The 144,179-nt window shown below is 48.7% G+C and overlaps 1 protein-coding gene across 12 annotated transcripts; it reads right to left on the bottom strand.

The window, feature by feature from the left end:
* Window positions 1–75,407: 75,407 nt before the first annotated feature.
* Window positions 75,408–139,210, bottom strand: LOC120973310 (calcium-dependent protein kinase 18). 12 transcript variants are annotated; one of them, XM_040398814.3, is made up of 12 exons: window positions 138,792–139,210; window positions 128,708–128,838; window positions 127,978–128,019; window positions 121,379–121,490; window positions 121,218–121,296; window positions 120,928–121,097; window positions 103,463–103,589; window positions 99,733–99,848; window positions 99,534–99,641; window positions 91,361–91,423; window positions 76,036–76,209; window positions 75,408–75,912 (listed from the first exon to the last, which is right to left on the bottom strand). In XM_040398814.3, exons 1-12 carry the CDS (start codon window positions 139,047–139,049, stop codon window positions 75,763–75,765), a joined length of 1,530 nt encoding a protein of 509 aa, XP_040254748.1. In that variant the 5' UTR covers window positions 139,050–139,210; the 3' UTR covers window positions 75,408–75,762. The 12 variants fall into 12 exon arrangements, 7 of the variants coding, with proteins under 7 accessions (XP_040254748.1, XP_040254751.1, XP_040254750.1 ...); XM_040398817.3 differs by having other exon boundaries at window positions 76,036–76,172; XM_040398816.3 differs by lacking the exon at window positions 76,036–76,209.
* Window positions 139,211–144,179: the final 4,969 nt, after the last annotated feature.

Below are 144,179 nucleotides of genomic sequence, written 5' to 3'. Positions count from 1 at the left end.
GGCCGCGTAGGAAGTGCGAGCAGAAGACTACCCGCTCACCTTCCTCCGGCGCCGGCGTGATCTCCTTCTCCGGCGCGAGACGGACCTGCACCTGGTCCTTGCCGGGCAACCGCCGCGTCTTGCGGAGGAACTCGATGTGGTCCATATGGACGAGGGCGCTGTCCCAGTCCCCGCCGTACTGCATGGTGGCGAGAGGCTAGCAAGGAAGAGTGCGGCGGCGGAGAAAGCACGGCCCTGCGGCGGCAAAGCTGCGGGGCGGAGTGAAGATTCGTGGGACGGCGCGCGGCGAGGCGCTGCTGCGAGGGAAAGCAGAAGGAAGAAGATGGCGGAGAAAGGAGGAGCGTGCAAGCGTTTGACGCTTCCCCTCCTCCCCCTACTTATAGCCTCATGCGGCGAAGCCGAGGAGGCGAGGCATGGGGAGGAACGTGGGATTAACTGCGCCCACTCCCCCATGTCCCACGATTATTACGCCCTAACGGCGTGCGTAAACCGCCGCCAGAAGACGTGCGGCCAGCTCTGGGCCACAGAGGATCCGCGCCTGGGCCTAGGCGTAGGAGTGGTGGGCCCTCGGCCTGCAGCGACGTCCTGTCGCGCGCGTGGGTTGGCAGGCTCTTTTCAGCCGGAGGATGCCACGTGGTTCGCAGGCGGTGAGCGCCCGGCCCGCGGCCCGGCGCATGCGCCAACAGACTCCCGCCTTCCGACTTTAAAATTTTCGCCAAGACGGCGCGCACAACCGAAGCCGGCTCCTAGCTGCTGGCTCGTCAAGATAAGAAGCTGACCGAGCTTCTCAACCACCTCTCAGCCTCGAAGCCCAACCAGCTTCGGGACTACTGTCGGAGTAAATGGCCATGGGTAGCCTATCCGACTCCCCCTGGCTCTTCGAAAAATTATTAGGCCATTCGAGCCTTCAAGCATACAAAGCATCGGGCCGCCTTCCCCCGGCCGGCTATCCCCAGGGCCGACTACCAGAAGGCGACCCGGCCTCAAAAACCTTCCCCAAGAAAGATACGAGATGGCCGACTCCAGGGAGCAGGCCCCAAGAGGACCGACTCCCAGAAGCCGGCCATGAAGAAAGCCGACTCCCAGAAGCCGGCCAAGACTGCACCCACTAAGACTGTATCCACATAACGGCGATAAGACGGGGGGTGGCTGCAGTACAGCCCACTACCCCTGAATCCCGAAGCAGGCATGGCCACAGGGCACCGTACTGGCCAGCCATCCCCCGTCCGGCGCGGCACTGTAGCCATGTTGGCCTCGATGTCACCCACGACGGGCGCCAGTACGGCCCGCGGGCAGCGGGCCCCTTTAGCCAGAGAGACACTTGAAGGCGGCCCGGCCTCCCCTAGTCAGCCAGGGGCGTGGCCGGCTCCCAACAGCCGGCTACTCCCTCCCTCGAAACATGTGCCTCATTATGGAGACAAGACGAGGTAAGGCTACAGTGAGAGCCCGCGAGGCGGCGGCACTGTAGCCACGCTTACCTCGACAAAGCCCTCGTCATCAGAGGCGAGGCAATAGTAACCAGCCGCCGACAAAGCCCCCAAGCGGTGGGGCCGTCCTGTCGGCCAAGAGGCCAGCAGCCGGCGGGACCCACCAGTCGGTGGGCCCCAATGGCCGGCGGAGAAGCCGACGGGCATAGACACTGACGGCTGGGACCCGCGCCCAGCCGGATTACCATTGTACCCCTGGGGGGTAGGCCTATATAACCCCCCGGGGACACCCATGCAAAGGGTTGATCTCATAGAATTCCACACACCCCATAGAGAGGAAGGGAGAGCTAGCCTTGCCCTTCTTCTTCCTCTAGCCAAACAGCTCAAGGAGCACTTGTAGCTACTTGTACTGATCTAGTGATCATGCGGAGACCCCGCAGAGCAGGACTAGGGGTGTTATCTCCACGGAGAGCCCGAACCTGGGTAAGATCCGCCGGCGTGCATGTCTTCGCCTCATCCCGTTTCCAGGCACCGGCGATGTCTTACTGGCTCCCACAATGATAAGCCACCCGTTGGCATATGTCGCACCTACCACCCGACACTATTGATGTTAAATCACATGGCAATGTGATCTAGATTATTGACTCTAGTGCAAGTGGGAGACTGAAGGAAATATGCCCTAGAGGCAATAATAAAGTTATTATTTATTTCCTTATTTCATGATAAATGTTTATTATTCATGCTAGAATTGTATTAACCGGAAACATAATACTTGTGTGAATACATGGACAAACAGAGTTTCACTAGTATGCCTCTACTTGACTAGCTCGTTGATCAAAGATAGTTATGTTTCCTAGCCATAGACATGAGTTGTCATTTGATTAACGGGATCACATCATTAGGAGAATGATGTGATTGACTTGACCCATTTCGTTAGCTTAGCACTTGATCGTTTAGTATGTTGCTATTGCTTTCTTCATGACTTATACATGTTCCTATGACTATGAGATTATGCAACTCCCGTTTACCGGAGGAACTCTTTGTGTGCTACCAAACGTCACAACGTAACTGGGTAATTATAAAGGTGCTCTACAGGTGTCACGCCCATGATGTGGCTATATCTCCCACGTGTCGAGGCACGACTTAGAGGCATAACCGCATTGTGGTTTTGTCGCAAGAAGGGTCATCTTCACACAACCCATGTAATGAACAAGAATGGGATAAAGAGTTGGCTTACAATCGCCACTTCACACAACACATAAATAAATTATACATCAATCAGAGTACACACATAGGTCTGACTACGGATCCAAAAGAAAAGAAGACAACCCCAAATGCTAGATCCCTGATCGTCCCAACTGGGCACCACTACTGATCAACATGAAAAGAAACAACACAACGAACAAGATCTTCATCGAGCTCCCACTTGAGCTCAGTTGCGTCACCTGCACTGGTATCCTTGACACCTGCAACTGTTTGGAAGTATCTGTGAGTCACGAGGACTCAGCAATCTCACACCCGCGAGATCAAGACTATTTAAGCTTAAGGGTAGGAAAGGGGTAGTGAGGTGGAGCTGCAGCAAGAACTAAGCATATATGGTGGCTAACATATGCAAATAAGAGCGAGAAGAGAAGCAACGGAACGGTCGTCAACTAGTAATGATCAAGAAGTGATCCTGAACTCCTACTTACGTCAAACATAACCCAAAAGCCGTGTTCTCTTCCTGGACTCCGCCGAAAAGAATCCATCACGGCTACAAACGCGGTTGATGTATTTTAATTAAGTCGAGTGTCAAGTTCTCTACAACCGGACATTAACAAATTCCCATCTGCCACATAACCGCGGGCACGGCTTTCGAAAGATAATACCCTGCAGGGGTGTCCCAACTTAGCCCATTATAAGCTCTCACGGTCAACGAAGGATAAACCTTCTCCCGGGAAGACCCGATCAGTCTCGGAATCCCGGTTTACAAGACATTTCGACAATGGTAAAACAAGACCAGCAAAGCCGCCCGATGTGCCGACAAATCCCGATAGGAGCTGCACATATCTCGTTCTCAGGGCACACCGGATGAGCAAGACGTCGGGTTGGCATAGACCCTGGTTGCCCGGGGGCGCCGAACATCGCTCGGCTTGGACCAGCACTCGAAGGAGCACTGGCCTGGGGGGGTCTAAAATAAAGATGACCCTTGAGTCTGCAGAACCCAAGGGAAAAGGGATAGGTGGTAGCAAATGGTAAAACCAAGGTTGGGCCTTGCTGGAGGAGTTTTATTCAAAGTGAACTGTCAAGGGGGTCCCATAAATCACCCAACCGCGTAAGGAACGCAAAATCAAGGAACATAACACCGGTATGACGGAAACTAGGGCGGCAAGAGTGGAACAAAACACCAGGCATAAGGCCGAGCCTTCCACCCTTTACCAAGTATATAGATGCATTAATTAAATAAGAGATATTGTGATATCCCAACATAATCATGTTCCAACATGGAGCAAACTTCATCTTCACCTGCAACTAGCAATGCTATAAGAGGGGCTGAGCAAAAGCGGTAACATAGCCAAACAACGGTTTGCTAGGAAAGGTGGGTTAGAGGCTTGACATGGCAATATGGGAGACATGATATAGCAAGTGGTAGGTAGCGCGGCATAGCAATAGAGCGAACAACTAGCAAGCAAAGATAGAAGTGATTTCGAGGGTATGGTCATCTTGCCTGAGGTCCCGCAAGGAAGAAGAATGAGTCCGTGAAGAAGACAAACGGACGTAGTCGAACGAACCCTCACAACTCCGGAACGAAACCGAAGCTAACGAGAGAAGCACCCCGGAAAGAAACAAACAACATAATAAACAACCATCACATACACATGGCATGATGCACAAACAAGTATGATGCATGACCGTTTTAATGAGGCATGGCATGGCAAAGTGCAACAAACAACACTACAAATTAAGTGGAGCTCAATATCCAATGAGTTGCATATTGAAGAAACACCACATCAACTACTTAGTTCTCTCTCGTTTATGTACCCAACAATATTAAATGTTATTAAACATGGCAAGAGGTGAAGCATAGGTAAACTAACTATTTAGGCAAGTTTAAATGAGGCCGGAACAACAAACAACAATTCCGGAAAATCCTCATATGCATATTTTGGATTTGGTACTGTTCTGCCATAAACACAATTTAATGTTGTTAAACAGCAAAATAAAGTGCACCATGTTAAACTAGGCCTTTTTCTACCCCATATACATATAAAGTTTATTAAAATCTGAGCTACGGTTATTTAGTTATGAAATAAATCATTTTAATATGGCATTTAAGCAAAATTAAACTAACAGCATTTTAAACATTTTAAACATGGATGCAAGCAGCATATTATGAAACTAGATGAAATTCTAGACATTTTACATATATAATTCATTTTAATCCGATGCACGGTTAATTAGTTATTAGATGCATGAACATTGAGGGTTTTTCTGCAAATCTGCAATACTCTGGTTAATTAGACAAAATCGCAGATCTGGGAAAAAACATACGCAGGCCGAATCTGGCTAGCCCTATAGTGCACAGGAGAGGCTAGGGGTGGCTGACCCTGGGCCAAGGCCCGGCTGGAGAGGAGGAGGTCGGCTGGGCGCTGGGGACTTGACGAGGTAGAGGAGGGCTCGCGTGGGGCACTCGTCCATGCTGGCGCTGGACAAGTCAACGAGGGGGCGGCGCTGGTCGTCTCGTTCGAAGTAGACGAAGCGAGTGGGCGGGCGACGCAGCAGAGGAACTTGGCGGGGCGGCGGAGAGGCGCAGGGGCTTGGGGCTCCGGCAGCTTGGTCTCCGGCGGCAGAGCGGCGACCTGGAGGCGGGGACGAGGCCGGGGCGCAGGGACGTGGCGGGGGCGACGACTCCCTGGTGGCGTTGAACAGCTGAGCACTTGGCGCGGATGCAGGCGGCGGTGGGTCTTCCGGGCATGCAGAGGAAGGTCGAAGAAGGGTGGGGTAGCGCCGGATCTAGACGTGGTGGTTCAGTTCAGGGCAGCGGTGGACAGATCCAGCGAACGGAGCGGAGCTCCATGCTTCGGGTGCCATGGATGAGCTCCTTGCATCGCTCCTGTTAATCCACAGCAGAGAGAGGGCTGGAGAGATTAGAGAGAGCGAGGAATACAAGAGAGAGGGGAGGAAGGAGAGTGGGATGCCTGAGGTCGAGGTCATCGGCTGGCAGGCTCGCCGGGGCGGCGCGGTGACGAGGGGCTCGTGCTCCTGGACGAGAGGACGCTCGGGCCTCGGGAGCAGAGGAGGTGGCGGTGGAGGCTTCGGTTGCTGGTGGCGGTTATGAGATGGATCTGGGAGGATCCCTAGGGAGAGGGAGACCGGGTGGAGGAAATGGCGGCGGGGAGGAATGGATGGATGGGACAGATTGTTAGGGCTAGGGTTGGATCAATATATATATCAAGTGGGTTTAGGATAGGGGCTATCTCGACCCTCGGATCGAAATCAGAGGTCTGCGAAAAATAGGCTTAGGAAGTCCAAAAGAGAAACCGAAGACAAATAGGGGATGTTTGGGGATGATCCGGACCCAACGGTGATGACTGAGCGGGTCGGGTTCGGGATAGGTTTTGGACGCGCGCGAGAAGGGGTTTTGTGCACTGTGCAGAGAGGCTCAATCCGCCGGACAACAAAAGAACGGTTGGTCTCGAAAGGGACAACGGAGGCAACAGGGAGAAGCGGGAACTACGAACGGACCACGAGTTTAAGAAAACATGCGGATGCAATGCGTATGATGCGATGATGAATGCAACAAACAAATAAAACACACAACGATAACGAAAAACAAGGAAGGCATCTGGAGCGTCGGTCTTGGGGCGTTACAACACTCCACCACTGCAAGAGGATCTCGTCCCGAGATCTAGGATGGCACCGGAGAGAAACGGAAGAGGAAGAGGTAAAACTAAGTTGCTTCTTTGACAAAAGAGTGAGACCAAAGAACCTTGAGAGATTGAACGAACGAAAAGAGGGAATACAACAAAGATGAACCAAGTTGAAAATAATCCGTTAGAAAAGAGGAACAAGAAACATTACGGGAACCTTGTAGGTTGAAAGACATGAAACAAGGTCTTAACGAACCAAAAGAATATGAAACCACACCGGTATAACGAGATAGCCAAGGAACAAGAATGACATAATTTTGACAGCACTCCGGTTGAAAAGAGAAGGAAAACTTGATAAGATGGAAAGAAATTGAGGAGATGACACAACACTCCGGTTAAATGGTTAGCATGAAAAGAACACGATCCTCACAAATTGAGACGATGAGTGAAGAGAGCAACATCACAATGCCTCCGGAAAAAAGAATAGAAGATAGATCATTGGAATAACAGAATGGAGAAGAAAATGCCAACTAACGGAAACAATTGCTTGCTTGAGATCAACGAAGAGATGAAAACTTCTCTCGCCGAGAGGATAGGAGAAAAACTTGGATCAATGATAGACACCACAATTAGCAACATTCCTTGAGAAGGCTTTAAGTGAAATCTATACCAAGATAACTCCAGCAAAGAGATTATTGTGCGTTGAAACAACTCATGGACGAAGAAAAATATGATGGGTTTAAATATCTCATTCCTGACAACTTGTGAATCATGAAACATGAAGAAAATTATCAAGAATGACATAACACCACCTCAAAAGATAAGAGAGAAAGAATTGCACTTCGAAATGCAAGATGAAGAATGCTTGAACTCCCCAAAACAAACATGTGTTGAGCACCATGTTTATTTTAGAGTATAGCTTGACGGATCATAACTTCGAGAGAAATCTTGAAGAACAATTGAAGAATGAAAAGAATCTTTGATGAACCACCATGTAGAGCCTCCATGAAGAACTCCGGTAATAAAAGGATGATAAAAAGAAAGAGAAGTTGACAACACAAGGTGAAGCCTTGCAATGATTTAGGTGGAGCTTCGCGGCGAGATAATGCAGAAAGCTTGGAACTCCGGAAGAAGAAAGATGAACAAATGAGATCAAGAATTTTGATGAATCTCCGGAATAAGGAATTAATCACTTGGATGAAACAAGAATAAGAATTACATTATGCTCATCCTTCACCAATTAAATTGATGACAAGCAATGGATTTGGCATACTACTTATTCTCGTAGAAAGGATTAAGAGAGATATAGCGCAAACTTCAGAAGGTATTGATGGAACCACCGGTAGGATTTGGAAACAACGAATGAATTCAAATGATAACCAAGAAAGAGAAATCTTGAATGAACCACCGTAAGAATTGAAAATGGAAGTAGCAAAGGCGCAATTCATTGGGAAGAATTAGAAAACGAATAAAGATACTTGACAGAATTTAGATACAAGTGAAACGAAGAGATCATGAATTGATTAGAGAATACTTGAATGATGCACCGATAAGATTTGGAGAACGAGAGCTGAATGTTGAGAACGAATAAATCTTCTGAAATGATGGCCTTCGGAGAATCAAACTAAAAAGACTCATGAATTGCTCCGGATGGGTGAAAAGAATTCTCACAATCGAAAACAATTATGAGAGGATGGCATCAAGCTAGAACCATGAATCTTTGGAAGAACGGGTAAGGATTTAAGAGGAACTCTTCTTCAGTCTTCAAAATCCGAGAATGACGACGAGAAACACCGTGAATTGTTGAGGCACTCCGGAATGAAGAATAGAAGGTTGAACCAACGATGAAAAGCATTTGAAAGATCTTGGAGAAAGACATTTGACTGATGATAACCCATTCTTACGTCAAATTTTGAAATGAATTTTAGAAGCTCCGGGAAAATTAGAAGAGTCAGGTAAGATCCTGGGAAAAGACCTGTGGGTTAGGGCCCACTCAAAAGATACACCGTTGAATGATTAAAAGAAAGATTGCGCCGGTTGAATTAAATGGCTCAAAAGAGATAACAACCTCGAGATAGCTTGAACGGATTGGGAATGGAAATCCGAATCTTCTGAGATATCTTCAGCACTCCAGATAACATGAATAGCAAGAGGTGGATGATTAAGAGATGCACCGACATGAGAAAGCATTTGAAACGAGAAAAATAATATGATCAACACTGAAAGCTTGACTTGAGTCCACCGGAGAAGAAAAGAACGAAGAATAATAGACTTGAAGAACATCTTCATGAGAACCACCGGGTAAGAACATTGATTGAAAAGAATGAAGGGACTTCACATGAATAAAATGGATACTTGCTTAAGAAATCTGAGTCCTTGAAGAAAAGGGTGAGAGGGCGGGAAAAACAAAGGCAACTTGGGGCATATGGAACAAACAATGTTGGGAAAACTGAGAGGTGATCTTGCGAATGTTGAAATGATTGGATCCACTTGAAGAGAAGCACGTCGGTTGGAAAGGAATTAAAATGGCAACCTCGATGATCAAGAAGGATTAGTATTCACATAGAAATATGAGAACACCACTTAGAAAAGGTATGGAATCCACATTTGACTTCGAAGCAACTCGAATACCACAAATAAAACAAAACAAAGGATTTGGCTTGCAGGATAAGCCGAAACAAACATATGATAGAGATTTCGTCCGAAGTTTTCGTGGTGGGGCCCACACGGGCTCGATCGTACAGCACCATCATGTACAAGGCAGTGCACATGACATACGAAGTGTCCCCGAGTCGGCATAGCCAAGGACTCTTTAAGACACTACGAGACCACTGTAAAACCAACCATGGAAAGGCGGACCACTAGACGTCGAACCCCAATCTCATATCATGCATCTGACGGAAAGATATCCTAGGAGCTACTTGAATTCCCACTTATAAACTCCCGAAACTTTCTGGTTATGCAATCAGGTGTTGGGGATACAGGGGACACAATATATATCACCCAAACTAACAATACCTAGATCCAGCTGTATCCATCCTTCAACACATAACCAAGAAATCTTCGGAAATCATTTACCTCAACCTTTGAAAAGCATCCGTTATACGAGTTATGGCAATACTCCCTAACTCCCGCCCCAGTACTGGGTGGCGTCGAGGTGATCTCACCAACAAATGCATAAAAGAGATTTTCGATGTCGGCGAAACTCAGGTATTCCAGAACTGCAACGATAAAATTGTGACGACAACACCTCGGAGCTCAACTCCCCGGGACACTGCCACAACCCCTAAATGTCAGGAGGCACCAAGAACAATGTTCTCGTCACAAAACCATCGGAACGATTCCAAGATACCCACGTGATCCTAAAAAAATTAGTGAAATTTTAGGAGAGAAGAGTCAAAATTTCTACGTCAGGAGGCCTCACAAGAGCGACGAAGGGACTGAGGAGTAAAAAGAATCCTACTCTCCGATATATATAATCCTAAGACTCAAAACATTTTTGTTCTACACTCAACAACGCCAGCGATTCGATCAAGCAGGGGGCTCCTAAGTCGGGGATGGCTCTGATTACCACCTTGTAACGCCCACGATGCGGCTATATCTCCCACGTGTCGAGGCACGACTTAGAGGCATAACCGCATTGTGGTTTTGTCGCAAGAAGGGTCATCTTCACACAATCCCATGTAATGAACAAGAATGGGATAAAGAGTTGGCTTACAATCGCCACTTCACACAACACATAAATAAATTATACATCAATCAGAGTACACACGTAGGTCCGACTACGGATCCAAAAGAAAAGAAGACAACCCCAAATGCTAGATCCCTGATCGTCCCAACTGGGCACCACTACTGATCAACATGAAAAGAAACAACACAACGAACAAGATCTTCATCGAGCTCCCACTTGAGCTCAGTTGCGTCACCTGCACTGGTATCCTCGACACCTGCAACTGTTTGGAAGTATCTATGAGTCACGAGGACTCAACAATCTCACACCTGCGAGATCAAGACTATTTAAGCTTAAGGGTAGGAAAGGGGTAGTGAGGTGGAGCTGCAGCAAGCACTAAGCTTATATGGTGGCTAACATACGCAAATAAGAGCGAGAAGAGAAGCAACGGAACGGTCGTCAACTAGTAATGATCAAGAAGTGATCCTGAACTCCTACTTACGTCAAACATAACCCAAAAGCCGTGTTCTCTTCCTGGACTCCACCGAAAAGAAACCATCACGGCTACACACGCGGTTGATGTATTTTAATTAAGTCGAGTGTCAAGTTCTCTACAACCGGACATTAACAAATTCCCATCTACCACATAACCGCGGACACGGCTTTCGAAAGATAATACCCTGCAGGGGTGTCCCAACTTAGCCCATTATAAGCTCTCATGGTCAACGAAGGATAAACCTTCTCCCGGGAAGACCCGATCAGTCTCGGAATCTCGGTTTACAAGACATTTCGACAATGGTAAAACAAGACCAGCAAAGCCGCCCGATGTGCTGACAAATCCCGATAGGAGCTGCACATATCTCGTTCTCAGGGCACACCGGATGAGCAAGACGTCGGGTTGGCATAGACCCTGGTTGCCCGGGGGCGCCGAACATCGCTCGGCTTGGACCAGCACTCGAAGGAGCACTGGCCCGGGGGGTCTAAAATAAAGATGACCCTTGAGTCTGCAGAACCCAAGGGAAAAGGGATAGGTGGTAGCAAATGGTAAAACCAAGGTTGGGCCTTGCTGGAGGAGTTTTATTCAAAGTGAACTGTCAAGGGAGTCCCAGAAATCACCCAACCGCGTAAGGAACGCAAAATCAAGGAACATAACACCGGTATGACGGAAACTAGGGCGGCAAGAGTGGAACAAAACACCAGGCATAAGGCCGAGCCTTCCACCCTTTACCAAGTATATAGATGCATTAATTAAATAAGAGATATTGTGATATCCCAACATAATCATGTTCCAACATGGAGCAAACTTCATCTTCACCTGCAACTAGCAACGCTATAAGAGGGGCTGAGCAAAAGCGGTAACATAGCCAAACAACGGTTTGCTAGGAAAGGTGGGTTAGAGGCTTGACATGGCAATATGGGAGACATGATATAGCAAGTGGTAGGTAGCACGGCATAGCAATAGAGCGAACAACTAGCAAGCAAAGATAGAAGTGATTTCGAGGGTATGGTCATCTTGCCTGAGATCCCGCAAGGAAGAAGAACGAGTCCATGAAGAAGAGAAACGGACGTAGTCGAACGAACCCTCACAACTCCGGAACGAAACCGAAGCTAACGTGAGAAGCAACCCGGAAAGAAACAAACAACATAATAAACAACCATCACATACACATGGCATGATGCACAAACAAGTATGATGCATGACCGTTTTAATGAGGCATGGCATGGCAAAGTGCAACAAACAACACTACAAATTAACTGGAGCTCAATATGCAACGAGTTGCATATTGAAGAAACACCACATCAACTACTTAGTTCTCTCTCGTTTATGTACCCAACAATATTAAATGTTATTAAACATGGCAAGAGGTGAAGCATAGGTAAACTAACTATTTAGGCAAGTTTAAGTGAGGCCGGAACAACAAACAACAATTCCGGAAAATCCTCATATGCATACTTTAGATTTGGTACTGTTCTGCCATAAACACAATTTTAATGTTGTTAAACAGCAAAATAAATTGCACCATGTTAAACTAGGCATTTTTCTACCCCATATACATATAAAGTTTATTAAAATCCGAGCTACGGTTATTTAGTTATGAAATAAATCATTTTAATATGGCATTTAGGCAAAATTAAACTAACAGCATTTTAAACATTTTAAACATGGATGCAAGCAGCATATTATGAAACTAGATGAAATTCTAGACATTTTACATATATAATTCATTTTAATCCGATGCACGGTTAATTAGTTATTAGATGCATGAACATTGAGGGTTTTTTGCAAATCTGCAATACTCTGGTTAATTAGACAAAATCGCGATCTGGAAAAAAACGTACGCGGGCCGAATCTGGCTAGCCCGATAGTGCACAAGAGAGGCTGGGGGTGGCTCACCCTGGGCCAAGGCCCGGCTGGAGAGGAGGAGGCCGGCTGGGCGCTGGGGACTTGGCGAGGCAGAGGAGGGCTCGCGTGGGGCACTCGTCCATGCTGGCGCTGGACAAGTCAACGAGGGGGCGGCGCTGGTCGTCTCATTCGAAGCAGACGAAGCGAGCGGGCGGGCGACGTAGCAGAGGAACTTGGCGGGGCGGCGGAGAGGCGCAGGGGCTTGGGGCTCCGGCAGCTTGGTCTCCGGCGGCAGAGCGGCGACCTGGAGGCAGGGACGAGGCCGGGGGGTAGGGACTTGGCGGGGGCGACGACTCCTTGGTGGCGTCAAACAGCTGAGCACTTGGCGCGGACGCAGGCGGCGGTGGGTCTTGCGGGCACGCAGAGGAAGGTCGAAGAAGGGTGGGGCAGCGCCGGATCTAGACGTGGTGGTTCAGTTCAGGGCAGCGGTGGACAGATCCAGCGAACGGAGCGGAGCTCCATGCTTCGGGCGCCATGGATGAGCTCCTTGCATCGCTCCTGTTAATCCACAGCAGAGAGAGGGCTGGAGAGATTAGAGAGAGCGAGGAATACAAGAGAGAGGGGAGGAAGGAGAGTGGGACGCCTGAGGTCGAGGTCATCGGCTGGCAGGCTCGCCGGGGCGGCGCGGTGACGAGGGGCTCGTGCTCCTGGACGAGAGGACGCTCAGGCCTCGGGAGCAGAGGAGGTGGCGGTGGAGGCTTCGGTTGCTGGTGGCGGTTACGAGATGGATCTGGGAGGATCCCGATGGGGAGGGAGACCGGGTGGAGGAAATAGCGGCGGGGAGGAATGGATGGATGGGACAGATTGTTAGGGCTAGGGTTGGATCAATATATATATCAAGTGGGTTTAGGATAGGGGCTATCTCGACCCTCGGATCGAAATCAGACGGTCCGAGAAAAATAGGCTTAGGAAGTCCAAAAGAGAAACCGAAGACAAATAGGGGATGTTTGGGGATGATCCGGACCCAACGGTGATGACTGAGCGGGTCGGGTTCGGGACAGGTTTCGGACGCGCGCGAGAAGGGGTTTTGTGCATTGTGCAGAGAGGCTCAACCGGCCTGACAACAAAAGAACGGTTGGTCTCGAAAGGGACAACTAAGGCAATAGGGAGAAGCGGGAACTACGAACGGACCACGAGTTTAAGAAAACATGCGGATGCAATGCGTATGATGCGATGATGAATGCAACAAACAAATAAAACACACAACAATAACGAAAAACAAGGAAGGAATCTGGAGCGTCGGTCTTGGGGCGTTACAACAGGTGTCTCCGAAGGTACTTGTTGGGTTGGCGTATTTCGAGATTAGGATTTGTCACTCCGATTGTCGGAGAGGTATCTCTGGGCCCTCTCGGTAATGCACATCACTTAAGCCTTGCAAGCATTGCAACTAATGAGTTAGTTGTGGGATGATGTATTACGGAACGAGTAAAGAGACTTGCCGGTAACGAGATTGAACTAGGTATTGAGATAACGACGATCGAATCTCGGGCAAGTAACATACCGATGACAAAGGGAACAACATATGTTGTTATGCGGTCTGACCGATAAAGATCTTCGTAGAATATGTGGGAGCCAAGATAAGCATCCAGGTTCCGCTATTGTTTATTGACCGGAGACGTGTCTCGGTCATGTCTACATAGTTCTCGAACCCATAGGGTCCGCACGCTTAACGTTTCGATGACAGTTATATTATGAGTTTATATGTTTTGATGTACCGAAGGTTGTTCGGAGTCCCGGATGTGATCACGGACATGACGAGGAGTCTCGAAATGGTCGAGACATGAAGATTGATATATTGAAAGCCTATATTTGGATATCGGAAGTGTTCCGGGTGAAATCGGGATTTTGCTGGAGTACCGAGGGGTTACCGGAACCCCCCGGGGGCTTAATGGGCCATAGTGGGCCTTTGTGGAGAAGAGGAGAAGCGGCCAGGGCAGGGCCGCGCGCCCCTCCCCCTAGTCCGAATAGGACAAGGAGAAGGGGGTGGCGCCCCCCTTTCCTTCCTCTCTCCCTCCTCTTTCCCCTCCACTCCTAATCCAACTAGGAAAAGGGAGGGAGTCCTACTCCCGGTGGGAGTAGGACTCCACCTGGCGCGCCCCTCCTGGCCGGCCGCACCTCCCCCCCTTGCTCCTTTATATACGGGGGCAGGGGGCACCCTAGAGACACAACAATTGATCGTTTGATCTTTTAGCCGTGTGCGGTGCCCCCCTCCACCATAGTCCACCTCGATAATACTGTAGTGGTGCTTAGGCGAAGCCCTGCGTCGGTAGAACATCATCATCTTCACCAGGTCGTCGTGCTGAGGAAACTCTCCCTCAACACTCGGCTGGATCGGATTTCGAGGGACGTCATCGGGCTGATTGTGTGCTGAACTCGGAGGTGCCGTGCGGTCGGTACTTGATCGGTCGGATCGTGAAGACGTACGACTACATCAACCGCGTTGTGCTAACGCTTCCGCTTTCGGTCTACGAGGGTACGTGGACAACACTCTCCCCTCTTGTTGCTATGCATCACCATGATCCTGCGTGTGCGTATGAAATTTTTTGAAATTACTGCGTTCCCCAACACTCCTATGGTGGTGGCTAGTCCTATTTATAGAGGCCCTGGTCCTCTCCCCAAATATTGAGCGGGAAGGGATCCAACAACGGCCAAATTCGAAGGGAGACAACTAGTACAAGTTATCCTGACTAAAGGTGGTCTTCGCCTGCCAAAGGCTCTGGTGGTGACACCGTCTCGGGCTCCACGGTGACCTCCATCCTGTCGTCCTGCTGGTCTTGGTCTCGTTGCACCGATATGGAAACATTTGCCTGATGCCTCGGGACTCCTCATCTGCGCTTGCCCATTTAGCACCAAAGAGGAAACGAGGACACTGCGCGCGCTGGCGCCCTCCTGGCGCCCGCCTGGCTCCAGTCATCATGGCTTGCGTCACAAAAACCTCGCGAGGTGTCCCTTGCCTTGATCTCTCCGCCCCTCGGGTACCGGCCTGGTGAGGCCACCCCTGAGGAGGTATTGCGTCGTCTGCCTCGCGAGGCTAGGCCCTCGCGAGGGTCTTGAGTGTTTGCTGGTGAGGATGGGACGTACAGGGCTGCTGGTGGAGCCACGCCGTGGGCCGCAGGCAGGCAAGTCTGGGACCCCCGTTCCCAGGACGCCGACAGTAGCCCCCGGGCCTAAGGCGCGCTCGGACTTGGCTTCGAGGCAAAGCCAAAGGGCAAGTGCGGAGCACCGCGGGCCCCAACAGCATGTGGCCCCGCTTGACGCGTGGCGATTGATTGGACGTGGGCGCCTCCGCTTCGCCACGCTGCCTCGGCAACTGCCTGTCTGATAAAAGGCTGGCGCGGGCAAAGCTTGCCTTCATTGCTTTCCTTCGTCTTGCTCCAGATCCCCTTTCTTGCTCCTTGCTTCCGAAATCTCCAGATCTGCTTCAATCCCCTTCCGAGCTTCCAACCAATGGCGCCTCGAAAGTCTAAGGTCGTTTCGCCGCCTGCCTGGTACGAGCCGGCTCTGGACGTGCCCAATGTCTCGGAGAAGAACCTCGCCGCCACGCGCCTGCTGACAGCGGGGGAGAACAACGAGAACGGGACGACCGAGCTCCGGGCTGGCTCCGCCGAGCCGGAGGCCTCGAAGAGCACCTTCTACCCCTTCTTTATGAGCAGCGTTGTTGCGAGCCTGGTTCCCCCCTTCTACGACTTCTTCTATGCCATCCTCCGCCATTACAGGTTGCAGGCCCTCCATCGCCATCCCAACTCCGTTCTTCTCTTGTCGATCTTCTCCTTCTACTGTGAGGCGTATGTCGGGGTGATGCTGTCCGTGGCACTGCTGCGCCACTTCTTCTTCCTACGAATCAACAACGGTCACACCTCTAGGTGCACCAACTTCATCGCAGCCGGCAAGGCCAACGCGATCTCGAAGGCCGGAAATAAGGCCGATGGCTTCAGGAGCAAGTGGGTCATGATGGATGCCAAGTGTGTCCACCCGCGGTTGAAGCTGCCGACAGAGATGCCCGGCCCAGTCTGACGAGGGGTGGTCCCGCGCGAAGCTTACTTACGACCGGGAGAAGTCAGTGCTGGAGAAGATGACTGCCGATCTGAAGCCGTGCAACACAAAGGTGGCGAAGTTGTCGGGAGCCATGCTCCTGAGGGAATTCCTGATGATGTGCGTGGCTCCGCTCCAGGCACGCTCGCGCCCCTTATGGACGCTTGGGTGTGAAGAAGACAAGCTTCGCTTGAGTCCGGAGGCCTTGTCTGACGAAGAGCTGGCTGTGGCTCTCCGCCTCTTGGTCGGGGACGACCAAGAGTATCCGCCGAGTGCCCTCGTTCCCTTGTTCCTCGTAAGGACGGGGCGCAGGTCGTGACCACCATGCCCACCTTTGACGGGCGCGGCCTGGTGCCGTCGGCGCCCCCTGGGGTCCCGGTGGCGACGGCGCCGGTGGACGTGTCTTCCGGCGACTCCCGCGGGGAGGGGGAAAAGGAGGAGGGCGAGGAGCGCGACTCGGAGGCGACCCCCGAGGGGATGGGGGAGACCTCCCCCTTGCGCAAGGCCGACATCCTCCGCACCCTGCCTGATGATGATGACGAGGCTGGCGTCCTCCCGGAGAGAGAGAGGAGCCGCCCGTGGTTCCGACGAGGGGCAGGTCGGCGCTGATCTCCCGCGATGACGCTCCTGCTCTGACTCTACCTGGAGCTGCTTCTGGTCCATCCGCTGCCCCTTCTTCCGCTCTTGGAGCCCGTGCGCCTGTGCCTCAGGCTGCGAGGCTCTCCGGCTTTAAGCTTACGAAGTGGAGGGACTACACCGCGGTAGACCAGTAAGTGTTCTTGTCCTGTTTTGTTCTTGCTTCTGCTGCTTGCCCTTGACGCTTCTCCGTTGTGCAATTAGGCCGATGTCCGCGACGGAGAGGAGGAAGGAGGACAAGGTGGCACTGCTCGAGGCCAGATCGCCTCATGCGGCCGCACCCCTCTCCATGGATAAAGGCAGCGATGGCGCTCGTGCTTCTCCAGCCCGATCATCCTCGCGAGGCTTGGGGGAGCATCTTCGGGAGGAGTCAGCCCCCGTGGCCCTGCTAGCTCCGGAGGTGTCGACGCCAGGCCCGGTCGCTGAGGTCCCGAGAGCTCAAGAGCTTCCGGCCTCCCAGGCCATGGTGACGATGTCGCCTCCTCCTCTTTCTGCCACATTGCTATCTCCAGGTTCTTCCGCCTCTCCTGACGTCCTGGAGCGCGCTCTTTCTGCGATGACCCTGCTGCGAGAAGATCTTCAAGGCGCCGACCGTCGCCTGGTGGTCGGGCACCTGGAGCTGGTCTCTGGCTGGCTTCACTCCGACGTGTCTATCCGGGCAACGCTGAGCCAGGCTGTTGCGGACTCCGAGAAGGACAGGGAGGCTGTTGCCCAAGCCGTGGCCGCCCGCGAGGTTGCGCTGAAGGATGCCGGGGCCGCCCAGGACCGCTGCCGGTCGCTGGAGACCGTGCGGAGGGAGCGCGCGAAAGAGGCCCAAGGCCGCAAGGTGGAGGAGGAGAAGATGAAGGCTCGAGAGGACGCCGTCAGGGATCGCGATGCCGAGCTGGAGCAGTTGGCGAAGGCGCAGGCCACGGAGCACAGCCAGCTGGAGGAGCTGGAGCAGAAGCTGAAGGCGGAGAAGGCCGAGCTTGAAGCCAAGGCGAATGTCCTGGCTGAGGACCGCGCGGCCTTCAAGCTCCTGGAGGAGAGGTCTCGGACGGCGCTGCAATCACTCTACGAGAAGGGCTTGGAAGAGCCGCTGGCGGCCGGTGACGAGTGCCCCGCCCAGCTGCTTCCTTATCTGGTCGATGCGCTTGAGGACGTCGTGAGCGGTATCGGTCCCATGGCAGAGGAAGAAGCCCACGTTCTTTCCTCAGCCGCGTTGACGCGCGTCTTCAGCCACCTCCATCTTCACAACCCTGCCACCCGCCTTGACGAGCTGCTGGAGCCTGTGGACGACGAGCATTGCATGGCCGCTACTGCAGCCGTGAAGGGTCAGGTGGAGGCCCTGCTGAAGAAGTTCCATGCCTTCTCTCCCGCGCCCTCGAGCGGTGGTGCTACTGATCCTGCAACTCCGGCTGGTGGTACAGGTGAAGGCGACGCCATTGAAGAAGAAGCATCCCTTGCAGGCGACGGCGGTGTCCAGGGATGACGGGATGACTTGCTGGTGGCTCCTTTCCTATTTAGTTTCTACAAAATGGACCATGCCTCGTGGAGGCGTTTAAACTTGCATTTGGTATTGGGAGAACAATATGTCTTGTAATATTTGCTTGAGATTTTGCGATTTCCTTCCCATTTGCTTTACGTTTTACGTCGGCAGGGCCCGACCCCGTGCATACCTCAGCCGCCGTTGGGTCGTCCGGATCACCAGGACGAGACCAAGGAGTGAGGGGCTATGTGGCCAGTTAGGCTCCTGAGTCGCGATGCTCAGGAGTCCCCCTTGACACGCAAACAGCTTACGGAAAGGAGATGCAGGAATAGGTCAAGTGTTCTACGTCGGCAGGGCCCGACCCCGCGCATACCTCAACCGTCGTTGGGTCATCTGGATCACCAGGACGAGACCAAGGAGTGAGGGGCTACGTGGCCAGTTAGGCTCCTGAGTCGCGATGCTCAGGAGTCCCCCTTGATGCTCAAACGACCTTCATACCTTTGCCCTCGCTGAGGCTCGGCTCGGGAGGGGTGCGCGACGACCAGGTCCGGGGGACCTGGATGGGTGGCGTACGCTTGGGCGTGACCTGAGCGCAGCCCCCGTGCCTAGCCCCCTCGCGCGACTCTCCCGAGGGGAGGGGTTGCGATGAGGCCAGACACTGAGCTCAAGGGCTCCCTGAGGTTGATACAGCCATGGGGTCGCCCTCAGTTGTTTATCACCAGCGCGGAGCATAGCGCTTCCGCACTTGCACGGGCATAGCCGCACCTCGGCAGTGTCGACTGCCAACGCGGAGCATGGTGCTTCCATTGGCACGTGGGAGGGGAATCCCTACTGCGGAGAGCCCCCGGGGCGTGTACAGCCCCGCCCTGACACGTGGCTTGCACGGCAGGGCTAGACGAGGTGTGTCTGGGCACCCATGAGCCAGCGCGGGACTCACGAGGCCCTACCTCAAGGCGGGTTGCGCCTGATCTTGGTTCTTGATGGCTGTGGTGTTCCTGCGAGATGGTTAGGCAACCTGAGCCGAATGAATTTCCTAAGGTTATCAAACGAGAAGGCCAAGCACCAAAGACCCCAGGAGGTGACGTAAACGGGGCCGGCCCGCCAGACAGAGCTCAGCCGTTGGATTTATCGACGCTGCAGGGACGGGCCCGAGCACAGATGTCGTGCCTGGCCTTCTTATGTGAAGGATGCTGAAGAAAGACGATCGGCGTGCGGCTCCCATGGTGGGTGACAATCAAGCAGGTGATAACCATAGATAGATTATGCATGAGAAACAAACTAGCTTAGGTAAATGCAAGAACGATACATGCCACTGGGCCGGACCCGAGCGGCCTGAGGATGATTGCAGCCCAAGGGGCGCCCCCAGCAGAGTAGCTAAAGACGTAAATGGATACATGCCGCAGGGACGGGCCTACGCGTCTTGGGAATGATGCAACCCGGGGGGCGCTCCCAGCTAAATAAACTTGGAAAATGTCACCTGGTTTCGTTGTCGAAGGGGTGTTGGGGCAGCTGAAGATGCGTGGCGAAGGGGTTGCTCCTCACGAGCCACCGGGGCCCTGAGCCTCGGGAGGCTCTGGGGGTCTGGGCGGTTACTTGAGGATCGTCTCCATCTCCGCCAGGACTGCGTGATGCCTGGCCTCCTGAGCCGCCAGGACGCTCTGCAGGTTGCGCTAGAAGGCAACGGCCATGCTCGGCAGGCTGAATGGCATGCGAACATAGCTGTGAGGTGGGCCCTCACAACGTCCCACGCGCGAAGGCCAGAAGAGCTCCTGAGATGCGGCCCTGTTGAGCCATGGAATGTCGACACAGACGCACAGCCCGCCATCCTCGCCTGCATGGGGAGCTGCGCCAGGTGGGCGGCGGTCGCCGCGCATGGCTCTTGCATCCTGCAGCTCCTGAGTGACCTTGGTGATGAACTCCTTAGCGTCGGGCGCTTCTCGCCCGGTGTTCTCCTGAGGGAAACGTGCCGCAAAGCACGCCTCCAGGTGGTGCCCGAGCACCTCCCTCGTGATGTTGGCTAGGTCTGAGGCCCTCCAGAAGAGAGCCCCCGAGCCCTGCCCGAGAAGGGCGCCGGACGCGCCTTCCTATGCAAGAGAGGGAGGCGCCCCAGGCGCGGGCGCCGATCCTGATGTTGTACCGCCAGAGACGCCACTCCCCTGAGGCCCTGTGCGGAGTAGCTGCTTCTTCTTCTTGGGGACGGCCTCAGGAGGGTACTGCGCTGCATTGTTGTCGGGGTCTTCGATCGCTACGGCTTGGAAGGCGCGCTCGAGGGAGCACACTGCATGTCTTTCTTCGCAGGGGACGGTGATGATCCCGCCGCTTCCTGGCATCTTGAGGACGTTGTAGCCGTGGTGGATCACTGCCATGAACTTGGCTAGGGCAGGATATCCGAGGATGGCATTGTACGGCAGGCGGATGTGGGCGACGTCAAAGTCGATGAGCTCGGTGCGGTAGTTGTCGCGCTGTCCGAAGGTGACAGGGAGGCGGACCTGCCCTAACGGGGTGGTGGAGCCGTCGGTCACTCCTGAGAAAGGCTTGGTAGGCTGAATCTGATTGTATGGCACTTGGAGGCTGTCGAACGTCTCGACGGGCAGGACGTTAAGCCCTGCACCGCCGTCGATGAGGGTCTTGGTGACTTGCACGTTGCTGATGACGGGTGAGCAGAGCATCGGGAGGGAGCCAGCGGTGGCCACGCACTTGAGCTAGTCCGTTGAGCTGAAGGTGATGGCGCACTTGGACCACCTGAGCGGGCGCGTGGCCTCAAGCCTGGGAAGGGCTGCATTCACCTCGCGAGCAAACTGCTTGAAGATGCGCTGAGAGGCTGGGGCTTGAGCTCTGCCGAAGATGCAGGCGATGGCACGCGGTTCCTGGAAGCCCCCAGCCCCCTCATCCTGATGGTGGTCGTCGTTCCTTCTTGGCAGTGGTGGCAGCGGAGGAAGGCCAGCATTGCCCTGAGGGCGGTCCTCACGAGGCTGGTCCCTCCATGCGTCCTCACGAGGCTGGTCCTGCCAGCGGTCCTCGCGAGGCCGGTCGCACCACTCCTGGCGGGGGCCATGATCGTCCCAGCGTCCTCCGCCTCGTCCTCCTCCTCAGCCATAGCCCCGGTCGTTGCGCTCAGGGCGTCGACCGAGGCGTCCATCTCGAATGGCCCTGAGCTCTTGACAGTCGTTGGTGTTGTGGCTGTGTACGTTGTGGAAGGCGCAGAACGGCCGGCTGCTCTTGGATGACTCGTGATGGTCTCGTCCACGCTTCGTGTCTGGCTCCGCCGCGAGCACGGCTACTCCCTTGCACTTCACGTCCTTGGCCTTGGCTTTCTTCTCCTCTGGGTCGGTAGCTAGGAGCTCGAGGAGGGAAAGGCGCCCCTCCTCAGCTCTTGCGCACTTGGTCGCCAGGTTGAACAGCTCCAAGGCCGTGCATAGCTCCTCGTGGATGGCGAGCTCCTCCTTCATCTTGACATCGCGGACGCCATCAGAAAACACGGAGATGATGGCCTCGTCCGTCACCTTGGGGATCTTGAGACGAACGTTGTTGAAGCGCTGGATGTACTTTTGCAGGGTCTCTCCTGGCTGCTGCTTGACGCGGCGCAGGTCACCCGTAGCCAGAGGGCGGTCGCAAGTGCCCTGGAAGTTGGCGACGAAACGGTCGTGCATCTCATCCCAGGAGGAGATCGAGCCCGGGGGCAGGTTCACGAGCCACGAGCGAGCGCCATCCTTGAGAGCCATGGGGAACCAGTTCGCCATGACTTTTTCGTCACCGTTGGCCGCCTCGATGCTTAGCTCATAGAGCTGCAAGAACTCCGTGGGGTCGGGGGTGCCGTCATAGCAAGGAGGCAGGTCCGGCTTGAACTTGCCCGGCCAGGCAACGCTACGCAGCTCGGGAGTGAAGGCGCGGCAGCCTGCGGTGGCCACCGGGGCCCTTTCCTGATGCGGAGCCTACCCTTGATGCTCGTGCACCGTTCAGGCGCGGGCGCATTCTCTTGTGGTCGGGGAACTTCTTGGCAGCTTCCTTCTTCTCGCGCGGGCGCCCGACGCGAAGGGTCGCGCCGCGGGGCAGCGCGCCTTGGCGCCAGAGCGTCGTCTTGGTGCAGAGGTGGTGGAGGCGCTCCGTAAGCGACGTCGCCCGCAGCTGGCGGAGGGCGAGGCAGCGAGAGGGACGGCGCGGGGGAGCCCCCTGGGGCGCTGACGAGCTCGGCGATGCGGTCCAGCCAGTCCTCGTAGAGGTCGTCGACTGGACGGTAGGGCTGGAGCTCGCGTGCCATGAGCAGCGTGACCTGTGCGTCCGTGGGAGCGTGACGAGCGTGAGATGACGAGCCGGCTGGGGTTAGCGACGGAGTGGCGGTTCGGCCATCCCGCCGCACCGAGGGGTGCAGCAAGGACGCTTGCTGCTTGTTTCCCGTTGGGCCGGTGGCGGCGTTGGCGGTGGGTGACGGAGAATGACGGGGAGGCCCACCGATAGGAGCAGTCTGAGAGACGCGGGCGGCGAGGGCAGCCCGACGCTCAGCACGGGCTCGACGAGCGTCTGCCATGGACGCGACGAAGCGACGGGACGCGGATCGGCGGAAGGAAAGCTTGGGCGCACCCCTACCTGGCGCGCCAAATGTCGGATTTCGGGTTCCGGCAAAACCCTTGAGGTTCGAAATCTGGGGTGCGCACGAAGATCTCTCCCTACCTAATCACGCCCTCACCCTCACCGCGATCTCAAAGCTTAGCGCGTCAAACCCACAGAAAGAGAGACACAAGGGTTTATACTGGTTCGGGTCACCGATGTGGTGTCATACCCTACTCCAGTGTGGTGTGGTGGTTTGCCTCTTGGGCTGAGGATGAACAGTTACAAGGGAAGAACCGCCTCCTGAGGAGAGGTGCTCTTGTGCTTGGTGAACTTGTGTGGTTGAGGGTGATCTCCAGATGCCTCCTATGGTGGTGGCTAGTCCTATTTATAGAGGCCCTGGTCCTCTCCCCAAATATTGAGCGGGAAGGGATCCAACAACGGCCAAATTCGAAGGGAGACAACTAGTACAAGTTATCATGACTAATGGTGGTCTTCGCCTGCCAAAGGCTTTGGTGGTGACGCCGTCTCGGGCTCCACGGTGACCTCCATCCTGTCGTCTTGCTGGTCTTGGTCTCGTTGCACCGATATGGAAACCTTTGCCTGATGCCTCGAGACTCCTCTCTTGCGCTTGCCCCTTTAGCACCAAAGAGGAAACGAGGACACTGTGGGCGCTGGCGCCCGCCTGGCTCCATTCGTCATGGCTTGCGTCACAGAAACCTCGCGAGGTGTCCCTTGCCTTGATCTCTCCGCCCCTCGCGAGGCGGCCTGGTGTGGCCGCCCCTGAGGAGGTCTTGTGTCGTCCGCCTCGCGAGGCTTGGCCCCTCGCGAGGGTCTTGAGTGTTTGCTGGTGAGGATGGGCCGTACAGGGCCGCTGGTGGAGCCACGCCGTGGGCCGCAGGCAGGCAAGTCTGGGGACCCCCGTTCCTAGGACGCCGACAGACTCATGTGGCGAAACTAGTTTAAAGGTTTTTGGATGCACAAGTAGTGATCATACTTAGTGCAAAATGAAGGCTAGCAAAAGATTGAGAAGCGACCAACCAAGAAACGAATAATCTCATAAGCGAGCATTAAGCATAATTAACACCGAATAATGCACCACAAGTAGGATATAATTTCATTGCATAATTATTGACTTTCGTGCTTGCATAGGGAATCACAAACCTTAACACCAATATTCTTACTAAAGCATAATTACTCATCAACATAACTCACATATCACGTCATCATATCTCAAAACTATTACTAAGAATCAAGTTTATTTTGTCCAATGATCTTCATGAAAGTTTTTATTATATCCTTCTTGGATATCTATCACTTTGGAACTAATTTTCATATGTTGCTTTTGATAAGCTCAAACATATATAAGTGAAGATCATGAGCATAATATATTTTTTTCTTTCTCTCAAATTAATTCAAGTGAAGCAAGAGAGAATTTTTGAAAATTTTACTAAATCTCAAATAAATCTAAGTGAAGCAAGAGAGCATTTCTTCAAAAATACTAAGCACACCGTACTCAAAAGGATAAAAGTGAAGCACTAGAGCAAGTCCATAGCTCATAAAAAAATTTAAGTGAAGCATAGAGAGCAATTCTAACAAGTCATGACATAATTTTGGCTCTCTCAAATAGGTGTGTCCAGCAAGGAATCAAGACTAAAAACACAAAATAAAACAAGCAAATACTCATATCATACAAGACGCTCCAAGCAAAACACATAGTATGTGACGAATAAAAATATAGCTTCGAGTAAAATACCGATGGTCATTAGAAGAAAGAAGGGATGCCACTTGGGGCATCCCCAAGCTTAGTTGCTTGCTCATTTTTGCATAATACCTTGGGATGCCAGGGGCATCCCCAAGCTTAGGCTCTTCTTACTCCTTATTCCTTCATCCATCATAAGATAACCCAGAACTTGAAAACTTCAATCACACAAAACTCAACAAAACCTTCGTGAGATCCATTAGTGTAAGAAAATAAATCACTACTATAAGTATTGTATCAAACCAATTCATATTTTGTTTTTGCATTATATCTACTGTATTCCAACTTTTCTATGGCAAAAACTCATCAAAGAAAACCATAGAGCCATCAAAACAAGCACACAACGCAAAGAAAACAGAATCTGTCAAAACAGAATAGTCCGTAGCAATCTGATTTGTTCGAAAACTTCTGGAACTCAAAAAATTGTGAAACATTAGAACGACCTGAGCAATTTGTATATTAATCTTCTGCAAAAAGAATTGGCATTTTATCACGCTCTGGTAAAAAAATAAGAATTGTTTTCGTGAGAGCAAAAGTTTCCGTTTTTCAGCAAGATCAAACAACTATCACTCAAGAAGATCCTAAAGGCTTTACTTGGCACAAACATTAACTAAAACACAAAAAACACAATTATAACAATAGCATAATCATGCAAACACTCAAGAACAGAAAGAAAAAAGCAAAAATAAATTTTATTCATTGGGTTGCCTCCCAACAAGCGCTATAGTTTTACGCCCTTAGCTAGGCATAAAGCAAGGATCTAAGTTTTCTCATCTTTGTTGTGAGATCCATAAGATGCCCTCATGATTGATTCATATGGTGGCCTAATTCTTGTTCTAGGAAAGTGTTCCATACCCTTCCTCAAAGGAAATTGGAACTTAATATTGCCTTCTTTCATATCAATCACGGCACCGATAGTACGTAAAAATGGTCTACCAAGAATAATTGGACAAGTCGGATTGCAATCAATATCAAGAACAATAAAATCTATTGGCACATAATTCCTATTTTCAAGAATAAGAACATCATTAATTCTTCCCATAGGCTTTTTGTCGGTGTACAAAAGTAGGGGCCTTTTTTTACCCCTTTACTTGTGCACGGGCAGTTGTAGCCACACCTGCGGCTACACTTGGCGGGACAGAGGAAGCAAGGAACAAGACTACCAGAGCAGCGCTGAAACCAGAGGCGTGCAGAGTGAAGGGGCAAGGTGGGTCCCCCCCCCCGGCAAGAGCTTTGCCGGGGACGACCTACGCCGCCCCGGCAAGAGCCTTGCCGGGGCAACTTACCCAACACCAGCAAGGCCGCCACCCTTGAGCCTGAGAGTTCCGACACCATCGACAATGTTGGAACCAAGGCTCGGGAGGCGCCTACATGGTGGTATGTAGATCTTTGTGAAGGCTGAAGGCCTGCAAGACTAGATGAAGAACCGGAAGACGAAGGCCCCAGGCAAGACCCTTGCTAGGGACGCCCGCAGGACCCCGGCAAGACCCTTGTCGGGGATATCTGCGGGACCACAGTCAGGCCCGCACTTACCAAAGCTTCGCTACCCCATGGCCATCTCGACACAGCAGCCTGCCTGCCAACTAGGCACGCACCTACATGGCAGCATGCAGCTTCTAGGCCAACCAAGCAAGCACCTGCGTGGTGGCATGCGGATCTTCGTGAAGACCCTGCCACCGCACCAGCGCAGCAGCCAGCCAGCCAGCATGGCGCTGCATGCCTCGTCAGCTTGGACGCGCATCAAAGCGAGGTGAGGCGGCGATAGACGAGACGAGCTTCCTTGTCGTCCTCGATAAAGCAAGAGGACACGTCCGCAACGCATTAAATGTGTTTCGACCCACGATGTCAGGATAGACTTGTACACTGTACATACTTTCCACCTCCTGTGTGCCACTGTGGTGACCCCTTTTCATATAAAAGGAGGCCCGAGACGTACTGAGGAAGGATTCGGACTTTTTGGCTAGGCATGCACCGCAGCTAGTTAAAGATCTCAAGAACACCAAATATACACCAAAAGCAGGACTAGGGTATTACGCATCGTTTGCGGCCCGAACCTGGATAAAATTCCCCCATGTTGATCTTCTAAACCCGCTCTTTCCATAGCCCCGCGCCCTGTCAACCATAGTAGGGATTCCCCGTGATCCCATAGGTGTCGTTTACCCGACATCTTTGGCGCGCCAGGTAGGGGGCGCGAGCTGTGAAAATCCGGTTTTGAAGTCAACTCATCGACTCCTTCGTCGATATGGCTGGAGAGAAGAAGGCTACGTCGATCAGCCATGCCCTGGCACCGTCAGCCAGGCGAGGCGATGCTGTCCGCAGCCGCAACAGCCATCCACGTGGCCACAGAAAAAGCTAAGTGACACAGAACCTTGAGCAAATTCCTTTTTAATATAAGGTTATTCTCCTCGAAAAATCTTGCCCCTTGTATGGAAAACCTGTACGCGATGGAACCCTTCCGCTATTGGCAACACCCTTGTTCTGTTTCGAGTCCGCTCAACAGTTCAAGCGGCTGCGCTGAGAACGACAGGTGGCTTGCCCTGCAGCAAGCGCCCCCCCCCCCCCCCGGCTGGCTACTAAGGATCCGTCCTTCAAAGCGCCATAGCATTGGTTTACGCACTGGCAAACCTATCCAACCAGGCGAGGGTGCATACATACAAGGAAAGATCGAACAGGAAGATAGCATGCATCATTTTAAAGTACTGCAAAGTCATATTACATCAATAGTTGTTGCGGTTCTAACTTAAGATAAAATTGTCTTGGTCATGAACTCGCAGCGGCAATGAGAAACGGGGTGCCTAGTCCCGGCGCTGGCCCTCCACCCTCTTGACTCCGTCGACACAGCTTATGATGGGCTCGATACGCTCCTCGACGCTCTTCAGCGCGTCGGCGAAGTCGACGCTGGGGTTCCAGAATGCCACCTTGGTGAGGACCTTGGTCAGGGCGCCCCGGCAGAGCCTCCGGGACACATTGGCCAGATAAACTGCCCGATTGGAGCGGAGCTGCTCCAGGGCGTCGATGACGCCCTCGAAGAACAGGGTCAGCCTGGCATTGGGGCTCACGTTCGGCTCCTGGGAATACCTAACATTTGGCATGCCCATGACGGCCAGCTTCGCGGTGATCCTGCCGGCGACGTCGACGAGGCGGCTGATCCAGAGGTTTACACTCTTCGCATACTCCTTGTGCTTGGCGGCATCATCGCTCCGCAGCCGCTTCTCGTCCTCCAGGGCCTTGTGCAGGGTCTCCTCATGAGCCCCGGCCTCCGAAAGCTTCCCCTCCAAGCCGTCCAGTTTCAGCTTCAGGCCGTTGATGGAGTCGTTGGCTTCGGAGAGCAGCTTGGCCTTGTCGGAGATGGCGACCTGCGCATCCGCCAGGGTGTGGCTGGCCGTGTCCCTCTCCTCCGTTAGCGCGGAGACTTTCTTCTTCAGCTCCTCCCGCTCCAGCTCCAGCTCCTTCACCTTGCCGGCATGGACTAGGGCCTGAGCATCGAGTGCCTCCTTGTGCCTCTGCTCCAGCTCCTGGGTCCGCTGCGCGACAATCTTCCTGATTTCTTCGTCCTTGCCGCGGAGCATGGAGGAAAGCGCCTGCTCACGGGCGGCGAGGTCTTCCTCCTGGCTGTTCAGCAGAGCCTGCTGCTGCTGCCGAGCAGCCTCGTCCTTGGTGGCCTGCTCCTTCGCCACCTCCTGGGCCTTCTCAATATCGGCCTGCTTCAGGATGATCTCTCTTTTGCGCTCATCCAGCTCACCCTGGGCAGCCTTCAATTCATCCCGGGCCTCACCAAACCAGACTTGCGCCTGAGCGACGCGCTCCTCAAAATCTGCCTCCGCCTTGTCCACCGCCGCCTTCCTGGATCTCACTTTGTCTTGTCGGGCACGGTGGAGTGCTTGGAGCTTCTGGAAGTTGGTACCCATGGTCCGGAGGAGCTGCTCTTCTTGGGGGCCGCCGCCGCTGGCGCTCGGTTCATCGACAACCTGGAGCCCAGCAGTGGCGAGCGCCTCATCATCAAAGACCTCCCCCTCGGCAGGTGCTCTGGTGTTTGCCATCCCTGGGAGGCGGACGAACAAGTCATCGCCCACCTTCAGGTACTTGGGAGGCGCGGGGGCTGCAGGGGAGGAAGGCTGGTCGTTGGCCACCTCCTCCTCGGCAGACTTCTTGGCGGCCTCCCCGGCAGCAGCCTTGTCGGCCTCCTCAGCAGTGGCCTTGCCGGCCTCCCCGGCAAGACCCTCGCCGGCTTCCCCGGTGGTGGACTTGGCGGCTTCCTCAACCGCGATCCTGACGGCCTCGGCCTCGGCGTCCTTGGCGACCTGCCCAGTGACGATGTCGATATCCTCCTGGTCCATCGCGGGAGGGTCTGGAAACCAGAAAGGAGAATGCAACGAGGCCAAGGCCAAGGTTCAGAACACAAAAAAAGAGAGAGAAGACAGGGACGGGAGGCAGGTCGCTTACCCGCGCCGAGCTGAGAAGCGATTCCCTCCCTGCCAACATTCGTTGCCGGGACGGAGCCACCAGCACCCAAGTCCGCCCCCTCCTCCTCCATGTGAATGGGCTCGGCCGTGGTTGCCCTTGCCGGGGACGCCCCTTTGGGCGGCGTGGTCGATGGGCGCGGCGTGTTGGGAGTGGACCTCATGGGCTCCTCCTGCTGCAGCTCTCCTCCTGCGAACCCGGCAAGGTCAGCACCAAGGATTCATGCCCTAACACCCATTGGTGGGGAGTGAGTATTGAACTTACGCTAGGGGGCTGGAGCGGGGGCTGCGTCGAGGGCTGGTATCCGGGCTGATCTCCACCACCTCCGACGTGCGTGAAGTGTCGCCGGGGGCTTGTCGCCTGTCGAAGCCTTGGCCCTCTTTGCCACCCTCTGGGCCAGCGTCTCTATGTCGCTGCAAAGACAAGATCAAGTAAGGGGAAACAGCACGGGCTGAGAGTCAGAAATGATGAAGGGCGAGATGCTTACTCTTCCTCCTCCGCCGGCCTCCTCTTCCTCTTCAGGCTGAAGGACCCAAGGTAGAAGCCGGCCTCTGGGTCGTTGTCCGAAGGGGGAGGAGAAGGAGATGGGGTCCTGCGGCGCTTGGACGAGGAAGAAGTGGCGGCCGCTGCCTTCTTCTTCACTGCCGCGGCCCTCGTCTGGCGCACGGGCCGCGCCTGGGCCTGTTGCCGTTGCGCGGTCCTGCCGGGCCGGACCGGCTCGCCAGAGCTAGCCCGCCGCAGGACGCGCCTCCTCGCCGGGGGCAAGGAGTCGTCCGCCTCGGTCTCCTCTCCGGTCGACCCCTCGACCACGTCTTCAACAAGGTGTGACGCCCCCGATTTGACCGTACACTAATCATGCACGCAAATGTGTACGACCAAGATCAGGGACTCACGGGAAGATATCACAACACAACTCTAAAACATAAATAAGTCATACAAGCATCATAATACAAGCCAGGGGCCTCGAGGGCTCGAATACAAGTGCTCGATCATAGACGAGTCAGCGGAAGCAACAATATCTGAGTACAGACATAAGTTAAACAAGTTTTGCCTTAAGAAGGCTAGCACAAAAGTAGCAACGATCGAAGAGGCAAGGCCTCCTGCCTGGGACCTCCTAACTACTCCTGGTCGTCGTCAGCGGCCTGCACGTAGTAGTAGGCACCTCCAGTGCCGTGGGAGTCGTCGTCGACGGTGGCGTCTGGCTCCTGGACTCCAACATCTGGTTGCGACAACCAGATAGAAAGGAAAGGGGGAAAAAGAGGGAGAGAAGCAACCGTGAGTACTCATCCAAAGTACTCGCAAGCAAGGAGCTACACTACATATGCATGGGTATATGTGTAAAGGGGCATATCAGTGGACTGAACTGCAGAATGCCAGAATTAAAAGGGGGATAGCTAGTCCTGTCGAAGACTACGCTTCTGGACATCTCCATCTTGCAGCATGTAAAAGAGAGTAGATTGAAGTCCTCCAAGTAGCATCGCATAGCATAATCCTACCCGGCAATCCCCTCCTCGTCGCCCTGTTAGAGAGCGATCACCGGGTTGTATCTGGCACTTGGAAGGGTGTATTTTATTCAGTATCCGGTTCTAGTTGTCATAAGCTCAAGGTACAACTCCGGGTCGTCCTTTTACCGAGGGACACGGCTATTCGAATAGATAAACTTCCCTGCAGGGGTGCACCACATAACCCAACACGCTCGATCCCATTTGGCCGGACACACTTTCCTGGGTCATGCCCGGCCTCGTAAGATCAACACGTCGCAGCCCCACCTAGGCTCAACAGAGAGGTCAGCACGCCGGTCTAAACCTATGCGCGCAGGGGTCTGGGCCCATCGCCCTAAGCACACCTGCACGTTGCGAACGCGGCCGCGAGCAGACCTAGCAACCCACACGATCACGGCGGTTACGTCAAAGCGGTCCAACACGGCGCGCGCCACTCAGTCGCTGACGTCAAAAGAGCTTCGGCTGATACCACGACGTCGGGATACCCATAACTACTCCCGCGTAGATGGCTAGTGCGTATAGACCAAATGGCCAGACTCAGATCAAATACCAAGATCTCGTTAAGCGTGTTAAGTATCCGCGAACACCGACCAGGGCCAGGCCCACCTCTTACCTAGGCGATCTCAACCTGCCCTGTCGCTCCGCCACAAAGATCCACTTGCGGGTACTCCTACGAGCCGACCCGACTTTAGTCATCACATGTGTCATGTATATAGTATATAAGTATATACCCGCGATCACCGCCCAGGTGATCACGGCCCGATAGTGTAGCACAGCAGACGGACAAGAATGTAGGGCCACTGATGGAAATCTAGCATCCTATACTAAGCAGTAGGGTAGCAGGTAAGGGAAACAACTGTAGCAACAATGACAGGCTATGCAACAGAATAGGATTAACCGAAAGCAGTAACATGCTACACTACTCTAATGCAAGCAGTATAGAGGAGAGTAGGCGATATCTGGTGATCAAGGGGGGGGGGCTTGCCTGGTTGCTCTGGCAAGTAGGAGGGGTCGTCGACTCCGTAGTCGAACTGGGCAGCAGCAGTGTCGGTCTCGTAGTCTACCGGAGAGAAGAGGGGGAAGAAACAGTAAATACAATGCAAACACAAGCATGACGATGCGTGACATGACAGTGAGCGGTGCTAGGGGTGTCCTAACGCGACAGTAGGTGGTATCGGTGAAGGGGGGGAACATCCGGGAAAGTATTCCCGATGTTTTGCGTTTTCGGACAGAAGGACCGGAGGGGGAAAGTTGCGAGTTCGATAGGTTAGGGAGGTGTGGTGGACGCACGGACTGCGTATCCGGATTCGTCTCGTCGTTCTGAGCAACTTTCATATAGAAAACATTTTCATCCGAGTTACGGTTTAAAAGATATGAATTTTCAAAGTTTATTTGAATTTCTGGAATTATTTAATTAACAGAAAAAGGGATATGACGTCAGCATGACGTATGAGTGACGTCAGCGGTCAACAGTCCGGGTTGATTGGTCAAACTGACAAGGGGGACCCACCTGTCATAGACAGTGGGTTAACAGAGGATTAAACTAATTAGTTTTTAGTTAATTAACTACTGGGCCCACCTGTCAGTGAGAGATTAATTAAACTAATTATTTTTATTTATAAAACATTTTCTTTTTTAATTTTTGCGGCGGGGCCCGCATGTCAGTGACTGGGCCTGCCCAGTCAGCAGTTGACTGGGTCAACCCAGTCAACTGGGGCCCGTGGGGGCCACTGGCAGTGACCCAGGGGGTGGCCCCAGGTGTGCCACGTCGGCGGCCGGCGCCGGCGCAACTCCGGCGACCAAAACCGCGGCGGTCCCTCGCCGGAGTTGGCCGGAATTGCGCTACGGGGCTTGGGGAGGAATGGGGCTAGGCCCATTCGAAAGAACTCGCAGCGCCGCATCCAGGGGTGGCCGGGGCTTCGCCGGACTCGGCCGGAATCGGCGCCGGCGAGCGGCGGAGGCGGCGGCGCGCACGGGTGCCCGAGGAAACAGGGCTACGGCAGGCGGTCGAGCAAGCGGAGGGGCTGGGGAGCTTCTACGTGCGGTGGGGAGCGCTGTGAGCTTGAGCCCGTGACCATTTGGTCACCGGAGACCCGCCGGCGGCGAGCTCCGCGGCGTGGCGTTCGGGCGCGCGCGGGGAAGCAGCTACGGAGCGCGAGCGAGCTAACGGAGAGGGGGAGGAGGTAGAGGAGCTCACCGCGCGGCGCAAGAAAGGCCCGTGGGTGGCTTAGTAGCAGCAGGTCGTCGCCGGGGAAGAAGGGGGTCGCCGGCGTCCGAGGTTGAAGGCGAGCTCGGGGAGGCCTTTGCGGTGGCTCCGAGCTTCGACGGAGAGGCGGAGGGGGTGTAGTCGAGGGCGGCGACGTCGTACGACACGGCGGGGTGGCGAGTGGGGCACGGTGGCCGCGAGAACGACGGGAACGGCGGCGAGCGCGTCGGGCGTGGGGAAGAGGGGGGCGGCGCGGATCCGGGGAAGGGAAGGGGGAGGCGCGGGGGCCGAGAGGGAGAGCGGGGGTGAGTGGGAGAGAGGCCCGAGGAGGCGGGGGAGCTGGCGACCTTATCCCCTCCGGCGTCGGTGCCGGCGAGGGGGTCGGGCGGCAGCGCGCCCCTGTTCCGACCCGGTCGGGGGAACAGGGAAGGGGCGAGGGAGGAGGTGGGCTGGGCCGGGGGCGCGGCTGCGGCCCAGTTTGGGCCGGGGGGGCAGTGGGGGGAAAGCGGGCCCTTTTCCCCTTTTTTTTCTTTTTCTCTGCCTGGGTTCTGTTTTCTGTTTTCTCTTTATTTGCTTATTCCCTTTTCTGTTTTATTTCATTTAAAAGTATTTAGACATTTTATAAAAATGTGTTTTCTCCACCATAATTACCAGTGTATTATTTAGCACTCACAGAACATTTTTGTTTGAGTTTTTGAAAACTTTTATTTTTCACTTTAATTATATTTGAAGTTTGAACTAGGAGTTTGACAGGGGTGTGGTTCCAATGTGATCAAGCCCTGTTTAGCAACATGATTAGCTTAATCACAGGGGGTTACTGTAGCATGATTCTCAGGGTGTTACACAAGGGGAGCCCCGGCACCGGCACCGCTGGCCTCCCCGGCTGACCCCGCCCACTCGGCAAGCTCTTTCTCTTCTGCGGCTGTGTCGGCCTTCTCCTCCATGGTGCCAACGCTGCCGGCCTCCTGGGCAAGCGCCGCCTCCTCTGCCCTGGCGGCAATGTATGCCAACTCCGCCTTGGTGGTGTCACGGATGAGCAGCGGCTCGTCACGAACATACCTCTCTGACAGGTTGTCGAAGAAGGCTTGCACCCGTTCTGCTTCTGGCTTGGCCCAGCTTGGATCCAGGCCATGCGCGTTGAAGTCCGGCATCATGGCGATGATGTCGGTCTGGCGAGAGTTGTTGCTCAACGGGACCACTCCCGCTGGCAACCCAAACAGAGACCCGCCGGCCGTGACGGCCCTGCCAGCCTTCTCGGCCTTCTCGGCCTTGCCAGTCCTCTCGACCCCAACGGCCTCGTCGACCTTGAGCTGGAAAAGCCTCTGGCAAAAATGGGCATGCCCCAGCATCGTGAAATTGTGCTTCAAGCCAGGGCGGAGCCTCATGATGTCAGCCGCGTTCCTGAAGTCCCAGGTCGGCCTCCCCTTGTTGTGCAACAGGGCGATTCGGCGGCGGATGAAGTCAGCCCCAATCATCTCAAGAGTGAGCCCAACCGAGGTAAGGCGATGGATCCTGGTGGTGGCGACCGTAAGCTTGTTGTCGTCGGCATCGACATCGCTCCAGTCCTTGCTGCGGACTGGCGGCTTCCTACGGACCCGGCAGAACTCTTGCGGGTCTTCCTCCTCAATCCAGCACCATCGGCCCCTCCACTCTTCCCACCTCTCCTTCTGGGCACCCTCCGCGTACGTGCCCCTCTCCTGGGTCCTCGGGATCCAGGTGATGCAGCCAGAGATGGCGCCCCCTGGCTGGATGCGAGGATAGAAGTAATGGCAGAAGAGCGCCGTGCTAGGGAGCACTCCGGCAAAGCTCTCGCAGAGGTGAGCGAAGAAAGCCATGCACGCCACGGCGTTCAGCGTGAAGTCCAGAAGGTGGAAGCCGTAGGTCTGCATGACGTCGTTGAAGAGATCAGAGAAAGGGGGGCAGAGCCTGCAGGAGAAGTAATCGACGAAGAAGGGATATCGGTTTGGGCCGGCCTCGGCGAAGGCGGCGGGGATGATGCGCATGGCGGGGTGCCCCGACGTCTCCCTCCCCCACAGGGGCCTGAAGTAGCCCCTGAGGGTGACCGCATCGATCGTCGAGGGGAAGAGGGTGCGCTCCGTCCGCATATCCACCAGCTCGCTCTCCGGCGCCTCCTTCCCACGGGCGTCCTTGGCCGCCCCCTTGCCCTTGCTCATCTTGGGCGCCATGGCGGTAGAGAAGGGATGGCAATGGGGGCGCAGTGGCGGCGAGCAGAGACAAGAGCTTCGACTTGCACTTGAGGAAGAAGAAGAGGAGAACGGCAGTTCTGAGATTGGAAAAGGCACAAAGGGTAAATGAGCAGCGCCCCTGCAGTTTTTCCCTTTTTATGGGGAAGACGCGGGCCGCATCTTTACCATTTACCACGACGTGACGCGAGCGTGCAGCAACCGCCCCACGCACGACCCCCACATCACGCATTCAACGCGGGTCGTGGGGAAGCGCAACTGGCGAAGGAGTTACCATGATAAAACTTTGCCACGCGTGCCCGCGCACCGTTCTAGGCCCGGCCCAACAACGCTCCGCGCTTATGTTTGGCCCAGGCCCGGGGGCTCCTGTCGGTGTACAAAAGTAGGGGCCTTTTTTTACCCCTTTACTTGTGCACGGGTAGTTGTAGCCACACCTGCGGCCACACTTGGCGGGGCAGAGGAAGCAAGGAACAAGACTACCAGAGCAGCGCTGAAACCAGAGGCGCGAAGAGTGAAGGGGCAAGGTGGGTTTCCCCCCGCCAAGAGCCTTGCCGGGGCCGACCTACGCCGCCCCGGTAAGAGCCTTGCCGGGGCAACTTACCCAACACCAGCAAGGCCGCCACCCTTGAGCCTGAGAGTTCCGACACCATCGACAACATTGGAACCAAGGCTCGGGAGGCACCTGCATGGTGGTATGCAGATCTTTGTGAAGGCTGAAGGCCTGCAAGACTAGATGAAGAACCAGAAGACGAAGGCCCCCAGCAAGACCCTTGCCGCGGACGCCTACAAGACCCCGGCAAGACCCTTGCCGGGGACATCTGCGGGGCCACAGCCAAGCCCGCACTTACCAAAGCTTCGCTGCCCCATGGCCGTCCCGACGCAGCAGCCAGCCTGCCAAGTAGGCACGCACCTACGTGGCAGCATGCAGCTTCTAGGCCAACCAAGCAAGCACCTGCGTGGTGGCATGCGGATCTTCGTGAAGACCCTGCCACCACGCAAGCGCAGCAGCCAGCCAGCATGGTGTTGCATGCCTCGTCAGCTTGGATGCGCGTCAAAGCAAGGCAAGGCGGCGACAGACGAGACAAGCTTCCTTGTCGTCCCATATAAAGCAAGAGGACACGTCGGCAGCGCATTAAATGTGTTTCGTCCCATGATGTTAGGATAGACTTGCACACTGTACATACTTTCCACCTCTTGTGTGCCACTGTGGCGACCCCTTTTCATATAAAAGGAGGCCCGAGGCGTACTGAGGAAGGATTCAGACTTTTTGGCTAGGCATGCACCGCAGCTAGTTCAAGATCTCAAGAACACCAAATATACACCAAAAGCAGGACTAGGGTATTACGCATCGTTTGCGGCCCGAACTTGGATAAAATTCCCCCGCGTTGATCTTCTAAACCCGCTCTTTCCACAGCCCCGCGCCTTGTCAACCGTAGTAGGGATTCCCCACGATCCCATAGGTGTCGTTTCCCAGACACTTTTTAATAGTAGGATCAGCCAAGTGCAAATTTAAAGAGCATTCTTCAAGATCGGTAAGACCAAGCACATCACATAAAGATTTCAGAATAGTAGAAACACTAGCACCCAAGTCACACAAACCAAAACACACATAATTTTTAATCTTGACTTTGATAGTAGGTCCCCATTCATCATGCAATTTTCTAGGAATAGAAATTTCTAATTCCAATTTTTCTTCAAAAGCTCTCATCATAGTATCAACAATATGTTTAGGAAAAGCTTTATTTTGTTCATAAGCATGGAGTGAATTTATCATGGATTGCAACAAACAAATACAATGAATCAAAGAGCAACTATCACAATTAAAGTATTTGTAATCCAAAAGAGTGGGCACATCACTAGTTAAAGTTTTGACCTCTTCAAACCCACTTTCATCAATTTTCTCAACAAAATTTTCACCCTCCGAATTATTGGGACGCCTTCTAGCTAAAGTTGACGCTTCTCCGGTCCATTTTTCATCAATCTTAACTCTACTAAACAAGGAATCAATAGAAGAAACACCAATCATTTTAAGATCTTCATCACTTTTGTGAAAGTAATCACTAGAAAATGTTTTTTTCTAAAAATTCTCTTTTAGCTCTAAGCATAGCAGTTTTTTTCTTACTTTCATTCATAGAAACATGAAGTGCTTTAATTGATTCATCTACTTTAGGCACAAAAAATTTCATCTTGAGATTTTCCACATCATGAGAAATTCTATCAACACTTCTAGACAAATCATCAATCTTATTCAGCTTTTCTTCTATGGAAGTGTTGAAAACTTTTTGCGTATTGATAAATTATTTCATATTATTCTCAATATCAGAGGTGTTCCTATTATTATTATAAGATTGATTTCCATAGGAATTACCATAATTATTAGAGGAATTACTAGGAAAAGGCCTAGGATTAAAATTACCTCTATAAGCATTGTTGTTGAAATTATTTCGAGAGATAAAATTCACATCTACGGCATCACTATTTTGCTCAATCAAAGTAGACAAAGGCATATCATTAAAATCAATATGCGCACTTTTACTAGCAACCAATTTCATAAGAGCATCAACTTTTTCACTCAAAGAAGAAATTTCTTCAACCGAATTAACTTTTTTACTAGTAGGAGCTCTTTCGGTATGCCATTGCGAATAATTTGCCATAATATTATCAAGCAATTTGGTAGCTTCACCCAAAGTAATTTCCATAAAAGTACCACCCGCGGCGGAATCTAAAAGATTATGAGAAACAAAATTCAACCCCGCATAAAAAATTTGTATGGTCATCCAAAGATTTAACCCATGAGTTGGGCAATTCCTTAGCATCATTTTCATCCTTTCCCAAGATTGTACAGCATGCTCATGTTCATGTTGCTTGAAATTCATGATCTGGGTTCTAAGGGAAATAATTTTTGTGGGTGGAAAATACTTAGTGATAAAAGCATCTTTGCACTTATTCCAAGAATCGATACTATTGTGAGGCAAAGAAGAGAACCAATTTTTTGCAGAATCACTCAAAGAAAACGGAAATAATTTCATCTTCACCACATCATTGTCCACATATTTTTTCTTTTGCATATCGCATAATTCCATGAAGGTATTAAGATGGGCGCGGCATCCTCATTAGGAGTACCGGAAACTTGATCTTTCATAACAAGATTCAGCAATGTAGTATTAATATCATAAGACTCCGCACTAGTGGCGGGAGGAGCAATCGAAGTGCCACTAAAATCATTGTTGTTTGTATTTGAGAAATCACATAACTTGGTGTTCTCTTAAGTCATGATGACTACACAATAAGATTTCCCTCAAAAACAGATCTGGCAAGAAAACGGCGAACGGAAAAGAGGGGCGAATAAAACGGCATCTTTTTTTGAAGTGGGGGAGAGGCAAACGAGAGGCAAATGGCAAATAAAGTAAATTGCGAGGAGATGAGATTTGTGATTAGGAACCTGGTATATGTTGAAGATCCTCCCCGGCAACGGCGCCAGAAATTCCTTTTGATGCGGCTCGAAGCTACGTTGGTATTTCCCCAAAGAGGAAGGGATGATGCAGCACAGGAGCAGTAGGTATTTCCCTCAGATATGAAACCAAGGTTATTGAACCAGTAGTAGAACCAAGCAACACAACATAAACATCCCCTGCACACAGATAACAAATCCTCGCAACCCGACGTGTTAAAGGGGTTGTCAATCCCTTTCGGGTAACGGCACCTCAAGATAGGAACAAGGACGTGAGATAAATTGTAGTAGATTGATAGATCGAACGCCAAATAAAATAAATAAGAATAAAATGCAGCAAGGTATTTTTGTATTTTAGTTTAATAGATCTGAAAATAAAAGCAAAGGAAAATAGATCGCAAAGGCAAATAATATGAGAAAGAGACCCGGGGGCCGTAGGTTTCACTAGTGGCTTCTCTCGAGAAAAATAGCAAATGGTGGGTAAACAAATTACTGTTGGGCAATTGATAGAACTTCAAATACTCATGACGATATCCAGGCAATGATCATTATATAGGCATCATGTCCAAGATTAGTAGACGACTCCTGCCTGCATCTATACTATTACTCCACACATCGACCGCTATCCAGCATGCATCTAGTGTATTAAGTTCATGGAGAAACGGAGTAATGCAATAAGAATGATGACATGATGTATACAAGATCTATCTATGTAGAGATAGACCCCATCGTTTTATCCCTAGTAGCAACGATACATACGTGTCGGTTCCCCTTTTATCACTGGGATCAAGCACCGTAAGATCGAACCCACTACAAAGCACCTCTTCCCATTGCAAGATAAATAGATCAAGTTGGCCAAACAAAACCCAAATATCGGGGAAGAAATACGAGGCTATAAGCAATCACGCATAAAAGAGATCAAAGAAACTCAAATACTTTCATGGATATAAAAAGATACATCTGATCATAAACTCAAAGTTCATCTGATCCCAACAAACACACCGCAAAAAGAGTTACATCATATGGATCTCCAAGAGACCATTGTATTGAGAATTCAGCGAGAGAGAGGAAGCCATCTATCTAGTAACTACCGACCCGAAGGTCTACAAAGAACTACTCACGCATCATCGGAGAGGCGCCAATGGAGGTGGTGAACCCCATCCGAGATGGTGTCTAGATTCGATCCGGTGGTTCTGGACTCTGCGGTGGCTGGAATTGATTTTCGTCGACTCCCCTAGGGTTTCTGGAATATTGGGGTATTTATAGAGCAAAGAGGTGGTCCGGGGGCACCCGAGGTGGGCACAACCCACCAGGGCGCGCCTGGGCCTCCTGGCGTGCCCTGGTGGGTTGTGCTTTCCTTGGAGCACCCCCAGGCGTAGCCAGGGCCCATTAGGTGTCTTATGGTCCATAAAAAATCTCCATAAAGTTTCGTTGCATCTGGACTCCGTTTGGTATTGATTTCCTGTGTTGTAAAAAACATGCAGAAAACAGCAACTGGCACTTGGCACTATGTCAATAGGTTAGTACCAAAAAATGATATAAAAGGGCTATAAAATGATTATAAAACATCCAAGATTGATAATATAACAGCATGGAACAATCAAAAATTATAGATACGTTGGAGACGTATCACCTGCATGTGGCCCACGGCGTGGCTCCATCAGCGGCTTGATACGGCCCATCTTCAGGATCGACAAAGCAAGACCCTCGTGGGGGCCAAGCCTCGTGAGGCGGATGACGCCAAGACCTCCAAAAGGAGCGGCCTCCCCAGGCTGGCTCCTGAGGAGCGGAGATTCCTATGCAAGCTCCCGTCTCAAGAGGTCCAGATGACGTAAGCCATGACGACCAAGGCCAGGCGGGCGCCAGCGGGCGTAGTACAGCAGGTTTCCTCTTTCATGCTAAGGAGGTAAGCGCAGACGCGGAGTCCCGAGGAATCAGCCAAAGGTTTCCATTTTCGTGCTACAAGACCAAGACCGCCAGGACGGCAGGACGGAGGTCATCTCCGAGCCCACCAAGGCGTCACGACCAGAAGCTTTGCATGCGAAGACCACCTTTCGACAAGATAACATGTACTATTTGTCTCCCTTCAAACTTGGCCGTTGTGGGATCCCTTCCCGCCTTCATTTTGGGGGAAGAGGACCAAGGCCACTATAAATATAGCTTCGCCACCACCATAGGAGGGGACGGATCAATCGGACCATCCACACCCTCACCAGCTCACACCAACACAAGAACAGACCTCCTGACGTAGTTCTTCCCCTGTACTAGTTCATCCTCAGCCCACCGCGAGGCCAATCCACCACAAAGCAGGAGTAGGGTTTTACACCGCAAGGTGGCCCGAACCTGGGTAAACTGACGTGTCTCTTTCTTTTCACATTCATCAAGCTAGGCCGTGAGAGCGACGAGTTGGTAGGCTGGGGAGATTGAGTTCTTCGCACGCACCCCAGAGTTCGAATCTTTCTTGGGTCTGCGGAGCCCCGAATCCGACAACACTGATGGGCTGCACAGTGCCAGGCCCATGTTAGTTTCCTATTTTCTATTACTTTCTGTTTTCTTTTTCTGAAATTTGTTTCGAGTTTGGTTTTCAACCAAATTCAGTTTTGTTATGTGATAATTTTCGTGTGGACTAGTTGTACTAGTCCAGAGCCCCTCACAAATTCCTAGATTTATTGGAGCTATAAATGTATTTATAGGAATTTATAACCCTAATTCAAATACAGTATGAGTTAATTCAAAGTGCAAAAATCCGTGGAAAAATGTGCATCACCTATGGTTCAGGTTTGTACCATTTTCCTCAAATCATGAAAAAAAATTATTGGCATTTTGTGTTCACTGAAAGTATTTTAGTTAAACCTAGTGTATTAATGTGGTGCTAGGGTTTGGCCATTTCCCGTTTCAAGTTTAAAAGAAATTTGAACATGATGCAGACATGAATAGCTAACCTAGGTCATTACCAGACTAGGGATGTGACAGACGAGGACCGTGTTCGGATGCAAGTGGAGCACGTGTACCTGGTAGTGCTCCAGGACAGCCAAGAAGAAGCCAAAGAAGGACGACACCAGGCCAGCGGCAAGCAAAATGACAAAGGTTGGAGCCTCGGCGACGTAAATCTCTGACGCGCTCTCCACCTTTAGCTGGGTCATGCCCCACTCATTGTCTGTCCCACCGACGAGGTTCTTGACCTTGTCCAATTCCTCGGCGTCGATAATCCCCGGCGCGTGCAGAGCCCACGGCGGCCCCGTTGGGCGCACTTTCTTCTACCCTTTCGTCTTGTTCACCGCCAGAATGGCCTTGCGCGGTGCCATGGGTTCAGGGGAGAGAACTGCTCTGGGCTCGGAAGGGGGATGAGAGAGAGAGCACGAGCGTGCTGCGGGGCGGAATGGGCAAGAGGAAGAAGACGATAAGACGGAAGGGACAAGCCGTTGCGCCTGTTCCCCTCTTTATAACCGAGGCAAGCAGAATGGAAACCGCCCGCCATTCGGGGCGCCACGCCCCACTTCATCCACTCCCCGAGACCGTGCAGCAGATGTGGCACGATAATCGAGGAGGTTTTTCACTTTCTACAGCTCGAACCATAGCCGCAGTAAATGCACGCGAAGCGTTATCGTGGGTACGAGTTCCCAGCTACCTGCGCCAGCCGCCACGTGAGCCCCCTGCGACTCTGGGCCCAATCCCCTTTTCATGCCCCCGCTGGGCGCAAACAAGACATTGGCCTGGGGGCTACTGTTGGTCCAATGGGAACCAGGGTACCATGGGCCGGCTGGCCTGGGCCTTAACAATGGCACGCGGGAAGTGGAGCCGCTCTAGTCGACACGGCTAAGTGTGCGCCTACTCGTCATCGGGCGAACGGGCTTGACATGTTCTCCTTGCTAAGTTCTTCGCGGGGCTCCACCCCCCAGAAAGTGCTTTCTAGGATCCGCTAGGGAAGCACCGCCCCCTGCGGTTGTTTCATTCTCCGTGAATGAAGCAGGGAATCTGCCTGTCAAAGGCATTAAATGCAAACACTCCGCAACAGTGGATGTCGTCAGCCACTAAGATTGGACTCCGTGTGTCCACCTTTTTCACTTTTGCACGCCGGTGAGGCGCGCCATCCCCAAGTACATCAATAGTGACAGATGATATACCAACTCGGTGTGCTACTGCATAGGCATCCTGTAACCGCCCATACGGCATGGGCACGCATGCCACGCCTCATTGTGTCGTGCCCGTACAGACAGCCGGCTCCTGTCTCCACCATTTAATCTGGGCATGTGGCGACCCCCCCGTAGGATAGGGGAAGATTGGGCTCAGTATAAATGGAGGGCACTTGCAACCCAAAGGCTGGACCCATTCACAACATATCACATACATTGTAGCCAATTCATACTAAACAGAAAAAAAAGCAAATGGGCTATAAAATCTTTTTAATAATGGTCTGCATGTCCAACAAAGATTTGGACGCTGATAGTTTGGGCCCACGAGGTTGAGGCCTATGCAAGGCTTTGTCAACTTAGTCAACAAATGATTCTGATTGTTTTAGGCGTTGGATATACATCTAACTGTTGACATGCTTCTTCAATCTCTCATCTTCTTCCTCCAAACGCTACCCCAACACTAGTCGGGCCACCCCTCCACTCCTCGTGTTATTCTCTAGAGACGCTAGCCTCACCCTGCACCCTAACCAGTCAACCCTCATACTCCCCTCTGCCTGCAACTGCATTGCCACATCTTCCCATGCTCCTGTTTTGTTCCCGTCTGTGGCGTCTATGTCATCATCCGCCTTGGTGTGCTTGTCGCGGCACCTTCGTCTAGCGTTGTCAACATGGTTAACAAACGAGAGGAATCGGGAGTGGACTGTACGTGGAGAGGATGACAACAAGAACCCACCTGGCCCATTGTCGTACACAAGCAAGTGCCTCCTTATTACAAGCAAAAAAGGCTTCCTCCTAATGGTTTGCTAACATCTGGGAACCCCAACATTGTCAATGTATTGAAGTCAATAAATGAGAGAATTGTACAAGGAGCGGCCGACACTTGGGACACAGCAGTTAGAGCAACTTTTGTTGTTGTTGTTGTTGAGACAGAGTTGTGTATCAACTAGGTTGTGCGGGGTCTGTGGCCCGTCTAGCCCAGGCTTTTATTTTATGTTTACAACATGACCAGCCTAGCTATATTTTCTCTTTGTCAAAATGGCTAGCACATATTTATTTTTATTTTGAAGAATACCCAACCCATGCCAATTTATTTCTACGCCCTATTGGGTTGCAAATCTTTCAAGACTCGGAGGGATGCATTCGGCCTGCCCAGAAAAAAGGGTTGTAATTCTTAAAAGTAATATGACATGGGCACATGAGTCTGACTCTCTAGTCTCCACAACAATACACTACTATGGATCCTCTCCCATCTTCCTACAAGAAGGTCATCCATAGCACTCACACTTATCTTGTGCATGTTAGGGTATTCATTTAAAGTTGTATATCAACTATATAAGTTTTCCAAGTAGTACATATCTGCGGACGCGACTATTTGAATATATCACTAACCCTGCAAGGGCGTACTTCTTCACACACGCTCCCACCACTTAGCACCATATACATGTCATGTACTCTCGTACCTTCAAGCGGAAGCCTAGCAAGGGTGTCGGCCACAACCGTTAACCACACAAGACTCTAGTCCAGGTTTATCGCCTATCTAAGGTTGAACCCGCAAAGGAAGTCCAACCGAAGTTTCTATTACGGTCTCAAATGATGTGTGCAGGGTTCCCAAGCCCACCTCGTCGGATGGTTCTTCGCTTGGTACACCGGGCCATAGTGCCTTATTGTCCCAAGCCCACCATACGGGTGCCACCTGGTAAGACCAATAGCACAACCTACAAACACCAGAAACTAGTTGCAACTCCTGGACAGAGATCGAGGTGCATTAATGAGTCAAGAGAGACAATTAAGGATCCCGATGTGTGGTAGTAGCTAGTCTTGAGCAACATACATACAACTCAGTTCTTAAGGACGATCTCTATGAATCCGTATGCAAAGCTTTGTCAACTTAGTGAACAGATGAATCTAGCAGCAGTGACCTTTGGATGTCAATCCAACAGTCGACGTCCTTTTTCAATCTTTGATCTTCCTGCTCCAGCCACAAACCAGTGCCTGCGAGACCGCCTACTCCCGTGTCCCATGTTCGTCTATGCTGCCACGTAGGTGTAACCGCCCCACCCTACTCACACAGCCGGCCAGGCCATCCCTCCACTCCTCCACACCTCACGTTGTTCTCCGCCGACTGCAGCCACTCGGCACCCGAACCAGTCAACCCTCATACTCCCCTTCGCCTGGGACTCCACTACCGCGTCTGTCCAAGGATCTGGGTCATTCCCTTCCTAGGCCTCGCCGTCGTCCACCGCCTTGGTGCGCTCAGCACGGTGTGGTTAACAAATGACACCCATCGGAAGAGAATCGTATGTGGAGAGGTTGACGGTAGGGACCCACTAGCTACATGGCCGCATGCAAGAAAGTGACTCCTTATTACGCACAAAAAATGACCCCCTCCCCCCCCCCCCCCGCTGCCGATAGATGGGACACACCACATTGAGCCGTACATAGTGTTATCTGTCTGGTCGCAAGTATGCAAGTACATATTGGTCGGTCTATCTGCAACAATGAACCATGGGCGAGTAAGGGTGCCACGTGTCGTAGTAGGAGATTAGGCCCTCGATATAGCCACGGTGCAAAAATATGGGCCAAGTATTCGTGAACCAGTCAACCGGACTCGTATATATACAACTAGTCTTACTAGCGTATATATGGACGGTTGTACGCAGCAACAGGGTCCTGTTCAACGAGCGATGACGGGCTGGGGTTGGACGGCCGAAATGGTGAGAGCGAACGACAACGAGGTCCGATTCATTGGGAGCCAACCGGCTAGGGTGAGACGGCCGAAACGGGGTCATGTTCATCGTGAGCTAACACAAGCTAGGGCGAAATGGGAAAAACGGAATCCTGTTCATCGGGAGCCAACAGGCTGGGGCAGAACGGCAAAAATTGAATCATGTTCATCAACCCCCCCCCCCACCGGCTGGGGGTGTGCCATACCGCGAAACGACCAAAACAGGGTTCTGGTCAACTGCCTACGCCCGAAACAGGGGTCCTGTTCATCGGGAGGGTGTCACGTACCATGGAACGGCCTCCACGAGCTAATGATCATCCAGCGCCAACTGCCTACGGCCTCCACGTGTTCATATTCATCCATCCCCAACCGGCTGGGGTGTGGCGTACCGGAAAATGGCCTTCTTAGGGTCGTGTTCATCCAGCAACCCACATACAGTCTGGCCTCCCCGGGGTCCTATTCATCCAACACCCACCAGCTGGGGTGTGGCGTACTACCAAACAGCCTCCTCGATTAGGGTCCTATTCATCCAGTGCCAACCACCTACTACCAAAGGGTCCTATTCATCCAACCCCCACCAGCTAGGGTAGGGCATACGCGCGCGCGGCAGCAGCAGGGACCGTCCATCCATAGACAACCAATAGGCTAGGTTAACTCATCATGTATCATGCAAGGAGCTCGATGTATGCAACCAGCTGCTCTCGACTCGATCTATGTATCGCGTGCGCAGCAGCAATGGAGATTATTCATCGAGAGGCAACCAACCCATAGCTAGGTCAACTCATGTCTCACGTAGGGGCTCGATGCAACACATCAATCGATCGAGCAACAAACTACGTACGCACACGAGTCTCACACCGATCGATCGATCGGGTTCAGTAAGTAGATTGCTCGATTGCTCGGGTGCAGTACGTAGCGCGAGGGATCACTCGAGTTCAGCAGTGTGAGGGATCGATCACTCGGGTTCAGTAAGTGAGGGATCGCTCGGGTTCAGTAAGGCGAGGGTTCGATCGATCGGGTTCAGTAAGCGAGCAACGGGCTCACTCGGGTTCAATTAGCGAAGGGTTCGCACGTGCGTGCATACGATCGAGATAAACGTGCAAACCAACACTGCATTGCCCGGGCCTGACCACCCACCGTATACCTGGAAATCCCCAAAAAAAACTCGCCCTCACTTCCACGGTTTTTTTAGTCCTGGACGGCCCAAAGAACATCATGCAGGTCCGCCTCCGGCCTGCTGAGGAAAAAAGGCCCATTTACTATCATAATTTTTTGTCATAGAACTAGGTGCCCACTACATCCATGATGATACATGTTTTTGTCACAATTGTAGTGATGGAACTGTAACTTCCATGACAGAAAAAGTTTTCGTTTGGGCCATAATGTCAAAAATGTGTATTTCTTGTAGTGAAGAGTCCAGTAGCGAGAGGAAAATTTGAAGTTCAAATAACATAATATGAAAATAGGAAAAAAGTTCTATTGAGTTGTTGAAAAAAGCACTTTATGATCCTTAGGGCTCTCATAGGCGGTTTATTTAGCGGCAGTCCAATTTTGGTGAGATGTCAACTTTGGATGAGTAAAACTTGACTAGTTAATAGAAGTAGGAAAAACCAATAGTGTGCAAAGCAAACCCAGAGCTTTTATTTGTGCATTATCTTGCTTGTATATGTGGGTTGCTATATCACTTGTATTACTTGCTAGTACATTCAAAGTATTGACCTATATGGCTGCAATTTTTTATGTTGCAGAGTTATTCAAAGTATTACTTGCTAGTTACTCGTTTGAAAGGGAGGTGAACTCTTGCATGGAGCCGTGATGTGTTTGCTAACCGATAGAGTAGTAAAGGTGTGTAAGCCTTCATGGCTATCATAATAACTGAAAATATAATAGTGTGCATGATGATCATATAACTTGCACGGATTTTTGAATCTTGTGATGAATTCATACATTTTTATTATCCGCACCTCATAATCAAGATGACCTTTTTTCTTACAATATGCATCATTTTCTCGAGGACGAGCAAACTCTAAGCTTGGGGAGTTGATGAGTCCAATTTTTGTGACAGTTTTACCTTTTATTCCATTCTGTAGTTTAGGACTCTTCGGATTTCACAGCGTCCACGCACCTCCTTTTGTATGTTTTCACCAGGATGTCATTGATACGTCTCCAATGTATCAATAATTTTTTATTATTCCATGCTGTTATATTATCATTCTTGGATGTTTTATATTCATTTTATAGCAACTTTATATCATTTTTGGGACTAACCTATTGACATAGTGCCCAGTGCTAGTTCCCTTTTTTGCTTGTTTTTTACTTCACAGAATATCCATATTAAACGGAGTCCAAACGCAGTGAAACTTTTTGGAGATTTTTTCTGCCCAGAAGACAACTTGAGAGCCAAGGAAGTGCACGAGGGAAGGCCCATGGGGCCCACCACCCACCTAGACACGTCAGAGGCCCCTAACGCGCCCTGATGGGTTGTGGGGCCCATAGAGGTCCTTTACACCGCCTATCAGCTCTATAAATACCCAAATATTCTAGAAACCCTAGAGGAGTCGAAGAAACACAATTCCAGCCGCCGCAAGTTTCAGAACCACGAGATCCAATCTAGAGGCCCTTTCCGGCACCTTGCCGGAGGGGAACACGATCACGGAGGGGTTCATCATCCTCATTGGTGCTCCTCCGATGATGCGTGCATAGTTTACCACAGACCTACGGGTCTTTAGGCAGTAGCTAGATGGCTTCTTCTCTCTTTTTGATTCCCAACACAATGTTCTCCTCAATGTTCTTGGGGATTAATTTGATGTAATGACTTTTTGTGGTGTGTTTGTTCGGATTCGATGAATTGTGAGTTTATGATCAGTTCTATTTATGAATATTATTTGAGTCTTCTTTGATCTCTTATATGCATGACTATTATAGCCTCGTATTTCTTCTCCGAAACTTTGGTTTGGTTTGGCCAACTAGATTGATTTTTCTTGCAATGGGAAAAGGTGCTTTGTGATGGGTTCGATCTTGCGATGTCCTCACCCAGTGAAAAATGGGGTAGCGAGGCACGCATGTATCGTTTCTATTAACGCTAAAAGGAGGGGGTATATTCCTACATGAATAGATCTTGTCTACATCATGTCATCGTTCTTATTGCATTACTCCGTTTTTCCATGAACTTAATACACTAGATGCATGCTGGATAGCGGTCGATGTGTGGAGTAATAGTAGTATATGCACGCAGGATTCAGTCTACTAATCTTGGACGTGATGCCTATATACATGATCATTTCCTTGGATATCGTCATAATTATTTGCTCTTCTATCAATTGCGCAACAGTAATTGGAACTTTTTGGAGATTTTTTCTGCCCAGAAGACGACTTGAGAGCCAAGGAAGTGCACGAGGGAAGGCCCATGGGGCCCACCACCCACCTGGACGCGCTAGAGGCCCCTGGCACGCCCTGATGGGTGGTGAGGCCCACGGAGGTCCTTTACACTACCTCTCAGCTCTATAAATACCCAAATATTCCAGAAACCCTAGAGGAGTCGACGAAACACAATTCCAGCTGTCGCAAGTTTCAGAACCACGAGATCCAATCTAGAGGCCCTTTCCAGCACCTTGCCGGAGGGGAACACGATCACGGAGGGGTTCATCATCCTCATTGGTGCTCCTCCGATGATGCGTGCATAGTTTACCACAGACCTACGGGTCTTTAGGCAGTAGCTAGATGGCTTCTTCTCTCTTTTTGATTCCCAACACAATGTTCTCCTCAATGTTCTTGGAGATTAATTTGATGTAATGACTTTTTGTGGTGTGTTTGTTCGGATTCGATGAATTGTGAGTTTATGATCAGTTCTATTTATGAATATTATTTGAGTCTTCTTTGATCTCTTATATGCATGACTATTATAGCCTCATATTTCTTCTCCGAAACTTTGGTTTGGTTTGGCCAACTAGATTGATTTTTCTTGCAATGGGTTCGATCTTGCGGTGTCCTCACCCAGTGACAGATGGGGTAGCGAGGCACGCATGTATCATTGCTATTAACGATAAAAAGAGGGGGTATATTCCTACATGAAAAGATCTTGTCTACATCATGTCATCGTTCTTCTTGCATTACTCCGTTTTTCCATGAACTTAATACACTAGATGCATGCTGGATAGCGGTCGATGTGTGGAGTAATAGTAGTAGATGCAGGCAGGATTCGGTCTACTAATCTTGGACGTGATGCCTATATACATGATCATTTCCTTGGATATCGTCAAAATTATTTGCTCTTCTATCAATTGCGCAACAGTAATTGGAACTTTTTGGAGATTTTTTCTGCCCAGAAGACAACTTGAGAGCCAAGGAAGTGCACGAGGGAAGGCCCGTGGGGCCCACCACCCACCTGGACGCGCTAGAGGCCCCTGGCATGCCCTGATGGATGGTGGGGCCCACGGAGGTCCTTTACACCGCCTCTCAGCTCTATAAATACCCAAATATTTCAGAAACCCTAAAGGAGTCGACGAAACACAATTCCTGCAGCTGCAAGTTTCAGAACCACAAGATCCAATCTAGAGGCCCTTTCCGGGACCTTGCTGGAGGGGAACACGATCACGCAGGGGTTCATCATCCTCATTGGTGCTCCTTCCATGATGCGTGAGTAGTTTACCACAGACCTACGGGTACGTAGGCAGTAGCTAGATGGCTTCTTCTCTCTTTTTGATTCTCACTACAATGTTCTCCTCGATGTTCTTGGAGATCTATTTGATGTAATGACTTTTTGCGGTGTGTTTGTTGGGATCCGATGAATTGCGAGTTTATGATCAGTTCTATCTATGAATATTATTTGAGTCTTCTTTGATCTCTTATATGCATGATTGTTATAGCCTCGTATTTGTTCTCCAAAACTTTGGTTTCGTTTGGCCAACTAGATTGATTTTTCTTGCAATGGGAAGAGGTGATTTGTGATGGGTTCGATCTTGCGCTATCTTCACCCAGTGACAGATGGGGTTGCTAGGCACGCATGTATCGTTGCTATTAACGATAAAAGGAGGGGGTATATTCCTACATGAGTACATCTTGTTTACATCCTGTCATCATTCTTATTGCATTACTCCGTTTTTCCATGAACTTAATACACTAGATGCATGCTAGATAGCGGTCTATGTGTTGAGTAATAGTAGTAGATGCAGGCAGGAGTCGGTCTACTAATCTTGGACGTGATGCCTATATACATGATCATTGCCTTGGATATCGTCATAATTATTTGCTCTTCTATCATTTGTGCAACAGTAATTTGTTTACCCACCGTATGCTATTTTCTCGAGAGAAGACACTAGTGAAATCTACGGCCCCCGGGTCTATTTTCTATCATATTGTTTTCAGATCTATTATTCCAAAATCGAAAAATACCTTGCTGCATTTTTTCTTTATTTATTTTATTTTGTGTTTTTGCTAGATCTATTTATCCAATCACATACAATTTTATCTATCTTAATACCGAGGAGGGATTGACAGCCCCTCTTACGCGTTGGGTTGCAAGTATTTGTTCTTCGTGTGGAGGTACTGTTTACGTAGTGTTGCTTGGTTCTCCTACTAGATTGATAACCTTGGTTTCATAACTGAGGGGAATACTTACCATTGTTGTGCTGCACCATCCTCTCCTCTTCGGGGAAATACCAACGCAGATACAAGCAATCAGGAAGAATTTCTGGCGCCGTTGCCGGGGAGACATCATCAACATCTATCAGGTTCCTAATCACAAATCTCATCTCCTTGCAATTTACATTATTTTACATTTGCCTCTCGTTTTCATCTCCCCCACTTCACAAAAATATTTGCCTTCTTTTTCGTTTGCCTTTTTCTCGTTTGATCTTTTGTTTGAGTGTGATCTTGCTTGCTGATACGTCCATTTTGCATCATGCTTTTATATAGATATTTATTGCATTATGGGCTGTTATTACACATTATGTCACAAGACTTATGCCTATTCTCTCTTATTTTACAAGGTTTACATAAGGAGGGAGAATGCCGGCAGCTGGAATTCTGGGCTAGAAAAGGAGCAAATATTGGAGACCTATTCTGCACAACTCCAAAAGTCCTGAAACTCCACGAAAGTTATTTTTGGAAATAATAAAAAATACTGGAAGAAGAATCTACGTCAGGGGGGCCACCACCTGTCCACGAGGGTGGGGGCGCACCCTACCCCCCTGGGCGCGCCCCCTGCCTCGTGGGCCCCCTGTTGGCCCTCCGGTGCCCATCTTCTGCTATATGAAGTCTTTCGTCCGAAGAAAAATCATAAGCAAGCTTTCAGGACGAGACTCCGCCGCCACGAGGTGGAACCAATCTAGGGCTCCGGCAGAGCTGTTCTGCCGGGGACGCTTCCCTCCGGGAGGGGGAAATCATCGCCATCGTCATCACCAATGCTCCTCTCATCGGGAGAGGGCCAATCTACATCAACATCTTCACCAGCACCATCTCCTCTCAAACCCTAGTTCATCTCATGTATCCAATTCTTGTCTCAAAGTCTGGGATTGGTACTTGTAGGTTGCTAGTAGTGTTGATTACTCCTTGTAGTTGATGCTAGTTGGTTTATTTGGTGGAAGATCATATGTTCAGATCCTTTATGCATATTAATACTCCTCTGATTATGAATATGAATATGCTTTGTGAGTAGTTACATTTGTTCCTGAGGACATGGGAGAAGTCTTGCTATTAGTAGTCATGTGAATTTGGTATTCGTTCGATATTTTGATGAGATGTATGTTGTCTCTCCTCTAGTGGTGTTATGTGAACGTCGACTACATGACACTTCACCATTATTTGGGCCTAGAGGAAGGCATTGGGAAGTAATAAGTAGATGATGGGTTGCTAGAGTGACAGAAGCTTAAACCCTAGTTTATGCGTTGCTTCGTAAGGGGCTGATTTGGATCCACTTGTTTCATGCTATGGTTAGGTTTACCTTAATACTTCTTTTGTAGTTGCGGATGCTTGCAATAGGGGTTAATCATAAGTGGGATGCTTGTCCAAGTAAGGACAACACCCAAGCACCGGTCCACCCACATATCAAATTATCAAAGTACCGAACGCGAATCATATGAACGTGATGAAAACTAGCTTGACGATAATTCCCATGTGTCCTCGGGAGCGCTTTTCTCTATATAAGAGTTTGTCCAGGCTTGTCCTTTGCTACAAAAAGGATTGGGCCACCTTGCTGCACTTTATTTACTTTTGTCACTTGTTGCTCGTTACAAATTATCTTATCACAAAACTATCTGTTACCTATAATTTCAGTGCTTGCAGAAAATACCTTGCTGAAAACCGCTTATCATTTCCTTCTGCTCCTCGTTGGGTTCGACACTCTTACTTATCGAAAGGACTACGATAGATCCCCTATACTTGTGGGTCATCACTTGCCTACTTTATCGTTATGGCTAGTTGTTCTTCTACTACGTGTACCCCTAAAATTAAGTTTTTGATTTTAAGCAAAGGGGAGGGGAGAATTTCGAAGATGCTTGATATAGAATTTGCAATGCTCATAATAGATCTATTCGTAAGCAATCTACCACTATCCTTCTTCGCAATTTTTATGTGGGCATTACTACTTGGTATAGATCTGTTCTTGATACTATCACCGGAGGGAATTTCTTGATGTGCCCCCCTATGGATGCTTTTAATGCTATGGGAAATCTAGTGGGATCACCACCTATTATTATCAATGAAACAATTTTAACTCTTGAACATGTTATGCAAAGGTTAGATGCTATTGAAAAGAAAATGTTCACCGAAGAACATATCAAAAATTTGGATAAAAGGATGCATAATCTTGCTAATAAAATTGGGTCAAAAGTGGGAGATGATCTTAAACTATTAAAAGAAAATGATCCTGTAGTTGAAAAAAGGGTAGAAGAGAGCCCTGCTCGGATTGATATATTGGAAGAAATTTTTAGTAACTTGAGCTCAGCTTTTTCTTCAACTAAAACATCAAAAAAACTCCTACCAGTAAGAATTGCAAGTCTACACATGTTTCTAAAAACAAGAATACCACTTCTAGTAGCAACAACGGAGATCTTACAATGATTAGCATTCACCCCAACTTTGTTGACGTAATAGAAAATCCCCCTAGCAGGAATAAATTCTTCCATCTTGTTCCTAGGAGTGTGATTATTAAAAATATGCATGCTAGATCTCTAAAGATTTATGGTTGTGTGATCGAGGAGTTGGAAGTAAAGATGACAATACTTGAATCTATGCATTATGCCGAGCTAGGGACATAAAACGACAGCGCTTGTTGGGAGGCAACCCAATGAATAAAATATATTTTCTCTTTTTCCTTCTGTTTTTTGTGTGTTCACACAATTATGCAACTGTTATGATTGCGTTTTTATGTTTTAGTTAGTGTTTGTGCCAAGTAAAGCCTTTAGGATAGCTTTGGGTGATAGTTGATTTGATCCTCTTGAAAAACACAAAATTTTGCGTCCAGTAGCTGAATTGTTAAAAATCACAGAAGCGACTAAAATTTCTGAAGTTTTCACACAAGATTGATATACAAATTGCCTCCGTTGTACTAATTTTTCAGAATTTTTGGAGGTACATAAGTATGAGTAATATTCGAGTCTTTATAGACTGTTTTGTTTTTGACAGATTTTGCTTTCGTTGCATTGTGTGCTTATTTTGACGAATCTATGGATTGTATCGGGGTGTATAAGCCATGGTAAAGTTAGAATACAGTAGGTATAATGCAATAATAAAATATGAATGGGTTTAGAATAGTATCTAAAGCAAGAATTGGTTTTCTTATACTAACGGATCTCACGAAGGTTTTGTTAAGTTTTGTGTGATTGAAGTTTTCAAGTTTTGTGTGAGATCACGATGGATGAAGGAATAAGGATTGGAGCTTAAGACTGGGGATGCCCATGGCACCCCAAGGTAATATTCAAGGAGAACCAAGCAAATAAGCTTGGGAATTCCCCGGAAGGTATCCCCTCTTTCTTCTAACAACCATCAGTAATTTTACTAGGAGCTATATTTTTTATTCGTCACATATCATGAGTTTTGCTTGGAGCGTCTTTTATTATATGAGTCTTTGCTTGTTTTTCTTTTTAGTTGGTCACAATCATCCTTGTTGGACACACCTATTTACGAAAGCCATAATGATGGTATGATTTGTTAGAATTACTCTATGTGCTTCACTTAAATATTTTGAGCTATGAAATTTCTCTAGTGCTTCACTTATATATTTTTTAGCATGGTGGTGCTTTTATTTTTGAAGAAATACTCTCATGCTTTCACTTAGATTAATTTGAGAGTTAGTAAATTTTGAAGAAATTCTCTCATGCTTCACTTATATTATTTTGAGAGACAAATTTTTTTATGCTCATGTTCTTCACTTAAACTTATTTGAGAGCTTGTCATAAGCAATGGTATTATATTAATCTAGTCCCAAAGTGATAGATATTCAAGAGGGATACAATAAAAACTTTCATGAAGATCATTGGACAAAATAAACTTGATTCTTTATAATAATTTTGAGATATGATGATAGTAATATGTGAGTTATGTTGGTGAGTAATTATGCTTTAGTAAGAGTATTGGTGTTAAGGTTTGTGATTCCCTATGCAAGCACGAAAGTCAATAGTTATGCAATGAAATTACATCCTACTTGTGGTGCATTATTCGGTGTTAATTATGTCCAATGCTCGTTTCTGTTAATTTTTGTTTCTTGGTTGGTTGCTTCTCAATCTATTTGCTAGCCTTTCCTTGTACCAAGTGGGAATACTACTTGTGCATTCAAAATCCTTAAACCAACTTGTGCCAAATGAGTCCACTATACCTACTTATATGTGGTATTTCCATGTTATTTCAAGTAAATTTGTATGTGCCATCCCTAATTTTGAAAATGAATTTCCTTTTTGTGTGCCCATACTGCTCATGAAGTGGAGGGGGTGGCCAATATTTTTCCATGCTAGATGTGTTATTCTCAAGATGAGTGTTTATTCACTTGTCATTGCACGAGAGTGTGGCGGTAATAGGGATGCCCAGTCCTGAAATGAAAAAGAAATTTACTTTATGTTGTCAAATAATAAATTCCTTGGAAAGTGTTGGTGTATAAGGCACCCGTGGATACGGCTAGCCAAGGACTGTGAAACAATGGTAGGAAAATGAATAAACTTTATTTTATGTTTGGGAACCGCCTATGATGTATCTAGCATGGAAAGTATTGGGAATTCTCAGTCATTTTCGTTGAAGGGAAAAGTATGCCTCCCAAAATATTTTTATCTCTCAATTTAAGCTTTGAGCTCTAGCACCTCTACAAATCTCTGCTTACCTCTGTGAAGGGCCTATCTACTTGCTTTATCCAATTTTTATTTTTATTTGAGTCTCCATCTTCTCTTATAAAGCACCAACTAGGGAGCACTATGATCATACTTGTGCATTGGATGTAGCTAATATTCGAGTGTGTTTTGTGAATGGATTAATGATTGAGCATGATGGGCTAGGGATAACTTTAGTGTTGATATTTTGAAAGACATGGTTGCTTGTTGATATGCTTGAGTATTGAAATCTTCATGACAAATATAGACTATTGCTTTGAACCATCTAAAAGTCCAAATTTCCATGCTACAGAAGAAAAGAATATGTGATGAACATGTTAGGCAGCATTCCACATCAAAAATTCTGTTTTTATCATTCACCTACTCGAGGACGAGCAGGTATTAAGCTTGGGAATGCTGATACATCTCCAACGTATCTATAATTTTTTATTGTTCCATGCTGTTATATTATCATTCTTGAATGTTTTATATTCATTTTATAGCAACTTTATATCATTTTCTCGGAGTAACCTATTGACATAGTGCCCAGTTCCAGTTCCTGTTTTTGCTTGTTTTTTACTTCGCGTAATATCCATATTAAACAGAGTCCAAACATGGCGAAACTTTTTGGAGATTTTTTTCTACCCAAAAGACAACTTGGGAGCCAAGGAAGTGCATGAAGGAACGCCCGTGGGGCCCACCACCCACCTGGGCGCGCCAGAGGCCCATGGCACACCCTGATGGATGGTGGGGCCCACGGAGGTCCTTTCCACCGCCTCTCAGCTCTATAAATACCCAAATATTCTAGAAACCCTAGAGGAGTCCAGGAAACACAATTCCAGCTGCCGCAAGTTCCAGAACCACGAGATCCAATCTAGAGGCCCTTTCCGGCACCTTGCCAAAGGGGAACACGATCACGGAAGGGTTCATCATCCTCATTGGTGCTCCTCCGATGATTCATGAGTAGTTTACCACATACCTACGGGTCCGTAGGCAGTAGCTAGATGGCTTCTTCTCTCTTTTTGATTCCCAATACAATGTTCTCCTCAATGTTCTTAGAGATCTATTTGATGTAATGAAATTTTGCGGTGTGTTTGTTGGGATCCGATGAATTGTGAGTTTATGATCAGTTCTATCTATGAATATTATTTGAGTCTTCTTTGATCTCTTATATGCATGATTATTATAGCCTCGTATTTCTTCTTCGAAACTTTGGTTTGGTTTGTCCAACTAGATTGAGTTTTCTTGCAATGGGAAGAGGTGCTTTGTGATGGGTTCCATCTTGCGGTGTCCTCACCCAGTGACACAAGGGGTAGCGAGGCACACATGTATCGTTGCTATTAAGGATAAAAAGATGGGGTCTGTTCCTACATGAATAGATCTTGTCTACATCATGTCATCGTTCTTATTGCATTACTCCATTTTTCCATGAAGTTAATACACTAGATGCATGCTGGATAGTGGTCGATGTGTGGAGTAATAGTAGTAGATGCAGGCAGGAGTCGGTCTACTAATCTTTGACGTGATGCCTATATACATGATCATTGCCTTGGATATCGTCATAATTATTTGCTCTTCTATCAATTGTGCAACAGTAATTTGTTTACCCACCATATGCTATTTTCTCGAGAGAAGCCACTATGAAATCTACGGCCCCCGGGTCTATTTTCTATCATATTGTTTTCAGATCTATTATTACAAATATCCAAAAATAACTTGCTGCGCTTTTTTATTTATTTATTTTATTTTGTGTTTTTGGTAGATCTATTTATCCAATCTCATACAATTTTATCTATCTTAATACCGAGAAGGGATTGACAACCCCTCTTACGCGTTGGATTGCAAGTATTTGTTCTTTGTGTGCAGGTACCATTTACATAGTATTGCTTGGTTCTCCTACTAGATTGATAACCTTGGTTCCATAACTGAGGGAAATACGTACCGTTGATGTGTTGCATCATCCTCTGCTCTTCGGGGAAATACCAACGCAGATACAAGCAATCAGTCATGCACCAGAATTATTTGGAGTCTAAGGAAAGAAGGCCAATTTATGGTGATGAATCACGCTTATTAATGTGACAAAAATGTACCATAAAAAGGTGAAACAAGATGGCATGTGGTACGAGCTCACGCGCTCGTACTGCATACCGTCGCCTCTGCCTAGTCAACTACTTCACCCCCGTGCAACTAGATCAAGGAGGAGAGTTAAAACGCATCTAGAAACACGCCTAGAATGAAGAAGCCTACCCTCCGAAAGGATTGGGGGGTTGATCGAAGGACTTCGCCACCGCATCAAGAGGGCATCATCACTATCCGTCACCATCATCACCAACACACCTCGATCACTTTGTAATTCATTAAACGGTGTGGATCCACTTGTGTATTACTCCAACTCTATTACCGTGTTCATAATGATTCGCCCCATGATGTTTGCACCCTCGATGTGCATGTACTCTCTCTAGTTCTCAGGGATATGGAGGAATCCTATTATGTTTATGATCGTTTGATAATAGAACCTACTATGTTTATGATCGCTTGATAATAGAATTTAATATCATATTTATATGTTTATGTTAATAATATTCTTGATGTTGGGTGAAGTCGACTATCCAACATATGCCTCTTTTGGACCGAAGGGTACTACTGTTGGCATGAAGGTCGGTTGCGGAAGTAGGTTAGTGACAGGGCCTATCTCCCTTCTTCCCAGATCGTTGCAATAGGGGCAAATGGAGGCCACTTTTAACTGCGTCCACGGGAAACCCCTTAAACACCATTCGATAACTGAAATGGGGAAGAAGGTGGTGGCATATGTGATATGAGGTTGCTGCATGTAGGCACGTAGCTGTACCTGACTCTGCCCGCAGAGAAAACATATAAAGTGGATTAGGGATGTGACTTAGAATTATGCTTAGGCATTAGCCGTGTTAAATACATACTAGTGGGGAATCCGGACTCCGTGGAAACGCTTTAGTTCCATCGATATATTCCAATAATTGTTACTCACGTCTCGTGCTACTCTGTTTACTTTCGCAGTTCATTTCCTTGTTCACACCAATCATTCAATATTTTAAACTTTCGTTTCCGCTTTGCTTTGGATTGCAACTAACTTGCATGCACTATAATTTAAATCGCTATAAGAGGCAAATACTGAGTCATGTGCTCCCTATGGGATCAATACTCTTATTTCGAAAAGACTACAACTAAACCATGTGCACTTGCAGGACATCAGAGATCAACGCATTGACCTTGCCAGGCCCAGCTATCGTCGATGCCACCATGACGCTAGGCAGCGCCACCATCCTACACGCATCCATCAACACACCTCCAATGTCGAGACCCCATCGTGCCACGCCGTCCAAACCCGTCCTCACTGACGCAACAAATTCCACACCTTAACACCTCTTGATCCAGATTGCCGCCAACACTAACCCAAAAATATCAACCAGCTAACTATCTCCCAAGGCGATGCCTTCAGGAAGGGAACGACATCGAAGGCGATGTCGCCACCCACGGCAGTTAGGGTTTTCACCCGGAAGACAAATGGCATTGTGGAGGTAAAAGCAGATCTGACGAACGTCTCCATGGAGAAAAGACATCGCCCGCGTGCGTCGCTACCATCATGGGCGACCAGTGCCTGCTAGGGATTTCTCTCAAGTTGAATCACCACCTCACTCTAACCAGATCGAGGATCGGCAAGTCTCACAACAAAAATCCATACAAAGGAGCATACTGCCACCTCCTAACCCATCATCCCCGACGAAGGGGACACCGCCACTGTCGTGACCAAAACCGCTGCTCCAAGGTCCTGGAAAGAAATATGCCCTAGAGGCAATAATAAATGTAACATCCCAAATTTTCAATTTGGAATGTTATACATAGGTCATTCATGCATATCATATTTTTATTGCATTTCATTTTGCGATCCTCAAAATTCTAAGCAACTCAAGGACCCACGGAGAGAGTTGGGGATTTCACGTTCTTCATATTTGAATTTTATCAAATATCGAAACAAGGATCACTTTGGTTTTAATTATTTTTCTCTCTGAAAATATTTCATATTAAAACATATGAGAGGAGATAATATGACTTCTCCAAAATAAATGAAATATTGGAGGGAAAATATTAAAATCAAATAAATAAATTTTATTTGGATTTTATTGCAATTTTATTTGAATTAGGAAAAATGTGTGTTTTCCAAAATTGCATTAGAGGCCCAAATAAATGTTCACTTTGTTCGTAATATTATTAGAGGACCGTGAAAAAAAATTCAGGATTTTTGGAGTCCGTTTAGTATTTCTTTCGTTAGTTTTTCTGCGTCAGGTTTTTTTTTAAACAAAAAGTGAACCGACCTAACCGGGTCGTGTCCGACTAGGACTCCTGGCCCGGCTGGCTTTATAAGACGAGGCCCGCGACCCCCCGAGGCCCAAGTCGCACCGCCGCCTGCCCTAACCCTAGCGCCGCCCTCCCGATCCGCCGCCACCGCCGCTGCATCGCGCCGCCGCTATTCACCGCCTCGCCTCGCCGCCGACCCGCCGCCGCCGCCGCCGTCCGCCGCCGCCACCGCCTCGCTGCGACCCGCTGACCCGCCGGACCCGATCCCGCCGCCGAGGTGGTAACCGCCGCCGCCGCCGGTTTTCGCGAGAAAAACCGTTCGGTTTTTTCCGAAACCCTAGATCATTTTTTATCGGTTTTTGTTTTCTGCGGTTTAGTTAAATAGCGGACGTTCGTCCGTACGTTCGTTTTAACGAACGCCGTTCATCCATTAGCCGCGGACAGCGAACGTTCATTCGTTAGCCTGTTCGTCAGTTTTTCTTTTTCCAGGGTTTTTCCGCGATTATCTCCGATCGCGATTTCTGCCCTAATCTTCGATCTAGTATAACTTTTCGCTCGTTTTTTCAAATCAGGTGAAACAAGCACCTAGATCTTCGTCTTGAAGTTCTCTTTCTGTTTAACCAACTTGAACAAGATTTTGGTGCTGTAAAATTTGACTCTAGTCTAGATTAGTAATCGGATCTTGTTTCTTTCATAGTTTGAGTTTCGTTGCTCCGTTTGATTTGATTCTTTTTGCAAACCGGAGTTCTTCAGTTGAACTTTCTGGTTAGATCTTCTTATTTGAGTTGTACCCATACATCTTTGCTTTATTGCTTATGTATTCTATTGTTTATTTGTGATAGAACTCCCGGAGTGTGAAGCGTGCTACTACGAGTCACTAGGTTTTGTGGATCGTCAGCAAGGCAAGTAACACTTTGATCATACCCCTTTCATACCCAGTTTTTATGCATTAGTTCAACCCTCACACATTGCATGAGTAGGATCTCTTAACATGTGGGTATTTGGGAAGTAGATGATGAGGTAGAACCTATTGCCCTGTTTATTATCAAACCCCTCGGAGTTACTTATACGTTATGCTTATATCGCCATGCTATGCTCGTAGACATGGATTGGGGTTGAGTGAATCCATAACAGATGTGAGTTGTTAATTAATGGTTCAACTTAAGGTGGCAACTTCAATACACATCTGGGTGGATTGCTTGTGCGCACCTGGAGAATCCAGTGTTGTCCTAGGATATCCCGGAGGACCCGTGTGATCATCCTACGGTCCACCACCCAGGCTCAAAGGGATCATAAGATTATTCATGCTAGAAACTTCCGTGTGCAGCCACAAGCTATTATGGGCTCTAGCATAGTTGAGTATGTTGCATGACCTCTTCCAGTGGTAGGCTAGCCGATGTAGGGGATGTAGGTTGGTACTGTCTACCCGGGGTTAGAGTTAATGCTTCTGAAAGACTGTGTCTCGGTCATCCGTTTCTCAAACACCATGCAGTGCGAGAAATCCAACGGAGGAGATCGAGTCTTGTGGGGAAAAGTGCGCAAACCTCTGCAGAGTGTATAAACTAATCATGGTTAGCCATGCCCCGGTTATGGACATTTTGAGTATCTGGTACTTGAATTATTGATTTGATCTCATCACTCTAAATTAATTTGTTGGGTTGTTAATGATTACTTTAATTGGGATTGAGTTGGAGGAACCTTCTCAATGATGTTTCAACCACCATGATAGTTAAATAAAACTTATTCCTTTGATGTAGGGAAAAATTGGCTTTTCGCAAAACAATATAACCTTATAGCCTCCACCAGCCATATATGCATGTAGTGATAGCATTCATCTTTTCATTGCTCTACTGTGTTATATTGCCAGCATATTCCATGTGCTGACCCGTTTTCGGGCTGCAACGTATCATGTTGCAGACTTTTCAGACGACGAGTAAGGTGCCATAAGTCGTTTGTCATGCACTCAGCTATGCCGTTGGAGTTGATGGACTCGCTTTATCTTCCAAGCCTTCCGCTGTTATCTTATTTAGATGGCCTTAAGCCATATTTATTGTAATAAGTTCTCTTTCGAGACATTCGATGTAATAAGTGTGTGATTGCTACTCTGTTATAAATCCATTCGAGTATTGTGTGTGTCAGCATTACCGATCCAGGGATGACACTGAAGCATAGAGACTTGACCGTCTGAGGTCGGGTCGCTACAATAAAGTTGTTATTTTATATTTCCTTATATCATGATAAATGTTTATTATTCATGCTAGAATTGTAGTAACCGGAAACTTGATACATGTGTGGATACATAGACAAAACACCGTGTCCCTAGTAAGCTCTACTAGAATAGCTCGTTAATCAAAGATGGTTAAGTTTCCTAACCATAGACATGTGTTGTCATTTGATAAACGGTATCACATCATTAGGAGAATGATGTGATGGATAAGACCCATCCGTTAGCATAACATATTGATCGTTCAATTTTATTACTATTGATTTCCTCATGTCATATACATATTCCTTTTACTATGAGATTATGCAACTCCCGGATACCGGAGGAATACCGTGTGTGCTATCAAACGTCACAATGTAACTAGGTGATTATAAAGATGCTCTAGAGGTATCTCCGAAGGTGTTTGTTGGATTTGTCACTCCGAGTATCGGAGAGGTATCTCTAGGCCCTCTCGATAATACACATCATAAGAAGCCTTGCAAGCAATGTGACTAATGAGTTAGTTGCAGGATGATGTATTACGGAACGAGTAAAGAGACTTGTTGCTAACGAGATTGAACTAGGTATGAAGATACCGATGATCGAATCTCGGGCAAGTAACATACCGATGACAAAGGGAATAACGTATGTTGTCATTACGGTACGACCGATAAAGATCTTTGTAGAATATGTAGGAACCGGTATGAGCATCAGGTTCCGCTATTGGTTATTGACTGGAGAGGTGTCTGGGTCATGTCTACATAGTTCTCGAACCCATAGGGTCCACACGCTTAACGTTCGATGACGATTTTATATTATATGAATTATGTGATTTGCTGACCGAATGTTGTTTGGAGTCCCGGATGAGATCATGGACATGACGAGGAGTCTCGAAATGATCAATAGGTAAATATTGATATATAGGACGATAGTATTCAGACACTGGAGGTGTTCCGGGGGTACCGGGTCACCGAAAGGGGTTCCGCCCCCCCCCCCCCCCCGGGCAACTATATGGGCCGAATGGGCCAAGAGAGGGACCGACTAGCCCCTAAGGCGCTGGTGCTCCCCCATGTAGGCCGAAATAGGAGGAGCAGGAAAGAGGGGAAGGGAGAAGGAAAGGGGAGGAGTCGGAAACATTTGAAAAGTTCAAAGAATTTCAGAGTGAAGTGGAGAATCATTGTAACAAGAAAATAAAGTTTCCACGATCTGATCGTAGAGGTGAATATTTGAGTTACGAGTTTGGCCTTCATTTAAAACAATGTGGAATAGTTTCACAACTCACGCCACGTGGAACACCACAGTGTAATGGTGTGTCGAACGTCCGTGACCGTACTTTATTAGATATGGTACAATCTATGATGTCTCTTACCAATTTACCACTATCGTTTTGGGGTTATGCATTAGAGACAGTTGCATTCATGTTAAATAGGGCACCGTCTAAATCCGTTGAGACGACACCGTATGAACTGTGGTTTGGCAAGAAACCCAAGTTGTCGTTTCTTGAAGTTTGGGGTTGCGATGCTTATATGAAAAAGCTTCAGCCTGATAAGCTCGAACCCAAATCGGAGAAGTGCGTCTTCATAGGATACCCAAAATAAATTGTTGGCCACACCTTCTATCACAGATCCGAAGGCAAGATTTTTGTTGCTAAGAATGGATCCTTTCTAGAGAAGGAGTTTCTCTCGAAAGAAGTGAGTGGGAGGAAAGTAGAACTTGATGAGGTAATTATACCTTCTCTCGAGTTGGAAAGTAGCTCATCACAGAAAACTATTCCTGTGATGCCTACACCAACTAGAGAGGAAACTAATGATAATGATCATGAAACTTCAGATCAAGTTACTATCGAACCTCGTAGGTCAACCAGAGCATGTTCCGCACCAGAGTGGTACGGTAATCCTGTTCTAGAAGTCATGTTATTAGACCATGACGAACCTACGTACTATGAAGAAGCGATGATGAGCCCAGATTCTGATAAATGGCTTGAGGCCATGAAGTCTGAGATAGGATCCATGTATGAGAACAAAGTATGGACTTTGGTTGACTTGCCCGACGATCGGCAAGCCATAGAGAATAAATGGATCTTCAAGAACTGATGCTGATGGTAATATTACTGTCTACAAAGCTCGACTTGTTGCGAAAGGTTTTCGACAAGTTCAAGGTGTTGACTACGATGAGATTCTCTCACTCGTAGCGATGCTTAAGTCTGTATGAATCATGTTAGCAATTTCCGCATTTTATGAAATCTGGCAAATGGATGTCAAAACTGCATTCCTTAATGGATTTCTTAAAGAAGAGTTGTATATGATGAAACTAGAAGGTTTTGACAATCCTAAAGGTGCTAACAAAATGTGCAAGCTCCAGCGATCTGTCTATGGACTGGTGCAAGCATCTTGGAGTTGGAATATACGCATTGATAAGTTGATCAAAGCATATAGCTTTATACAGACTTATGGTGAAGCATGTATTTACAAGAAAGTGAGTGGGAGCTCTGTAGCATTTCTAATATTATATGTGGATGACATATTGCTGATTGGAAATAATATAGAATTTCTGGATATCATAAAAGGATACTTGAATAAGAATTTTTTAATGAAAAACCTCGGTGAAGCTGCTTACATATTGGACATCAAGATCTATATAGATCAAGACGCTTGATAAGATTTTTCAATGAGTACATACCTTGACAAGATTTTGAAGTAGTTCAAAATGGAACAATCAAAGAAGGAGTTCTTGCCTGTGTTGCAAGGTGTGAAGTTGAGTAAGAATCAAAACCCGACCTCGGCAGAAAATAGAAACAGAATGAAAGTCATTCCCTATGCCTCAGCCATAGGTTCTATAAAGTATGATATGCTGTGTACCAGACCTATTGTGTACCTTGCCATGAGTTTGGCAAGGGGGTATGATGGTGATCCAGGAGTGGATCACTGGACAGCGGTCAAAGTTATCCTTAGTTACCTAAGAGAACTAAGGAAATATTTCTCGGTTATGGATGTGGTAAAGAAGTCGTCGTAAAGAGTTGCGTTGATGCAAGCTTTTACACCGATCCGGATGACTCTGAGTCTCAATCTGGATACGTATTGAAAGTGGGAGCGGTTAGATAGAGTAGCTCCATGCAGAGCATTGTAGACATAGAAAATTTGCAAAATACATACGGCTCTGAATGTGGCAGACCCGTTGACTAAAATTCTCTCACAAGCAAAACATGATCAGACCTTAGTACTCTTTGGGTGTTAATCACATAGGGATGTGAACTAGATTATTGACTCTAGTAAACCCTTTGGGTGTTAGTCACATGGCGATGTGAACTATGGGTATTAATCACATAAAGATGTGAACTATTGGTGTTAAATCACATGACGATGTGAACTAGATTATTGACTCTAGTGCAAGTGGGAGACTGAAGGAAATATGCCCTAGAGGCAATAATAAAGTTGTTATTTTATATTTTCTTATATCATGATAAATGTTTATTATTCATGCTAGAATTGTATTAACTGGAAACTTGATACATGTGTGGATACATAGACAAAACACCGTGTCCCTAGTAAGCCTCTACTAGACTAGCTCGTTAATCAAAGATGGTTAAGTTTCCTAACCATAGACATGTGTTATCATTTGATGAACGGGATCACATCATTAGGAGAATGATGTGATGGACAAGACCCATCCGTTAGCATAGCATATTGATCGTTCAGTTTTATTGCTATTGCTTTCTTCATGTCATATACATATTCCTTTGACTATGAGATTATGCAACTGCCGGATACCGGAGGAATACCTTGTGTGCAATCAAACGTCACAACTTAACTAGGCGATTATAAAGATGCTTTATAGGTATCTCCGAAGGTGTTTGTTGGGTTGGCATAGATCGAGATTAGGATTTGTCACTCCGAGTATCGGAGAGGTATCTCTGGGCCCTCTCGGTAATACACATCATAAGAAGCCTTGCAAGCAATGTGACTAATGAGTTAGTTGCAGGATGATGTATTACGGAATGAGTAAAGAGACTTGCCGGTAACGAGATTGAACTAGGTATGAAGATATCGACGATCGAATCTCGGGCAAGTAACATACCGATGAAAAGGGAATAATGTATGTTGTCATTACGGGATGACCGATAAAGATCTTCATAGAATATGTAGGAACCAATATGAGCATCCAGGTTCTGCTATTGGTTATTGACCGGAGAGGTGTCTCGGTCATGTCTACATAGTTCTCGAACCCGTAGGGTCCGCACACTTAACGTTCGATGAGGATTTTATATTATATGAGTTATGTGATTTGGTGACCGAATGTTGTTCGGAGTCCCGGATGAGATCACGAAAATTACGAGGAGTCTCGAAATGATCGAGAGGTAAAGATTGATATATAGGACGATAGTATTCGGACACCGGAAGTGTTCCGGGGGTACCGGGTACGTATCGGGTCACCGGAAGGGGTTCCGGGACCCCCCCCCCCCGGCAACTATATGGGCCAAATGGGCCAAGAGAGGGACATACCAACCCTAAGAGGCTGGTGCGCCCCCATGTAGGCCTAAATAGGAGGAGAAGGAAAGAGGGGAAGGGAGAAGGAAAGGGGAGGATTCGGCCTCCCCCTTCCTTCCCTCCCCCCTCTCTTTCCTTTCCCCTCCGATGAATAAGGAAAGGGGGCCGAATTGGGGAGGAACCCCAAGTAGGATTCGGCCTACTTGGGGGGGTCTTGGCTGCTCCCTCTCCCTCCCACCTGTATATATGAGGGGGGAGGCGCCTAGAACACACAACATCTGTTAGCCGTGTGTGGCGCCTCGCTCCACAGATTACACCCTCGGTCATATCTTCGTAGTGCTTAGGCGAAGCACTGCGCGGATCACTTCAGCATCACTGTCACCACCCCGTCGTGCTGACGGAACTCTCCCTCGACACTTTGCTGGATCAAGAGTCCGAGGGACGTCATCGAGCTGAACGTGTGCAGAACTCGGAGGTGCCGTACGTTCGGTGCTTGATCGATCGGAACGAGATGAAGTTCGACTACATCAACCGCGTTGTCAAACGCTTCCGCTTTCGGTCTACGAGGGTATGTAGACACACTCTCCCCCTCTCGCTGCTATGCGTCTCCTAGATAGATCTTTCGTGAGCGTAGGAAAAAACTTGAATTGCATGCTACGTTTCCCAACAGTGGCATCAGAGCTAGGTCTATGCGTAGATGATAGAACACAAAGAGTTGTGGGCGGTGATCGTCATACTGCTTACCACCGATGTCTTATTTTGATTTGGCGGTATTGTCGGATGAAGCGGCCCGGACCAATCTTACACCGAGTTCTGCACACGTTCAGCTCGACAGACATGCAACTAGTTTTGCATAAAGGTGGTTGGCAGGTGTCTGTTTCTCCAACTTTAGTTGAATCGAATTTGACTGCAGCCGGTCCTTGTTGAAGGTTAAAACAGCAAACTTGATAAATCACCGTTGTGGTTTTGATGCGTAGGTAAGAACGGTTCTTGCTAGAAGCTCGTAGCAGCCACGTATACCTTGCAACAACAAAGTAGAGGACGTCTAACTTGTTTTTGCAGGGCATGTTGTGATGTGATATGGTCAAGACATGATGTGATATACGTTGTTGTATGAGATGATCATGTTCTGTAAAAGTTATCGGCAACTGGCAGGAGCCTTATGGTTGTCGCTTTATTGTATGAAATGCAAACGCCATGTAATTGCTTTACTTTATCACTATGCATTAGCGATAGTTGTAGAAGCAATAGTTGGCGAGATGACCACGATGCTACGATGGAGATCAAGGTGTCAAGACGGTGGCGATGGAGATCATGACGGTGCTTTGGAGATGGAGATCAAAGGCACAAGATGATGATGGCCATATCATGTCACATATTTTGATTGCATATGATGTTTATCTTTTATGCATCTTATTTTGCTTAGTACGGCGGTAGCATTATAAGATGATCCCTTACTAAAATTTCAAGGTATAAGTGTTCTCCCTGAGTATGCACCATTGCGACAGTTCGTCATGCTGAGACACCACGTGATGATCGGGTGTGATAGGCTCTACGTTCACATACAATGGGTGCAAGATAGTTTTCCACATGCGGAATACTCGGGTTAAACTTGACAAGCCTAGCATGTACAGACATGGCCTCGGAACACTAGAGACCGAAATGTCGAATGTGAATCATATAGTAGATATGATCAACATAGAGATGTTCACCATTGATCACTACTCCATCTCACGTGATGATCGGACATGGTTTAGTTGATTTGGATCACGTATCATTTAGATGACTTGAGGGATGTCTATCTAAGTGGGAGTTCTTAAGTAATATGATTAATTGAACTTAATTTATCATGAACTTAGTCCTGGTAGTTTTCGCATATCTATGTTGTAGATCAATGGCCCATGCTACCGTTCCCTTGAATTTTAATGCGTTTCTAGAGAAAGCTAAGTTGAAAGATGATGGTAGCAACTACACGGACTGGGTCCGTAACTTGAGGATTATCCTCATTGCTGCACAGAAGAATTATGTCCTTGATGCACCGCTAGGTGAAAGGCCTGCTACAAGAGCAGATGTTGATGTTATGAACGTATGGCAAGCTCGATCTGATGACGTCGATAGTTCAGTGTGCCATGCTTTACGGCTTAGAATCAGGACTTCAAAGACATTTTAAACATCATGGGCCATATGAGATGTTCTAGGAGTTGAAGTTAATATTTCAAGCAAATGCCCGAGTTGAGAGATATGAAGTCTCCAACAAGTTCTATAGCTGCAAGACGGAGGAGAATAGCTCTGTCAGTGAACACATACTCAAAATGTCTGGGTATCATAATCACTTGACTCAGCTGGGAGTTAATCTTCCAGATGATAGTGTTATTGACAGAGTTCTCCAATCACTGCCACCAAGCTACAAAGGCTTCGTGATGAACTACAATATGCAAGGGATGGATAAGACAATTCCTGAGCTCTTCGCAATGCTCAAAGCTGCGGAGGTAGAAATCAAGAAGGAGCATCAAGTGTAGATGGTTAACAAGACCACTAGTTTCAAAAAAAGGCCAAGGAAAGAAGGGGAACTTCAAGAAGAATGGCAAGTAAGTTGCCACTCCCGGGAAGAAGCCCAAGTCCGGACCTAAGCCTAAAACTAAGTGCTTCTACTGCAAAGGGACTGGTCACTGGAAGCGGAACTGCCCAAGTATTTGACGGATAAGAAGGATGGCAAAGTGAACAAAGGTATATTTGATATACATGTTATTGATGTGTACCTTACTAATGCTCGTAGTAGCACCTGGGTATTTGATACTGGTTCGGTTGCTCATATTTGTAACTCGAATCAGGGGCTACGGATTAAACGAAGATTGGCTAAGGACGAGGTGACGATGCGCATCGGGAATGGTTCCAAGGTCGATGTGATCGCCGTCGGCACGCTACCTCTACATCTACCTTCGGGGTTAGTTTTAGACCTGAATAATTGTTATTTGGTGCTAGCGTTGAGCATGAACATTATATCTGGATCTTGTTTAATGCGAGACGGCTATTCATTTAAATCGGAGAATAATGGTTGTTCTATTTATATGAGTAATATCTTTTATGGTCACGCACCCTTGAAGAGTGGTCTATTTTTGTTGAATCTCGGTCGTGGTGATACACATATTCATAATATTGATGCCAAAAGATGCAAAGTTGATAATGACAGTGCAACATATTTGTGGCACTGCCGTTTAGGTCATATTGGTGTAAAGCGCATGAAGAAACTCCATGCGGATGGACTTTTGGAATCAATTGATTATGAATCATTTGATGCTTCCGAACCATGCCTCATGGGCAAGATGACTAAAACTCCGTTCTCCGGAACAATGGAGCGAGCCACTGACTTATTGGAAATAATACATACCGATGTATGCGGTCCGATGAGTGTTGAGGCTCGCGGCGGGTATCGTTATTTTCTGACCTTCACAGATGATTTGAGCAGATATGGGTATATCTACTTAATGAAACACAAGTCTGAAACATTTGAAAAGTTCAAAGAATTTCAGAGTGAAGTGGAGAATCATTGTAACAAGAAAATAAAGTTTCCACGATCTGATCGTAGAGGTGAATATTTGAGTTACGAGTTTGGCCTTCATTTAAAACAATGTGGAATAGTTTCACAACTCACGCCACGTGGAACACCATAGCGTAATGGTGTGTCGAACGTCCGTGACCGTACTTTATTAGATATGGTACAATCTATGATGTCTCTTACCAATTTACCACTATCGTTTTGGGTTATGCATTAGAGACAACTGCATTCATGTTAATAGGGCACCGTCTAAATCCGTTGAGACGACACCGTATGAACTGTGGTTTGGCAAGAAACCTAAGCTATCGTTTCTTGAAGTTTGGGGTTGCGATGCTTATGTGAACAAGCTTCAGCCTGATAAGCTCAAACCCAAATCGGAGAAGTGTGTCTTCATAGGATACCCAAAATAAACTGTTGGGTACACCTTCTATCACAGATCCGAAGGCAAGATTTTTGTTGCTAAGAATGGATCCTTTCTAGAGAAGGAGTTTCTCTCGAAAGAAGTGAGTGGGAGGAAAGTAGAACTTGATGAGGTAATTGTACCTTCTCTTGAGTTGGAAAGTAGCTCATCACAGAAAACTATTCCTGTGATGCCTACACCAACTAGAGAGGAAATTAATGATAATGATCATGAAACTTCAGATCAAGTTACTATCAAACCTCGTAGGTCAACAAGAGCACGTTCCGCACCAGAGTGGTACGGTAATCCTGTTCTAGAAGTCATGTTATTAGATCATGACGAACCTACGTACTATGAAGAAGCGATGATGAGCCCAGATTCTGATAAATGGCTTGAGGCCATGAAATCTGAGATAGGATCCATGTATGAGAACAAAGTATGGACTTTGGTTGACTTGCCCGACAATCGGCAAGCCATAGAGAATAAATGGATCTTCAAGAAGAAGATTGATGCTGATGGTAATATTACTGTCTACAAAGCTCGACTTGTTGCGAAAGGTTTTCGACAAGTTCAAGGTGTTGACTACGATGAGATTTTCTCACTCGTAGCGATGCTTAAGTCTGTCTGAATCATGTTAGCAATTTCCGCATTTTATGAAATCTGGCAAATGGATGTCAAAACTGCATTCCTTAATGGATTTCTTAAAGAAGAGTTGTATATGATGAAACTAGAAGGTTTTAACAATCCTAAAGGTGCTAACAAAATGTGCAAGCTCCAGCGATCTGTCTATGGACTAGTGCAAGCATCTCGGAGTTGGAATATATGCTTTGATAAGTTGATCAAAGCATATAGCTTTATACAGACTTATGGTGAAGCATGTATTTACAAGAAAGTGAGTGGGAGCTCTGTAGCATTTCTAATATTATATGTGGATGACATATTGCTGATTGGAAATAATATAGAATTTCTGGATATCATAAAAGGATACTTGAATAAGAATTTTTTAATGAAAAACCTCGGTGAAGCTGCTTACATATTGGGCATCAAGATCTATATAGATCAAGACGCTTGATAAGATTTTTCAATGAGTACATACCTTGACAAGATTTTGAAGTAGTTCAAAATGGAACAATCAAAGAAGGAGTTCTTGCCTGTGTTGCAAGGTGTGAAGTTGAGTAAGACTCAAAACCCGACCTCGGCAGAAAATAGAAACAGAATGAAAGTCATTCCCTATGCCTCAGCCGTAGGTTCTATAAAGTATGATATGTTGTGTACCAGACCTATTGTGTACCTTGCCATGAGTTTGGCAAGGGGGTATGATGGTGATCCAGGAGTGGATCACTGGACATCGGTCAAAGTTATCCTTAGTTACCTAAGAGAACTAAGGAAATATTTTTCGGTTATGAATGTGGTAAGGAACTCGTCGTAAAGAGTTGCGTTGATGCAAGCTTTTACACCGATCCGGATGACTCTGAGTCTCAATCTGGATACGTATTGAAAGTGGGAGCGGTTAGATAGAGTAGCTCCATGCAGAGCATTGTAGACATAGAAAGTTTGCAAAATACATACGGCTCTGAATGTGGCAGACCCGTTGACTAAAATTCTCTCACAAGCAAAACATGATCAGACCTTAGTACTCTTTGGGTGTTAATCACATAGGGATGTGAACTAGATTATTGACTCTAGTAAACCCTTTGGGTGTTAGTCACATGGCGATGTGAACTATGGGTATTAATCACATAAAGATGTGAACTATTGGTGTTAAATCACATGACGATGTGAACTAGATTATTGACTCTAGTGCAAGTGGGAGACTAAAGGAAATATGCCCTAGAGGCAATAATAAAGTTGTTATTTTATATTTTCTTATATCATGATAAATGTTTATTATTCATGCTAGAATTGTATTAACCGGAAACTTGATACATGTGTGGATACATAGACAAAACACCGTGTCCCTAGTAAGCCTCTACTAGACTAGCTCGTTAATCAAAGATGGTTAAGTTTCCTAACCATAGACATGTGTTGCCATTTGATGAACGGGATCACATCATTAGAAGAATGATGTGATGGACAAGACCCATCCGTTAGCATAGCATATTGATCGTTCAGTTTTATTGCTATTGCTTTCTTCATGTCATATACATATTCCTTTGACTATGAGATTATACAACTGCCGGATACCAGAGGAATACCTTGTGTGCTATCAAATGTCACAACTTAACTAGGCGATTATAAAGATGCTCTATAGGTATCTCCGAAGGTGTTTGTTGGGTTGGCATAGATCGAGATTAGGATTTGTCACTCCGAGTATCGGAGAGGTATCTCTGGGCCCTCTCGGTAATACACATCATAAGAAGCCTTGCAAGCAATGTGACTAATGAGTTAGTTGCAGGATAATGTATTACGGAATGAGTAAAGAGACTTGCCGGTAACGAGATTGAACTAGGTATGAAGATACCGACGATCGAATCCCGGGCAAGTAACATACCGATGAAAAGGGAATAATGTATGTTGTCATTACGGTATGACCGATAAAGATCTTCATAGAATATGTAGGAACCAATATGAGCATCCAGGTTCTGCTATTGGTTATTGACCGGAGAGGTGTCTCGGTCATGTCTACATAGTTCTCGAACCCGTAGGGTCTGCACACTTAACGTTCGATGAGGATTTTATATTATATGAGTTATGTGATTTGGTGACCGAATGTTGTTCGGAGTCCCGGATGAGATCACGGAAATGACGAGGAGTCTCGAAATGATCGAGAGGTAAAGATTGATATATAGGACGATAGTATTCGGACACCGAAAATGTTCCGGGGTACCAGGTACGTATCGGGTCACCGGAAGGGGTTCAGGGACCCCCCCCCCCCCCCCCCGCAACTATATGGGCCTAATGGGCCAAGAGAGGGACATACCAACCCTAAGAGGCTGGTGCGCCCCCATGTAGGCTGAAATAGGAGGAGAAGGAAAGAGGGGAAGGGAGAAGGAAAGGGGAGGATTCGGCCTCCCTCTTCCTTCCCTCCCCCTCTCTTTACTTTCCCCTCCGGTGAATAAGGAAAGGGGGCCGAATTGGGGAGGAACCCCAAGTAGGATTCGGCCTACTTGGGGGGTCCCCCTTGGCTGCTCCCTCTCCCTCCCACCTGTATATATGAGGGCGGAGGCGCCTAGAACACACAACATCTGTTAGCCGTGTGTGGCGCCTCCCTCCACAGATTACACCTTCGGTCATATCTTCGTAGTGCTTAGGCGAAGCCCTACGCGGATCACTTCAACATCACTGTCACCACGCCGACGTGCTGACGGAACTCTCCCTCAACACTTTGCTGGATCAAGAGTTCGAGGGACGTCACCGAGTTGAACGTGTGCAGAACTCGGAGGTGTCGTACGTTCGGTGCTTGATCGATCGGAACGAGAAGAAGTTCGACTACATCAACCGCGTTGTCAAACACTTCCGCTTTCGGTCTACGAGGATACGTAGACACAGTCTCCCTCTCTCGTTGTTATGCATCTCATAGATAGATCTTGCATGAGCGTTGGAAATTTTTTGAATTGCATGCTATGTTTTTTGTAGAGGCCGAATTCATGCCACAGCCACGATACGCTAGATCCCCACCATCCCCTTAACCAGCTATGCACGGGTCAACCTGGCAATCAGAGCCACGATACGCTAGATGTCAACCTGGCAATCAGGCCAAGCTTGCGCCGACGACCCTACCCACGGGTCTCATATCAGACCCACGCCTGAACCCATCGGGTTACCCAGCCTAATCGGGCACCCATCAGGCATGACTAAAAACAATTTATTAGTTTTAATTTTCGCTTATTATGGTACTATTTTCAATAGTGGCGAACCAGGCTCGCGTACACTACGATATTTATGTCTGCGAGCTGAAGTAAAATGAGCATCCATGTGCTACCTTTATAGTGCTCCTGAAGCTCCACTTCTCATCAGCTAGGCGAGGTGGTACTAAAATTACCTACGTTGCCCACTTTTGCCAGTGCCCCGTGCGGCTGCATATCCACCATGGGCTGATGATGGCTGAACAGTGCTTGGGCCCATCATTTGTTTTGAGAACTTAGCCCATCATACATATATGTGTGTTGTGTGCACAAGAGAATGATTCAAGGCCGAGCTCGTTTGGGCTCTTGGCATAGTAGTCATGTGTTGCCCACTTGCCATCGGTAGAAAAAGCTCTCTGATGCCGTTTTACATGCATTGCTACGTTCGGTTGTTCTGAATAAATTAATTAGCAAGTATCTTCACCAAAACGTCCACACATAATATAATATTTTAATCACTATATTAATCGGGTGACCCACGGGCAGAATATTATACCCATACTATACCCATATATTATCGGGTTACCCATCGGGGCTTACCCATGGGTGAATATGGCGACCCAAACACTACCCATTCGGGTCGGGTGCCCATGGGCGCGGCCGCCCATGGGTCAGATTGCCGGGTTGACGCACGGGCTTTTACGGCGACCAACAACGAGGGGAAAGCGGAGGATGGAGGAGTTGGCGGTAGCGGGGCCTAGGGTAAGTTCCCCCAATCACCCTAGAAGAGGCGTGCCTGGCTCTTTTCCAAATTCTGCGTTTGAGCCATCTATTCTCTATCATCCTTCTCATGATTCATGTTCTAGCCTTCAGCATGTCTAGTCAATTTGGCTACCTCATGATGCTTTTATAGAATAGACGCGGGTTACATAGTTCGATTCAAACACATGAGTACATAACCATCCGTTAATTAGAAGTCCAACTGTAGCCTAACTCATGCACTTCCATATTCAACGCACATCGAACATGTGTTGGTTGTGTGCAGCTTTGTGGTGTAGAGAAGTATGTGTATATTGTGTTTGTATCTCTTTTGATGCTACATTATGAGTCAATAATATCAAGAAAATATTAGTTTACACCACGAAGCCCCTCTGGCAACACTTTTGATTACATGTGGCGACGAAAATCTCAGCACTCACTGGACTTGGTGGTGTTATGCGAACTATGAAAACTATTACTTGGAAACACTCCGTGGAGTTGGGTTGCGTGAACTCATGCTTGCAGTTTTCAAGAGCCTGCGAAATTCATCAAGGCTTATTTTGCCATCTTTGTCAATATCAGCCTCCTCTAGGAGGGGGTCAATAGAACCCTTCAGTCCTGTATTCTGCAGACAAGAAGCACTATATCATGAGAAGCTTGAACTTCTTACACAATTGGAATCTAGTAGTATTACTAACAATCTTGAAAAGTACAACGGACGATGTAGTTAGGCAGCTGTTAAGTGTACCATTCTCAGTTCATTAGGTGTGATATAGCCATCACCGTCAACATCGAATTTATCAAATGCAGCCTGAGAAAATGATTTCCACTTCTCAGTATCATGTTCCACCAGCTGATGCACATGTAGTGTGGCAGCAACAAACTCTTCGAAATCAACAAATCCATCAGTGTTACTGTCAATCTGCTCAAGCATAAATATAAAATGTTGATGTGTTGTTGTTTTCTATAAATAAATAAATAAATAAGTATCAATTTCTGAAGTACAAATTGTGTTGATTAACTGCATGACTTTTATTCCTTTCTTTTTGAATGATCATTGTTGCATAGTTACACAAAAAGGCAAACCACTGTAGGTGCAGGTATGGACGCAGGCATGACAGCAGAGCGCGTCCCACCAATTCTATTTGCAAACCACCTTGATAGATTCTATCTCTAGTTGTATTTATTTTCTTATAGCTGGGGTTTGTATCTTTATCTATATATAAGAGATACGGAATCTATAACTCCCGAACAACCTGTATTTGTGAATCTCGTCCCGAACCCGTCCTAAGCCGTCGGATGACCGCACCGATCTTGATGCAGGAGGACAATGCCACGTCATTTTCTTTGACCGTTCGGGACGACCGACATGACCACCGAACGCATCGGGTTATCCACTCCCCCTGCCTCCACCGCTCACGCACTTTTTCCCCTTTCTCCACATCACAGGCGGCGGGCCGAGCTCCTGTGGAGTGGCTGCCCTGGAGGCGTCGCCGGACACCACGGCAGGAGGAGCTCGCGTGGTGGACACCCCGACGGCGTGGGGACTGTTAGAATTAATGGGCTAGGCCCATAGCAATTTCTGAAATCTCAAAGCCCATGTGTAAAATGGCAAGTGGTGGTGCTAAGTTTAGTCCCACCTTGGAAGTTGAAGAAGAGTTGGACCTCTTTATATAGTGGGTTCTCTCCACCACTCTAAGTGGTGTGTGAGAAGAGAAAGGGAAAACCACACGCGCGCGCTCGCTCGCCTCGCCTGGCCGGGCCGGGCCGGGCCGGGCCGGGCCGTGGCGAGGCGAGGCAGCGCGTACATGCGACATGCGCGTGAATGGTCCGCCGAAATCCGGTCCGTCTCCTTGCAGGAGCGCAGCTTCCTTTTGCCGTTTTATTTTTATGTCTTGGCAGACAAGTTTTTGATTTCTTGTCCGGTAAGTATACGAATTAGAAACCGAGTCGGTTTGGGATTGTGGTCGCGACACAATACCGCCTCTGGTCCTAATATATATACAGCTACCGGCTGCGGCCAGAGACACACCGAAAAACACCTAGGGTTTTGCCTCATCTCACAACTTGCGCCGCCATCGTAGTCTACTCCATCCCAAACGCCGGCGTGCATCGGCGCGTGGGAGAGCAGGTCTCCGGAACCGTTCGTCTTTGCGATCCTGCACCGGGAGAGGACGAATTAGGTTTTTGGGAAGCGCTGTGCGCGACTGCTCAAATTCGTCATCACGGGTCGTCTTCCGTCCAAGTCGGGCGGTGCTACTCATCGTCGTATTCATCGCCGTCAGCAGCAGATCGTCGCCAACATCGTCATCAACACTGTCGCACCCATAATAGCTAACGATCAGTACGTCCAACATCCTCTGTTCATGTCTGTTTCTACAGCTATTGTTACGTGTTTGCTGCTGTTATGCATGTCTTGCTGTTCTTCTAGTTTGCAAGATTATTGCATGCTAGTATCTCTTCTAGTCATGAATTATTTACTGGAATTAATCATGAACTTGCCTAATATTCCAACATTCCAAAAACCTAATTGTAGGCAATTTCCTGAGTTAACTATGGCTGGATTTGCTGATGCACTGAGGCCGGATAAGTTTACCGGTGTGCACTTTAAGAGGTGGCAGGTGAAGACCACGCTCTGGCTTACTGCTCTGAAAGTTTTCCACGCTAGTGTTGGTGCTCCAGAGGGAATAACCGACGAAGATCGGAGAAAATTCCAGGAAGCGAATACTATGTTTGTGGGATGCATTCTGAGTGTTCTTGCTGACCGTCTGTGTGATGTGTACATGCACATAAACGACGGAAAAATTCTGTGGGATGCACTAAATGCAAAATTCGGTGCAACAGATGCAGGCAGTGAACTGTACATCATGGAGAGTTTTCATGACTACAAGATGGTGAATAACCGTTCTGTGGTTGAACAAGCTCATGAGATACAGTGCATTGTGAAGGAACTTGAACTCCTTAAATGTGTTCTACCCGACAAATTCGTGGCTGGGTGCATGATTGCAAAGTTGCCTCCTTCATGGAGGAATTTCGCCACAACTCTGAAGCATAAGAGACAGGAGATATCAGTTGAAAATCTGATTACATCTCTTGATGTTGAAGAAAAAGCTCGGGCTAAAGATACCACTGAAAAAGGAGGTGAGGTTCAGCCTACTGCTAACATGGTGCAGAGGTACCCACAGAACAAGAACAAAGGGAAGAACAAACCTGTTTTCAACAAGCCTACCAAGACTACTACTTTCAAGAAGAAGAAGTTCAACAAGGCTGAGCTAGAGTGCTACGCCTGTGGGAAGCCTGGACACTTTTCCAAGGAATGCCCTGAACGTGCAGACCGCAGAGGGAAAACAAGCTCCAAGACTGTCAACATGGTGACCGCTAGCAATACTGATGGGTATGGTAATTTACCTATTGTGCTTTCAGTATTTCAATCATCTTCGTGGTGGATTGATTCGGGTGCTAACGTTCATGTGTGTGCTGACATCTCCCTGTTTACTTCTTATCAGGTCGCAAGGGATTCTTCCGTCCTAATGGGGAATGGGTCACATGCTTCTGTTCGTGGCATTGGCACGGTGGATCTGAAGTTTACTTCGGGAAAGATCGTGCAACTAAGGAACGTGCAGCATGTCCCTACTATGAACAAGAATCTAGTTAGCGGCTCCCTTCTATGTCGAGATGGATTTAAGGTAGTTTTAGAGTCCAATAAAGTAATCGTGTCAAGATTTGGACAATTTATAGGAAAAGGCTATGAGTGCGGAGGCTTGTTCCGCTTTTCTCTTTCAGATTTTTGCAATAAGTCAATAAACCAAATTTGTGCTAGTGTTAATGATGATGCAAGTATTTGGCACTCTCGTTTATGTCATATTAATTTTGGTTTAATGTCTCGGCTATCCAGCATGAGTTTAATTCCGAACTTCACAGTTGCCAAAGGTTCTAAGTGCCATAGTTGTGTGCAATCTAAGCAACCTCGAAAGCCTCATAAGGCTGCCGAGGAGAGAAACTTGGCACCTCTAGAACTCATACATTCTGATCTTTGTGAGATGAATGGTGTGTTGACAAAAGGTGGAAAGAGATATTTCATGACTTTGATTGATGATGCGACTAGATTTTGCTATGTTTATTTGTTGCAAACTAAAGATGAAGCATTAGACTACTTTAAAATCTATAAAGCTGAAGTTGAAAATCAACTAGAGAGAAAGATCAAGCGTCTTAGGTCCGATCGTGGTGGAGAGTATTTTCCAAAAGTTTTTGATGAATTTTGTGAGGAACATGGTATTATTCATGAGAGGACGCCTCCCTATTCACCTCAATCAAATGGAGTGGCCGAGAGGAAAAACCGCACATTGACTGACTTGGTGAATGCCATGTTAGACACTGCTGGTTTATCTAAGGCATGGTGGGGGGAGGCTCTATTGACTTCATGTCATGTCCTGAATAGAGTTCCCAACAATAATAAAGAGAAAACCCCTTATGAGGAGTGGGTTGGGAGAAAACCATCACTTTCTTATTTGCGTACTTGGGGATGTTTGGCAAAGGTCAATATTCCTATTCCTAAGAAACGCAAACTTGGACCAAAGACAATGGATTGTGTCTTTCTAGGGTATGCTCAACGGAGCATTGCTTATAGGTTTTTAGTGGTAAAATCTGAAGTACCTGATATGCATGTTGATACTATAATGGAATCTCGTGATGCAACATTTTTTGAGAACATATTTCCTATGAAAGATATGCATAGCATTGCTAGATTTTCTTCTGAGATAATTCCTGAATCTAGTACAACTGATGAATATTTCGAACAATCACATGAGGAAGTCCTTGAGAAGGATAACAATGAAGTTCCTAGAAGGAACAAGAGACAAAGGATTGCAAAATCCTTTGGTGATGATTTCATTGTATACCTTGTGGACGACACACCCAAGACGATTGCAGAAGCATATGCATCTCCGGATGTAGATGATTGGAAAGAAGCTGTTCATAATGAGATGGACTCAATTCTTTCTAATGGAACTTGGGAACTAACTGATAGACCATATGGTTGTAAACCTGTGGGCTGTAAGTGGGTGTTCAAAAAGAAGCTGAAGCCTGATGGTACTATTGATAAGTACAAGGCGCGGCTAGTGGCCAAGGGCTACACTCAGAAAGAAGGCGAAGATTATTTTGACACCTATTCACCCGTTGCTAGAATGACCACCATTCGAGTGTTACTTTCCTTGGCTGCCTCTTATGGTCTTATCATTCATCAAATGGATGTAAAGACAGCTTTTCTCAATGGAGAGTTGGAAGAGGAGATCTATATGGATCAGCCTGACGGGTTTGTGGTAAAGGGTGAAGAGAGAAAGGTGTGCAAGTTGTTAAAATCTTTGTATGGTCTGAAACAGGCACCTAAGCAATGGCATGAGAAGTTTGAAAGAACTCTGACTTCTGCAGGATTTGTCATTAACGAGGCTGATAGGTGTGTTTACTATCGCCATGGTGGGGGCAATAGTGTCATATTATGTTTGTATGTGGACGACATACTGATCTTTGGTACAAACATTAATGCAATTAATGAGGTCAAGTCTTTTCTATCGAAAAGTTTTGACATGAAAGATCTGGGAGAAGCCGATGTAATTCTAAACATCAAACTTATTAAGGATGAGAGTGGGATTACATTAACGCAATCTCACTATGTTGAGAAGGTCTTGAACCGATTCGGTTTTATGGATAGCAAGCCTTCTCCAACACCTTATGATCCCAGCGTGACACTCAGAAAGAACAAGAAAGAAACGAGAGATCAATTAAGATACTCTCAAATTGTCGGTTCACTCATGTACTTAGCTAGCGCTACAAGACCAGATATCTCTTTTGCTGTGAGCAAACTGAGTAGGTTCATGTCCAACCCGGGTGATGATCATTGGCATGCACTAGAAAGGGTCTTGTGCTATCTGAGAGGTACTATGAGTTACGGAATTACTTATTCAGGGCATCCTGCTGTGCTAGAAGGATATAGTGATTCAAATTGGATCTCCGATGTTGATGTACTTTACGCAACAAGTGGGTATGTATTTACTCATGGTGGTGGCGCAGTGTCATGGAGGTCTTGCAAGCAAACCATATTGACGAGGTCAACTATGGAAGCAGAATTAACTGCTTTGGACACAGCTACTGTTGAGGCAGAATGGCTGCGTGAGCTCTTGATGGACTTGCCGGTTGTTGAAAAACCTGTACCGGCTATTCTTATGAATTGTGATAACCAAACGGTTATCGCTAAAGTGAACAATTCTAAAGATAATGCAAAGTCATCAAGACACGTGAAAAGACGTTTGAAGTCTGTCAGGAAGTTGAGAAACTCCGGAGTAATAACTGTTACGTATATACAAACAGACAAAAACCTGGCAGATCCCTTTACAAAGGGACTATCACGAAATGTGATAGATATTGCATCGAGGGAGATGGGTATGAGACCCATAGATGTTACACCATAGTAGTAACCCAACCTTTGTGATCGGAGATCCCGTGAATTAGGATCTGGGAAGAACAAGCTATTGGTTAACTGAGGAGAGTAATAACTTATGATCGTCTCCAAGTGAAGATGCAAAACTCTCAGAGCTGTAAGGCTCAGATCTGTAAGGCAGGTTGGCAACATGCCTTAATGTGGTTCTATTGGCTATAATTAGCAAAGATGCTGTCCTACAGAGCAGTCTTGAAAGAACACACCTATATGAGTTCTGACTGTAAACGTCGCAGTCTATGAGATTTGGGTGATCTCTAGTAAGCTCACGAAGAGACCAGGGAGTATGACGTATAAGCTCCAAACCGCGGGGTAGCCTACTGGCGGTCAGGTACTGGTTAAGACTTTGAGTGAAACCTGTTCACACAAAACTAGCAATTCAAGGCATAGTCCATTGTCAAGTTGTGAATGGATGTAGCTTAAAGTTCTAGGCAGAAGTTCAACTTAACAGTCTCTGCTGAAACACTGGTATATTAAACAAGTGATGAGAGAAGGCAAATCTCTAAATGGGTATTTGAGATCTGGTGGGGGATTGTTAGAATTAATGGGCTAGGCCCATAGCAATTTCTGAAATCTCAAAGCCCATGTGTAAAATGGCAAGTGGTGGTGCTAAGTTTAGTCCCACCTTGGAAGTTGAAGAAGAGTTGGACCTCTTTATATAGTGGGTTCTCTCCACCACTCTAAGTGGTGTGTGAGAAGAGAAAGGGAAAACCACACGCGCGCGCTCGCTCGCCTCGCCTGGCCGGGCCGGGCCGGGCCGGGCCGGGCCGTGGCGAGGCGAGGCAGCGCGTACATGCGACATGCGCGTGAATGGTCCGCCGAAATCCGGTCCGTCTCCTTGCAGGAGCGCAGCTTCCTTTTGCCGTTTTATTTTTATGTCTTGGCAGACAAGTTTTTGATTTCTTGTCCGGTAAGTATACGAATTAGAAACCGAGTCGGTTTGGGATTGTGGTCGCGACACAATACCGCCTCTGGTCCTAATATATATACAGCTACCGGCTGCGGCCAGAGACACACCGAAAAACACCTAGGGTTTTGCCTCATCTCACAACTTGCGCCGCCATCGTAGTCTACTCCATCCCAAACGCCGGCGTGCATCGGCGCGTGGGAGAGCAGGTCTCCGGAACCGTTCGTCTTTGCGATCCTGCACCGGGAGAGGACGAATTAGGTTTTTGGGAAGCGCTGTGCGCGACTGCTCAAATTCGTCATCACGGGTCGTCTTCCGTCCAAGTCGGGCGGTGCTACTCATCGTCGTATTCATCGCCGTCAGCAGCAGATCGTCGCCAACATCGTCATCAACACTGTCGCACCCATAATAGCTAACGATCAGTACGTCCAACATCCTCTGTTCATGTCTGTTTCTACAGCTATTGTTACGTGTTTGCTGCTGTTATGCATGTCTTGCTGTTCTTCTAGTTTGCTAGATTATTGCATGCTAGTATCTCTTCTAGTCATGAATTATTTACTGGAATTAATCATGAACTTGCCTAATATTCCAACAGGGACGAGCTCGTGCCCGCGGCGGAGGAGTTCGTGCGTGGCCGCGGCGGGAGGAGGTTTGTCCGGTGGATGCCCCGGCGGCGTGGGGAGGAGCTCGTTCCCGCGATGGAGGAGCTCGTGCGTGGCCTCGGCGGGGCGCAGGAGCACGACTGGTCCCTGGTGGCGGGCCGAATCCCTCCGTGTGCTCCTCGCCGGCGTGAGCCCATGCCGCCGCGATTTCTGGTCCGCGCAACCGGCTAAAGGTGCGGTCGTGGGCGGAGGCCGAGGCCGAGCGCCGCCTGCTCGCCTGCGCCATCACGGCGTGCGTCGAGGTCGTCCCTGTCTGCGAGATCTTCGCCAACGCTGACCATCAAGTCGGCGCCGCACTCCGGATACACTTCCCTCCGCAAGCTCGTCGCCAAACCGGTCGAGGTGCCGCCGTGGGCAGAGCCGAGCGCGCCTGCGCCAATGCGGCCGGCGTCAGGGGCCGCCTCTATACGCGTGGTCATGGCCGCTGTGGCCATCACCAGGCGCAGTGCTCCGGGGTGAACGAAACCAGTGACGAGGACGTGATCGAGGTGGTCTTTGCCGCCGTGGCCAACACAAGGCGTCGCGCTCCATGCATGTTATCAGGCAGACATGCTGCTTCTGGCCTTCAACATCCTAGATCAGACAGCAACGGGTTCAGGCAAAACCGAACGGGGCCAGCACAAGGTGCCACTAACTACACCGCCAGGCTGCTCAAGGCCTTCAGCAACACCATCGAGCCACACAACTTCATTTACATGCAGGTAGCATCCCGGACCTACACAGGATGCTCAAGGTGTTCTGATCCATCCGGACATGCAGGTAACTTCATTTAAATTTAAAACAACGGCAAATGTACACCAATTTTTAGCCACCATTTGGCAAACTTATAGATTTGTTTTGCCATCAGTGCGTGTTTCACGACCATGGCAAATTTTCTTTCTTTTTGCATCATGTCAAAATTATTTTTTATGCGACCATGGTAAATTTAGTTCTATGGTCACAGCAATTTTTTCTATGCACCATGCATTTTTTAGTGCAATTTCTTTGCACCCACGATAATTTATTTTTGAATAAATTTCTAAATTTCATACAAACGATGGCAATTTATCTTCCATAGCATGGCAACGTTTTTTTTATTTGTACATCATGAAAATTTTGGTAGTTGCCATCTATCATGGCATTTTTCTTTTTTCTGTAGGTACTGTGTGGTAGTCAATTATAACAATTGATAGCAATTTCTTGATTTTTGTGGCAATTTTAATGTACAGTTTTTTCTCATTTTTTCAGTTGGGTCTTCTTCACTGTTTTTGTTTTTTTGCTGCAATGTTTTTATATAATAGTTTCTGACTGCTTTTTCATAATCATTTGGGCCAGCAGGCTAGCGAAAGGCCCAGCTGACGTGGGATTCGGTGGTTCGGGCTGGGGGAACATGGCAACGAACAAAACCGTTCGGTGATCCTGCTGCATCGAACGTTTTGTTCAGATCGCTCAACTCCCAGGCCGAACGTTCGGCACATATCGACGTCCAAGAGATATCATTCCAATGATAGATATACTGTTGCGAAAGGTGACTCCAGTCCTATTTGGACGTGGAAAGGTGTGAACCATATTCTATTAGGACGTCCCAATATAAGAAATGTAGAGACTACGCAAACCATGAGTGGCGTGGCTATGGAGAAAATCCAAGCAACCATTAAGGCCTTGTTCGTTTAGCCCCCACCAGTCCAGGATTGGGGCAAAATCCCTGACAAACCCCATGGTTTTGCCCCCAGGGTTCAATCCCGGTCAATCTTAAAAGGGCATTCGCTTAAACCCAGCCAGGGTTTAACCCCAGCCTATCCCCTCCCAAAACCCTATGTTTCACGGCGAGACAATCCCCACCTCACAGGAACGTATCTGGTGCACCAAGTCAATGGGTGCTACCAGTGCATCGGACCCCGTTGCACATTAAAAAATGTTCAAAAAAATCCGGCAAAAAAATTAGTGTATCGATACAACACCAATGTATGTTGTCGCAAAAAATCAAATCAAAATTCAAAACAATGGTCAAGATACAAAAATGACAAATTTGACGTCAATGTGCTAATGGGCCAAAACTGAAGCCCAACTTGTGTTACGTACTACTCAGTGTCAAATTTGTTATTTTTGTATCTCGAGCAATGTTTCGAATATTGATCTAAACTTTTATGACAACATGCATTCATGTTGTGTCAATGCACTAATTTTTTTCTGATTTTTTTGAACATTTTTGAATGTGCAACGGCCGACCGGTGCACCGGTAGCACAAATTGCCCCGGTGCACCAGATACATCCCCCCCACCTCACCTCCCATGGAAGCATACCCCCCACCCGAGCGACAAAAGAAAAATGATATCTTTCTCTCCTCTCTCTAGTTCTCTCGTGCGGTTGGAGTAAAAGCATAAAACCACCACAACTGACGTTAAGGTACAAAGAAACCACCATTTTTTTCTTCGCTGATAACTACCTTTTTTTCTTCTAAAAGTTAAAAAAAATCATGATGAGCAGTTTGCTTAAATTTAACCACATTTATAACAGTTATGGCCCGCATGTAAGCACTGACATGGTAAAATAGACTGTTATGACTGGTGGGCTTCCCACATGTGTCTCCCTTAATAAAATTCTCCATGTCAATTTTTTTGCCTCACTCCTTAGCTTTCCCCACACCGTCAAGGTCCCTTCCCATGGCTGTGGCTGCTCCCGATCCCCTCCGCCAAATCCCACCAACAAAATTCTCGCCACCGCCGATGCAGGTGTTGGAGCACGAGATCGAAAGCTAGGACCCAATCTCAATGAGTTGATGCAGGTGCTGGTCGTGCCACGCCAGTTTTGACCACCACAAGGAGAAGAGCGACCAACAGCTCGGCGCAGGCCTCATACCGGTGGCCCCCAATGCCGTGTCAAAGCTCAAGCGCGAGACCAGGGAATGAAGCCGCGGAAGGGACCTCATCGCCAAGCCGCTGGTGGGTGGTGCCCCTGCCGGTCAAGCAACGGCACATGGGGTGGGCGCACTGACAGGTGCGCACTTCGAGCAACCGGCCCGCCAGCTGTTCGATGCACCTCGCATCGGCATCGGCTCATACCGCTCCTGGCCCAAGGAGAAGCGGCAGGAGTGGCTCTTGTCAGAGCTTAGGCGCCGGACTACTTCAACGCCTACATGATCTCCATCGCGACGGCATCATCTGGTGTGATCGTCGTCGAGCTCATGCAGCGGGAGTGCCACGTGGGGCAACCCCTCGGGTGGTCCGGCTGTTCGAGAAGCTAATCGAGTAGCCTAGCAATCGATTCTGCCTCTGCACCCCTTATTCTCCAGCTCCGACATGATAAGTGTAGGGTCGCGCTATTCGTCACCTCGGATGAGGAATAGTTATTCTTCACCCCCTCTATTTTGACGTTAATACACCGTATTTTTAGGTTTCGTAAATTTTATCTTATTTCATACGAAAAAACGTAAGAAAATGTATACTCGTCGTAAAAATTATTTTATATTACGTAAAGTTGCGAACGTAAAAATATACATAAAATGTGATATTTCTGGTCTTATAACTTATTTTTTTATTTTCTTATACCAAATTTTACATAGTGAATCAATATGAATGTAACTATTTGTATTCCAAACGTAATCTATTTATAAAGCGATCGTAAGATTACCTCGGATGAAGAATAACTTATTTTGCACCCTGGGTGATGAATAGTAACACTATATATATCCACGAGGCTCAAGCAATACAACGAACTATTTCACCAAATCCCTCTCTCCCTCCTAGCATGGTATTAGCCTAACCGATCCAAACCCTAGCCGCCGTCTTCGCTTCCGCTCCGCGTCGCGCCCGGGGCGGTCGGTCTTCATGATCGCCGCCAGGGGCCGCGCCGCCCGTACCTAGGGTTCATCCGTCGGTCGTGTTGACCGGTTGCTCTAGAGAGTCTTTTCCCGAGCCCTTACTCCGAGTTTTTTCGCCACTTCCCGGTCGTCTTAATCGGCGTTTTTTTTTTTGGTTTTCCAATCTAAGATTGGTTTGCGTCGCCCACCGATTGTCGACCTTTGCACGCCTTTACTCTGACTACGGCGTCGACTACACCGACCTCTGCTTCGACTGTGTGACTTGGCTTGGCGTGGTACGCGGCGTCCAAGCGGCGCCCGTCATCCGTCGTCCCGTCATCGCCTGTCGTTCCTATCTGATCGTGGCCTCCACCAACTCTCGCTCCACTCCAGGTCCGACACGGCATCCCAGGATTCACGCATGCTCACGGTGTATGAAGCTGCCCAGTCATCCGCGTGGCACGCGGCCAACCCACGCCGTCGCGCGCTCACTTGGGCGTGGTTGGCGTTGATGCGGCCGGCTGATGGTGTTAACTCGCTGGACCACATGTCCGTGCATGGCTCAAGTATGGTTGCGATATGTGGCTACTCGCACCTACGGGTTTCCACCAAGTTGCATACGGCCACGTTCATCCGACGCACGCCGTGCGGACACTTTAACTTCGCGGGCGTTTGGACTGATCATCCGAGTGTATGTTGAGTATATTGATTATTAGGAAAGCTAGAATAGCGTAGGATATTATTCTGCCTTGTCTTATACTCTAAGTTGATCATGTATTCATATATATATGCCCACGAGGCTCAAGCAATACAACAAACTATTTCACCAAATCCCTCTCTCCCTTCTAACAATAAGCTCTGCCTCGGTCCAATCCCAGTTCCTCGTATCTAGCAAGCCATTTATCAATTCGTCCTAGCTTAGCCTTCCTCTCCACCCTGCTGACCACCTCCGCTATCCAATTTCAGGAAAGAACGACCGAAAGCACAACTACATCGAACTCCGCCACTGCCCGTTCCTGTCTCCTCAAGTGTCGTCGCTCTGCTTGTCACCGGTAATTGTGGGTTGCCCCAAATGACCCCCGGGTCACACCAATAGCATACAAGACCAAGGTTGGAGGTGAAGGCCATGGTGGCATGAACCGGTATTGGGAAAGACTGGTGAGTCTGAGGCTAGACCGAGAGGTGTTCGTAAAGAAGTTTTTGGGCTTGGGGAGAGAAACATGACTCTGATAGGCAGGCCCGCATTCATATTAATGGTCAACACAAACCGCATTGCCTTTTACGTGACCATGACGGGTGGGCCAACGATGTCATAAATATGCTCAATGTTAGGCCACCCGGTTATCAAGGTTTTTTGTGAAAAAAATTAGAAAAACTGGTAGGTACCAGCGAAGAAAAAAAGGTTGTGTTTTTTGTACCCTAACGCCAATTGCGGTAGTTTTATGCTATTTATTTATTCCGATTCGAGGCGATGGTCCGACAATTGCGGGTGGCAGGGATGGAATGGACAATGACTATGCAACCTATCAGAGGCGGCGGATCCATCATGCTTCTCTCTCCTAGTCCATGTCGAAGGCGACCAAAGGTGAAGTGGAGCGGCGGCACGAGCTCAAGGACGAGCAATTGGTGACTTGCAGTGCGAGCCAACAATGACCTCAGTGACCCATCTCCGATGTCCCTCTCCCCGAACGAAGTGTCCTCGCTAGTAAGCCTACTCCTCGCGGTGACTTGCAGCAGTGGAAGCTCTGCCCCTTTTATAATGTCACACGATAGACTGTAGATTTTGTATTTGCTTTCAGAGTTTGGACAGCTGAATCAAACCCCAATCGAACACCTCTTGGATTTAGGATGAATTTTACCTTGTATCTTGTTCCATGTGATTGTTCATGTACCTTGTGGATCTTATGTGCTTGTTAGTCTAGTGGATGTGTGATTGGACTTGTTCTTGAGTGTTCCTCTTGTGATTTCTCCCTGTTTTCTCCTCATGTTCTTCCTGTTCTTCCTCAAATCCATCTTCAATTTGTGAACATCAGGACAAATCGGGGCACTTTGGCCCGTGCCCTACATCACTTCTGCTTGGTCAATGATGCTTCTATTGGACCCCTTGCCTATACGGGCCAGAGGGGTCCAATGATTCGATGCTGGCAGTGCCAGGCCTTGGATAATTTGACTTGCTAGCAAAGTGTTTGTGCTTTACTACGAAGCTATAAAAACGAGGAAGACCACCGACTTAGGATATCGTCAGAAGACGATCATATCATGTGGTTGCTGCCTGATTGATGACTAAAAAGAGAAGCGAAAATATAACGGAAGATTGTGAAGAATTTGTTGGAGGATATCGTCAGAAGACGATCATATCATGTGGTTGCTGCCTGATTGACGACTAAAAAGAGAAGCGAAAATATAACGGAAGATCGTGAAGAATTTGTCGCAGAATCTCAAGCGATCATAGGACGTCATATGTGCAAGATTTAAAGTGAGACAACATTTTCAATTCTAAAACATAGGAGAATGGGAATTGACAGAATTGGTCCAGACTTGGAAACTAAAGCCACATCCCTACCGCCGTTACACCCATAGCCCCTACTGCTACACAAACTGGACCAATTAATAAAGCTCGTGAATGCCAATTAAATTATCAGGTACTTTTGTTTCTTCTAACTATTTCTAATGTTCATGGGAAAATGATGTTGCCTAACTTAGATACTTTTGTATTGCATAGGAATGAAGGGCCTAACGTGGACAAGAGGGGTGAGCATTGAAGCATGATCAAGCATGGAGAGAAAGGCGCGCACGCAGGAAACAAGAATGGAGCTTCAAGTGGAGATTACATGACTTTGAAGCCGCCATGATGACGTATGAAGACTTGGACGGCCACCTCATGATTTTCGTCCATAGCCTTCTATAGGTGTTGCACCACCTTGTTTCTGTGCCAGGCCCGTGTAATTTTGAATCATGGGCTGTTTTTAGAGTTCGTATTGGTAGGGAAAACAACTTGGGATGGATTTTAGTCCCACCTTGTCAAGGGTGGACGAAATTCCCCTTTGTGTCTATAAATAGAGCCCTCAAGACTTCGTTTAGACTCGGCTTTTCTTTAGATAAAAGTTAGTCATAGCTACAACGTCGCGTACTTCGTTGGGGTCCAACGACCAGAACAATACAGCTTACGGAAACCCAACTTTCCTCAATAACCATTCATCTTTTATTCACAATATCCAGGTTACAAAATCTTAGTTCATGCTTGTTCATCGATTGTTTGCAGGAATTAGACATTCATGGTCAAGTTGATCGTGCTCCGGCGTGGTCAATAACCTCCGGAGTTGGTTTAGCGATTGCTAAGACACAACGTCATCGCACGTTTGTTGTCGGATCGTCAAAGTCGACTCCACCGAAATTGATAGCTACCATCTCATCAAAATATCGGGGCAACCTTGCCCTATCAGCATGATTTTGAGCTACATTTGCTACTTGTGTTTTTTACGAGAGTGTTGTGCTCACATGTAATAGTGTGTTTGTTTATTTGTGTTAAATCTGGCATGGGACTAAAAATACATTTGTTTATTTATGTCCCTTGAAAGGTTGCTAGCCCCGCAAAGTCATACACATACCCTACTTATGAGTAATCAGGTTACTCATGGGCGAGGATGGCGACCCATACCTACCCATTCAGGTCAGGTGCCCATGGCATATAACGCCATAGGTCAAAATGCCAGCTTTGGACCTCGTTGGCAATGGTCCCATGCAAAGAGTTAAAGTGTGCTTGAAACTCCAAATTTAACAACTCACTTATTAGAACTATTCAGGCTAAGAGAGAATGAAGTCAAACTGAATTGCTAGTTGCTACACACATAGCTCCATCCAGATGGTGGACATTAAAAAGAGAAGAGCTCCGCATGTGGTTATCTAGCGACTATGGTTATCCCATCACACCTTACATGCATAATTAACCAAAACCCAGCAGTTAAAACCATACATATTATTGTGTTATTCCATTTTCTTCTATACTTGTCCTTTTTCCCCTATTGGAAACCATTAATGTTGAAATATTTGAGAATCATTAGATAATGACTTCTTAGAAATCCATGAAAATTAATACCTTTGTAATAATTTTTAAAGAACTCTATGGAAGTTTTTATGCTCCTTTACAATGCATATACCCTGAGGAAACTCAGGAAAAATATGTAAATTCAAGACAGATAAAACAGTGGTAAGACGGATAAAATAGTGGTAACATACCGCCTCAACAATTTCAAGAACACGAGGACCCTTTAATCTCCATGGAACATCCTTTGCAAGAGCCTGCACATTACGTATTTTGCTAACACATCGGTCTTGATTATGAATATTTTACCTAGAACAAATAGGTTCCAACAAAAAACTGGAACCGCCTCGTAAATTTAGATGTACAAAAGATGTGCAAGGAAATCGTTTCTTTATTTTCAGAAGAGGAAAGGGTTTAGCATTTGCCCACAGGAAATAGAAACAAATCTTTAAAAATACATTAGCAAGTTCAGATAAATTTCGAGAATCAAAATACTTAATCAAATCGATTTACAATCGAAAGAACATGGTCCTTCGATTGGGAACATTGACAATGTGAGGTGACCACCTAGGTGCGTTTCTACGAGCATAAGGTACAATTCAAAAAACTCATTTCAAGGATAGCATTGTTATACTAGCACAATCCCCGTGCGTTGCTACAAAGCCTTAAAAAACGAGGACTTAGACCACCGGCTTAGAGCATCACCGATAGCTCATATACAACAACAACAAAGCATTTAGTTCCAAACAAGTTGGGGTAGGCTAGACGTGAAATCCACAAGATCTCGCAACCAACTCATGGTTCTGGCACATGGATAGCAAGCTTCCACGCACCATTGTCCATGGCTAGTTCTTTGGAGTAAAATTTGGGGCACCAAAAAGTGCTTTATAGGGCACGAGAAAGTGAGTGTCTCCAACAGCTGCCCTAAAATAGGGCAATCGAAACATCCAAACTGAAGATTGAACTTCAAATGTACATATCTGCATAGTTCCATAGTGAGATCAAATGCGGGCAGTCGATCTCCAAATTATGTATTACCTCCATCGCAAATTAGTTGTCTTAGATTTGTCTAGATATACAGATGTACCTAACACTAAAACGTGTAAGATGTATCTAGGCAAATCTAAGACAATTAATTCGGGACGGAGGGAGTGCAAATGTGTTTTTCTTGGGCACATATAATTCACTAGTTTTATTCACCCCGATTAACTACTACTTATCAGCTCGATGGATGAGGAGGTGGATCACATTCAGTACCTTGTGTTCCTTGGCGACAATTTATACAATTGCCATCCTCTTGATTAAGCCGCATGCGATTGGCATCTGACGACAAGCTAGAGGGATTAGCTGCCAGGTTATCTCCTACTTGGTGTAGCAATAATTTGACGAACTGAATCAGCGTTGATGAATCAGCTCATTTGATTCTGCATGAACTGAATCAGTGTTGCTTCAGATTGGGAGAAGGCAAAACGAGATCAGCGGTCAACGCATCTTCTCGTGCAGCCACACCTCGTCGGAGGCCGCCAGACGTGCGGGCGTTGGTGCTGCTGCAGCCTGGAGCTGGATCCGCGTGGGCTGAGGGGAGCTGGAGCTCGCCGCGGTCACCGCCTAAGACAAATCTGCAGCTTCACCTGCAGTTCACGCGGCCACATGGACGAGTGCGAGCCGCACAACTTGCTACTCCACCTGCAGCTTACGCGGACAATGTCGGCGTGCAAGGCCTCCGCCGTGCGTGGCGTGAGGCCGCTTGTTAGGTGCCCGATCTATTCACTCGTTGGATTGGGGATTACAGTCTCTATCTCACGACACACTTCCTCCGAAGGAGTTCTCTTGGAAAGAAAGAAAGAAGAAAAGGAAACGAAAGTGCCAGCCGTGCCGTTTCCTTCGCTGGAGCTTGCTTATAGAGCATTCATCCATTCAGGGCCCACGAACCGGCGACTCGGATGCTTGATCCTAGGTGGCCTGGCGATGACGCGCTCTCTCCCCTGATTGGTCGCCTGTAGCTGACTTGTTGCCGCCTTGTCAGCGCTGATCTTGTCCCGGGCTGCACCTGTATTTGGGACGCTGACATCCCCTGCCCCTTGAGAGCATGCTTGTCCCCAAGCTGCTACGAGAGGATAGCGGGCTTTGAGCGCGAGGGCGTCCTCCCACGTAGCGTCCAGGAGCTCTGAATCAGACCAGCGCACAAGATACTGCTCACGTCGTCCGGTAGGAGTTTGCCGCCAGCGCCTATCGAGCATCTCCACCGGAACCAGCTCTGCAGATCGAGGTACAGGCAAATTATCAGAGGCGTCCGTACCTGGCGTGAGGACCTGCCGCAGCTGAGAGACGTGGAACACCGGGTGAATCTTGGATTCCGGTGGCAGCTCCAACTCGTAAGCGACTGGGTTAATCTTGCGGATCACTTTGAAGGGACCAAAGTATTTGAAGGCAAGCTTGTGGTTGGCTCGGCGATGAACGGATGATTGCACATACGGTTGTAATTTGATGAAGACGGCATCCCCTACATTGAATTCTCTGTCCGTGCGCTTCTTGTCTGCTTGCACCTTCATGATGTGGCGAGCCCGATGCAGATGCTGCTTAAGGACCTGCTGCATTGTTTTTCTCTCCTCCAGCCAGTCCTTCAGGGCTGGGATTGTGCAAGTTGATGCTGCTTCGATTCCCCAATGCCTGGGTTCATGCCCATACAGTGCATGGAAGGGTGACATGTCCAGGGCAGAATGGTAACTGGAGTTGTACCAGAATTCCGCGAGAGAGAGGAACTGGCTCCAGTGATTTGGGCATGCATGGATGAAACATCGAAGATATATCTCAAGGCATTGATTCACCCGTTCTGACTGACCATCTGTCTGAGGACGGTACGGTGTGCTCATGTTGAGCTCTGAGCCGATGATGGAGAAAAGCTCACGCCAAAACTTGCTGGTAAAGACTGGATCCCGATCTGAGATGATGGCTTTGGGTAGCCCATGGAGCTTGTAAACGTTGTCCAGGTATGACAGGGCCACTTTTGCTGAGGTGAATGGGTGTTGGAGTGGCAAAAAATGAGCATACCGTGTGTATTTGTCTACAACGACCAGAATGCAGTTTGCTTTGCCCGATTGCGGAAGACCATCTATGAAATCCATAGTAACAACTTGCCAAGCACCCTCAGGCAGCGGAATTGGTTCGAGCAGACCCGGGTATTTGACCCGCTCCGGTTTTGCTTGCTGGCAGATTACACAACTCTGAACATATTGCTTGATGACCTGTTTCATTTTGGGCCAGGCAAACAGCCGCCGCAAACGCCTGTAGGTCACAGGGAAGCCTGAGTGACCACCGATTGTACTGTCATGGAAAGCGCGGAGAACTTTCTGTTGGATAGTAGGGGAGCCACCGAGCCACAATCTGTTTCTGAAGTATAACAGCCCCTCCGAAACAGAGAAACGCCCTTTGGGATCCTCTTGCTTGGAGAATTGTTCAAGGAGCTGGTTGGCGTGATTGTTGTCGCTGTAGCTTGCTCTGACATCGTCTATCCAAGCCGGTTGACGGACCGAGACGGCTAAAGCGCTTTCCTGAGCGTGACTGCGCCTGGACAGCGCATCTGCTGCATTGTTTGTGCTGCCTTGCCTGTAGGAAATCTTGTATCGTAGCCCGAGCAACTTGGTGAAAGCCTTTTGCTGCCATACCGTAGATAGACGTTGGTCATCGAGGTGAACCAAACTGCGCTGATCCGTGCGGATCAAGAACTCATCATGCTGCAGGTACGGCCGCCATTGCTCCACTGCCATGAGGATGGCCAAGCATTCTTTTTCATACGTCGATAGACCTCTGTGTTTAGGAGCGAGCGGCTTGCTCATGTAAGCGATTGGGTGCCCACCTTGTTGCAATACTGCCCCCACGCCCTAATCACAAGCATCCGTGTCAATGACAAACTGCTTGGTGAAGTCAGGTAGTTGCAAAACTGGTGCTGATACGAGGCTTTGCTGCAGGAGTGTGAATGCCCTGGCAGTCTCTGTCGTCCAGACAAACGGGTGGTTCTTCTTGAGTAGATTGAAAAGAGGTCTAGCGATGATGCCGAAATGCCTGACAAACTTTCGGTAGTAACCGGCCAATCCTAGGAAACTTTGCACTTCTTTGCTGTTGCGTGGGGTGGGCCAGGTCTTGATAGTTTCAATTTTGCTCAGGTCTGTGGAGACACCATGTTCATCGATCACATGCCCCAGGTAGGCAATCTGGCGCTGCCCGAAAGCACACTTGGACTGCTTCACGTGCCACTGGTCTCGTCGTAGCAACTGCATCACTTGTCTCAAGTCTTCCACATGCTGAGCCAGAGTCTTACTGAAGACTAAGGTGTCGTCGAAGAACAGAATGACACAGACTCTCAACAGAGGTTGCAATGTGCAGTTGATAGCTCCGATGAACGTGGAAGGTCCAGCTGCTAATCCAAATGACAAGACGAGGAACTCCCAATGACCAGAGTGTGTGGTGAATGCCGTTTTGTACTCCTCTCCTTCTGCCAGCCGTATTTGGTGGTAGCCTGCGCGCAGATCCAACTTAGAGAACCATTTGGCACCTACCAATTTGTCGAGGAGTTCATCGATAATGGGCACTGGGTACTTGCTGACAATTGTCATGGCGTTCAAGCATCTATAGTCCACACACAATCGCCATGTGCCATCTTTCTTTTTAACGAGCAGTGCTGGAGAGGAAAAGGGGCTGGTGCTCTCTCTGATGACACCGGCATCCAGCAGTTCCTTGACCTGACGCTCAATTTCGTTCTTGAGCTCCGGTTTGTGGCGATACGATCGCATGTTAACAGGCTGAGCCCCCTCCATGAGTGGGGTCCTATGATCACAAGCACGCCGTGGAGGTAGTCCCTTGGGTGCTTCAAAGACATCCGTATACTGCTCCAATACTCTGAGGATTTCCACCGGTATCGCTTCCTCTGATGCACCAGTTTCGCTCACTGCATTCAAGTGAACCACATAAGCTACCGAGCCTTGTTTGCATGCTGATAGGAGCTCTTGAGATGAAATAGCAGAGCACTGATGTTGACTGTTAGACACTGCCTGAAGTTCCACTGCTCCTCGGTCTGTGTTGACTGTCATGTGCTGCTCCTCCCAATCGATATGCATAGGGCTGTGCTTCTTCAGCCAGTCCATGCCCAAGATGGCGTCGTATGCACCCAAAGAAATCAATTTGAAGTCAGTAACAAACTCATGCCCTTGTGATGTCCAGGAACAATCAGGAATGAAAATGTTGCAGACTAGTATTGCGCCATCCCCCATCCGCCACTTTGACCCTACAGGTTTTGTTCAGTTTACAGACTCCATGCAACTTGGTGGCCAGGCGATGATCAACAAAAGATGAGGAGCTGCCTAAATCCACCAACAGTGAGACTTCTTGCCCCTGAATCCAAGCATGTAACTGCATCACCCCTGGGCCGGCAGATCCATCCACTGCATGTTTCGATATCGTGCATAGGTTATCATCATCTCTGTCAGCGTGCTCCTGTTGGGCATCCCCTGACATTTCTTCTGTAGCAAATAAGGCCAGGAGTTCTTCGACCACATGCATCTGGACAGTGGCTGGGCAGGTGTGATCCTTACCCCAGCGTTCTCCACACTTAAAACAGAGCCCACGAGCACGCCTGAAAGTGCGAAGTGCAGAGATCTTGGAACTGTCTGAATTTGCTCTTGCTGCTTCAATGCCGCGACGATCTTCAGCACCAGTAGGTGGGACTGTTGTTCGCGTTGTACTGGTGGCTGGGAGCAGCGTGCTTGGCAGAGAGGCACGCGCCGGTGGGGTTCGCATGTGTTGAGTGCGCCCGAACACTTCACCATCTGCAACTTCCTACTGGAGCAGTGCCAGAGAACAAGCTGTATCGAGATCGGGTGGTCTCTGAATGAGCACGACCGCCCGAATGTCCGCATGCAGACCCTCGATGAAGCGTGTAAGAAAGAAGTAATGATGTGTCAGTTCCGAGTATGAAATCATATGATTCATCAGTGTTTCAAATCTCTATAAAATCAGCTACTGAACTAGTCTGATGAATAGAGTAAAATTGTCTGATAAGCAACTGGTGTTTATCATGGCCGAACCGCGTGCACAGCAGCACTGTGAAGGATTCCCAATTGAGACCAGCGATTTTGCGCTGCACTGACTGCAACCAAATCGCGGCGGCACCCGAAAAATTCAGGATCGCCATTGGAACCCAATAGGAGTCGTGCACTATGAACATCTGAAAATACTGTTCACACAGTGTTTTCCAGAGTTGTGGGTTCTCTCCGACCAAGACCGGGAAAGTCATCGGCGGTGGTGCTTGCCCGAGTGATGCTAGCACTTGTGATGACAGCGGAGATGGAAATTGAGACGGAATCACAACCGTACCCGTGACCGGGGGAGACGCCGGTGACTCAGGGGTCACCGACGAAGTCCCCCCGGTGTGTAGTGGTGCGCCGTGGCCTGATTGCCTATGGCTGTCGCTCGCGGCCGCGAAAGGAGATGCGGGCGGCGGGGATCCACTTGATGGAGCGGTCGCCGTTGAGGCGGCTTGTAGGGCCGCAACAGAGAGCTCCAGTTTCGCGAACCTCGCCTCGAGCTCCGGCTTCCAGGCGGCCAGCGAGTCGATCCTCGCGGTCTGCGCGTCGAGGCCCTCGATGATGGAGTCGTACTTGGCGTCGGCCGCGGCGGCGCGGTCGTTGGCGTTGGAATCCAGACGATCGAGGTAGGCGCGCAGCTCCGGATCCATGGTGGCGATGAGATGCTCCCGCGCCTGCTTCCGGCGGCGCGTGTCCAGCATGACAGAGTTGATGGCGGCGGCGGCGGGGGAAGGGTAGTAAGCGGCGGCGAGGGAAGGGTGGTAGGTGGCTTATCTGATACTACGATGTTAGGTGCCCGATCTATTCACTCGTTGGATTGGGGATTACAGTCTCTATCTCACGATACACTTCCTCCGAAGGAGTTCTCTTGAAAAGAAAGAAAGAAAGAAAGAAAGAAGAAAAGGAAACAAAAGTGCCGGCCGTGCCGTTTGCCGTGATCCCAGCCAGGATGTCCTTTCCTTCGCTGGAGCTTGCTTATATAGCATTCATCCATTCAGGGCCCACGAACCGGCGACTCGGATGCTTGATCCTAGGTGGCCTGGCGATGACGCGCTCTCTCCCCCGATTGGTCGCCTGTAGCTGACTTGTTGCCACCTTGTCAGCGCTGATCTTGTCCCGGGCTGCACCTGTATTTGGGACGCTGACACCGCTGCATCGGGGGATGTGGCAGAAGGGCATTGGCTGCACCGGGACTTTCTGCTGCGCCGCAGCGGACGGGTGCTTGCGGGCAGAGCCGACGGGATTGATTCACGCATGCTCCCGCGCCACACGCAGGCGGAGGAGCTCGCCGGGGCGGCGGGGATGGCCAGTGGCGGAGGGGAATCGGTAGGGGAGGCCGAGGGGGAGCCGGGCCAGTGAGGGGCAAAGCGGGGAGGCGTCGGAGCTAGCCGGAATCGGCTGGCGGGATTGAGTCACGCACGCTCCCGCGCCGCGCGCAGGAGGGAGCACGGGCGAAGGAGCTCGCCGGGGCGGCAGGGATGGCCAGTGGCGGATGGGAATCGGTAGGGGAAGCTGAGGGGCAGCCGGGCCGGTGAGGAGGCGGGGAGGCGTCGGAGCTAGCCGGAATCAGCTGGCAACGGCGACGGCAGAGAGGGGGCCGAGAGGAGTGTGCGACTGGAGGAACTTTAAATTGGCGGTTGGGGCTGCACGCGCAACTCGTTCCATTTTGTGGCAGCAGCCGAAGTGCTTTATATTTGCAGCACTTGGTGCTGTTTTTTTGGCTGCCCAAAAGAATTTGGAGCAAATTTTACAACAAGGGCAGCTGTTGGAGCAGCGATTTTGGCCCCAAATGCCCTAAAAATCGATTATGCCCTATTATAGGGCAGCTATTGGAGATGCTCTTAGGAGATCATCAAAAGGCATTGGTGTCTTGCTGCTGTTGCACTATTCAAGATCAAAAGAGAGCACAAATATAACGAAAGATCTCTCTGCAGTTGATGTATAATTGGAAGAAATTGGATGGGAAGAGAAACTAAAACCAAGAGCATGATTTTGAGTTCTGAGTCACATTTCTGCATTTGCTACTTGTGTTTCTCACAAGACTGGTGCTCACATTAAATTAGTATAGTGTATTTGTTTATTTGTGGTAGGTCTGACATGTGAGTAAAAGTGCATTTGTTTATTTATATCTCTTCGAAGGTTCTAGTCCCATGTGTGTAAAAGTGCATTTGTTTATTTGTGTTGGTCCTACATGAACTCGCCCACCAACTCCAACCTTTATAAGTAGGAAGAAAAGATATTAGTAAAACAGTCAAGTAATGAAGCAAAAAATACCAACAATATCTACCTGCTTCAGTTCTTCCAGGCTAATCGTTCCACTCTTGTCAATATCAATGGCATTGAACTGGTCACGAAGATCAGACAGTTCTTCTGGATTTAATGTAGATGCTAATGCCTACAAGTTGTAGAAATTCATCTGAGTTGTCTGTGTCACGCCTTCCAGAGTCATGCACAATATCTCAGACTAATCTGGCATCCCAACTTACCCTTAAAGCAAACTGTTTGAAACGACTGTATTTCACAAACTGTCGCATATTATGCAATACTGATATGTCCAGGGGTATTTCAGATGCCTGCCCTCCTTCTCTGACCCATTCATGTGCTGAAGAACAGAACATTAGCACAGTATAAACAAATAAACATTATGGTATATACCAAGGTATGAAATACTCCCTCCGTCCCAAAATTCTTGTCTTAGATTTATCTAAATACGGATGTATCAAGTCACGTTTTAGTATTAGATACATCCGTATGTAGACGAATCTAAGACAAGAATTTTGGGACGGAGGGAGTAGCATGTTTGTATTTTATCGCAACCAGAGAGGTTCAATTTATGTGCTGAGTCATTAACGAATTACATGTTGGTCCTACATCGACCATATCTAATCATGATAATCAGCAAAAGCTACTTCTACATAAAAAGAAAATATAATCATGCTATTTTATACGTGCATAGACCAGTGCTACCAAATAAGTACAAAAACAACAACAATCAAAAGCGAACACGATAGTAAGAATCCAATAGCACTGGATGTGCAACTAGCTGATTGCACGACATCGTAACCAAAAACACCACCACCAGAAGTTATGAAATACAGGAATTAACTAACAGTACCAAAGCCATCTTTCGATGCAATCATGACTGCTGAATAAGAGTTTGACAAGGTGGAATCCCCCCATTACTTCTTAATTGGTCTAAGGGTATTATCTGTATGTCCTCTTGAATATGATTCATATGAAAGTATCCAGCAATCAAGAGAGTTCACATGATTGAGCTCAAGTAACAGGTGTTGCGCCTCCAGGCCACGGCCCGTGCGCTCACGAGCTGGAGCGCCCGCACAATCGGTGGCATCCGCCTCAAGCTCGCAATCTCGCGGGAGCTGATCTTGAGATTTGACAAGGCGCAAGAGGACAGGGCCCTCACCCTGATGAACGATGGCTACACTCCCAACTGAAGATATCCTACCTTGGGCTTGCCTCCCTGGAACGTACCATTGCTCGCCAACGGGCACGTATTGCCTCGCTGAAGGACGGAGACGCGAACAGCTCCTTCTTCCACCGGCAGAGCACCTACCGTCGGCAGAAGAACACGATCCACGCTATCACCATGGATGACCGTGTGCTCTCCGACCACGATGACATCGCAGACGCGGCCTTCGCCCACTTCGACACCTTGCTGGGCACCGCCGTCGACCGCGACTGCTCGCTGAACCTTGACGACCTCATCGAGCCAGCCGATGACCTTCTCGACCTTGAGGCGCCTTTCGGTGCCGAGGAGATTTGGCACGCCGTCCAACGGCTGCCCGCGCACAAGGCGCCCGGTCCCGACGGCTTCACGGCTGAGTTCATCAAGGCATGCTGGCCCATGGTGCGGCAGGATTTCGCGGACGTATTCCAGCAGCTCTACGACATGCGCGGGCGGGGCTTCGCCCGCCTCAACCAGGCACTGCTCGCCCTGCTCCCGAAGCGCGCCGACGCCGCCAGCTTCGGGGACTACAGGCCCATAAGCCTCATCCACCTCGTCGCCAAGGTGTTCGCGAAACTTCTCTCGCTACGCCTCGACCCAAAGCTGGATCGCCTCGTCAGCGACAACTAGAACGTGTTTACCCCCGGGCGCAGCCTTCATGATAACTTCATTCTGGTCAAGCAATCAGCACGCCTGCTCCACCAACTTACGCCCACCTTTACAAGAGCTCAGTTCTAAGATTGTTTGCGCGCAGGCACCACTACTATTCTGTCTTTTCACGGCACCAAGAGCCCTCCTCAAGCTTGGCCTGGCAAAAGCTTTCAACTCGATCTCTTGGTCATTCGTCCTCGAGGTCCTGCAACGCTACGGTTTTGGCGCGCGCTTCCGGGAGTGGCTGGCCATATTGCTATCCTCGGCGGGCACTCGGGTGCTCATCAATGGCGCTCCAGGGCCCCCGGTCTAGCACCGTTGCAGCTTCCGGCAAGGCGACCCGCTGTCCCCGCAGCTCTTTGTCCTTGCCGTCGACATCCTCGGCCGGCTCATCAATCGGACAACCTCACTTGGGATACTACAGCAACTCCACCCACAGCGGCCGGTCCCAGCCATCTCGCTGTACGCAGATGATGTTGTGCTGTTTTGTCATCCATCGCCCACCGAGATCGTCGCGGTCAAGGAAATCCTCCAACTATTTGGCCGCGCCTCCAGACTCCACGTCAACTACACCAAGAGCACGGCTACCCTCATTCACTGCGACAGCGACGCGGCAACCGCGGGTCGATCTCGTTCGCTGCCGAGCTCCCCATCACCTACCTGGGAATTCCCCTCACGGTTCGGCGACCCACTGCCGCGCAACTGCAACCGCTCGTGGACAAGGTGCGGGGCCAGCTGCCATCCTGGAAAGCGAGGCTCATGAACAAGGCAAGGCGCCTCGCAACGGTGAAATCTGTCCTCTGCGCGATCCCCATCTACCAGCTGCTGGTCTTCACGCCACCTATAAAAACCATCAAGCAGCTTGAGAAGATTGAAGTAGGGTTCTTGTGGGCTGGCCGTGAGGCGGCCAATGGCGGCAACTGCCATGTCAACTGGCGCCGGACATGCCGCCCCATCGAGCTCGGAGGCCTCGGAATTCCAGACCTGGAGCGCACCGGGCTGGCGTTGCGCCTTCGATGGTTATGGCTGAGCCGCACTGACCAAACCAGGGCATGGAGCGGCCTTGGCTTGCAGTTCTCTGCGGACGAGTGGGCACTGTTCTTCGCCTGCACCCAGACGGTCCTGGGCAACAGCCATACAACCCTATTCTGGGATGACCGGTGGATCAATGGCCGCGCCATCAGCGAGATCGCACCACAGCTCCACGCCTGCATCCCCAAGCGCAAGAGAAAGGCACGGACTGTCGCGGAGGGGCTCCACGCCAATGCTTTGGCACGCGACATCGAGGGCACACTAGATATCCAAGAGATTGGCCAATACATACACCTCTGGAGTACCTTGGAGCGCACTACCCTGACCGAGGAACCTGACCAACTCCTCTGGAAGTGGACCACGAGCAGATCATACAGTGCAAAGTCCTGCTACAAGGCTACCTTCCAGGGATCAATCCACAGCGATTCCTGGAAATTCATATGGAAGAGTTGGGCACCGACCCGGGTACGCTTCTTCCACTGGCTCGCCGACCAGGACCAGTGCTGGACCGCCGACCGCTTGGCACGCCGTGGGCTGCAGCACCACGACCCTTGCCTCCTGTGCTGCCCGGACCCCGAGACGATGGACCATCTGCTACTTCGATGCCCCTTCTCCAGGCAAGTTTGGCATGACATCATCGCTTGGCTACGCATGCCGTGCACGCCACCACGCCATGAACCTTCCCTCTTGGACTGGTGGCACACTGCCAGGCAGGGGACACCGCAGTCCATGCGCAAAGGCCTGGCCTCCATGGCCTTGTTAACCCCCTGGATGATCTGGAAACACCGCAACAGTTGCGTCTTTGAGGGCGCCCTGCCTTCGGCGCAAGACCTTGTTGTGAAGATCAAGGAAGAGGCGTCACTCTGGGCCAAGGCGGGAGCTGTTGGCCTTCGCGACATCATCCCCCAGACTTGGGACGTGCACTGATTACCCGTTTTTCATCATCAGTTCTGTACCTCCTAGGAGGATTGTAACATAAACCCTATCTTTTCAATACAAAGGAACGCAAAAATCTTTTTGTGTTTTCTCGAAAAAAACATATCCGATATTGATAAATAGTTACATACATAATGCCTGAGCAGCAGTTAGTCTTGCACGGGGATCCTTAACTAGTAACTTCTGTACAAAATCTTTAGCACTTGGAGTAATGTTTGCCCAAGGCTTCCGACGAAAGTCTGGCTTGTTTTTTAACACCTGTAGCCAAAAAAACACAATCAATAGAAGAAACTCAGACTAGCCATAAAAACAGTTAACCAGAGTATACGAAGATATCCATGCTTATCTAAAAGCACAGATATTGTGTTACATTGTGCTTCTACCTAGAGGTCCTAGACCCACCTGTGCTAGCTGTTAGGAAAGCAACTTAACTTTATTGAAGGCCCAAGGGGCATATATATATATATATTACACATGACTTGAGGTGTAAGGAAACTAAACATAGACTAATAAGGACTCCTAGACCAATACTAATACTCCTTAACCCCCCCCCCCCCCACCCCCCCACCCCTCAAATGCAAAGCGTATGCAATAGCATTGCATTTGAAGAAGTGTACTACTAAAAAAATGATAATCCAAATCCGCGTCTTGAGAGTGTCGTCGTAGCATGAAGAGTCTTCGAAACCTGTCGAGTCGCCAAAGGGGATAACGAAGAGATGGCACATCAGAGGAAGACACCACATCAATAGAAGTATCAAGAGAAGATGGGTTGTCAAAAGAAGATGGCACATCAAGAGAAGAAGCATTGCTTAAAGAATCATGGCCCATGAAAAACGACGGCGAAAGAAGCTCGGCGGCAAGAGAATGGGCTTAGATCAACAATGCAAAGAGAGGCCACATAAATCCTATAGAGAGGACAATGACCAGAAAAAGGCTGACGGACAAAGCTATTGTGGACTCGCATGGCATGAGAAACACGAAATATCAATGGATTTGATGGACGCAGCGGAAAACAAGGAAGGTAAAAGCTAGGAAGCATACACAACACAAAGATGCAAAATCCATCGTGTATGCAGAAGACATTGGACTGCTTTTTTTGTTGTTGAAATCAAGATGGGAACGGATCAAGCAACACCAAGTGGCATCCCTCACGGGACATGGAGCCAGCAGCCGCACATACGGACCACCAGCAGCTACCAGGCAAGTACTTGCATGGACGGCGGTTGTATCCCACGAGCGGACGTAAGGCAACGGCCTGGAGGCATGCTTCGACGGGGCGACACACCGCGGAGATCGATCTGAGAGGCGGCTAGATGCTGGACAAGTTGTCGTGGTTCGATCTGGAGACTGGCAGCAGGGACCGACTCGCAGGAGACTGGGCCGACAGGCAGATCAGGCAGTGGCGCAACAAGGCATGGTGGGAAGAGCAGCAGCTAGCCGGCCAGAGGAGGAGGTCGGCAGCGAACGAGATCGACCCAGAACAGATCGATCAAGAGAAGGCGGAAAAAAAATTGGATCGTAAGGACGAGTTGCGGCGTCCGGAGACCTAAACCTAGGCTCTGATACCATGTTAGGAAAGCAACTTAACTTTATTGAAGGCCCAAGGGGCATATATATATATATATATATATATATTACACATAACCTGAGGTGTAAGGAAACTAAACATAGACTAATAGACCAATACTAATACTCTTTAACACTAGCATTTGCCAACATTCTAAGCCTCTTTGAAAGATTGGTGTCTCAGGATCTCTGAATCCTGAATATGACAGTGTTGAATTCTTCAGTTACCATCGAACTGGTTCGTTTTGCCTAAAACTCCGTCAGCCGTCGATCTCTGATCTAACCTTCGACATCACCACTTATCGCTTTGCCTGAAAATGATGACGCTGTCGATGTTGATCGAACGCCCTGGTGATCTTGTGGATCGATGTTCAAATCCCCGAGAACAGCCACAGTTGTGTGCTTTTGCTTTTCTGCTTTTCAGGGCTATAACAGCCAAGATTTTTAGGGCTAGAGAGCATCCATCTTGTAATCGGGTTAAACCCAAGTTGTCATGTTCCATTCGGCCTCTTACGTGTATCCTAGACCGGCTAAAATCCTATCTCAATTCCCTCAAAATCTCCACCTTTTCTTGTCTGAATTCATAGTTGACCTTGTTAGCCGGTTCAATTAAACCTGAAACCGTCATGGTGACTTTTGTATTCATCATCCATGTAATGCAATTGTCCACTTTGTTTATTCAGTAGCAAAGATTTTGTGAGAAACGAGGATTCAAGCTTTATGTTTCTAGGCCCTACTTCCTGAAAATGCATTAATATTTTAAAATCCTCCAAAGATGGTTTGTGTTAAAGTATATGTTGATTGCCCAATTTTCTCCATACGTTCGGGCTTTGGGTTCTACAGGTTGGTGCATGAACCTTGATATGGTATCAGAACCAAGACATCATTGGGTCCATGTCTCGTCTTTCGCAATTCAACTAAAAAGGGGGGAGGGGGTGTAACACCCGGATAATTAGGCTACAGTAAAACTCTCCTGATGATGCCATGTCATCTCTGTTACTGTTGCTAATCAAGTGTTAGTTCAAAACATCTCAAATTCAAAGAAATGAATTAGTGACAAACACCCAAAGTTTTCAAAAGTCAAAACAAAAATGTTCGGAGGGTGCCAAATATTGCATAGGTAATTATGGTGAAGTAAATACATTTTTAGAAAATGTCTAAATACTTAAATTGAGTTAAAACAGAAAAGAAAATAAATAAAAGGAAAAAATGAAAATAAAACAAAAGGAATCGAACTCCCCAACTCTTGGACCAGACGGCCCAGCTAATAGCTAGCCAGCCGGCCCGGCCCGCCTCCCCCTGCCGCCTCCTTTCCCTGTTCCCCCGACCCGGGTCGGAACAGGGGCGCGCTCCCGCCCGACCACCTCGCCGGCACCGACGCCGGGGAGGATAAGGCCGCCGCGCCCCCGCTTCCTCGATCCCGCCTCCGACTCGCCCCCACTCTCGCCTTGGTTCCTGCGCCTCTCCCACTCCCCTCCAGATCCACCTCTGCCGCGCCTCACCGAGCGCCGCCGTCGCCATGGCTGCGCCATAGCCGCGGCCACCGGCCACCCCGCGCCTCGCCAGCACGTCCACGAGACGCGCCGTCGTCCTCTACCTCGTCTACGCCTCGCCATCGAGCTCGAGGAGCACCGCACGGTAGCGATCGAGCTCGTCCCCATCTTCTCTGTCGCCGGTGACCGCCGTCGTCTCCGGCCACCTCTGTGCTCCTAAGCTATCACGGGCCTGCTTCCGTGCCGCACGGTGAGCTCCTCCGCCTCCTGCTCCTCCCTGTTAATCTCCTAGCACGTCGTAGCTAGCTCGCCATCGTGCCCGAGCTCTGGTCGCCGCTGTGCGCCTTGCCGTCGTGGCCACGCTCACCGATGAGCTCAGCACGCGCGTAGGGCTCCGTAGCGCTGGCTAGCTCGCTCCGCCGTGCTGGGTATAGCCGGATCCGCTCGTGCCCGAACTCCAGCGCCGCCTTTGCCGCTTGCCGGCGCCGTCTCCGGCCTTTTCCGGCCGGGCCACCACCGCAGTTCGACGCGCGCTGCTCCGCTCGTTCGAACGCACCCTAGCGCGCGCGAAATGGTCGCCCGTAGGCGAAATCCGACGAGGCCCGAGGCCCTCCGCCGCATTTTGGCGTCGCCGGCGTCGAGCCGCCGGCCACCGCCGACGTGGCACACCTGGGGCCACCCCAGGGTCAACTGCTGACTGGGCTGCCCAGTGACACTGACGTGTGGGCCCCCCTTCGGTTAATTATCCAAATAAACATTTTTATAATTAAAACTAATTAGTTTAGTTAAATAGACACTGACAGGTGGGCCCAGTAGTTTTACTAACTAAATTAGATTAGTTTGAACTCTGTTTAACCCACTGTCTATGACAGATGGGTCCCCCGTGTCAGTTTTGACCAGTCAACCGCACTGTTGACTGCTGACATCACACATACGTCATGCTGACGTCATCCCATACTGTTCTGAATAATGTTGGATTTAAATAAATAATTAAAATCAGAAAATGATTAAATCTTTAGAAAATCATATAAAATAATCCGTAACTCGGATGAAAATACTTTCTACATGAAAGTTGCTCAGAACGACGAGACGAATCCGGATACGCAGCCCGCTCGTTCACCACACGTCCCTAGCATAGTGAACCTGCAACATTTCACCTCCGGTCCATCTGTCCGAAAACGCGAAACATCGGGAATACTTTCCCGGATGTTTCCCCCCTTCGCCGGTATCACCTAGTACCGCGTTTAGGTACACCTAGCCTCACGCTTTGTCATGTCATGCATCGTTATGCATCTGTTTGCATTGTATTCATTGTTTCTTCCCCCTCTTCCCTCCGATAGACTACGAGACCGACGCCGCTGCTGGTGCCCCGACCGACTACGCTGTTGACGACCCCTCCTTGCCAGAGCAATCAGGCAAGCCCCCCCTTGACCACCAGATATCGCCTATTCTTCTCTATACTGCTTGCATTAGAGTAGTGTAGCATGTTACTGCTTTCCGTTAATCCTATCCTGATGCATAGCCTGTCCTTGCTACTACTGTTGTTACCTTTACCTGCAATCCTACATGCTTAGTATAGGATGCTAGTTTTCCATCAGTGACCCTACATTCTTGTCCGTCTGCTGTGCTATACTATTGGGCCGTGATCACTTGGGCGGTGATCACGGGTATATACTTATATACTCTATACATGATACCTGTGGTGACTAAAGTCGGGTCAGCTCGTAGGAGTACCCGCGAGTGGATCTTTGTGGCGGAGCGACAGGGCAGGTTGAGACCACCTAGGCGAGAGGTGGGCCTGGCCCTGGACGGCGTCCGCGGTTACTTCAAAATAACACGCTTAACGAGTTCTTGGTATTTGATCTGAGTCTGGCCATTTGGTCTATACGCACTAACCAACTACGTGGGAAAGTTATGGGCACTCGACGTCGTGGTATCAGCCGAAGCCTTCGTGACGTCAGCGACTGAGCGGCCCGCGCCGGATTGGACTGGAATGCCACTAGGCTAGGTCTGCTTCCGGCCGCGTACGCAACGTGCAGGTGTGCAATGGGCGATGGGCCCAGACCCCTGCGCGCATAGGGTTTAGACCGGCGTGCTGACCTCTCTGTTGTGCCTAGGTGGGGCTGCGACGTGTTGATCTTCCGCGGCCGGGCATGACCCAGAAAAGTGTGTCCGGCCAAATGGGATCGAGCGTGTTGGGTTATGTGGTGCACCCCTGCAGGGAAGTTTATCTATTCGAATAGCTGTGTCCCTCGGTAAAAGGACGACCCGGAGTTGTACCTTGACCTTATGACAACTAGAACCGGATACTTAATAAAATACACCCTTCCAAGTGCCAGATACAACCCGGTGATCGCTCTCTAACAGGGCGACGAGGAGGGGATCGCCGGGTAGGATTATGCTATGCGATGCTACTTGGAGGACTTCAATCTACTCTCTTCTACATGCTGCAAGATGGAGGCTGCCAGAAGCGTAGTCTTCGACTGGACTAGCTATCCCCCCCTTATTCTGGCATTCTGCAGTTCAGTCCACCGATATGGCCCTTTACACATATAACCATGCATATGTAGTGTAGCTCCTTGCTTGCGAGTACTTTGGATGAGTACTCACGGTTGCTTTCTCCCTCTTTTTCCCTCTTTCCTTTCTACCTGGTTGTCGCAACCAGATGCTGGAGCCCAGGAGCCAGACGCCACCATCGACGACGACTCTTACTACACTGGAGGTGCCTACTACTACGTGCAGGCCGCTGACGACGACCAGGAGTAGTTAGGAGGATCCCAGGCAGGAGGCCTGCGCCGCTTTCGATCTGTATCCCAGTTTGTGCTAGCCTTCTTAAGGCAAACTTGTTTAACTTATGTCTGTACTCAGATATTGTTGCTTCCGCTGACTCGTCTATGATCGAGCACTTGTATTCGAGCCCTCGAGGGCCCTGGCTTGTATTATGATGCTTGTATGACTTACTTATGTTTTAGAGTTGTGTTGTGATATCTTCCCGTGAGTCCCTGATCTTGATCATACACGTTTGCGTGCATGATTAGTGTACGATTGAATCGGGGGCGTCACAGGGGGGATACCCTCACTTTGTCGGTGGGGGTTGGGCCATGTGGGGCGATGGTGGACGGGATTGTGAAAGCCAGGGCGGCGTGAAGTGGTCCTCTCCTCTCGTGGCGGAACTCAGCGGAGGGTGGTGGTCCCGCCCGCGGCAACGGCAACAATGGTCCGGGGTGTGGCGGTGGTACACGAGCGGGTCTGATATGGGCCCTTCCGGGCCTGCCGCGAGAGCGTCCGGTGGCCGCATGGATCGGTCTAGCAGCGGCAGTCTTCCCGACCCAAAACCAATGATTCATCGTTGATTCAGGAGGCGGTTTTGCTTCCACCTGGCTACGGTTATCATTGACGTGAAGCGGTGCAACAGTGGGGAAGGTCTGTAGGGGTGGTGCGTCTAGGACTTATGGTGGCAAAAAGTACGTCGCCACATCTTGGCGCCGTCATCGCCTTGTGCAGCACGTGCAAGATGAAGGTACTGACAAAGTTCGGATCTTCGAGTCGTGCAGCAGTTCGTGTACATGTGTGGCTTGGATCACATGACTTAGGTGTAGGTGTGCCCCTCCTGCCAGCACCATCTTCTTTCGCAAGTGGTGGTGGCAACACAAGGTGATTTCGGCTAGGTGGTGCTCTTCGAGAACCAGGTGTTGAGCTTTGGGGGTGAAAAACCTAGGTCTGACCTTTGTTGATCGCATCTGCCGATGGCGGTGTCTATGCATTATGTCCATAAATCATTTCTTCGGAGATTGCTTAGACATGCTCTCTAAGGTGAAAACCCACGATCTGACCGTTCAGTGATTAGATCACGTGGCAGCGGTGCTTGCGCGCCATTTGTTTCCTTCCTGGATGTGTTGCTTTCGGGGTACCTTTCTCGCAGTTTGTGTGGTGTGGTGTCAAAGACGGTGAAAAGTTGTTTTTGCTTATTTGTTGTGCATGGTTGGTCATGTCAGCTTTAGGCATCTTGCTCAACAAGAGCCTCAAGTATGAAGTGGTAGACGTAAAGAGAGATGGGGACCGGATTATCCTGGTCAAGCTGGTAGTTGGGGACTTATTTCTCAATGTTATCAGCGTGTATGCCCCGCAAGTAGGCCATAATGAGAACACCAAGAGGGAGTTCCGGGAAGGCCTGGAGGACATGGTTAGGTGTGTACCGATTGGCGAGAAGCTCTTCATAGGAGGAGACCTCAATGGCCACGTGGGTACATCTAACACGGGTTTTGAAGGGGTGCATGGGGGCTTTGGCTATGGCATCAGGAATCAAGAAGTAGAAGATGTCTTAAGCTTTGCTCTAGCCTACGACCTGATCGTAGCTAACACCCTCTTTCAAAAGAGAGAATCACATCTAGTGACCTTTTGCAGTGGTCAACACTCTAGCCAGATTTCATCCTCTCGAGAAGAGAAGACAGGTGTGCGCACCTAGATTGTATGGTGATACCTGGAGAGAGTGTCAACCTTAGCATAAGCTCGTGGTGGCTGACTTCTGCTTTCGGATTCGTGTCCAGTGGGATAAGCGTGCCAAAGTTGCTAGAACAAAGTGGTGGAAGCTCAAGGGGGAGGTAGCTCAGGCGTTCAAGGAGAGGGTCATTAAGGAGGGCCCTTGGAAGGAAGGAGGCGATGCAAACAATATGTGGATGAAGATGGCGACTTGCATTCATAAGGTGGACTCAAAGGAGTTTGGAGTGTCCAGGGGAAGTAGAAGAGAAGCTAAAGATACCTGGTGGTGGAATGATGATGTCCATAAGGCTATTAAGGAGAAGAAAGATTGTTTTAGACGACTCTACCTAGATAGGAGTGCGGACAACATAGAGAAGTACAAGATGGCAAAGAAGGCTGCAAAGCCAGCTGTGAGTGAAGCAAGGGGTCGGGCGTATGAGGACCTCTACCAGCAGTTAGACACGAAGGAAGGCGAAAGGGATATCTATAAGATGGCCAAGATCCGAGAGAGGAAGACAAGGGATGTTGACCAAGTCAAATGCATCAAGGACGGAGCAGACCAGCTCCTGGTGAAGGACGAGGAGATTAAGCATAGATGGCGAGTAGTTCGACAAGTTGTTCAATGAGGAGAATGAGAGCTCTACCATTGAACTGGATGACTCCTTTGATGATACCAACAGGCGCTTTGTGCGGCGAATCCAGGAGTCGGAAGTCAAGGAGGCTTTAAAAAGGATGAAAGGAGGCAAGGCGATGGGCCCTGATTGTATCCCCATTGAGGTGTGGAGAGGCCTCGGAGACATAGCTATAGTATGGCTAACTAAGCTTTTCAACCTCATTTTTCGGGCAAACAAGATGCCAGAAGAATGGAGACGGAGTATATTAGTACCAATCTTCAAGAACAAGGGGGATGTTCAGAGTTGTACTAATTATCGTGGAATTAAGCTGATGAGCCATACAATGAAGCTGTGGGAGAGAGTCATTGAGCACCACTTAAGAAGTATTACTAGCGTGACCAAAAATCAGTTTGGTTTCATGCCTGGGAGGTCGACCATGGAAGCCATTTTCTTGATACGACAACTCATGGAGAGATACAAGGAGCAAACGGACCTGCATATGGTGTTCATTGACTTTGAGAAGGCCTATGATAAGATACCGCGGAATGTCATGTGGTGGGCCTTGGAGAAACACAAAGTCCTAGCAAAGTACATTACGCTCATCAAGGACATGTATGATAATGTTGTGACAAGTGTTCAAACAAGTGATGGCGACACTGATGACTTCCTGATTAAAATAGGACTGCACCAGGGGTCAGCTTTGAGCCCTTATCTTTTCGCTCTGGTGATGGATAAGGTCACAAGGGATATACAAGGAGATATCCCATGGTGTATGCTCTTTGCGGATGATGTGGTGCTAGCCGATGATAGTCGGACGGGGTCAATAGGAAGTTAGAGCTATGAAGACAAACCTTGGAATCCAAAGGCTTTAGACTTAGTAGAACTAAAACCAAGTACATGAGATGCGGTTTCAGTACTACTAGGCACGAGGAGGTTAGCCTGGACGGGCAGGTGGTGCCTCAGAAGGACACCTTTAGATATTTGGGGTCTATGCTGCAGAAGGATGGGGATATCGATGAAGATGTGCATCATCAAATCAAAGCCGGATGGATGAAGTGGCGCCAAGCTTCTGGCATTCTCTATGACAAGAGAGTGCCACAAAAGCTAAAAGGCAAGTTCTATAGGACGGCGGTTCGACCCGCAATGTTGTATGGCGCTAAGTGTTGGCCGACTAAAAGGCGACATGTTCAACAGTTAGGTGTGGCGGAGATGCGCATGAGATGGATGTGTGGCCACACAAGGAAGGACCGAGTCCGGAATGATGATATACGAGATAAAGTTGGGGTAGCACCGGTTGAAGAGAAGCTTGTCCAACATCGTCTGAGATGGTTTGGGCATATTCAGCGCAGGCCTCCATAAGCGCCAGTGCATGGCAGACGGCTAAAATGTGCCGATAATGTCAAGAGAGGTCGGGGTAGACCGAACTTGACATGGGAGGAGTCCTTAAAGAGGGATCTGAAAGACTGGAGTATCACCAGAGAACTAGCCATGGACAGGGGTGCGTGGAAGCTTGCTATCCATGTGCCAGAATCATCAGTTGGTTGCGAGATCTTATGGGTTTCACCTCTAGCTTGCCCCAACTTGTTTGGGACATCTTTCGGGTTGTGTGCATCCCATCCTCAATGTCTTGACTAGGTCTGTGATATTACGTTTATGTTTATGTTTATGTTTATGTGGTGTTGTTTCTGTGCATCCTCAATGTATTGACTAGGTCGTGATATTATGTTGTTGCAGAGGCTGGGTGTAAATGGTATCATCTTGATATTACTAAATTACACTTTGCCACGAAAAAATTAAAAATTTTGCTTTCCATCTTTCTATCCAATGTACACCTTATCGAGTCACACGTGAGGGGGGGTGTATATGTGGATTGCCCAACCTTCTTGATCAGTTTGGTCTTTTGGTTCTACTGGTTGGTGCACAAAACGTAATAGTTTGCTCCAAATTTAAGGCCATTTATAGTTTCATGTCGTATACTCCCTCTATCCATCTATATTGGGCCTAATGCGTTTTTCAAGGCTAAGTTTGACCACATGTTAAAGCGATAGTATATGACATGCAAGTTACACAAAGCATACTGTCAAATTCGTACATGAAAGGAGCTTCCAATGATATAATTTTCACATTACATATCTCATATACTATTAATCTTATCAATAGTCAAAGGCGATCTCGAAAAACGCATTAGGCCCTATATATATATATATAGATGGAGGGAGTAGATTATTTTTAAGAATTGTGCTATATATGTGGCCCATACCATTCCAGTGGCTGGCCTAGACAAGTGGCTGGCCTAGACAAGAGGAGTTGACAGGGGAACGCCTACGGGGTAGGCCCACAGCTACTTATGGTCCATCTAAAGGCCCAGGCCCATGATGATTACATCCCATGAGGTAACCAAGCAAGGGGCCTTCTTCCAATTTTCAAAGTGCCTACAGTCAGATGCCGTTCCCTCAAGTCGGGGGAATGTCCACAGGCGAAGGACTCGGTAGGGCGTCCGCCCTGTTAGAGTTATAATATAGGTCATGTACCCCTTTATATTTATCCCGTTGTATAAGGGGTTTCCTGCATATGTTCCACACCTGTACATGTATATATATCGGCCTATGGCCTCATGGGAATACAAGTTGCTTATTCCTAACATGGTATCAGAGCTTTAGGTCTCTTTTTTCGCACGCGCAACTCGTGCTACGATCCCATCCCCGCCGCCGCCGCGGTTTCTCTTCGCCTCGGCGTCGCTGCTGCGTCTCTTCCTCCCCTCCCGCCAGGCGCCCCTCCAGCCAGAGGCCGCTCCCGCCGTCCGCCAGGCGCCGCTCCCGCCGCCCGCCAGGCGCCGCTCACGCCAGGCGCCCCTCATGCCAGGCGCCGCTCCTGCCGCCCGCCAGGCGCCGCCCCCGCCGTCCGCCCAGGGCGGCTCTCGCCAGGTGCCAGGGCGGTTCCGCCGTTCCCGTCGTCCGCCCCTCCCGCCAGGCTCGCGGTCGCGCAGCCGCGCCTCCTGCTCTCAGGCGCCGTTGCTGCTACCCGTGCGCCCCAGCTCCACTTCCCGCGGCCGCCGTTCGCTCCTTCCGGTCTCCCGCCTGCTCGTGGTCTCCCGCCTGTCTCCCGCCTGCTCGTGGTCTTCCGTCTGCCGTCTGGTGTTTTGCTGATTTCGGGTCTCTCCTAAAAAAAAGTCTGCTGCATCGGGTTATGTTGCTGTCCCTCGCTGTCGGGTGATCTTCGATGGTACTAACTACACCGAGTTCGCTGGCTTCATGCGCATTCACATGTGACTTTTGATGAGTCTCGTCCTTTTTACCCACGCCCATCTTCCTCGTTTTTTTCAGTGGAGGATATCTCTTTCCTCACTTTTCCTGACTCCCCTATCACCCCCGTCGCGCCTAGCATTGCGCGCGATCCTGTGAAGCATGAGCTCACCAAGCATATTGGTGTTGATGCTTTCTATATGCGCGCTGCTGTGCAGGATCAGGTTATTGCTCTTCAGTATGTGCCTTCCGAGTTACAGTTGGCGGATTTCCTGACGAAGGCCCAGACTAGAGCACAACTCAGTGTTGTTCCTCCACCATGAGTTTGAGGGGGGGGGTGTTAGAGTTATAATATAGGTCATGTACCCCTTTATATTGATCCCGTTGTATAAGGAGTTTCCTGCATATGTTCCACACCTGTACATGTATATATATCGGCCTATGGCCTCATGGGAATACAAGTTGCTTATTCCTAACACGCCCTACCTTGATTTATAGCGCAAAACGTTTTCTACTGGTACACTACATCGCTGCATGCGAATGAATCTTCTCGTGCATACATCACTGGACGGCTAGGAAGAAAAGAAAAGGAAGAAAAAGAGGGCTCGGTCGCTGCTGAGGCTTGGGCTGAGTTACCTGAACCTGTCCTCCTACTTGCTTGGGCATCATTTGTTAATTGACCGAACTGCAACGACACATCATCGATTGACACTAGTTGTCCAGGAACGGAATGAAGAGGCGTAGAATGCAGCCAGCCATCACGCAAACCATGGAAGCGAGCGACCAACCCTAGTGCTAGTGGCCGCCCGCGCAGGCGAACAACGGGAAAAGAGAAGGCTAGATAGAGCTCAGTCGTGGGCGTAGGCGCTTGCGTAAGCGGCAACCTGGCATCGTTGCTGATGGACTGCGCTGGGTGGCACGGCGTCGCGGTTGTTACCGCCGAAGGTTCCGCCGCACCTTAAAAATAATTCGTCCTTCGCCACTGGGAATGTCTCCAGTCATTCACCCGCATGACCAACACGAGCCGATCTTCAACAGTCAATTACGGAGGCGTCGCCCACAATCTCCACGATACATTAAAGACAACCGTTATCCAACGATGAGTATCTAGTTAACTATGGTCGTTACTAGTTAAGGCTACTTGACCTCCTACACTTTGCACGTTTAGGTTTGAGCCGAATGATGAACATGCAATGAGGAGGTCATGCACAAGAGAGCGGCCACACCATCCGCTAGGGAAGCATAGAAGCAGATAAGGAACCGCCACGACGAAGTCATCAAGCATGACGATGCCCCAGAGATACCACGGGGCCTCCGGGCAAACATCTGGGCCAGCCTATGCAACCTTTCGAATAACCCAAAAGTACCCCGAAGCCTTCGCCCCACCTTGCACGCTACCCTGCAAACCTTCTGTTGACTCTGGATCCTGCCCTGGAAGTACCTGGAGCCTCTGGACTGCCCCGGACCCTCCAGCATGCCTGTGCATAGTGAGGAAAGGGCACATGCCCATGTATCTTCCCCACCTACTTACCTCTTCGTGCCTAGGACTATATACCTCATCCCCTCCTCCATTCTAGGGTTAGCAAAGCATTTAGATAAAACTTGAGAGAGCTTTGCTCATCTATCCTTCTCCTTTGGAGATCAAGGCCTACTTTAGGAGAAGAACCCCTTGTGGTTAATCAAGACCTCCATATTCTTTGGACTGGGGAAGGCTATCTATCTCTCAAGGCCTCCACGTTTCATAGAGAATGTGGAAGAACTACCTAGTTACTTTCTACCATTGTTGTTGTTTGGATCTATGTGTATCTTGTGATTTGATTATCGATAAGGAGCATCTTGGTGTGGATCTTGTCTATGAGTGTTCCTCTTGTGTGATTTCCCTTGTGTTCTTCGTGTTCTTCCTCAAATCCACCTCCAATTCATGAAGATCAGGCCAAACCCTAGGCTTGCCCTGCATCAAGACTATAGCCCTACTCCAACACTACAGGATGGGACATGCGTCTTTCGACAAAATGTATCAAGTATTTCCTGATGTAATGAGTGGTGTGGATAAGAGAAATTGAACCGTGATGCATGTGAATTTGCTAAACATACCAAAAACTCATATGTGAGTAAGAGAATAGGAGTATTTCTCCTTTTGTGTTAATCCATTCATCTGTATGGACATGTCCCGTGTTATCTCTAAGTGGTATGAAGTAATTCGTTACGTTCATCTATTGCCATTCTCGGATGATTTGGGTCTATCATCTGAGACATAAAGACGAAGTGTTTCAGTGTTTCAAAACTTTTTATGCACTTGTTCGGACTCAATTTAATGTGAAAATTCAAGCAACCGGATCAGACAATGGCACTGAGTATGTTAACAAGGCCATTGGTGCCTTTTTGTCGGACAAGGGCATCCTGCATCAAACATCATGTCTGGACACACCTCATAATGGGGTGGTAGAGGGGGGAAATTGCCATCTGCTGGAGGTAGCCCGGGCATTGGTGTTCACCATGAATGTGCCCAAGTTCCTGTGGAGTGAAGCTGTCATGAAGGCCACCGTCTGAAAGGTATGAAATTACCGTGAACGCCATCCCGGGTGACGGGTATGAAATTACCGTGTCAATTTGATTTTCACAGAAAATAAATTCTTCCCAAGGTGTTCGGTTGCACTTGTTTTGCTCATGATCATAGGCCATCGGTCAACAGATTAAATCCTCAGGCAGTGAAGTGTATCTTTATTGGATATTTATCGGGACAAAGAGGGTATAAATGTTGGAGTCCGTCTGAGAGGCAGATATTTGTGAGCATGAATGTTACGTTCGTGAATCGAAACCCTTTTATCTATACCAATATAAAAGGACCGTAAGGGGCAGATCCAATTAATCTCGGCCATCAAATAAAGTCAATCCAACGATCCAGATTGCTCCAATGATGAGCGCTCAACATGTTTAACGTGCAACTAATATCATACCAAATATCACCGTCGGCACTAATCACATAATTAACACGAAAATGATATCTTACCTACTATCTTTATGCAATTAATATATTGCATAATATTAACTAGCATTGCATGTACACATTTACTAGTGGTCAGAAAAATGATCTATGTGTCTTGTTTGGAGAACTTAACCAATGTCTCCAACCAGAGATCGTTCAAGAGGGGGGAGTAGTACCACACAGATGCAGCTCTTTAGCAGCGGCTCAATAGTAACTCTTATGGCTCCTGTCATACAAGCATCGACTTCCACCGATGATGTGCAGGTTGGCACAACGGCTCAGATTGGTAGTGTGCCGAGGTGAACAGCAGAACAAGAAGAGCAACTAAAGGCGTATTCACGAAAGCGTCCACCGGCTTAGAATGGTAGTGTGCCGAGGTGGACGACAGAGCAAGAGGAGTAACTAAAGGTGTATTCACGAACACGAGGTGATGATGTTGCACATCAGGGGGGTCAGGCTGAATAGTAACTCTTGTGGCTCCTGTGATACAAGCATCAGCTTCCACCGGTGATGTGCAGGTTGGCACACCGGCTTAGGTTAGTAGTGTGTTGAGGTGGACGACAGAACAAGAGGAGCAACTAAAGGTGTATTCACTGAAGCGTGCACTGGCTTAGATTGGTAGTGTGTCGAGGTGGATGGTGGAGCAAGAGGCGCAGCTAAAGGTGTATTCAGAAAGCGAGGTGATGGTGTTGCACATCAGGGGGATCAGGCTGAAAGGTAAGTGGCTACAAAAGGGTCAATCGATGGGCGTATTGCTTTGAGGAGAACTACTCGGGCAATAGCAGGGATACTAGAGAAACAGTATGGGTTCAATGTCAATGATATTGGAAATTGTGTTTCCTGTAAAGCTTAAAGCATCCTGCTTTATAGGAAAGCATTGTCCTGACCTACAAAGCAATTGTTGCTTCTCTTTCCGACTGATGAGAAGGCAAAGCAGGACTCAAAGTGGCGTGTGGCCATGGTGGAGGAGCTGGAGGCTCTATGTAAGAACAATACATGGGTACTAACATCCCTTCGAACAGGAAAGAAGGCAGTCAGCTACAAGTGAGTATACGCTGTGAAACAGAATGCAGAAGGGAAGGTTGGAAGATACAAAGCATGGCTTGTAGCAAGGGGGTACAGTCAAACATACGGTATTGGCAACGATGATACTTTTGCTCCAGTAGCAAAGATGCACACTGTGAGGATTCTGATCTCCTGTGCAGCAAATTTCGGATGGCCTTTACATCAACTGTATAGGAATGCTTTCTTGCATGGGGACTTGCAGGAGGAGGTATACGTAGAGATTCCACCTGGGTCCTCAACTTCTGAGAGTGTTGGCAAGGTATGCAGGCTAAAGAAAGCCCTTTACGGACTGAAGCAGTCTCCAAGAGCTTGGTTTGACAAGTTTATATGAGCGGTGTCTGACATGGGGTATGGACAATGCAATGGTGACCATACATTGTTTTCACCAGTTTCACCAGGGGCAGAGCTATGGCCAGCGCTCTCTGTGAAAAAGTGGGTCACCGCATGCGCCGCCGCAGGACTCAATCCCCACCGCGCCGCACCGCTACCGGGACCCAGACACCGATCCCATGCACTGCCGCAAGGAATCATTCCCCACCTGCTTGCAAAACCGCCAGTTGTTCACCAGTTCGTCTATTCAGCATGCTCTTCCGCCACCTAGCAAAGCTCCTCCAACTTCTTAATTAGGCGATTCACGGAAAAGGTGCAGGAATAGTACAAGAACAATGTTCACAGGGAAATTGTCCTTCGTTCCGTTTGGAACACAGGGACGAGCAATGGAAAAATAAACCTGAAAAGGTGACAGCTCCGTTATTTCGTCAGCAAGAAAAGGGCAATGCTCTGCGTTAGGCAACCGGCCCGAGCCTCGATCAGTGGCCTCCCGCGCCGCACGATTGGGTTCGGCCTGGCCTTTCGATCTGTGTCGTCTACCTCCCGCACACCCCGTCTCGGCGTAAATAGACAGGGATATTCCCCACCCCCCACCACTGCTCGTGCAGGCAGACGGACGCGCTCGCAGCTTTCCACCAGTGTGGGCTCGTACGCACGCTTCCCACGGCCGCCCACCTGAAGTACCAGTGGCACCGCTAGCCCGACAAGTCACTTGTCCCAGCTATTCGAACTGCCGGCTGAAGCTTTTATTGTCACCGGTCATAGCATGCCTCGTTGCAGGTCCTAACACTGTCACTGCTTGCAGTCGTCATCTCCCCGTCGCAGCATCCACCACCACCCGTCCCAGCATCCAACGTCTTCCGTTGCATCGCTAGTGGCAAGCTCATCGCATCCGCCACTGCCGGTCCCAGCATCCACCGTAGCCGGTCCTAGCTTCCACTGACGCAGGTCGCGGCATTCTCGACTACGGAGTGCTCCCTGCCGTAGCTTCCCATGTCGCCGGTTGCAACTCCAGGAGCAGCTGGTCCCAGCTCACGGCGCCGCTGGTTGTAGCATCCAACTCATGCGGTCGCCAGTGCCTCCGTCCACTGCGCCACCGCTTGCATAACATCGTACATCCGGCCCATCACGCCGTCATAACACCAGAGACGCTAGTCGCCGCATCTGCAGTTGTAGCATCGGTTTCCGCCCTTGCAGCGAACGGTGTTGTCAACCCGCCTTGCCATAGCTCTGCCCCTGATGGCCAGCAACCAGCCCCCACCCCCAATCTGGACGCAAGAGGAGGGAGAACGAGGAAGCGCTCCCGTCCCCTTGGAGCAAGGAGGAGAGAAGTGAGGAAAAAGCAGAGGAAACGGGTGGAGGAGACCGCCCCTGCGTGAAGAGATAAGGTAGCAGTGTGCGCGGTGCATGGGCCCCAGCAGCCGCGTGGCACCAGCGCGTGGTGGTCGAGCATGAATCGCACAACGATCGAAGGGCAAGCATGTGACCAGCCAGGAGTTGTGGCCGGTCGGCTGATCCAAATTACTTCCCGCGATAAAACGAGGTTTCCAAGAGTTAGTTGGAAGGGAAAATGAAACAATTTATTACTATTATTTCCTGGGTGGATCCCACATAAGGAGGGGTCAACACCATGGCGGTGCGGAGTCAGCAGTCAACGCGGTCAAAGCCGGGTAAACAGGGCAGGGGGGTTGAATGCTAACGGGGTTGAATAGTTTAGGGTGTAGGATAACCGGTTTTGAAGTTGAGGGTTGATTCCTAAACCAACGTGTAAGTTCAGGGTTGAAAAGTAGACTTCTCTCATGATAGTTTAGGTAAACTTACCTCTTTAAAGATTCCATCTTCAGTTTTGTCCCAGAAAGGTCGTCTTCCACACAACAGAATATATGTAATAACACCAATACTCCAAACATCCGATTCCGGCCCTGACTTGCGCTTAAGCACTTCTGGTGCTACATAGTAGGCACTTCCAACAATGTCACGAAACTGCTTCCCTGTGAGTAGACAGATCAATTTAAATGCCACCTCGGGAGCAATATATATGATTCATATGTACAGGAAAGTAAGTCAAGCATGAATACTATGAAACAAGTTGTTACAACATATGCAAGCACCTGGTGTTATAAAGTCTGAAAGGCCAAAATCTGTAGCCTTGAGGGGGGAGCCCTCCTTTGATGACTTGAAGAGGAAGTTCTGGCAACACAATATGATGCATTAATTCGAAAGATCACTTAATCTTGACAGCCCGGTTCCATCTCGCATTTTTGGAGTATACCTCAGGTTTCATATCTCGGTGAACCAAACCATGCAAATGGCACTCAGCTGCAACCTTGAGCATCTGTCGTACAACTACTGCAGCATCTTTTTCGCTATAACGGCTATCTTTTCTGCAAGGGCATAAAATATGTAAGATCAGTAGAGTTGCTATTTTTTGCATGCGGCAAAAAGGAGCGAGGTATATATTACATCCTTCGACGGATATCTTACAATTGATGCCTAGTCTACGTCATCTGGATACGCAAATGCCTAGTCTTACTCACTCAGTAGATCTCTTAAAATTTGTAGGGCTTCAGGCATTAATGACATAGATGCTTTCTGTAAGAAGAGATAATATCATGCATTGTATTCTGATAAGTTTCCTACCCAAGAGCTAGTCCGGCCACGGTTTCCTTCTATGTATATTTCCTTGTAGTGTTTAAACTGTTGCATAGAGATAGGACTTGGCTAGGATTTCTGTATATATACTCGACACCTCCGATAAATGCAATCACGTCGATCTCTCCTAAACTACTCCCTCCGTTTCAGTTTACAAGTCTTGCGCGTATACCTAGGTTGCCAATTTTATCACCCTAATATAAACTATATAACACAAAAATTATACCGTTTGAAAATAGAACATCTGAAGTTTATATTGGTATATTTTTTGTAATATATGACTTGTATTAGGTTGGTCAAATTGACGACCTAGGGGTACGCGCACGCCCTGTAAACTGAGAGAGAGGGAGTACATGGTATCAGATACCTATCGATTCTAAACCTAGCTTCTTATTTTTTGTAATATATGACTTGTATTAGGTTGGTCAAATTGACGACCTAGGGGTACGCGCACGCCCTGTAAACTGAGAGAGAGGGAGTACATGGTATCAGATACCTATCGATTCTAAACCTAGCTTCTTCTGCAGCTATCTCCTTCCTGTCGCCATGTCGCGCTCCTCCTCAAGAATCAGCGGCGGCGGCAATCCTTTCGCCGACCTCGGCAACTCCGCTCCTTGTGCTTCCGGTCCCTCGGCTGCGGCAATCCAACTCCTCTCCATCCGTTCCCATGTGCCCACTATCCTTGATTTCGAGGAGTCCAACTTCACCATCAGGCAGACTCACTTCAACGTCACCTTCCGCAAGCTCGGGCTTGTTGATCACATCAACGGCATCGTCGACGCCCAGCTCATGCTCCATGACGTCGAGTGGACGCAGATTGACCAGTGTATCGTCTCTTGGCTGTACACGTCGATCTCTCACGACATCCTCGACATCATCATCCAGCCAGCGGACACGGCCGAGCGGGCATGGAATGCCCTCAACAACCTCTTCCCTGACAATCGTCTTCAACGGGCGATTTATGCCAAGCACGAGTTCCACAACCTTGTGCAAGGCGATCTTACCATCACAGCTTACTCCAGCCGCCTCAAGTGCATCGCCGACACGCTTCGCGACGTCGGCGCCCCGGTCAGCGACCAAGACATGCTCCTCGCCTTCATCAACGGGCTCAACAGTCAGTTCAGTCACTGCATCGCCGCGCTGACCATCAATCCCGTCAGCTTCACCTTCGCCAAGGCTCGCTCGGCCTTGCTTCAGGAGGAACGTCGCCTCGCCCGCTACACGCAGCTGCCGACGACTCCCACTGCTCTCTTTGCCGGTGGTGCTCCTCCTCGTGTTGCTTAGCTGCTACCCATCCCTGCACCGGCCCCTACTCTCCGCCCTGCCACCCCTACAGGCAACGGCGAACGTGGTCGCAAGAAGAAGAATACCCAGACAGCGGGTGCACCTGCGCCTCACCCGAGTAGCACTTCAGCTTCTGCATGGCCCATGGGCGCATATCCCGTGTCTGGGATGTTTCAAGCCTGGGCGCCCTCCTGGCGCGCTCCCAGCTCGGGCATCCTCGGACCACGCCTGCCGACTGCGCCTCCTCAAGCGCACACGACGCACATCGCTCCTCCTGGCATGATGCAACAGGCCATGGCGCCTTCTGGTATGATCTACCCTGTCTACTACCCTGCTGCTCCAACGCCAACGCAACCATGGGATCATGCGCCACTTCATGCAGCCCTGCATAACCTCTCTCTTCAGGGAGGTAGCGCTGGCCAAGATTGGTTCCTCGACACCGGGGCTTCTTCTCATCTCGCAAACACACCCAGTATCCTCCCCAATCCAACTCTTTTTTCTTCTCTTACTCATGTCATCGTCGGTAACGGTGCTGGCCTGCCCATCACACACATCGGCGATGCGTCCCTTAGCACCACCTCTTTTCCTATTCATCTTCGTGATATTTCTATTACTCCCGATCTCATTAAAAATCTTATTTTTGTTCGTGCTTTAACTCGTCAAAATCCTATCACTATTGAATTTGACGGTCTTGGTTTTTCTATCAAGGATCTTCACACTCGGGCGGTGATTTTGCGATGTGACAGTGACAGCGAGCTTTACCCACTTGTCCCTGGTTCGCCGGCGTCTCCACAAGCTCATCTCACCACCGCCTCCACCGACATATGGCACCACCGGCTTGGCCATCCAGGGCGCGACTCCATGTCTAGAACACTAGCGTCTTTTGAATTCTCGTGTAATAAATCTCCCCCTACAACATGTATTGCTTGTAGGTTAGGCAAACATGTCCGTCTTCCGTTTGAAACTTCGATGTCTAGGGCTACTTGTGCTTTTGAACTTCTTCATTGCGATGTTTGGACCTCTCCTGTTCCGAGTATATCCGGGTATAAATTTTATCAAGTCATTCTTGATGATTTTTCCCACTATGTTTGGACTTTTCCATTACATCATAAATCTGAAGTTTTTTCGCACTTCACAAACTTTCATGCCTATGTTGCTACACAATTTCAACGCCCCATCATTAGCTTTCAAACAGATAATGAACGCGAGTTTGATAATCATGCCACCCGGGATTTCTTTGCCAAACATGGCATTCGCTTTCGTCTCTCCTGTCCATAAACGTCTCAACAAAACGGGCGTGCTGAACGAATTCTTCGCACTCTCAACGACTTGGTTCGCACTTTGCTCTTTCATGCCCATCTACCTCCACATTTTTGGGCAAAAACCTTGAGCACTGCGACTTATCTCTTAAACCTCCATCCTTGCAAACCTCGCAATCACCAAACCCCGCACGAACTTCTCTTTGGTTCCCCTCCGGATTATACGCATCTTTGTGTTTTTGGCTGTCTCTGTTATCCCAACCTCACGACCACAGCTCAGCATAAGCTTGCTCCCCGCTCAGCCGCTTGTACCTTTCTCGGTTACCCTCCTGAGCAACGTGGCTATCGGTGCTATGATCCTTCCACTCGTCGCATACTAACGTCGCGTCGTGTTTATTTCGACATGTTTATTTTGACGAGAAAATTGTTCCTTTCAGGGACACGAGCACTTGCCACCAAGGAACACCTCTCTCTCGAGCAGTCACCGGTGATCCTTCCGGCAGCCAGTGATCGTCGCCGACATGTACCAGCTCCCCCGGCCACCCCGCCCGCCCCTGCATCCTCCTTAGGCGCGGGGAACGTCGCTGCTACACCGCCATCATCCCCAGCTGCCGCTACTGGTTCGGCTGCCACGGCAGCGAATTCCCTTGCCATGACAGAAAATTCGTCTGTCGTGGCAGCAGATTCTACCCCAGGCTCTTCAGTTCAAACGGCTGCAATGGCACAATACCATGTTGCCATGGCCCCGTCCTCTACACCAAGGACCAACGCCTCTAGCTCGCCAGCGTCCACGCTCGCTTGCCCGCGCCTGTCGCCGGCGTCCTTCGACAGGACACCGTCGTCGCCGTCTTCAAGTTCTTCTGCACCCGGCGTCTCTTCCATCTCGGTAGCATCTACACTCACCGGACCACGTGTCCTTCCCATGACACTTGGCGGGCCTCCTCCACCGATGGTGCCGCTACCTCGACCGCCTCATGCTCAGGACGAGCGGCAGCCGTCGCATTCTATGGTGACCCGTGCTCGAGCTGGCAAGTTACTGCCCAATCAGAAGTACGCCCGGGACTATGTTGCTTTTGCTAGCACTGAAACTTCGCCATCACCATTGCCCTCTTCGGTCCGTCAGGCTCTTCGTGATTCTCATTGGCTTGCCGCTATGACAGAGAAATTCGACGCTCTTACAGCCAACCGGACTTGGACTCTTGTTCCCCGTCGTCCCGGTGCTCATGTGGTCACCGGTAAATGGGTGTTTCGTCAAAGCTCGCTGGGTTGTCCGTGGATTTACTCAACGCCCCAGAGTTGATTTTGGTGAGACTTTTAGCCCTGTTGTCAAGCCTGCAACCGTCCACACTGTTCTGCACCTTGCTTCCTCACGGCGATGGCCAGTCCACCAGCTTGATGTCAGCAACGCTTTCCTCAATGGTGTCCTTGTTGAGCGTGTTTACTCTCAGCAACCGACTGGTTTCATCGACGGTGCTCACCCGGATCACGGATTGGTACTTTTCTTCAACGCATTGGGTTCACCATCACCACTTTGGATAGCTCTCTCTTTGTTCTCCGTCGAGCATCCGAAACTGCATATTTGCTGCTATATGTCGATGATATATTGTCCTGACTATGTCCTCACCAGCATTCCTTCGGTCCATCATCATACAACTTAAGGCTGAATTCAAGATGAAGGATCTTGGTCCTCTGAATTTTTTCCTTGGAGTTCATGTGCGTCGGACAGCCTCTGGTTTCTTCTTGTCACAAGAGAGATATGCCGAAGAACTCTTGGACCATGCAGCTATGTCTAATTGCACATCCGCTGCCACGCCGGTTGACACAAAGCCCAAGGTCTCCGCTTCTGCCGGCAAGGATTATCATGATGCAAGGTTTTACCGTAGCATCGCAGGTGCTTTGCAATACCTCACATTGACCCCTTCGGATATTTCCTATGCTGTTGGCCAGATATGTCTTCACATGCATGCACCGAAGGACGTTCACTGGGCTCTCATCAAAAGACTTTTGCGCTACATCCGTGGCATGACGTCTCATGGTTTGGTCATGCGTGGTTCTTCCTCTACCGAGCTTGCGGCATACTCAGACGCTGACTGGGTTGGCTACCCCGACACCCGCAGGTCGACCTCTGGCTTTTGTATCTATCTTGGCGATAGTCTTGTGTCATGGTCCTCCAAGTGACAACCAACGGTCTCCCGGTCAAGTGCTAAAGTTGAGTATCGTTCTGTTGCGAACACGGTCGCTGAATGTTGCTGGCTACAGCAACTTCTCGGTGAACTACACTGCCCCATCAACAAAGCTACCGTTGTCTTCTGTGACAATGTCTCCGCAGTTTATTTGTCCGTCAATCCAGTGCATCATCGTTGTACAAAGCATATTGAGCTCGACATTCACTTTGTGCGTGAGAAGGTTGCTCTTGGACAGTTTCGAGTAGTTCATGTTCCTGTTCCTACCACTGATCAACTCGCGGACATCATGACCAAAGGACTACCAGCAGCAAGTTTTCAACGCTTTCGTTCCAGTCTCGGCATCATCAACGACGACGCTTCGACTGGGTGGGGGTGTAAGAAGAGATAATATCATGCATTGTATTCTGATAGGTTTCCTACCCAAGAGCTAGTCCGGCCACGGTTTCCTTCCATGTATATTTCCTTGTGGTGTTTAAACCATGGCATAGAGATAGGACTTGGCTAGGACTTCTGTATATATAGTCGACACCTCCGATGAATACAATCATGTAGATCTCTCCTAGACTACACTTTCTAGTGACATATTAACACAATATCGATCATAAACACGTAGCCGATGAATTTAGAAATGAGCAGCCCTCTATGCATGTTCAACCACAACCCATACTGTGATCGAATTGGAACTACCAGAGGAATGGTAGTTTTAACCCAGGCACATGCAATCAGGTAAGGTCAATGAACATTCTGTTCCACATACCAGAATCATGCACGGACTTCAGCGTTCTATGGTCTGTAAAAAGAACTATCAGGCAGTAACGTTATGTTGGGCATGATAATAGTTTGGCGCATCAGTCTACATCTATGTTTACATCTTATCGCATACAATGTGTTGTTCTGCTGAGTAGATACTTCTCTCATACCTTGAGAAAGATATCTGCGCAATTTTTGTGATATATTTGACATTTTACTCGATGATTTTGAAGGAAACATGGAAATCAATTCAAACGTGTGCATGCAGAATTGGTTTCAACTTGAAGGAGTAATAATGTAACATATATCCATACAAAATTACAGCCTACGGTCAAGTACACTGGGTGTGATAGCTCAGCTTTTCAATCTTTATTTTATCTAGGATGAGGAATCACAACGTAAGAAATAAATATCAACAGTAGCTCCAATATTCCAAAATACTAGCCTTCAAAATGGAAATATTCAGCATATAAATCATTGCTGCATATTTTGCTCATAATAAGAAAATCAAAATATTAAAACTATAAATAAATAAATAAGAAATATTCGCCATAGAGTGACAAAACGTTGGTCGAAAATTGCACCTAACTGAACCATGAAATTTCAACATTTAAGCCCAGTAGCGCATCTAAGAAACCATAGTATAACTCATAAGTTACCAGCGTGGAAACAAGTTATAAAAAAATTGTGATAAAGGTAAGAGTTGTGGGAAAAAAGTCAAGGATTCTCGTAGTTCTTACTTGGCTAATATGCGGTCAAGCAACTCACCACCCTCACATAATCTGTCAAAGCCAAGTCAGAAAGTCCGAGACTGCATTAGTTTGTACCGTTCCTTAAACATAAACGGAAACAAAGACTGCGGAAAATAAAGAACTGCTTGCAGACTGATTTTGTCCATACTTTTTATATATGTAAATCCAGTATTATTTCTAGAATTTCTCAAAGGTATGCCAATGTTATGCCAGTTTGCATGTAAAGGCATCAACTCATGTCATCAAACATTTAAACAGTAAAATTATCTATCACACTTGGAACCTACTTGTAAGGCACAGACTAAAATCCTAAGCATCACTAAGCTCAACTCCTTCCGAAAAATTCATTGAATGTTTTGAGAACAAACATTAACAGACATGCTAACTTCTCTACCTCAACTTTGCTTCGGTACCCCCCCCCCCCCCCACCCCCTCTTAAAAGTTCGCACGAATCTTAAAGTTACTCAAAAAGGCTATTGCCATATTACCCTGCAGATCAAACATATTGAATAGATTGATTTGAATACAGAAGACTATATTACCCTTTTTATTGAAGGGGTAACTTCTAATGTCCACCTTTAATCTGCATTGAAATCTGTAAACTTTTCTAAGGGGGGTGTACCAAAGCAAAGTTCGTGGATAAATATCAAATAGACCTGACTAAGAAATCAAATTTCCACTGATTTTATTAACATTTGACAAGTTTCCCAAAACTTACTCCATAACAATATATATGTAGTTATCATCCTCGAATGCATTGTAAAAATGTACAACGTTTTCATGCCCGTGTAAGGCCTTGAGTATTTTAACTTCTCGCTTTACATCTTCAACTGCAACAGGAAGGACCATCTGCAAGGACAACAGCTCATACATCAGAATGTCATGTGGGGCCAGCCCTATAGGCGTAAGGGACCTGCACGGGCCGGCCCTGCACCTGCCTAAAGATATGTCCTAGTTTAGTTACAGTCTTTTTAGATTATGAGTCTGGGTATTAGTTGGAAAGGTTTAGTCCCGAAGAAGGTTACCCTGCCAACACCCAATTGTAATAGGAGTCTTAGTCTGGTCTTGTAATTAGGCTATATATAGCCAGCCCTTGGATCAATAAACGCAAGCAGAATATCCTACAACCTCTCCTCCCTTGCTCCTGCGCCACGGCGCCCCTCCTCACCCCCTTCTCCAACCATAGGTAAGCGAGGGCCTCGCCCTCGTCCTCCTACCAACCACGACTACAACCTGCGCGGCAATCAGCCGGGCCGTGACAACTTGGTATCAGCTTCCTCGTCGATCCCAGCGGCCATGTCTCCGCCACCGCCGCTGGCGCCTCTACCGCAAACCCTAGCAGACCTCGCGACCAAACAGCACGAGGATCATGAGGCCGTGGTCGCCACTTTGAACAGCCTCTCGGAGGAGAACCACACTGCTCGGACAGAGCGTGCCAAGGACCGCGCCACCCTCCAGTCCATCGCCGCGACACTCAAAACCCTCCAGGACCAGCTGGCGGACACGTCACAGCAGCAGCGCGCGCAGAACCTGGCCCTCCTTCGGCTGGAAGGCAAGGGCACGCCTCAATTGGGTGGTACCGGGCTCCTGCGGCCCCCAGATGCGCCCTCCCACACCGGGGCCCCGGCCGATCCAGGGGATAGGGCTCCGCGCCTCTACAAGATTGATTTTCCCCTCTTTGACGGGGCCAGCGATCCACGGCCGTGGCTGACACGTTGCAATCTCTTCTTCCTCGGGCAGCGAACGCCGGAGTCGGATAAGACTTGGCTCGCCTCATACCACCTCACCGATGTCGCCGCATTATGGTATGGCCACCTCGAGACTAAGCTGGGCCAGCGGCCGTCCTGGACCGAGTTTTAAAAACTGATCGCCAACCACTTCGGACCGCCGACCCGCGCCAACCCCTTTGGCGAGCTGATCTCCACCCGCCGCTCCGGCACCGTGGCAGAATACTCCAAGCGCTTTCTAGAGAATCTCTCTCGGGTACGCCCCATTGCTGACGACGATGAGCGGGATATCTTCACCAACAACTTGGGCGAGCCTATGAAAACTCAGGTCGAGATGCTGAAACCGGCGACTTTGGACGCAGCTATGGACTTAGCAATCTCCTTTGAGCACCTCAATACTGTCACCAGCACCGCGACCACTCCGGGCCGGCCCAGCCGTCCACTCCGCCCCATGGCTGCACCTACTCCGGCCTTGCCGGACTCCTCCAACCCCACGCCCGCGCTCGTCTTTAAACGACTCATGCCCGCCGAGATGGATGAACGGCGCGCTAAGAGTCTCTGCTTCAATTGTGACGAGAAGTTCACGCGGGGCCATCGCTGCAAACGTCTGTTCTATATTCAATCCGCCGACGCCGAAGAGGAGCAGTTTGAGGATTTCCAGGAAGCACAAATCTCACTCTTGGTTGTTACCGGAATTCCCACCAGCGACACAATGCAGGTCACTCTTCGCATCGGGGACCGTGACTTGGTCGCCTTGCTTGATTCAGGCAGCACCCATAACTTCATCCACGAAGAGTTGGCCACCATCGTCGGGCTGCCTTTCTCCTCCAATCGTCGTTTGGGAGTCACGGTCGCTAATGGCGATAAGGTGACCTGTCGGGGACTCCTTCAGCAGGCTGCGATCACCATTGGCAAGGAGCGTTTCGTTGTTGATCTGCATGCCATTCCATTGGGAGGGTTCGACATCGTCCTCGGTACACGATTCCTCAAAACTCTTGGGCCAATTCTCTGGGATTTCACTACGCAGTGGATGTCGTTTTGGCACTCGGATCACCGTGTGGAGTGGTCGGGCCTCGGCTCCCTCGGACGTCCTGCCCACCTACACGCGTGCGAAGGCAAGGAACTTCTGGACAGCCTGCTGGCCACTTTCACCGATGTTTTTGCCGACCCACAGGGCTTGCCGCCGCAGCGCGCACATGACCATCATATTCATCCTATTCCCGGGACACCGCCGGTTGCTGTCCGTCCCTACCGCTACCCAACGATTCAAAAAGATGAACTAGAGCGCCAATGTTCAGAGATGCTGGCTCGCGGTCTGATCCGTCCTAGTTCTTCTACATTTTCATCCCCCGTTCTACTCGTCAGAAAGGCCGACGGGACTTGGCGTTTCTGTATCGACTACCGTGGTCTCAACCTTGTAACCATCAAGGACAAGTTTCCAATTCCTGTTGTCGATGAACTTCTGGATGAACTCAAGGGTGCCCGCTTTTTCACCAAACTGGATCTCCGGTCGGGTTACCACCAGGTTCGGATGGCCCCTGAGGATATCCACAAGACGGCCTTCCGCACACATGAGGGCCTCTTTGAGTTTGTAGTGATGGCCTTTGGTTTGACAAATGCCCCAGCGACGTTCCAAGCACTCATGAACGACGTCCTCCGTCCCTACCTTCGTCGGTTTGTGCTTGTGTTCTTCGATGATATCTTGATCTACAGCTCGTCCTGGTCGGATCACCTACGTCATGTCAAGCTCGTTTTGGAGGCTATGCGCACACATCAACTGTTTCTCAAGCGCTCCAAGTGTTCCTTTGGGGAGGAGACCATGGCTTATCTGGGACACGTCATCTCCGCTGCAGGAGTTGCCATGGACAGCGACAAGGTTCTTGCCGTGGTAGACTGGCCGGTTCCGCGCACCATCCGCGCTGTGCGTGGTTTCTTAGCACTGGCAGGATACTACCGCAAGTTCACCCGGGATTTTGGCACCATTGCAGCTCCCCTCACGGCACTCCTCAAGAAAGACGGATTTCTTTGGACGCCTGCAGCGACTATTGCCTTTGAAGCCCTCAAGAAAGCTCTTACCACAGCCCCTGTGCTTCAGCTGCCGGATTTTGCTGTTTCATTCATTGTGGAGTGTGATGCATCTGGATCTGGTTTCGGGGCAGTCCTCCATGAAGGTGGCGGCCCCATTGCCTATTTCAGCAAAACCATCGCTCCGCGTCATGCTTCTCTCGCCGCTTATGAGCGGGAGCTCATTGGTCTGGTGCACGCCGTGCGCCACTGGCGGCCCTATCTTTGGGGACGTGCGTTCGTCGTCAAAACTGACCACTACAGCCTAAAGTTTTTGCTGGACCAACGCCTCGCTACCATTCCACAGCATCATTGGGTGGGCAAACTGTTGGGGTTCGACTTCACGGTGGAATATAAACCGGGTCGCCAAAACATCGTCGCCGATGCTCTTTCTCGCCGTGATGCTCCTGCCGGCCAGGCACTCGCCATATCTGGGCCTTCTTTTGATCTGTTTGAAGCTCTCCGCCAGGCTGCACACACGGACCCGGCGCTTGTCACTTTACGGGAACAACTAGAATCTGGTGAGTTAGGACAGCCTTGGGATCTTGTTGATGGTGTTGTTATTCCAACAGCGGGCTTATGTGCCACCCGCGTCGCCGCTGCTCGGGGAGGTCCTGGCTGCAGCCCATGATGCGGGCCATGAAGGTATCCAGAAGTCACTTCATCGTCTTCGCCGGGATTTCCATCTGCCGCAAGCAAGGGCCGCACTTCAGCAGTATATTCGTGCTTGTCAGGTTTGTCAACGCAACAAGATGGAGCAGCTTCATCCAGCCAGCTTATTGCAGCCCTTGACAGTGCCCTCTCGTGTCTGGGAAGACATCTCCATGGATTTCGTTGAGGCACTTCCGAAGGTGGGCGGCAAAAGTGTGATACTGACCGTTGTGGACCGTTTCTCCAAGTATGCGCATTTCATCCCCTTGGCGCATCCGTACACTGCGGAGTCTGTTGCTAAAGCCTTCTTCTCCAACATTGTCCGACTTCATGGGTTTCCCACATCCATCGTTTCGGACAGGGATGTGGTTTTCACTTCGGGCTTTTGGAAGGCTCTGTTTGCCGCCGCGGGGACACGCTTGCACATGAGTTCGGCCTTCCATCCGCAGTCTGATGGGCAATCTGAGGCCGTCAATCGCGTCATCACCATGTACCTCCATTTCATAACTGGGGATCGCCCACGGCAGTGGCTCCAATGGTTGCCTTGGGCGGAGTACTGCTACAACACTTCGTACCACTCAGCGTTGAAGGACACGCCTTTCAGGGTGGTTTATGGACGGGATCCCCCCTCATTCCGGGACTATACGCCGGGCGAGATTCGCAATCAGGCGGTGGAACGGCAGATCGTCGACCGCGATCAGTTCTTACACGACATCCGTGAGCGTCTCCTTCAGGCAGCACAACAGTACAAGCATTACTATGATGATAAGCATCAAGCCCTTTCTTTTGATGTTGGAGAGTGGGTTTGGCTCCGTCTTCAGCACCAGCCGGCGGCATTCCTTGGAGTAGGCGCCAAAGGGAAATTGGCTCCCAAATATTATGGGCCTTTCAAAGTCCTCGCTAAAATCAATACGGTTGCTTACCGTTTGGAGCTGCCCCCACGCGCCCGCATTCACAATGTTTTCCATGTCGGGGTCCTGAAGAAGTACCATGGCCCACCGCCGGAAGTTCCCGATGCTTCCACCTCTGTTTCAGGGTCGAGTACATCCAACCCCTGTCCAAGCATTGCGTGCTCGTATTGCCCGCGGTATCCAGCAGGTGCTCATTCACTGGGAGGGCCAGCCGGCGTCTGTTGCTTCATGGGAGGATGTTACAACCTTCCGCGAACGTTATCCAACCTTCCAGCTCGAGGACGAGCTGTTTCAGAATGGAGGGGGAGATGTCATGTGGGGCCAGCCCTATAGGCGTAAGGGACCTGCACGGGCCGGCCCTGCACCTGCCTAAAGATATGTCCTAGTTTAATTACAGTCTTTTTAGATTAGGAGTCTGGGTATTAGTTGGAAAGGTTTAGTCCCGAAGAAGGTTACCCTGCCAACACCCAATTGTAATAGGAGTCTTAGTCTGGTCTTGTAATTAGGCTATATATAGCCAGCCCTTGGATCAATAAACGCAAGCAGAATATCCTACAACCTCTCCTCCCTTGCTCCTGCGCCACGGCGCCCCTCCTCACCCCCTTCTCCAACCATAGGTAAGCGAGGGCCTCGCCCTCGTCCTCCTACCAACCACGACTACAACCTACGCGGCAATCAGCCGGGCCGTGACACAGAAGTTAGTGTGGAGTACTTAATTATGCGCAATATATATCAACTACGTGTTTATGAAGGATTTTTCAACATAAATTGGAACTGGGCTGGTATTATGAGCTATTTGTGTTGGATAAGTAAAGGGTTATCTCTGGTAACTTCTTCCATTTGTGATAGTGTTAAGATGTGACCTCAATACATGTAAGCAAAGGCAATGCATATCTATAGACGACAGTAAATGGGTCCATGTCATAGGCCCCTGTAGCACCAATAGACATTTCCTTATCACTTTACCTTTCTTTTTGCGAGAATCCTTATCAATTCATTTTGATGTTGCAAAATATCTAGTACTCCCTCCTTGGAAGCCATTTTCTTGGTACGACAACTTATGGAGAGATATAGGGAGCAAAAGAAGGACTTGCATATGGTGTTCATTGACTTGGAGAAGGCCTATGATAAGATACCGCGGAATGTCATGTGGTGGGCCTTGGAGAAACACAAATTCCCAGCAAAGTACATTACCCTCATCAAGGACATGTACGATAATGTTGTGACAAGTGTTCGAACAAGTGATGTCGACACTGATGACTTCCCGATTAAGATAGGACTGCATCAGGGGTCAGCTTTGAGCCCTTATCTTTTTGCATTGGTGATGGATGAGGTCACAAGGGATATACAAGGAGATATCCCATGGTGTATGCTCTTTGCGGATGATGTGGTGCTAGTTGACGATAGTCGGACGGGGGTAAATAGGAAGTTAGAGTTATGGAGACAAACCTTGGAATCGAATGGGTTTAGGCTTAGTAGAACTAAAACCGAATACATGATGTGCGGTTTCAGTACTACTAGGTGTGAGGAGGAGGTTAGCCTTGATGGCCAGGTGGTACCCCAGAAGGACACCTTTCGGTATTTGGGGTCAATGCTGCAGGACGATGGGGGTATTGATGAAGATGTGAACCATCGAATCAAAGCCGGATGGATGAAGTGGCACCAAGCTTCTGGCATTCTCTGTGACAAGAGTGCCACAAAAGCTAAAAGGCAAGTTCTACAGGACGGCGGTTCGACCCGCAATGTTGTATGGCGCTGAGTGTTGGCCGACTAAAAGGCGACATGTTCAACAGTTAGGTGTGGCGGAGATGCGTTTGTTGAGATGGATGTGTGGCCACACGAGGAAGGATTGAGTCCAAAATGATGATATACGAGATAGAGTTGGGGTAGCACCAATTGAAGAGAAGCTTGTCCAACATCGTCTGAGATGGTTTGGGCATATTTAGCGCAGGCCTCCAGAAGCTCCAATGCATAGTGGACGGCTAAAGCGTGCGGAGAATGTCAAGAGAGGGCGGGGTAGACCGAATTTGACATGGGAGGAGTCCGTTAAGAGAGACCTGAAGGATTGGAGTATCACCAAAGAGCTAGCTATGGGCAGGGGTGCATGGAAGCTTGCTATCCATGTGCCAGAGCCATGAGTTGGTTGCGAGATCTAATGGGTTTCACCTCTAGCCTACCCCAACTTGTTTGGGACTAAAGGCTTTGTTGTTGTTGTTGTAAAATATCTTGTACTCCCTCCGTTCACAAATATAAGAAGTTTTGGATATTTCAATATGGACTACATAGTACATACAGACTGAAATAGTGAACAAACACACTAAGAGCCTGTTTGGAATCCCTCCGCTCCGCGACTCCAATCCTGAGCTGAGCGGCATGTAGTTGTAATTTGGGGAGCTGCTAACCTGGCGTTCTGCGCGCTCAGCTCCATCCTGGAGGAGTGGAGTGTTGCCGAACAGGGCCTAAAACGTGTCTATATACACCCGATTCACAAAAAAATAGAACATCTTATATTCTACTAGTATTTGTGAACAGAGGGAATACCTAACTGTGAAGGAGGTGCACCTGAAAATAAGTTAAGCCCAACACTCCAAAAGGAGTTCTTTGGACTTTTGACTTAATTTGGCAGATAAGCTGCTACAAGGGCATCCCTAGCCGATCCCCTAAATTTTAGAGTAAACGGCCGAGTAAACCTTAGTGGAGTATTTTTACTCCTGTAAGTTTGGTCGTTTCTAGCCGATCCCCTAAATTTAGCGGAGTAAAATTTTATTTTTGCCAAATTATTCCAATTCTAGTTACATTGCAACTACAAGCACACATATAAAAACCAAACATAATAATTAATGTTCACACAATTCACAAATATTACAAATTCATAGTTTATAAACCAAATTATTCAAATTCATACACATCGCATGGTTCAAATGAAGTAAATAGCATGATAAAAGCACAACTACAAAGTGCTATGGAGATGCCACTGATGCTCAAAGATCATCTTGGAGCTGGGTATGAACTTCTCGGTTCTCGATCTTGCGTGCGCTTCAAGGAATCTCTGGATCCTATTTGCATCGTGCTCTGGCTCAACAGGATTCCCATTGGTGATGTACCAAAAGTTCTCAGGCATGTCTCTCTCATCTTCAATGATCATGTTATGCAAGATGATGCAACAAGTCATGATTTGCCATAGAAACTTGGAGTTCCAATACTCTGCAGGTCCACGAACGATTCCAAAGCGCTTCTGAAGCCACCGAAAGCTCTCTCCACATTCTTCCTAGTCGACTCTTGGCGTGTGGCAAAGTGAGATCTTTAGTTACCTTGACGTGGAATTGTTTTTGCAAATGTGGCACATGGAGGATAGATGTCATCTGCAAGGTAGTAACCCATCATGTACTCACGACCATTGACCATATCTTCTATATCTAAATAGGGGCACCCCACTAGATGATTTTCCTGCCTTCTCATGAAGCCACGTCACTCCAATTGTTCTAGCCGTTGATGCAACATAGATCGGTGCTATACAGCCGTCAGATCAAGTATTGGTCAAATTTACTAGGAGCTGCCACCGCTAAGTTAGAAGGAGCATCTCCTGCAACAAGCCTAGCAAACAATGGTGATCTTGACAGCACATTCAAGTCATCGTGAGAGCCAGGCAATCCAAAAAATGAATGCCAGATCCATAGATCCTCCGATGCAACAGCCTCAAGAACGATCGTTGCGGTGGCCTTTGTACCAACATTTCCACCCTGCAGGACAATTCTTCCAGGTCCAGTGCATGCAGTCAACTGTTCCTAACATCCCAGATCATCCTCTTTCTTCACTCGCTGCCATAAGCCTCTCAGTGTCTTCCTCGTTGGGTGCCCTCAAGTACTCTGGCCCAAAGACATCAATCACTGCTTTTGTGAACCTTCCAACGGCCTCCAAGATTGTATCTTCTTCAATGCGGACATAGTCGTCAATTGCATCGGCCGAACACCCATATGCCAGAAATCGAACAGCCGCAATACACTTCATCAAAGGGCTCGCACTTATCTCTCCGCATGCATGCCTTCTAAGCTTAAACCAATCATCATACTTCTCGACGGCTTTTGCAATGGTGAGAAAGAGACTTGTGTGCATCTGAAAGCGGCGGCGAAAATACTTCTCTGGATAGGTCAGATTAGGGTCAAAATAATCTCTCATAATCTTGACTTGGCCCTCCGCTCTATCACAGTCGAGTTGTATGCGGCCAAACTACGATCCTCTCCTTGGTCGTCGAATATCATCATTGAAAATCATGCCAACAACAATTTCGATGTCATCGTCGTCTTCTTCCTCTTCGGATGACTTCGAAACTGAAACGCCTTGTTTACTAGCAATGTGTGGCAGGAGCTTTGCAAACTCACAGACACCAATATGAACGTGAGTACAGCAAACCACCCTGAGACTGAAGGTCAAACAGAAAACTTAAATCAATGTGTGGAAACATTTTTTAGGTGTATGGTGCATTCTGCACCCAAGAAGTGGGTCCAGTGGATTTCACAAGCTGAATACTGGTACAATACAAACTTCCATTCTGCTCTTGGACACACACCCTTCAAAGTTCTCTATGGTTATGAGCTGAGACATCTGGGTGTGAAAAATCTGCAGTCAGATACACCCACAGATCTTACAGTTTGGATGTCCGAGCGGAATGCAATGACTGCACTTATCCGTGATCAACTCCAACGTGCTCAACAGCGCATGAAAGCTCAGGAAGACAAGCATCGTTCTGAGAGAGTGTTTCAACCAGGCGATTGGGCATATCTGAAACTTCAGCCATATATGCAACAATCGGTTGCTCGTCGCACTAACCACAAATTGGGTTTCAAATACTTTGGTCCATTTCAGGTATTGGAGCGAATTGGTGACGTTGCTTATCGCCTTCAATTACCAGCAACTAGCAAGATGCACCCTGTGGTTCATGTCTCCTTGCTCAAGCCCGCTACACCACCAAGTGATGGTGCCAATACAACTGAAGAGCTTCAGTACGCGCATCAATTGGCCGTATCGTCCAAGCCCGCGCAAGTTATGGCGTCTCGATGGGTGTGTGTCGGAGGACGCACACGCAAGTAGTACAAGATCGCTTGGTCAGGTTTACCGCTGTCTATGGCAACCAGTGGTCCAGTGCACTGGCAGAGCTTCCTACAGCTTGAGGTCAAGCTGTTGCTTAAGGAGGGCGGAGTGCAACGACCAGTTGTGCCTGGGCCTTCCTCCGTGGGCTGAGAGGGAGTATTAGCCGTTGCGTATGTAGGTGTGGGTATCGTTGATCATTTGTATCCACTGAGATCTTATCCTCTGATCTTCTTCTTCTCCAAGCCTCCTTCCCTGCCGTAACACTCCTCTGTAGTCTCTCAAACTCTGAGATCTATGAACCATACCCGAGCCATGGCAGGGAATGCTATCAATACCGTAGCAGACGATCACGCACACGTACCTTGTTCTTGTCGATGCGCTTGACAGCAACGCGCTCATCGGAGTGGCGGTCGACGGCAGCGAAGGTGTAGCCGAATTGGCCGTGTCCCAGCAGCTTCCCGAGTGCGTACCGCGCCTCGAAGTCCTTGTCGTAGCCGAAGTCCGTCCGCTTCCCGCACGCAACGACCCCCCTGCCCCCGCCGCTGCCCTTCCTCCCCTTCTCTTTATTCCCCGCGGGGCCAGCGGGGCTGGCAGCGCTGGAAGAGGTGCAGAGGCCCATCTTCGTCGCCGGCGAAGCCTGCTATTACCATCAATGACGGGAGCAGGATGGATGCAATTTGGTCAAAGCTGAACGGGGGATGGGGGAGCGGCCGCGGAGACTTTTGACTCTTGCTTTCTCTCCTCTTGGCTTTTTTTTAGTCGGAGGAATACCACAAGTATAATACGATGACGGGCGTGTACCGTAAGTATTTAAATATAATATTATTGCTGAGTTTTTTTAGCAACATATTATTGCTGAGTTAGAAGAGAGACGGAGAGAGAAGAGAAGCGGGTTGTAGACTTAGAACATCCCTAGTAGATCCCGCAAACCGGGTGATGTAGTATGGATACCCTAGGGCCGATCTTTCATGAAATGGAGAGGATTCCGCGAAGAACACGAAAACACGAAAGGGAAAACACGAGGGGAACGAGAGGAAACACTTAAATCAATAAGAAACAATCACACATGTGCTAGATCCAAGTACGCATAGAGATCACACGGTCCAAATCCAACAAAGGACGATACATAGGGTAACTAGTTCATCTCCGTGAGGAGGCCTTGAATCCGCGAGGGATCTTCCCATGAGGGGGAATCCAAGCGTGGATCTTCTCCATAGAGGCCGCGGTCTCTCTCGATGGAGTAGAACCACAAGGATGAGCAAAGCTCTATCTCTATAATGAGCTAAAACCAATGCTAACCCTGGAAAGGAGGCGGAGGTGGTCTATTTATAGTTTTAGCCACGAAGAGGTAAGTGGGAGAGGGATACAAGGCAAAAGGCCCGGCTGTGCACGCGCAGGTGTCGGACGTCCAAGGGACGTCGGTCGTCCGGTGGCTCGCGGGGGTCCGGGCGTCCAGAGGGCGTCGGACTTCCGACGTTTTGGCTCTGTTAAGGTGGCGTCGGATTTCCGGACGATGTCAGTCGTCCGGTCGCTGGAGGTTGTCGGACGTCTGGTGTCATGTCGGTCGTCCGGTCGTTGTAGAGTGTCGGTCGTCCGGTGTCTTCCGGTCATCCGACCGCTGTAGACTCTGCTGCTCCGTCTTCTTATGTCTTCACTTCCACGCTTCCCTCACGGATGGTGTAGTCGTTCCGTTGCGCTCGCACTCCTCCTCGTCGTCCGTGAAGCTCCAACAATACCTATGCATGCACACGAGTGGAGTGTCAAGTAGTATACCATCCTCGAAGGGGTCAGGTGAGCACGTGTAAACAAGATGATTCACCTTTATGTATGTGAAGTAGATGTTGTACGTGTCACTTGTCAAACCGGCTCTTGACATGGTGATGTCCGTAGGATGCTCCGCATCATCCCCTCCCCCTCGGAACAGATCCGACCTCGGATCAAAAACCAAATCACAATGGGAAAGAGATGGTGTCGCCGTGTAGAAGGGGGCGTTCACCAAGTACTTATCATCTTCAAGCTCGAAAATGGGCACTCTCCAATGTCGCACCGTCTTGTGATTCCTTCAAAAGGAGCAAGAACAACAAACACTTGGAAAAACAAATGTGGTTAGCGTTAGAGTAAAACCAAGCATTCAAGAGGTGATTCACCCAACAAGTGTCGTTATCAAGCATAGCATATGGCGTGACAAAGGATTGTGACATGGCATGTAAGCATATGAATTGAGCACAATTAAGGTTGTCATGGAAACAAACATGTAAATGTGAGGTTGCGATGCAAATATGTGTGACAAGGTAATAAGCATCTACCTCAAGTTCATAGCAACCATGCATAAAAGCGCTCGACAAATGGTTGATGGTACGCATAGGAATCATTCACAACACCAAATAAAATGAAGTGTCTAAACAGATGGGTCAAGTGCAAGACAATCCAAGCATAACATGCATAGGGTGTAGTGAAGATAGTATGGCCCTCAACACAATAGAAAGAGCAAGTGTTCATCATGTGTGAGGCAATCAAGGCAAGCATGTAGCAATACATGGGACATGACATATGTGAAGAAATGACACTGTGGCAACCAAGCACATAATAGGAGCAAATAAGCCATGAATTGGATGCAACACAAGGTATATATGTCATGAGGCATGGCAATGTCAATGATAAGTCGAAGCAAGATCTCTAGCATGTGTGCAATATGTCAAGGTGCAAGCAACACATGATGTATGATCCAAAATATTTATGCTCATGGTTTGGGGGTTCTCAAAAGAGAAGGATATCACCTTGAAAGTATGTCCTTGTGCGTCCTTCACAATGCCGAAGCACAAGCAAGTATGATGTAGAAACGTCATGGTAGAAGGTGGCTCGCTCTCAAGAGCTCTAATGGTCAACTCACGTGAAGTGGAAGTGACACGAATAATGATCCTACACAAGCACAAATAAAAGCAAAGAATGTATGTGCATGGTAGATAAACACATCATCCATCGTGATGGTTCTCTTCTCTTGCACATAACCGTTATAAGCACAAGTGCATGAATAATATGATGCAACAATGGTTATATTCATGGCACAGGGTATATGGTGCAAAGAGGTAAGACAAGCATGCTTCACAAAGAATATGTCAAAATCTCCAAATATATGCGAGAATGCTATGGGGGCAATCTCATTAGCAAGACTAAAATTATCGTTGCACTCAATACATGGCAAATCATCTAGCATGAGACGGGCAACATATGGAAAGATATGACGAGAATCAATAACAATCATGTGTAAAGCATGGCAATGGTTGTCATCAACCGCATGAAACGAGCAAGTATGAATCATCGGTGATGCAACATAAGCAAGCATATCAATTATGTCGTGCAAACTAGTGGAGCGAAGATGCAACACACTAGGGGAAATCATGGCAATCATGACATGTGAGCAAATAGTGGACATAGGCAATGTACATGACATATCACAAGCACGAACACAAAGCAAGATCAAAGTATCATCGTAGGGATGGGTCACAAATGAAACATGCAATAACAAGCAATATCTCCACCAAACTTGCAAATACACATACAAGTACGAGAATCAATCATCATGTGTAATGCAAAGCTTGGGTCACAAATGCATGGTAAAGGCATAGGAATGAGCATATCATGCAAAGTGAACATGGCAAGATGGGCATAGAATACGTAATTGACAATAACCCATAACCATGTGAGGGCCATGTAGAAGAAATGCGCGAAGTTGTTGCGCAATGGGAACGGTGTGAAATACAATTCACGTGATCCCAAGTCATCCTTGCTCTCTAGAGCTCGTTTTGTCAACTCATGGGATTGTGAGGTTGACAAGTATTCATGGGTACCTACAAAAAAGAGACACAAACCAAAGAAATTGTGTGTGTGGTAAATGTACACATCATCCATCATGATGTGTATGTGCACGTGTGAGTTAGCACAAGATAAGCATCGCTCAAAGAAATTTAATGCATGGTATAAAAACATGTCATCCATCATGAAAGAATAGTTGTTATGTATAACACGACGCGGACACAAATTGAGCGGGCAAGTATATGGCACAACAATAGCATTATGATTCATGGGGAGCATACTGTGCACATAATTATTGGGGTCATGCAATGGATGGGATTGATCAAAATCTCATAACATGTATGAGGAAACTATGGGGGTCTCCTCATAAGCAATATCGGAAACATCATATGGAGAAAATGGACAACATCCAAAACAATGCATATTTGAAGCTAGGTGGTCATGGCATGGCATATGATTGAAATGATGCAAAGGGAGCATATCAATATCATCACAAGATAAACAAATGCCAATAACCATGGGCTTTTCATCTATGCCATATGTGCAAATTGGGTTTATTTTAATGGCATATGCATAGTTACTACAAAGAGATTGCAAATTTGACATATGATTGATCTCATGCATAGCATATGACAAGTCAAGCGGATTGTCAAACATGATGTGACCTAAAGAATTGTCACAAGAAATCCTACGCAACATGGCATCACAACTAATAGACTCCACATGGCAATCATCAAACTCATCATAAATGGGTAAATCATCACATGGGGAAATCATATTAGCATGAAGCATGGCAATAGGGGTATCAACATCATGCGAGCAATCAATGTCCACTAGTGGGACTAGAGCATCACCTTCACCTATGTTACCTTTTCATTTCATTCAAGTGGTGTAGGTGAGGTGGGAAAGACCAAATGATGGTCATATTCATCTTGATGGAACCATGTGGGGGTGCATCATATTCCACCATGGCCATCGTCTTGTCCATAGGAAGGACAAAGTCGTCGAGAATCGGCGCGTCATCATATATGGGACCTAACACCAAATGAGAAGACACAATAGAGGTAGAGCTTAAGTCATTAGAAATAGAAGTGGCCTCACATGCCCTATCAACTACCTCACTCTCTCTATGTGGTGGCTCACTCACTCCCTCCAAGTAAGTGCACTCAATGTCACATATGGTGGAGTCACTCATCTCACTCAAGTGGTGGGGGTTGTGGCTCTCCTCACATGGGAATTGGGGCAACTCCTCATATATGGGGCTAGTGGTGAACTCACTCTCACTCTCAATATGGTGGCAAAAGTCACTCTAGTCATCATACGTCATCGTGGTCGAAGGGGAAATCCCATGCTCAACCATCTTGTCACCGTCGCCATGGATGAAGGCCAAAGATGGCATATCACCGCTCTCCTCCATGACCGAAGGGAAAATCCCATGCTCGATCATCTCATCACCGTCGCGGTGGATGAAGGCCGAAGATGGCATATCATCGCTCTCGCCTCCAAAGATGGAAGCATCATCCCTGCTCGCCACCTTGTCGCTCGCCTCCAAAGCATGTTCCTTGATTGGCTCCGTAGTTGTAGTCGTCGCCGCACCATCTTGAAAAAGAGTCGTGGTAGACTCGGCATCATAAATGCCACAAAGAGGAATGGCGGTGAAGTCAAACTTGGGAGCGTCGTCTTGGAGCTCATCGGGCTTGATCATCTTGGTGGTAATATCCTCATGCTCGTTCTCATGGAGCTTGGTTGCCGGGAAGTGTGCTTGGGGTGGAGAAGCCTTAGCCTTCATGAGTTCTTGTTCCACCTTGAGAGCACCAATGTAGTGGTCATTGAGGGACTTGTAGTTCTCGAGGAAGATAGTCTTGGAGATGTCGTCGTGCAATCCCATCATGAAGTGGAACTTCATCGAAATGGGGTCGTCCACGCCAGCTCTTCG

This window comes from Aegilops tauschii, chromosome 2 (genome assembly GCF_002575655.3).
Source record: "Aegilops tauschii subsp. strangulata cultivar AL8/78 chromosome 2, Aet v6.0, whole genome shotgun sequence".
In the NCBI taxonomy this organism is placed as follows: domain Eukaryota; kingdom Viridiplantae; phylum Streptophyta; class Magnoliopsida; order Poales; family Poaceae; genus Aegilops; species Aegilops tauschii.
The sequence above is the reverse complement of the archived record's forward strand: the minus strand, read 5'-3'. Positions and strand labels throughout refer to the sequence as shown.

What these genes read in the sequence shown, in the direction of transcription:
- LOC120973310 (XM_040398814.3), bottom strand. Translation starts at nt 139,049, where the DNA reads ATGGGCCTCTGCACCTCTTCCAGCGCTGCCAGCCCCGCTGGCCCCGCG. An exon ending in TACATATATATTGTTATGGA is followed by an intron (nt 128,020 to 128,707) that starts GTAAGTTTTGGG and finishes TGGCTTTGACAG; the next exon opens with ATTATGTGAGGGTGGTGAGT. An exon ending in TTCTTGAAATTGTTGAGGCG is followed by an intron (nt 76,210 to 91,360) that starts GTATGTTACCAC and finishes ATGCTTGAGCAG; the next exon opens with ATTGACAGTAACACTGATGG.